At 29.7% G+C, this 107,497-nt stretch overlaps 10 protein-coding genes and 1 non-coding gene across 21 annotated transcripts; 4 read left to right on the top strand and 7 right to left on the bottom strand.

Moving 5' to 3' along the window:
- The first annotated feature begins 3,953 nt into the window (after nt 1-3,953).
- LOC149886354 (heat shock 70 kDa protein-like) lies at nt 3,954-6,771 on the top strand. The gene is made up of 4 exons (XM_090093888.1): nt 3,954-4,381; nt 4,504-4,577; nt 4,789-6,285; nt 6,454-6,771. Exons 1-4 carry the CDS (start codon nt 4,177-4,179, stop codon nt 6,640-6,642), a joined length of 1,965 nt encoding a protein of 654 aa, XP_089950014.1. The 5' UTR covers nt 3,954-4,176; the 3' UTR covers nt 6,643-6,771.
- Nucleotides 6,772-11,757: 4,986 nt separating this feature from the next.
- On the bottom strand, nt 11,758-32,228 carry LOC145184746 (mediator of RNA polymerase II transcription subunit 13-like). The gene is made up of 21 exons (XM_090092582.1): nt 32,201-32,228; nt 31,977-32,073; nt 30,571-30,829; nt 29,649-29,733; nt 23,256-23,345; nt 22,062-22,207; nt 21,064-21,285; nt 19,782-19,950; nt 19,179-19,706; nt 18,565-19,048; nt 18,174-18,470; nt 17,077-18,084; nt 15,802-15,973; nt 15,007-15,136; nt 14,583-14,802; nt 14,259-14,468; nt 13,842-14,074; nt 13,594-13,730; nt 12,695-13,308; nt 12,484-12,563; nt 11,758-12,261 (listed from the first exon to the last, which is right to left on the bottom strand). Exons 2-21 carry the CDS (start codon nt 32,043-32,045, stop codon nt 12,126-12,128), a joined length of 5,289 nt encoding a protein of 1,762 aa, XP_089948708.1. The 5' UTR covers nt 32,046-32,073; nt 32,201-32,228; the 3' UTR covers nt 11,758-12,125.
- Nucleotides 32,229-43,795: 11,567 nt separating this feature from the next.
- On the bottom strand, nt 43,796-48,852 carry LOC149886353 (uncharacterized). Its single transcript, XM_090093108.1, has 4 exons — nt 48,661-48,852; nt 48,082-48,285; nt 44,450-44,633; nt 43,796-44,290 (listed from the first exon to the last, which is right to left on the bottom strand). The coding sequence occupies exons 1-4, from the start codon at nt 48,845-48,847 to the stop codon at nt 43,987-43,989; spliced, it is 879 nt and encodes a 292-aa protein (XP_089949234.1). The 5' UTR covers nt 48,848-48,852; the 3' UTR covers nt 43,796-43,986.
- A 242-nt stretch (nt 48,853-49,094) lies between these two features.
- LOC145183918 (putative phospholipase B-like 2) lies at nt 49,095-58,706 on the bottom strand. Its single transcript, XM_090093107.1, has 9 exons — nt 58,355-58,706; nt 57,654-57,903; nt 57,173-57,261; nt 56,849-57,060; nt 54,589-54,680; nt 51,516-51,838; nt 51,041-51,193; nt 50,116-50,275; nt 49,095-49,627 (listed from the first exon to the last, which is right to left on the bottom strand). Exons 1-9 carry the CDS (start codon nt 58,552-58,554, stop codon nt 49,448-49,450), a joined length of 1,659 nt encoding a protein of 552 aa, XP_089949233.1. The 5' UTR covers nt 58,555-58,706; the 3' UTR covers nt 49,095-49,447.
- A 3,119-nt stretch (nt 58,707-61,825) lies between these two features.
- On the bottom strand, nt 61,826-67,258 carry LOC145198366 (transport and Golgi organization protein 2 homolog). 3 transcript variants are annotated; one of them, XM_090093277.1, is made up of 6 exons: nt 66,254-67,258; nt 65,861-66,150; nt 64,373-64,666; nt 64,110-64,257; nt 63,871-63,981; nt 61,826-62,175 (listed from the first exon to the last, which is right to left on the bottom strand). In XM_090093277.1, exons 2-6 carry the CDS (start codon nt 65,997-65,999, stop codon nt 62,052-62,054), a joined length of 816 nt encoding a protein of 271 aa, XP_089949403.1. In that variant the 5' UTR covers nt 66,000-66,150; nt 66,254-67,258; the 3' UTR covers nt 61,826-62,051. The 3 variants fall into 3 exon arrangements, with proteins under 3 accessions (XP_089949403.1, XP_089949402.1, XP_089949404.1); XM_090093276.1 differs by lacking the exon at nt 66,254-67,258 and having other exon boundaries at nt 65,861-66,157; XM_090093278.1 differs by lacking the exons at nt 61,826-62,175; nt 66,254-67,258 and adding an exon at nt 62,530-63,681 and having other exon boundaries at nt 65,861-66,157.
- On the bottom strand, nt 66,226-67,254 carry LOC145198365 (transcription initiation factor TFIID subunit 7-like). The gene has a single exon (XM_080074104.2). The coding sequence runs from the start codon at nt 67,252-67,254 to the stop codon at nt 66,283-66,285; it is 972 nt and encodes a 323-aa protein (XP_079930230.2). The 3' UTR covers nt 66,226-66,282.
- Nucleotides 67,259-68,036: 778 nt separating the features above from the next.
- LOC145198367 (ribitol-5-phosphate transferase FKTN-like) lies at nt 68,037-70,043 on the bottom strand. The gene has a single exon (XM_080074106.2). It carries the CDS (start codon nt 70,041-70,043, stop codon nt 68,688-68,690), a length of 1,356 nt encoding a protein of 451 aa, XP_079930232.2. The 3' UTR covers nt 68,037-68,687.
- An 835-nt stretch (nt 70,044-70,878) lies between these two features.
- Nucleotides 70,879-80,785, top strand: LOC145184988 (uncharacterized). Of its 2 annotated transcripts, none has more exons than XM_090092953.1 (14): nt 70,879-71,126; nt 72,379-72,851; nt 73,007-73,096; nt 73,218-73,488; nt 74,818-76,575; nt 76,839-76,912; nt 77,114-77,333; nt 77,444-77,831; nt 77,950-78,098; nt 78,309-78,493; nt 78,661-78,777; nt 79,866-80,011; nt 80,182-80,293; nt 80,394-80,785. In XM_090092953.1, exons 1-14 carry the CDS (start codon nt 71,060-71,062, stop codon nt 80,565-80,567), a joined length of 4,224 nt encoding a protein of 1,407 aa, XP_089949079.1. In that variant the 5' UTR covers nt 70,879-71,059; the 3' UTR covers nt 80,568-80,785. The 2 variants fall into 2 exon arrangements, with proteins under 2 accessions (XP_089949079.1, XP_089949078.1); XM_090092952.1 differs by having other exon boundaries at nt 78,303-78,493.
- A 225-nt stretch (nt 80,786-81,010) lies between these two features.
- On the top strand, nt 81,011-87,308 carry LOC145184750 (uncharacterized). Of its 4 annotated transcripts, XM_090092956.1 has the most exons (7): nt 81,011-81,095; nt 81,271-81,327; nt 81,411-81,527; nt 82,335-82,508; nt 82,652-82,723; nt 85,364-85,908; nt 87,175-87,308. In XM_090092956.1, exons 2-6 carry the CDS (start codon nt 81,304-81,306, stop codon nt 85,862-85,864), a joined length of 888 nt encoding a protein of 295 aa, XP_089949082.1. In that variant the 5' UTR covers nt 81,011-81,095; nt 81,271-81,303; the 3' UTR covers nt 85,865-85,908; nt 87,175-87,308. The 4 variants fall into 4 exon arrangements, with proteins under 4 accessions (XP_089949082.1, XP_089949084.1, XP_089949081.1 ...); XM_090092958.1 differs by lacking the exon at nt 87,175-87,308 and having other exon boundaries at nt 85,380-85,993; XM_090092955.1 differs by lacking the exon at nt 87,175-87,308 and having other exon boundaries at nt 85,364-85,993.
- Nucleotides 87,309-89,884: 2,576 nt separating this feature from the next.
- On the top strand, nt 89,885-93,853 carry LOC145184347 (uncharacterized). 5 transcript variants are annotated; one of them, XM_090094092.1, is made up of 8 exons: nt 89,885-89,930; nt 91,439-91,708; nt 91,911-91,943; nt 92,026-92,128; nt 92,619-92,672; nt 92,975-93,011; nt 93,125-93,239; nt 93,364-93,853. In XM_090094092.1, the coding sequence occupies exons 3-8, from the start codon at nt 91,930-91,932 to the stop codon at nt 93,605-93,607; spliced, it is 567 nt and encodes a 188-aa protein (XP_089950218.1). In that variant the 5' UTR covers nt 89,885-89,930; nt 91,439-91,708; nt 91,911-91,929; the 3' UTR covers nt 93,608-93,853. The 5 variants fall into 5 exon arrangements, with proteins under 5 accessions (XP_089950218.1, XP_089950214.1, XP_089950217.1 ...); XM_090094088.1 differs by having other exon boundaries at nt 89,898-90,010; XM_090094091.1 differs by having other exon boundaries at nt 89,898-90,010; nt 93,125-93,250.
- A 3,015-nt stretch (nt 93,854-96,868) lies between these two features.
- On the bottom strand, nt 96,869-96,942 carry Trnan-guu (transfer RNA asparagine (anticodon GUU)). Its single transcript has one exon. It is a non-coding gene; the product is annotated as a tRNA-Asn (tRNA).
- Between the last annotated feature and the right edge of the window lie 10,555 nt (nt 96,943-107,497).

Raw genomic sequence — 107,497 nt, 5'->3', positions numbered from 1 at the left:
GGGTTTGTGCAATATACAGTAAAAATAATATTCATCAAAGCCTTTAGCGAGCCTCAAAGCAATAATCAATTTTATGAAACTTTTTTTTCATGAAATTTTTTTACGTACCACTAACTGTTATATAAAAAGCAACTTTTCCTAACTATTAAAAGTTAAAAATTAAAAAAAAAAGAAGATTTTACAACCAATCCTAGAAGATGGATTCCAAAATCTTTGATCTTGGATTCCAAAATTCTCCTTAGCATTTGTATGGGCTTTAGGTCTAGGCTTTACAGCAACCACATTGAGGAATTGTTGTAAGTTGTTGATAAAAATCTTAATCTAAATCCAATTCCTTAGCGGGTTGATGCAATTTTTCGAAAAGCAAATCAACATTAGCTTGTTCTATTAATATTGCCATCATATGGGGGAGGATGGAAATATTGCCACTCATATGGGGGAGGCTGGAAAGTTTACGACTAAAAAGTTGGCATGGACAAATATTCGTTATAGTGTATTTGAAAAAAAAAAAAAACATTCGTTCGAATATTTTTCGAACAAATATTATTCGTTCAAACGAAAAAATATTTTTGTGTATATATTCGTTTAAATTTAAGTATTGTATGTAGCAGTTTTTACCTGATAAATAAATCGAAAATAACGTCGGGTATTGTCAATGATACTTAATGATTAAAATTCAAATCCCTTGACACTGTTAACTTATTTACAATTTAAATGTGTCAAGGGAGTTATTTTTAGAAACAAAAAACTAGCGCTTATTACACTTTTCGATGTGTAATCGTTTTTTATTACTAGAAATCAAATTCCCTCGATGTAGTTAAATTATTAATAATTCAACTATGTCAAGGGAATTTAAATCTAGATTATTGGCTAAAGACATTCAGTAAAGATTTAAGTTTACAAATAACAGTTCAATACTTAATTTACAACCAATATATTCAAGTAAAAAATAAGTATTTGATTTCAATTTTATTTCAAGTTCTTTAAAAGTTATGTCATGGACCACGATCAGCCCATTGAAATATTTTCAAATTTTTAAATACAAAATTTATTGACCTCTGGCTACTGTTTATTGTTAAAACTCATTGGAATAATATTGTATCAATATTTTAGAAATGTGATGTCGTAGCTTTTTTATATTGTTAACTTACGACTAATATTCGTTCGTATAAATATTTTAACAACAGTTAACTAAATTAATTCTTTTTTTTCAGGTATCAAACTTCATCATGTCCAAAAAGCTAAATATTTTGGAATTTTTTGAAAAACTGGTAATATTTATGTCAAATGCAATGAATGTGATAAAGAACTAGTTTCAAAAGCAAGTACCAGATCCTGCCTTCTTAACTATCTTAAGGGACAACAAAAGTAACAAAAAGTTCTGCCTAGGGGTCATGTTTCAGATAATGACTCTTCAGATGACGAATTCATTTAGTAGACCAAAAAGAGATAGAGTTGTTGCCACCCCTGGATCATATCATCAACCTTCTGCACCGTTTGCCTTACTTATCCTCAAGTACAAAAAACTTTAAAAAATATTGAAAGATCCAAGTCGACTAAGTGTTGTTATGCCATGGTCCAAGGATCATATTGAAAATGTTAAGTTAGTGACTGAAGTGACAAAATAGGTCACCATTGACAATATTGGGTTAAAAATACACGTCGTTACTTTAAATTTCTGGTCAGCCAGCTAACGAATACAGGAGAAGACCCGCACTTCTCCAGTTTTACTACTTTTTAAAAATTGGAATTTTTTTGCCATTTTTATTTTCACTTACTTAATGTTGCTCTGGATTAATAAGAATATTAAGCGCCCCTTAATATTCTTATTAAGCGCCCCATTTGCCTAAGGAAATCTGTCTTGGGGTAACAAAGTTAGTAAAAAAAGAAAATAAACATTTTAATAATCTAAGAAAGCAATTGAAAGTTAAAACTGAATCTCAAAAGAAAACTTAAAACTGAGAGCCTGACACCTATTTTTCATTATTACCGTACTATTTTTCATTAGTACTGTACTATTTTTCATTAGTACTGTACTAAATTCTCTACTGAGCTACTGAAATTCATGTTACAATAACAGTATATAGCTGGTTTTTGAATTTTAGCCAAAAATATGTCTAAGATCCAACTACCGCTTAGCGCATAGTGCAATGTTTTATTCACTGGCTTTTCAACAAGGTGTAGTTCTCTGAATACAAAACAGTTATGATCTGATTGAAGAGTTTGAGTTAGTAACAAATGAATGGTTTTTTTTTTGTTGAAAAGTACCAGAAGCCATTAAATGTTTAATCAAGCACAATTCAGTTGAAATTGGATACTGCGTAAAACGATTGAAAAAAATATTCGAGAGGTTTCCAAAAAAGCTTTGAAAAAAATAATCGAGAGGTTTTTAAAGCTTGTTTCGACACTGGTTGAAACAAGCATTCAAACTAAAGTAAATCAATGAATTGCCTGTGATTCTGTAAAATTCAATGTCTCGCCTCAAAATTATAATAATGAACAAAGAATTGGAACTACTAAATTCTTATGGTGTTTTTTGTTTCACTATACATTGTTGACAGACTTTCTTAAATGCCATTTTCCTCAATTGTATATTTAAGGTAGGACATTGAATGTTAGAAAATCAGAGGCAACTCTCTGACTTAAAATTTAATGAAACGAAGTTAGTTTTAGAAGTGAGCATTTTTTTAGGTCAATATAATTCTTAGCAAACTTTTTGGTTCCTAATTATTTCAGATTCATATAACTATATCTATGTTTAATATAGAAATACAAGATCAAAATATTGGGCGCTAATCGACTTTCTCCCACCCAACCCCCCACCCCCACCCCCCTCCAATTTTATGATTTATTCTGATAGAGAATTTTATGTTGATTAAGAATCGTATAAAAACATGAGTCTCAAAATCAATTGAAAGTCCTCTAAACTGAAGTTGAAAGTACAAAGTTATACGACAAATGCCTAATATTTGCCATCTTGAGTAAGGATTTTTTTTGTCTAAAAGTCATTCTTTCAAAGTATTCACAACTTTAATTTTGATAATTGATAACTTTGAGACCCATGTTTTTATACAATTCTAAATAGCCGTTTTTAATTAGCAAGATCCTAGGCAATAGGGCTATTACGTTTGTTTGTTGGTTTTTGAAGAGCTGACATGTTGATAATTTTTGAGACCCATGTTTTTATACAATTCTTAATTAGCACAAGATTCTCTATCAGAATCAATCATAAAATAAGGGAGGAGGTGGGGGGAGAAAGTCGAGTAGCGCCGAAATTTGAAGTAACTGTGTGTACTTTTCTAAAGTATCAAATTAGTGTACTCAAAAAAAAAAAAAAAAAAAAAAAAAAAAAAAAAGGCTAGAACTGTATCTAGTACTTTTATGTTTTCTACTCAAGATCTCCTGTACAAATAAGAACACACTAATTCAGAACCAAATATTTTATGAAAAAGATTCTTATTGTTATCATAACTCTCGTCTCGTTTACTACCAAATAAAGCTCCACTAAGTCTTACATTTACAAAGGTATTTCCTTGTCTTTTACACTAAGTTATTACCTGCAGACCCAATATCTTTTGCAGGTCTAAACTCCGTGTGAGAATATCACAGCACACTGAACTTTCTCCACTTCGCGCTTATTGTTCAAGAACGAAGTTTAGGAGTTTGTTGTTGTTTGATTTAAAAGGCTGATCGCAGAATCGTTCGTGAACGAATTCGAGGAAGTAGTCAGATATTGACTTTCATAACTAAACCAAACCAAAATTTAAAAGTTGCTATCGATTCCAAAGAAAACTGGTAACTCAATTTTAATATTACTAGCTAATTCCACAGAAAACTGGAAAAGTCTAGAACTTTTTATATACAGGGAAAACGTTTCATACTATAATAAATATATTTAGCCTAAAAAAATATAATCAGACATATTTAACAAAATATTTTTACTTTGTTATATTTACTTTATATAATTATGATTTAAGTGACGAAGCTGTTATGTTAATAACTTTTTAAATGTTAAAATAAGCATATATTGTCCCCCTGTCCATTTTCATTCGGCTTCAGCTTAAACCATATAAATGAGGACTGTAGTGTGATTATAAACAAATCAACATCTAGACGTCGTGATTTAAACTCTAATAGAAAAGTAAAAGCTAAGTGTAATTTTCTAAAAAAAAAAAAATGTCTAAAGCTCCAGCGATTGGAATCGATCTTGGAACAACTTATTCTTGCGTTGGTGTCTTCCAACATGGTAAAGTTGAAATTATTGCTAACGAGCAAGGAAACCGTACCACTCCTAGCTACGTTGCATTCACTGACACTGAAAGACTGATTGGAGATGCAGCCAAAAATCAAGTGGCTATGAACCCGTCGAACACAGTGTTCGGTAAATATTTTAAAGAGTCTTATCTCCACACTTCTTTGAGAAAGTAGATGTAATTTAAGGGAACAAAACTAGTTTCTATTTTAAGAAAGCATGTGCTTAAAATAATACGGTTATCTTTTTAGATGCAAAGCGATTGATTGGTCGAAAGTTTAACGATTCGTCTGTCACTTCAGATAGAAAACATTGGCCTTTTACAGTAAGTTTTCTTTTTATTTTTGTTCAGGGTGTTGTATCAACAAGCCAAATGCTAACTATATTGCCAGGATGTATGATGACAATGAGCATCATGAGTGTCTACATGTAGATGTATTCTTTTTGTGTTGCACATTAAACTGGTTCAACAAAGTGATTGGAAGAAATAAAATTGGCATAGAATAGATTCAGTAATATAAAAATTTTCTTTACAGGTTATAGATGAGGGATCTAGACCCAAGATCCAAGTGGAATTCAAAGGAGAAATCAAGTCGTTTTACCCAGAGGAGATATCATCCATGGTCTTGCTCAAAATGAAAGAAATAGCAGATGCATATCTTGGTAAGAAGGTTCAAGATGTTGTAATAACTGTACCCGCATACTTTAATGATTCGCAACGTCAAGCAACTAAAGATGCAGGAGTTATAGCTGGATTAAATGTGCTGCGTATTATAAATGAGCCCACTGCAGCTGCTATTGCTTATGGTCTGGATAAGAAAGTTGGTACTGAAAAAAATGTACTTATATTTGATTTGGGGGGTGGTACCTTTGATGTTTCCATACTTGCTATTGAAGATGGCATATTTGAAGTAAAATCAACTGCTGGTGACACTCATCTTGGTGGTGAAGATTTTGACAATCGCCTTGTTAACCATTTTGTTGAGGAATTTAAAAGAAAGCATAAGAAAGACATTTCTGGAAATAAACGAGCTGTTAGACGTTTGAGGACAGCATGTGAGCGAGCTAAGAGAACACTTTCAGCAAGTACACAAGCGAGTGTGGAAATTGATTCGCTCTTCGATGGTATTGACTTCTACACATCAATTACAAGAGCACGTTTTGAAGAGTTGTGCATTGATCTGTTTAGAGGTACTCTCACCCCTGTTGCAGATGCCATTAGAGATGCAGGTAAAAACAGCAGCGGACAAAATTTTTCCAAGTCTGATATCCATGAAGTGGTTTTGGTTGGTGGCTCCACTCGCATTCCAAAAGTGCAGAGCCTTCTTCAAGAGTTCTTCAATGGAAAAGAGCTAAACAAGTCTATTAACCCAGATGAAGCTGTGGCATATGGTGCTGCAGTTCAAGCTGCCATTTTAGCTGGGGATAAGCATGAGGCAGTTCAGGACCTTCTGCTTCTTGATGTTGCACCCCTATCACTTGGAATTGAGACTGCTGGAGGTGTATTTACTCCATTGATCAAGAGAAACACTACAGTTCCGACAAAATACTCCCAAATATTCTCTACCTATGCAGACAATCAACCTGGAGTGCTGATTCAAGTTTTTGAAGGTGAGAGAAGCATGACAGCTCACAATAACCTGTTGGGCAAGTTTGAACTTTCTGGAATTCCACCTGCACCTAGAGGTGTTCCTCAAATTGAAGTGACCTTTGATGTGGATGCTAATGGTATTTTGAATGTTTCTGCAATGGACAAGAGCACAGGAAAAGAAAACAAAATAACCATTACCAACGACAAAGGACGCCTTTCCAAAGAAGATATCGAAAGAATGGTTCAAGAGGCGGAAAAATACAAAGCTGACGACGACCTTCAACGAGACAGGGTGCAAGCGAAGAACGGTTTGGAAAGCTACTGCTACAACATGAAACAAACCGTTGAAGACGAAAAAGTAAAAGACAAGATTAGCGACGAGGACAAAAAAACAATTCTCAAGAAGTGCAACGAAACTGTTGAATGGCTAGATCGAAATCAGGTAAGTTTGTATAGTCTTGAATGTAGAATCTATTTATATGATTCCCTACTTAACACTTTTTGAGTCTAAAATCAGAAGGTTTTTTTTCTCCTTTTTTAAAGAACGAAAACGCCATCGAAGGGATTAATGACCGTCATATTAGTTATTACTTTTTTTTTTTTTTTTTAGACTGCGGAAAAGGACGAGTTCGAACACAAACAAAAAGAGCTTGAAAAAGTGTGCAACCCGATCATTACGAAACTTTATCAAGCTGGTGGTGCACCTGGAGGTATGCCCGGTGGAATGCCCGGAGGTATGCCTGGTGGCGGCTCACACAAGGCTAGTTCTAGTGGACCAACAATTGAAGAAGTTGATTGAGATTTGTAGAACTTCAATCAATTTGATAAACAATTATTTTTGAAAGTATATACATTGTAAATATGTTGATATTTTCACACGCATGAACACTTTTGTATTTAGTACCGATAGATAATCAATTTTTATGAACTGAATCTTATGAATTGTACCATTTACGCGTCCTTCAAAGAAGCTACTACAAATACTTTTGAAGCAGCTTTATAAAATTTTGTAGGGCTTGATGGAAAATAAGTTTACCTTCTTCAAATAATTGCTCTGCGAAATTCGTGCCAAAAAGTTTCTAAATTATTTAAGATCTCACCACTTATCTTAATATGACCAAAATTACAGAAAAAGCTATATGTTTCTCCTAGAAACTAACACTTGATTTAACATTCGGGCGGGCGCCCTAAACTTTACGTCCTACGGATTACCACAAATACTTACTTTTTTTAACTGATATAGAGCTACTTTACTAATAGTGATAAAAGTAAAAATAATATTTCAACGAAAAAATTCAACGGTCTTATTGTATTTACAAAACAATTAAAATAATTACTGACTTATGTAAAATATACAGTAGCTTTCAAAAGTTTAGTCGCTTTCATTTTTTTTAGTATTTAAAATATATTTATTAACAACTGAATAAAGAAAAAAGATTTTAATTTAGAATTTTTTTAACTTTTAATTAGTAAATTGTACAAGGATATTAAATTTAAAAAGAAAAAACAAAAATTTACAAAAAATACTATAAACACAAAGAATACATAAGTAAAATGTTATGGCAATTTACAAAGGCAAAAAGAAGTGCTAAAGGAGATCTGGTATAGAGTACCAGTTGAGATGTGCAACCGTTTAGTTGAGTCTTTGCGAAGAAGATTCTTAATAAATGTTCAAAAGTTTAGACGTACTTTCTAAAAAACCTTACACCGCCATTATTTCTGATCTTTTCACACTTTTTTTTGATTGATGTGATTTTCGATATATTTACAAGTTACAACTAAATCTTGGTATAAATATGAAATTATTCGAGTTACTTTATCATTTAAATATTTAACAAAACTAAGTTAATTTTGCTCTAAAAAAATACTTAAATGGGTAAAAAAAACAAATAACCGAAGAGCGAAAATGGAAAATAATTGCTCATCTAGAAGGAGGCACTAAGAGCAATCAAAAAATAGCTGAACTTATTGGAGTTTCAAAAAAATCAATCAAAACCACAAAGATTAATTATGAACTTTTTCATGGCTCCAAAGAAGAGTCAAAGGTCTGGTAGACCTTTGGCAACGACTAGACAAAACAACAGTGTTGTTTTTAGATTAGTTTAAAAAGATCCTAGACTAACTTACAAAGACATTACCACTCAATTCAATGTAAGCCGGAATATGTCAATTTCCAAAAGCACTGCTCCTAGAATTTTGAATAATTACAAAATTGGGGTTTATTCTGCTTTAAAAAAACCATCGCTAAGGCTTATGATAAGAAGACTTAAATGTTGTCGGGAAAGAAGGTATTGGACTATTGAACAATGGAAAAAAAAGTCATTTGGAGTGATGAAAGTAATTTTGAGTTTGTTAACCTCAAATATAATTTTTACAGTTAAAAGAACAGCTCATGAAAAGTACCACTCCAGCTATATTTGACCAATATCAGAAAAAGGCGGATACTCTATAGGTCATGTTTTGATTACAAAGGTATTGGTATGTGCTAAACATATTCCGGTAGAACCAACTCTAGATTTTTAATGTAGATTTCCTGGAAAACAACTTAATTCCAACAATAGGTAATCTTGAGCTCATACTGCCTATTAAACAAAGGAATGGTTTAAACCATATTGTTTTCTTTAAACAATATTGTTTTTTTTAAACGTTTAAAGAAAACAATATTATAGCAATGCACAGTGGGCCAGTAGGTGGACAAAATGAGAAAAATTTTAGTTGTCTAATCTTGAAAACCTATTTAATTTTAGTATCTACATATATTAGGAGAAATTTATTGATAATTTATTTATATTAAATCCCTTAGTTACCAGGACTCTAAGCATTTGAATATTGATTAAAAAAAAAAAAAAAAAAAATTATAAATAAGTAATTAACGGTGACATCAACGTTGTGTTATATTTCAATTATATCTACGTTTTTGAAACAAAAAATTAGTACATGTTATTCTAGAGTATTTAGAGATAAGAAAAACCAATGTGTGAAATAAATTCAGACTGATTTTATGAACAAAATGGGACTTGTTGTTGATTTCCCTAAAAGTGATGGTTCTGGAACAAGCGGTGATGGCAATAGCTCAAGGCGTGCTTTTGCAGCATATGAACAAACAGCTGAAACTCTGGGTGTTGATCAAAACCTTATATTCAGATTTTGCATTATCTTGGTAACGCTCTCTTCAGGATATGAAATAGACTGCTTAAAATTCAAGGATTATTGTTTTGACACTTTTAGACTATATGTGTCCCTTTATCCATGGTATTACATGGCTCAATCAGTTCACAAAGTATTGATACATGGACATGACATAGTTAAAAGCCTTACATTACCCATCGGACTTATATCAGAGGAAGCTCAAGAGGCTAGAAATAAAGACTTCAAATCTTATCGCGAAAATTTTAGCCGAAAAACATCCAGAAAAGCAACAAATACTGATCTTATCAATAAACTCCTAGCTTCCAGTGATCCTGTTATTTCATCACTGCGTAAATCAACATCACACCAAACAAATCATAAAGCATTTCCTTCAGATGTTTTACAATTACTTAAACAATCTTCAAACGATATTATTGTTTTATAATTTTTTGATGTAATTTAAAATTGATAATGTTTTCTTGCACTATTTTTTGCTTTTATTATTCCTAAAACATTATTTACCTAAATACTCAATTGTTATTCAATATAGGTGGGTCACAAATCCGATAAAATATTCAAATATCAATTTACCACTTTGTAACTAAGGAAAGTATCCGGTAACTAAGCAATATAAGTATCCATAACAACTAAATTTAAAAAATTATCACTTTTGTAAGAAGTGTGATCTCATATTAGTACTCATGCCAAATTTAGTGAATATAGCACTTATAAAATATCTGCAGATAACAAAAGTGGGTTGTTGCTTAGCAAAATAAAGGTATCCATAGCAACGAAATAAAAAAATATTACCTCCATAAAATGCGCAGACATCATATTAGTACTCATACTAATTTTAGTGAATATAGCTCTAATATTAAATTAGTTACGAATTTTGTCCAGTAAAACTGCATTCTGGCCCACTGTGCAATACCTTGGCCACAATACTCACCTGGTTTGAACCCTATAGAGAACATCTGAGCATGGATAGATTGTAAATTGGCAAAATTTCAAATTACCAGTCGAGAACAGCTCAAAGAAGTGCTAAAGGAGATCTGGTATAGAGTACCAGTTGAGATGTGCAACCGTTTAGTTGAGTCTTTGCGAAGAAGATTCTTAAGTTTTATTAGGGCTAAAGATGCACACTAAATATTGATTTTAAATTAAAGGTGCGTCTAAACTTTTAAACATTTTAAATATTTGCTGAAAATTTTTTAATGTTTTATAGCATTTTATTTATTTTTTAATATAACATCCTTATAAAATTTACTAGAAAAAAATTAAAAACCTTAAATTAAAATCATTTATCTTTTTATCGGATTTTTGATAAAAGTATTTTAGACACTAAAAATATTACAAAAATATCTTAAATGCAAAGAAATAAAAAAAAAAAGTCTAAACTTTTGGAAACTACTGAACAACACAAGAAAATATTTTGTATTTATTAGTCACAACTGGATTCTCTAATTATTTTCGCACAACCAGCACACACAACTTTTGTTTGAGAGTAACGCCTACATGTAAATGTCAAGCCACTGTGGCCTTTTTTTATTGACGCTGAGGGTTTCTTCCTGTCTCTTGCCTACGAACGACAATTTTTACCGCAATTTTTCGGGCATTTATTCTTCTCGAACTTGTATTTTCGGCACTCCATAATCTAATTTTAAAAATGCCTGCACATCTGATGGCATGTTCTGAAGGTTCGCTCGGAATGTCAGGTGCACATCTGATGGCATGTTCTGAAGACTCGCTCGGAATGTCAGGTGCATATCTAATGGCATGTTCTGAAAGCTCGCTCGGAATCTCAGGTGTAATTTCATAGAAGGGAAAGTGCTAATTGTTTCAAAAACAAGCTTCTGTACAGTTTGGTGTCATATTGGTTAGCACTGGAAAAATATGCATGTGTATATACATACACACACATTCAAAAGATATATCATTTAGGTGATTTTTAATTCAAGATAAGATGATAAAAAGAATTAAACTTCCTAATTGTAGTAACAGACTTATTGTGCATTGTCACATTGCAAATATGATTGCACCCTCATATCTTGACCCAAGATATAAGATTACAATTATCTTTTCAATGGTTGAGGTAGGATAGGAGGATGTGAAGCCACTACTTAAGTCATTCTTGTAATCTAACTTATAATGGAATATTTATCGAAGTAAAAATATTTGTATACAAAATTAAAATGAAGAAGTTAGCGAACCATTCTAAAATTTCTTGAAGACATTATACAAAACCCTGATCATGTCTAAAAAAAGTAAGTCTTTATTTTTTTAATCTTTGTAAAACACACAAAAAATGTACAGTAAAACAACACAGTAAAACTTATCGATAAAAAATCATTTTTTGTTAATACAAAAAGAAAAGAAAAGAAAAAGAAAAAAAAAAAAAAAAAAAAAAAAAAGAAAAAAAAAAAAAAAAAAAAAAAAAAAAGGAACATAGTACAAAAGGTTCGGCCGTCAAAGGAGACGTTTCCAAGCAGGAAAGGATTAAAGCTATATCCACATTGCTTAACTTAAATTAGAAAAATAGAAGAGAATATCAAGGAGCAGAGTTCTAATATATCTCCCACACCATTTTTACTGAAAAGGAAAAGATATCGACTTTAGACGTCTTACAAAAACCCGGCAAAAGAACAGTTTAAGTGTAGACAACTTATGAACTTATTACTATTGGTTCTTTTTGCTTGAAGCCGAAATTAAATTTGCATCAGGTTTTACTAAAACTAATTTTATAAAACAAAAAAAAAAAACAAAACAAAACAAAAAAAAAACAACCTTTAAATAGCTTAGTACTAGTAAAATTAAAATGCTGCAGATAAAAACATAATTCTGGAAAAATACTCACTGCGAGGTTTTATAAATTATGACGTAGAAGTTTGTACCATAAGTAAACTACATAAAAGAAATTCATCTATATACAACTTCATCTCTGTAATAATAATTCTTGATTTTACATTAAAATATAAATACTAAAGCAAAAATTGAATTATTTCTGCTTTTTAATGAAGAACTGTAAACATCGAGAAAGAGCGCGCGAAGGAGCGCGAGAGAGATAGGAGAAAAGACAGTGAATACATAAATAAATTATCAAGACTTGAAAGTCATATCCACTTTTTAACATTTAACAAAAAAGAGGCAAGAACATTAGCAAGAGAAGCACGCCAATATCTTGCGACAATTTTGTGCATTTTTTACATGAACCGGTAATGATGATTCTCGTTTGCCAGTAGCAGGATTAATAGTCAGCCAAGAAAGATTATCAAAGCGCTCCAGAATAAATCTGCAAATTTTTATTTAAAAAAAAGAAAATTAACGACAAATTAGAGCTCATAATTATTTAATCGATGCAATTAACAATTTATAATGTTAAAACGCGAAAAAACAACAAACATTAAAAGTGAAAAGTTTTTAATAATAAAAGCACTGACAAGTACACAAAAACAGATGTTAAACGCGAAAGAAAAAAATACAAAAATTTTTAAAGTATTGAATAAAAATTTACTTCAGGACTTCGAGGTAGTTTTTGGAATCTAATGGGTGTGTTACATCTGTTGCACAAGATTCGTGAACAAGAAGATCGCTCTGAAATATTTTAAATCAATCCCTAATTACATAAAAAGAACTAACAATGAATTCCTTAGATTATTAAAAGCTGCAATTTAAATCAAAATATTACGGGACTTCAAGAATAATATAATAAAAGAAATACTAACTCTTAAAACACTTGGTTCTGTATTTTTCTGTTTATCTTCGGAAGAACCTGATAACAAAAAACCTGATGCAAGTTGTTTACACGTATCCTTAAGCAGTTTTTTTGGAGAAATGTAACTACTAGAAGCTTGTTCAAGAGGAGAGAATAAAGGCAAGTTTCGTTGCCCAGCAACAAGACTTTGAGGAGAAGGACAACTTGACGAAGTAATTTTAGAAAACTCAGATTGAGGCGAAGAACTGAATAACGATGAATCAGTGGGTGAAGATATAAGAGGCATGAAGGTATGATCTTCATCATAATCATTTGGTGACATTCCAGTGCTTCGGTCTGTTGAAAATGGATCTAGTATGTTTCCTACTAAATTATTGGTCTGCTTTTTATGCCCATTTGAGGCAGGCATTACATATATGCGACTGTTCGCAGAATCAACATTGCGTATTTTTTTAAATAACATCAACTTTATGTCTCGATCAACTTTTGATGTACAAAACGAAATGCTTTTTAGCTTTCCACGTTTGCACTCGTCTGTAGAACATCGAAGACAAATATCGGAATGCGGAGAATTGGGACGAGAAATAATATAATGAATTTCTTTTTGTATCAAATTGTTCATTTCTGTGTAACAAAAATAATGATAAAGCTGAAGCAGTTAAACAACATACTGTAAAAATTATAGCGAGTTGAGGCGCTGAAAGACCTATTCCCTTTACTATATCTATTTTTTTTAACTTAACCATTTATTAGTTTAAAAGTCTTAACAAATAACCATCTAATTTATGTTTTTTTTCCTGCTTTCAGAGGATTATTTTTAGCAATGTTTAACCTGTCTGGCTCTTAGCACCTATATTATTTAGATAATATGGTTATAACATTAAAAATAAAAGGTGAATTCTAAGTAACCTTTCATCTCCATTTGACATACATCACCAAATTTACTAAGCACAATTCTCCAGGAACACACAGAAAATGACACTACACTAGATAGAAACTCCCATAACTTTCTCAATGCTATATTCCATACCAAAGAACTTTTTTTCCTACAAAAGTAATTTACTCATTTGAAAAGTAAACTGAATTCATTTGAAATCATTCAAACCTAATAACAACCATGACAAATCCAGAAGCTCAATTTTATGAATTTAACTTACCTATTTGAATAAACTGTTTTTATAAGCGTCGTTTCTGATAGTTGTCCGATTTTATCAGTACACACCACAATAAGCCATTTACTATCCGATGATAGACAATAACAGCAAAATAGAATATTTTCATGTAATGGATTTGGTGGAGTACGTGCAAGAGAATCTGTTTTTACATGCTTTATTGGATCAGCTAATATATATGCCGGTCGGTAAATTTGTGTTGGAAGGATGTTTTCAACCTGAACAATATTTAGGATTATCAAATCATCATTATAATAATCATTATCATTACTTTATCCAATTATCACTATAATCATCAATCACCATTATAATCATTAAACACCATTACACAAGTATCAATCATTACTATTTTATTCATCAATCTTATTTATAACTAAAAATAAAACAAAAAATAAACCTTACTTGTCTTCTTCGAATGAGACTTTCTCTAGAGTTCAACACACCAAACCCGGTCATACATTTTTGATTCTTGAATGCATCTGCTGGTGGGTTTGAGCGACACTGAGAGTAAACATTCAGTGCTAGTTTTTTCAATTCAGCACAATACGCACCTTTTGTATCAGAGTTTCGAGCTTGAGAATTAACTTGTAACAGTTGTTCCAAAGGAATTATCTAAAATTATATTTACTTTAGATTATATCAGAAAATTCTTTCTACTACAAGTTATACCCTTTTTTTTTTTTTTCGGGTAAGAATGTCACCATATAAACATGTCTAAATGCTTACTTGTAAAATAATGTTATCTTTTAGTTTATTGTTCAGCTGGGATGTCATTTCAAGAAAAGATCGCAAGAACCCAATATAAGACCATAAGTATGGTGTATCTTTTAAACGTGGGTTATTATGAAAAGGATCAACCATATACACAACAATACTAGGAGTTGGCAAATCATTTTCATCAACAGGTGGATCATCATAGACTGTAGCTGTAGCAGCAGAAGGGCTACTATAACCAAACAAATATTTGAGCAATTTTTGCATTTTCAAAACGCTAATGTTGCCATAAAACAATATCAGTAATTTATGTGTTTATAGAAAAGTTATTTCCTTTATAAAAAAAGAATTTATTTGTTTACAGAAAAAGATTTTGAAACTGAGTTGTTTTTTCTGCTTTGTCAATAAAAATGAAACCAATGAAAAAATTACTCACATTGTTGCTGTCTGGCCTCCTGTCAGTGATATCAAGCTTTGTTTTCCACAGTTAGCAAGAGAATTTTTATCACTATCAAACTTATTTACATAAAGGGATGAATCAAGAGCAAGAGAAGCTAGATATGGACCTTAAAAATAAAATATAGAATTAATGCAAATGATTTTTTTATTGCTTCATTCACCCAATTTTACTTTTATAAAATTAGAAAAAAAACTAGAAAAAAAAAAAAAAAACATTAAACAAGATTATATTTTTATAAATTAAACCAAAGTACTCATAATTAAACATCAGCATTTGGGTTTTCAGTTTTTAACAAATAATAACAAATGACCAACTTCTATATCAGTCTTTTAAGATAAACTGAATTTTCTGAAGCTTATTAACTAAAACTCTTTTTGCATTTAAAACAGCAGAGTTTCTGGTGTGACAAATTTATACTCATACATAAATTTATTATAAAAATAAGTTTAACAGATTTATTGGAATAGCAATTCTGTGGTTTGTCTTGAACGGCTGAAATAAAATAACACAAGATATGTGAGGTATCAAAATTTTTTTTTCTGGAGTCTAGTAACTTTACGAGTAGATAAATTATTTTAAACTTGACACATTTAAAATGACTGTAATAGAAATTGTTCTTTGTTGATACTGTTTGTTAAAAACTAAAAAACCAAATCCCTATGCATACTCATAATAGTTGACAACTCATTTTTGCGTTCAGCATTTTAAAGATACAATTAACTGAAGCAACTCTCAGATCCAACATTTAAATAAATTAAAAACTTTAATCACCAAGTTGATGCTTGCAGAACTGAGCAATAAACTTTAATTGAGCTCTTGAAGCACCTTCAAACCATTCATCGACAGTGACATTTGAAACTTTGCTATAGTCTTTTTGTTTTATGCGTAGCATTCCATCTCGTAGGTCTTTTATAATAGGGGAATGCATGCCAAGGTTAAGCGACTAAAAAAAATCAAACTAGAAAACTAATAAATGACTTTTAATAACTTAAAAAGTTATCATAAAATACATTCAGTGTTTTACAATACAATTGTTTAATCATTGCTGCTTGTATAAATAATGCAATGTTATCCCTAAATACACCATCAATAGAAAGTTTGTATGAGTGAAGATTTTTTAAAAAAATTTTAGATTCCAATTATTTCTAATTCTTTTATAATAAAAACCCAGCAAAATGGTAAGTGAAACATGGATGAAACACCTACATAGTTTAACATGTGAATCTCAAAAACAACAAACATTAAACATGAAAAGATTTTAATAATAAAAGCACTGGACAAGTACACAAAAACAGAGACTGGTAATGAGTAGAATACTTTAAAATCATTATCCTAGGTAAAAATATCTGCTACTGTAGGATTCTTTTAACTCAAAGTTCTAACATAAATGGTTTTGTAACAAATATTTCTTAATCTTTATCAAGTACAAGAAAATTTTCATTTTAAAAACAATTCCTAAAGGATCAAGCAAACAAAATAGTTGTCTGTGGAAAATGCATCTTGACTTACATATTAGTTATTAAACATATAATCTTTTCAATAAAAATAGGTGATTGTCTTATACACAAGGTCAATTACATATATTAATAACTAAACTGTAAAACCTCTAGCTTACACTTTAGTTGTCAGTTTATTTAGAAAAGATTTCAGGAGATAAAACAGTCTAAAACATCTAATTTTTGTAAACATTAAAGTTCTTATTTTTGATGCTAGGGATATTTTTTGATTGGTCAATTTAATTCTTAACAAAACTGCATTCAAAATCAATATCTTAAAAAAAGAGGTTTAGAAACCCAGTGATATGCAGGATATATATAGCATGTAACAAAAAAAAAAAATCGCTGCAAATTTGATGCATAAAATTTTAATAACAAAACTAAAAAAAATTAATTTTTAAAAGTTGTTTGAGGTAAAAAAAAACTAATATTACATTTGTTTGATTTTAGTGCTTTATCGACACAAAAATCATAGTTAAAGATTAAAAGAAAAATTTAAAAGATATAGTTTTTGCAATTGTAAAATAACTTTTAATTACAATATTCTCACCTCATAAACAGAACTTAGCTCTTTGAAAAACTTTTTTGCACTGTCAACAATAAAATCACTCTCAGGAAGAGCAACAATATATGCAATATTCCTCTGACCACCAAAAGGTTCTAAATACATCACCTGCCAATGGCGAGAGGCATCAGGGGAAATAGATATTGTTTCATTATCATAGTTAAACAAAAGAGGTGACTTAGACGACATAGACTGCAAGGAGTTCTTACTTGACAACTGATGAAGTTTTTTAAAACAAAGAAGGCCATCAATCTTTGGAGAGTCCCATAAGGGTTTGCGAATGGATTTTTGAAGGCCATATTCAATTAAACACACTAACCGTTTTAAAAGATTTTTTCTCAACAAACTACTACAGTCACTGAGATTTTTTACTTTGTTATTGTTGGAGTAATACTGTGATATTGCTGTTATCATATGAAATACTGATATTGTGGAGGAGAACTTTTTTAGAAGTATTTTCATTAATTCCACTGGGAAATCAAGAGATTTGACAGAATTTTCTATCTCACTAGTATCATCACAAGAAATTTTATTGTTGTCTATGTCTTTTGAATATAAATCATTTTTATTTTCAGATTTCCAAATAATACTTTGGTAGGTTTTAAAAAGTTCATAAGTCATTTGCTGAACAGAAGGTTTGCTTGACAAGCCACTTAAATTCCAATTTAAAAATGAATCAGCTAAAGTTAATATTATAATCAGTGATTGATCCCTAAAATTCAAAGAAAGATTTTGAGTTGGTGAAAATTTTTGTAAATTATCACTAATAATAGTCTTTTGTTGAAATGATTCACAATTAGCTGATGTTGACACTTCATTAGGACATCTCAAAAGAACAGGAGGAGCTTGACTAAAGCTCCAACTTGGCTTATACTTCATGTATTTATTTGATATAGATTTTAAATTTTGGCTTGGTAATGAGACTGGCAAATATAATTCTGAAATTGGTTCAAACTGAATCTTGGGAATGTAAAATGTAGGAGAATGAATATCCTAAAAAAATACAAATATTTTAAAACAATCCACTATAAGATTCATAAATTTAAATTTAAACTGAATATTTGAATAAAACTTCATCATACCCACTTAGGACGAAAAGGTTCAATGGTTATTTCTAATTGATCATTCTCTGTGATTAATCTTGTATGTCGCTTGTCAGGAGAAAGAACTGTCATACAAGAACCCACCAAATCATTTGATATCATCGGTGATAAGGATGGATTGTGAGACTCATGTGAAGGTGGTGTAGGATACATTTGAACAAGATCTTGTTGTGTCAATCCAGCAATCGTAGTAATACCACCAGAGGTAATTAAACGTGACCCATCAGTTGACATATGTCCAATATTAGGGTCACAAATTGGCATTAAGACAGAATGCTTTAAAAATATTTACAAAATAGGTTACAAAAACTAAAATGAGAAAAATTCAAAATGTAGTCAAAAAAGATAATTAAAACCTTCTTTTTGTTACCTTCTTTTCCTCGTCATCTTCTTCATCGAACAAATGATCTAAGTCATCAGATATTGGCATTAAGTCTTTTGTACTCATTAAGTTTTTTGTCTTTATTGAGGGCGAGAAATGAGTTGTTGGAGTTGATGGTGAAGGTAAAGTGTTTGTTTTAGGAGTAGATCCAAAAGTAAAGATTTGATTTTCATTAGGAGTTCCAGGTGTCTTTAGTCCTCCTCTTCCAATAACTTTTGGTTTCTTGGCCTTATTTGCAGAATCAATAGTAGGAGAGGACATACTTTCTTGTCTTTTAATTGTTTTAAAAGAACCTCTGTGACCGGAAGGTGATACTACTTCATCTTCAGGGGAATGAAAACTAGGAGAAATGACCTGCAAACTGTTTTGACGACCTCTTGGTCTACCTGGCCCTCGTTTTAAAGGTTCAATAGTTTCTACTTTAATATTCTTGCAAACAAAAGGTGAAGGATCTGACAATTCATTCTTCGCACTAAATGCAATGAATGCCAGTTAAACGTAAGAAGCAGGCATCATAATTATTATAAAAAGAATTCAAAAAAACTTTATGGTAATAAAACTACATTTTTTAGTTTGATTTGTAAAAATGAAATAAAACCTACTTAGTAGTAATATCAGATTTATTGGAGGGTGATTCATTAACAGGTAAATCAACTGGCAGAAATGTAGACTCTGATGATTGGGCCATTTTATCATCTTCAGCTTCTTTCAAAACTCTAGCTTCCAGAGGATTTGTGAGGAGAACAGGTTTATCAAAAGATTTAGGTAATTTATAGAAAACAGGAGCTCTGTTAGCGGATATCTTACATGGTTTTGGAGCATATTGCGGAAAATCAGTTTTTCGGTATGAAGGTGAAAACACTTTTTTAATTTCGTTTTTCTCACAAGATGTTTTATCAATATTTGAAAGCTTTTTTTCCACCACAGAATCTGGCGCATTAAACTTATTTGTAGCATTTGTAGCTACATGAACAGACAGTAGGGGAGTTAATCTTCCTTTAACAAATGATTTATCTTTTTGTTTACGATGATGAAATGTAGTAGCACTCTTGGGATCTTTAAAAGTTGATGATACTGATTTGCTTGAGTTACTGAATAACATTCGGTTTTCACTTGAGGTTTGCTGAACACTAAAAAATTTAAAGACAAACTTCAATTAAAGTTAAATGAAATATAAAGATTTTTATACAAAAACTAATCTTTACTTAGTTGCTGCCATACACATGCAACTCCTGTGAATGGAATTTTCTTCAAAATTCCACATTTGCTGAGGTTGTTGGGTACATTTAGCTTGGGAGGCTTTCCAAATGTTTTTTATAATTGATGATGCAGAAATATGGTCACTATTCTGTGATGTGTTTTTTGAATTCGTGCCTTAAAAAAAATTAAAACAAAAGTTTTAAATTTATTAATCTGAAGAAAGTAATCTTTCATACACTACTACTTTCAACTGATACAACAACTAGTTGAAGGCAACTGTTATTCCCATTTAAGTATGAATGGTCCTCGAGTCCATTACAAAGACAATACAACTATGAGAGGTTATAACCAGGAACATGTAAAGCTACTATCTTAATCTGAAGTATTCCTGATACACTTTGAAAAAAATTGTAAGAGCTTGAAAAACTAGTTTGGTTATTATTCACTTAAATAATTTCCTAATTAATTTAAATAGCATCTGAAAATGGATAGTAGGTACAGAATATTTAAAAAAAGTATTGAGAAATTATTATAAAAAGAAGATACTAATTGAAGTTGATTGATTAGAATGCTAAAATATAAATTAGAAATATGTGCTAATCTTTATATTCTCAATGAACAAAGTTCAAAAATATATTGGTTTTTTAAACTGGTTTCACAATAATATATGCATTCAACAGCAATATTTTGATAAACTGGAATGTCAATCTGGATGTCAATCAGAAATGAACATAAGCAGTTAATCTGAGACAGAAGCAGTCTAATAATTTTAGAATAAACTTTCTCATATCAAATGCAGCAACAAAAAATAAAGGCTTTTAAAACAGCATTTAAAGTTTTTATTGATACACAAAAAAATCATTTAAAAAATACAAATTAAACACAAATCTGTTAAAAAAAACCTGTCATAACAAAGCTAGAGATTGACTGAAACTGTTATTTGGCCAAGCATTGCACCTGAGCATTCAGCAATCACTTTTAGCAAAACACTAAATAGTTTGGGGATTTAACATTTTATAATTTCCTAAATAATCCATCGTAGATATTTTGTTCTTAGACTACTTACCCTATCCTTCAGCATTATCATTAAGCTTTCTCAGAAAGTTTACTGCTTTTAAAATCATACACACATTTAGAATCACTACTTATCAAAAAGTGAAAAGTGATCAACTGTTTGCTCCTTCATAAAAATATTTTCTATAGATTTGAAAGCTTGAATGGAAAAGACAAACCTGTAACAGGTGTACATTTTCTATAGAATTGAAAGCTTGAATGGAAAAGACAAACCTGTAACAGGTACACGTGGTATTAACACAAGCTTAGCAGGATACAACATTTTTACATCTGCAAAAAGTACTTCTACAACATTTGGCTGACCAGATATTGATAAAGTAGGTATTGAGGGAAAAAATCTTTGCCATTCTTCCAGTATTTTTAAAGAGCTTGTATCAGATTCTCCCAAACTATGACCAGTCAGCTGAGCATTTAAACCAAATGGTGCCAGAAGAACTAAAAACATTATTGGCATCAAAAATTGAATGAAAGTATTAAATATATTACATTGAAAAAAATATATATCCAAAAGTAAAAATGGACATCAGAATGCATCTTAATCAAAAATATTAACAACAAGTTTTGTGAATATTCAAAACAAGTTTAGTGAAAAAATATTGTAAATTGAAACCAGTCAAAATTTCAAAAAAGTCATCATTTGGTTTTGTGGCACATAAGGTACATTTTATGTTCTAAATAACTAACTGCTTTAAGGTTAAACTACACTTAAAAATAAATTCTGTTTTTAAAATTGCATCCTAATTAAAAACAACCTATGTTAAGTCTTAAATGGTAAAAACCAGGTTTTTTGTGCAGTATAAAAATTATCTTAGATTTGCTCAATAATTTTTTATGGTTACTGAGGACCTTCTATAAAAGAACATTTATTAAAAAGCAACAACTTTTTTTTTTTTAATATTGGCAAAAAGCATTTTTTGGCGCAAAAGGATCAAAAGTTTATTAAACTATTGACAAAAAGAAGATTTAATATACCACAGAGGTAATTATGTCAAATATGGGATTGAGTCTGATTTAAAAAACATATACAAAACAATAAAATAAAAAATTTTTTTAAAAATTCACTTGAAATTAGTGAGCAAAAAAAAAAAAAGATTTTTGCTGTACATTTTTTAAGGCAATATGTATTTTAACTGTAAAGTAATTATTGACAAATTTTTAAGTGTAGTACATTAAGTTGTTTAATTAGAAAATGTATGATCCACTAAGCTTACCGTGAGATTCTGCTGACATAGGTAATGTTGACATATGTAAGTCTTTTGCAGAAAGATGTCGCATGCTGGTTTTTTCTTGAATGTTAATACTAGCAACCACAGATGTTTCTCCATGAAGAAATAATGAAAAACTGAATGCCCATGAACTGAAACCCAAAAAATGCTGTTAAAAATTTACATTAAAAAAATGTACAAAAAAAAAAAAACTAAACTGACCAAAGTTTATTTACAATTTTGCAAGCCTGGCTGTATCATAAAATAAATGTTAAAATTGAAACCTCCTAATCAAAAACCTTTAACAAGTTGTGTAAACAGATTTTTTGGGAACAACAGATTTATAGTTCTAGCAGTATTTTTTGTTTGCTGGTTTTTTGTTAAATGAAAATGTTATTTTACCAGATTTTTAGTAATTTTATTAAACTTTAATTTTATTAAGTATTAATTTCATTAAGTTTAAAAGTTAAGTTTTAACAAAAAAAAAAAAAAAAAAAAAAAAAAAACTGTATAATGTTTAGGGACAAAATAAACATTTTCATAAATAGTCAATACTTTCAAGAAATACTCAATGTTTTCAAATGCCACATTTGCTTTGTCAACATTTAACTTCAAAATTCAATAAGAAGAAATAAATGAAAAAAATTTATTATAAAAATTCAAGAAGAAGAAATAAATGAAAAATTTTTTATCAAAATATATGGAAGAAAATGTTTTTGATTAGGCATGATAAACTTATTTTCTAGTGAAATGTAGTATAAATACTATGATCTAGCTGGCTGAAAGCTGTATAAATAATTACTGTGATCTAGCCAGTTAAATGGTGCATAAATAGTTGTCCACCACAATTTCTTCTCTTACAATTTTAAAATCATTTTGATGGTCTTTTTGAATTTTTAACATTTAAAATTATGTACAAATTTCTGTAACCTAACATACAAAGAGCTAACAGTTAACTTACAAAAAATGAACTCATTTTTTTATTCATATAATCACTGTAAAAAAAATACCAAAATAGTTAATGCAAAAATAACAGTTTTTTATCTTGGTATTTTTTACAATGACCATTTTGGTATTTTTTTCGAACTTGACAAATTTAATTAGTTTTTTAATTTACAACTTTTATAGAGAATACAATTTAAACGAAAACCTGTTGAAGAGTTGTTGTTTGCATCAACTTTTAAGCAATTTAATTAAAACCTGTTAATTGAAGAGTTGTTATTTGCATCAACTTTCAGCGGAGATGCGAACCATTTACCCAAACGAACAAAATCACTTTCAGTAAGATACCTAAAATATAAAAAAAAATTATTTGGGAACTTAGTTTAAAATTGTAAATATTGAATTTTTTTGGTTAGAATAAGTAAATTTAAAAACAAATTCTTTTTAAATTTTTTTTTTTTCTTAAAGCTGTTTGCTCTCAAGAATTACCTTCTGACGTACAAAAACATAATAAACAGCAACTAAATATTTTCTATAAATATTTTAAATATTAGTTTCAGTAAAAAATTAAGATAAGTGATTGTGTTTATTTTGTAAATAACACAATCACAAGCAAATTTATTAAAAATGCTGAAAATCTTTATTAAATTTAAAATATTAAAGTTTGTAATTTTCAAGTAATTTAATAAGTGAACTTAAAGTGAACATCACCTGCTAATACTTCAAGAAAATCAGTAGGTTTTTTTACTTGATTTTTAAAAATATTAAAGACTTTTAAAAAAAAAAATCTGCAGTAAATATTTTTTAAGTTTTCTTAATGCTGCTGCTATTTTCAGTTATTTTGTTGTTTGTTGCTGTTTGTTATACTTTTCAATATTACATTAAATTTTCTATAAAAGAAAAACATAAAAATGTAGCAAAATAATTTTTAAAGAACTTGTTTATAGTAAAACATGGTAGAATGAAATGAGGGTAGATTGAAATGAGGGTAGAATGAAGTGAGGGTAGAATGAAATGAGGGGAGAATGAAATGAGGGGAGAATGAAATGAGGGGAGAATGAAATAAGGGGAGAATGAAATGAGGGGAGAATGAAATGAGGGGAGAATGAAATGAGGGGAGAATGAAATGAGGGGAGAATGAAATGAGGGGAGAATGAAATGAGGGGAGAATGAAATGAGGGGAGAATGAAATGAGGGGAGAATGAAATGAGGGGAGAATGAAATGAGGGGAGAATGAAATGAGGGGAGAATGAAATGAGGGGAGAATGAAACAGTTATGATGTTTATTCTTTTGCTCTTAATTATTGAATAAACTTTTTGCAAATATTTTTTGATCTTGTTGCAGAGAATTTTTTTCTGAGTAAGAAAAAGAAAGTTTTTTTTATAATTTGTTAAGTTTTCGAAGGCGTAATGATATTTTTTTTCTTTTTTTGAAAAATGGATATCATTGAACTTATTAAGTCTACTGGTAGAACTTTTTATGCCAGTCAAGAATCTTTTTTCAAAATTAAATTTGCTATTCATGGAAAAAACTTATGAATTAAAAACGGAAATGGGTTTGAATGAAATATGGTAATTGCTCACTTGTTAAATGCGGCTTTTATTAGTTAAATTTCAAGTAACCAATCAATCTCTATAAATTTTTTGTAAAAATTTTAAATTGATTGTTATTAAATCTATTCTAATATAAAATATGCCTGAAACAAGTTGCACTCAAAGAAGAAAGAAAAACCATACACTGAAGACCAAGTTGCTGTGGCCAAATTAAAAAGCGGTGAATTTTTTAATGAAAACTTTTGTTGGTGAAACTTTTCAGTTCTGGTGAAGTTTTTATGCACACCTGATAAGTCACTGGATTTCAGAATACTGGCTTGTTTCCACTTGACATCAATAAAATCGATCAGTCAAAATTGCTAATATATTTGAAACACCATCATCTCAACCACCAGAATCTATGATAGTACCCTTACCACTACTAACACCAGGAACTACACTACCTCAGCCACTGCCTTCTGAACATACACCAACATCTAGCATCAGCATATATTGCTATGCAACATATGGTGATGCTAGATGTTGTTGGTGTAGTTTCAAAATGATGCTAGATGTTGTTGGTGTAGCTTCAAAATCACCTCTAAAGTCAACTCACCTGCAAACAACCTCCAATATTGTAGTAACTCCAGCTGTTCAACAGGAAATTTAAAAAGAGGTTGAAAAACAATTGCAATCGGTCCACTCGCTTGCAGCAGCTTTGCAACAAATGTTTCACATTCAACACATTGACAAAAAAAAAAAAAAAAGAATGTAGATGTACCAAGGTTCGAAAGGGGAGTGTCTCAATAAACCTGAAATACTCATGATATTGAAAGATTCTGAGAGCAAAAAAGCAGGAAGGCAAGTTAAAAAACAGCAAAAGCTTAGCTTTAATGACAAGCAACAATAGCAACTCCAACAACAATAACAGCTACAAACCAAGTCAAGTGTAAAAAGTGCCATAAACTTTTAGGCAAAGCTTCAACAAGTCAAAATATGGAATGGTACCATTGTGAAAATTCAAAATACAAGGTTTGGCATTGTCAAACATGCATACCAAAGTGACATGTAAAAGGTGCTGAGTTTTATTGCACCAAAAAGTGCTACACAAGTGACAACTCAACTCAACCTCTAGTACCTCTCAATGACTCAACATCACAAGAATTAAGTCTTTTTACTTGGTTGTTTTTTAATTGTTACTATTGGTTGTTTTTTAAACTGTAACTGTCGGTTGCTTTTTTTTTTTTTTTTAGTTAAGTGTTGTTTTAATTACACATAGATTTGCGTATTTCATTCTCCCTGAATATGAGAGTAGAAGGAAACTTCTTTTTCTTCAGTTAAATAAAGTTTCTTAAAAAACTAAAAACTTCTCTTATTTGATTTGTATATATTTAAATGCAGCTCAGAGTTCTCTGCAACTTTAAAAAAAAAAAAAAAAATTAAAAACCTTTTCCCGTAAAAAAAAAAAAAAAAATTAATCAAAGTTCTTAACCATTTCATTTGACCCCATTTTGCTCTATATAACAACTTTTGCTAACTTATCTACAACTTAAAAGATAATTGTAAAGTAGTTCATTGTAAATCTCTTTTTAGCTTTGAATATTAATTTTTTATATGGTTATATAGTTCAATACGAAGATTCCAAAATATACTTAACAAAAAATCAATATAACATATTTATTCAATATTAGTAAAACAATTATAAGAAATTTACATAATAGTAATAATTAGCATAATAATAACAATTAGCAATCACAATAATGATAATAATAATGATGTTAATAATAATAATAATAATAATAATAATAATAATAATAATAATAATAATAATAACAACAACAACAACAACAACAACAACAACAACAACAACAACAACAACAACAACAAAAACAACAACATTAATAATAATAATAACAAATACCCCATTCTAAATTTTTAGTTCTAACTGATATATTTTCAAGTGATAGACTCATATCATAGGTGCAAGCCATTAGAAATGTCATTCATAATCACAAGCCAAGATGAAGACAGAAATGGGTGAAGTACAAACTGAGAGTATTTGAACCAAAAATTGGCAACAGTATGCCAAGTTAAAATCAAAATTAGTTAAAGAGTTCAATTTAGCAGAAAATTGAAGAAAAAAAAGGACTTTATCAGCATGCCATGATTTATTTGCAGAAATGTCTACTTTTTGCAACCTCTCAAGTTTATGCCCAATTTAAAGAATTATACCCTACTTTGAAATCTAAGTTTCTATTTTTAGTAGACTACACCCAAATTGTTTCATATTAACTTGATCTTCAGGAGCACACTGTTTGCACATGCACAGCTCATCAAAACCTTGTTCTTAGGGTTGATGCTCTAAAACTGGAAAAAATATAGAGAAAATTAACTCAACTAACAGTATGTAATCTTGAAGATAGAGCATCTATGATAACAAAGAATGAACTGCATGTGCCAAACCTTTTGCGCACAAATAAAAAGTTATTACACATCAAAAGAACAACAATGATGAATATGAAGTTACAAAACAAGGAACAACCATTAAAAAAGGCTGGGCTTATACTACAACCTAAAACCATAACAAGCAGTTAGAGAAGTTGCTGTCAAATTCTAAATAACCTCTGAATGATTTAGATATGATTTTTTAGTTAGGTTATAAATGACTGTTTTTTAGGTCATTTGAAGGAACTTTTTAAATATTTCCCATCATTAATCAGAGATTGAGATAAACTGTATACAGTAATTGATTGCTGTTGGTATGGTAAAACATGGAATGCCATGCTAAATAAACATGCTGGCATTAGGTAATATTAATGCTCAAGCATATTTTCAATAATTCAACCCAGTATATGAATACTAAATACACCTGAATTTTGTCAAAATGAAGTTAATAGCATCAATACCATATTTACAAGATCTGAAAGAATACTATTTCTAGACTTATTGGCTGAGAAATATACAATTGCAAAATCAGTTCTTAGAATCCATTGCATTTACTGCCTGGTAATTAACTCTAAGGATTTTGATCTATCAATTGTAATAAAAAAAAAGATACTTTAATTTGAAAATGATTTTGAAATAACTTTTTATTTCAGAAGAAACAATAGAGCTGGATTTGAATGTCAAGGGGTCAAGTCAAATATAGCATCCAAATGATTTGATGATTATCTTAAATTAACATACTGTCGCATTCTGTTATAAAAATGGCAAAATTTACAATTTCACCGCAGCACAATAAAAGCATAGATATTGTAACATCAAACAAGTTTACAGAACCTTTTAGCAAAAAAACTGTTACTGATAAAACTCATGAAAATTAAAAAACTAACCTATCCCAGTGTTACTCACATTATTTGCTATTATATAATTACAATATCACAAAGTGAATGGATAAAATGCTTTTCTAAAATTGATACTTAACTTAGGGTCTCAAATTATGCCAAAAAAAAACAATACTCCCATAAGTTACTATTAGGTAATTATGATATACTAAGTAGCTACAAATCATAGTATTTATCATGATGCTCAAGAAAATATCTGGGTTTTACAATGAAAGTTTTACAGAAAAAGTTGAGGTCATAAATATAACAGGAATCTTTTGAAAAATTTTTTTTTTCTTTGAATGAACGCATAATACTGAATTGATAATTTAAATGAGAGAAATGAAACAATCAAAATGTCAACAAGTTCAGTTTACTGAAAAATACAGTGAAAAGCTTTCTTAACATAAGTCAGGTTGATTTATAAAAATGCAGATGCCATAGAAAAGTTTTCAAAGTTGCTTATTCAAAAAATATCTTTCTTATTAAAATGCTTCTGTAAAGATGCTTTTAAATTTACTTGTAGAAAGTTTATCATGAAGCATGATGGAGGTCACTATGATTATTTCAGATAAATACCTTTGAATATAAGATAAAAAAGAAAACATCAACTCAGTTAATTACTTTTTTAAAATTATCATATTATTGATAGCAGTCTGAAACAATATAATTGCTAAATTATTCATCCAAGCAACATTGAAAGTTCTCATTGGGATTTGCTATTTTTTAAAACTAGATAACACTTTTTTCAAACAGCAATGTGTAAAGTAGAAAGTGACATGGAGACAGTAAACTGCTGTTACCATGGTTACCACTCCCATGTCACTCTCTAGTGCATAGCTGTTATACCACCTTTACAAAATATTTATGTATTTGTCAAGTTTTAAGAAGTAGTAATTTCTTAACTATTATGTTTATTACAATCAACACACACACAGGTTTCGTTAAAGCATATTTGTTATTTCTTTAAATTGAAGATTTGAATTTAAGCTGATTTGAATAATATAAGCAACATGTATCCAGCTTTTGTAAGGTCACTTAATTCAAATAGAATGTAATGTTGTACAGTGACTTAAAGAAAGTTGTTTAAAAAGCTGTGAATAGTTAGTTAAGTAATTATCAAAAATGCAGATAAAAGTGTCAGAAATCAAAAATTTCTTTTTAAATTTATTTTTCTATGTGTTTACAAAATATTTTTACTTTTTTTTTTATAATACAATGTCAAAAGATAATTATTATATAGCTTTAGAAAGATAAATTGTATTATAAAAGTTTATATTATGGAAATAAATCCTGATGATAACAAGGTGTTTGATAATATCTTAATTTAATAAAAGGTTTATGATTTGGCTACAATTGTTTTAAGTTACATATAAATGCTTTATAGCTGTAAAAATATAAAAGATATTATGAATAAAAGAGATTAAAAAGTCTTTCATTTCAACAAAAACTTAAATATGGATTGAAAGCAAATTTTCTTTACCTTCTGCAGTTCTGAATAATAAATACTTTTAAAATATGCTTAATGATCAGTTACATAGTATACAGTAAAACCTAATAGTATAAATATGCTTAATGATCAGTTACATAGTATACAGTACAACTTAATAGTATAAAAGATCAAAATCAAAATACTCAATAAACAGAATATAAACACAAATTAGAAAGATCAATTGCTAAAAATCAATTATTAACAACATTTAATACATAATATATACCCACTATGGATTTTAACCATTAGCTTTTTTATGTAACCATATTGCATTACATTGAACCTTATAATTAATAGTCTTACTTTTCTATCATATTATGAATAGATCTAAAAAAGAGATCCAAAATATCTTCGGAGATCCCCTCTTCATATGCACCACTTTCAATTTCTAAAGAAATATAAAAGACATTTAATTAAGCTTAATAGATAATTTTAATAAATGAAACTTAAGAAAATCTTTAAAAAATGCATTTAGCAGGAGTTAATCACAATTTCTGTGAAAGCTGGTAAAGAATTTTATTGTAAAAGTATATCAATGTAATTGATAAACTTAATTATTGTTTTAAGTCACTCATTACCAGAATTCCAATTAGAACATGATAATTATCAATAATTCTACTTTTTCATAGCCAGATTTGCTTAGTATTTTTTTAAATGTGTTAAAAGAACAAACATATTGTTTAAGAAATGGTAACTACAATAGTAAGCTATTAATTTGTTCACTATTGCACTGTGTTTCTTTTTGTTTTTAAGATATGAAATAAAGTCTAGTGAACTTTGGAACTTACAAAAAATACTAAAGGTTTACAAGCTTGCCAAAGGATCAATCTCTAGCCTGAAATAACATCTTAAAATATATTGTTTTGTACTTTGAGTTCAAGAAGAAGGAGTTCCATAAATGCTCTATCTATTATTGTTATGTCTATTATTTCAATTATTGATATTTTTTTGCTACTAGATGTTTCTTTACCATGTTTCTTTGATTTAACAATTATTAACAGTGAACCATTAAAAAAGTAGTAGGTATTGATTTTTTAAGAATAACCATTACTTATCTTACAAATGATAGAAAATATAAATTTTCACAGACCACAAAAGGCCCATGCTTACAAAAAACAACAATTTAAACTTCTTTTGCAGTTGTCTTTGTTGTTGTAATAAAAAGAAAAGGAAAAATCAAAAGAAACAAATAGCAAAACCCAAAAAAAAAACTATGAAAATGTACCTTGTAAATTGGAACTAAAGGTATCATACAAGGTTGGTTTCTCCCCAAACCAAAACAAAACTAGTTCTTTTGGACAAGTGAGTAAATGTGCACCAATTGAGTCAACAGATATACCATGAACAGTAACACGTTGCCATACAGAAAGAACATCAGCATGCAAAGCTATTGAGTAGGCAGAAAGGATCGGATCATCAGCTATACCAGTGACACTTTCACAAGTACAAGTATATCTTTTCCATCTCAATCCTCGAATATCAGTCTAAATAGTTTGTAAATTATTACTATAAAAGCACGCAAAGGTTTTTAAATTTTAATTCAATAATTTATTTAATTTTAATTCATAAATTAAAAAAAAAATTTACAATTATTTTATGAAATACTTAAAACTATGATTTTTTAAATCATCTGTAAGTCATCTGTTCATTGTTATATTTTAACTTTTATTTTCAGTTTTGAGAACTAAAACTAATACATTTTTTGCTATGCTTAAGGAAAAAAATTTAAATTTGTATTTAATTCTTCATTTCTGCGTTTTTTTGAGAAAATGATTATAATAAAATTTTATTTAGAATTTTCTGCATTTTCACTAACAGCAAGTGTAAGAAATAAATGATGAGCAAAAAGAAAAAGTAAATTACAACTGACTTTCACTAATGAGAATTATATAAAAATATATATAACTTTTCTCTATTTTTTTAAAGTAAATGGAACTTCAAAATAATATATCAGAAGCAGGTTGTTCCAGGAATTAGTAGGAAAGAATATTTATATTAATATGATTGTTAATTTTATTGTCAGGACTTTTTTCATTTGTATTGAGAACTTTCCAAGTATATAAAATTCTATGGATTAGAATATTATTTGAAACTCAAAATGTTTAGATAATAAGAAATACTAATTTTAAAAGATCGACCTGACCATTTACCATGGCAATATTTGAAGTCTCAAATTAGAAATCATAATCAAATTTGATATTTTACAATGAAATATAAGGATTACTTAAATCATTAAAAAGAATTTAGAAAAAAAGCATAAACAATCTGAATCAGAAAAAAAAAAGATAATAATAAAAAACATATTAGAGAGGCTTATTACTTAAATAAGTATCCCTTTAGATACCAAGTAAATATCTTTATAACTAATGTCTCTTTCATAAAAACCAACTATGAACTATGATTTTCAAAAACACAATCATTATTACTCTAGATAGTTATAAATAATTATAGCATATCAACGTTATTACTCAGTGTGAATAATTAGAGCTGTTTATTAAAAACCAGAAACAAGTAAACTTACTCAAGTAATTAATTACATAGTTATCAATTTATTTAAAAACACATAAAGTTGAACAAAATATTGAACATTTATGAAGAACTATAAAACTATGAATAAGTAAAATTACTCACCAAAAAGAAAACGTTAGTGGAACAATCGGCCAAAAAGTCCACATTTTCTGGCGATTTCAACTTACTCATAGTATATCATTTTAATAGTAAGGATCACCTAAATTAAATATCATAAATCTTTATTATTTTGTTCTTTAAGATGCCCATAGGTTAAACGTCAACAAAACAAACACAAACGGAAAAAAAAAACTTCTTAAACCCATAAATATAAGTCTTTTCGATACATTTATTAAAAATGGCGACTTTTTCAACGCTGGACACTTTCGTCACCACGTTTTATACGATAAATATAGAGAATTCAACACTAAGAATGATTAGAAATTTAAAACTGAGGTTGTCATAACATACCAATTGATAAAGTGAGATGGTTTGAAAGCTTGAGCTTGGATTTTTTGCAAAATATATTTAACCTACTTATGGCTTCAGTCTCAAAAAACTTGCAACAACTATTTAATCATTAGTATAACAATTTGTTTTAAAAATTAATAGGCAACAAACTTCATTACATACTGTGATAAAGTTTTCACAAATGCGTATGACTGGTAAATTATATAAGCTTCAGCTATTTGAAAGTTAAACAAGTCCTAAAAAATTAATTGAGGGGAAATTAATTGAGGTAATCATATTAAAAAAAGCAGGCTAATAGTAATAATAATAATTTATAATATGAATTAAAGTTTAGTTATACGCTTGTAGTTTTGAATCAAAGCTAAGGTTTAAAAAAAAAAGAAAAAAAAAAAAAAAAAAAAAAAACCAACACATTTGTTTTATTATTTTGAAGGAAGTGTTTCAATAAAAATACTCTATTTTACATTTTTAACCTTATATAAGCACAAGGGTAACGCCAGCGTTCCCCTAGCAACGTCCTTGGTTACCTCAAGATAAAAATAAAATCAAAGTTTTTTAAACCGGATAAAATCATCTTTAAGGTCAACAATTGATCATGACAGATTGACATTAAAAATTTTAAAAATATATTTGGAAATCAAGACAAATATTGACTTTTAATATATTCATTGATTTTATGTGCACTATCAATGCGCTGCATAAGGCCTTTTAAATTAGACTATATAAATAGTTTTAATCAGCTACTAACAAAATCGCATCAAGCCTTAATTTTTTAGTCTTAATATAACATTTAAGTACAGTTTTGCAAATAACTATTTATTTCTCAGGGTATTCTTTTTCTTTTCTTTAATCCGGGCAAAACCTCTGTACTTTGCTGCAAGTGAAAGAATGCTGAATTCCTCCTAAAACATAAATACCAGAAATAGCAGGAATAAATGTTGCCTTGTATTTCATTTATCCGCTTTAAGAAATCATTTTACGGTTTACTATAAAAAAAAACTAATCTATTTTTCGGATTGTTAGTTCGCCTTCACATTTCGTAAAAATGGTTTTATTTTAGGAAATAATCGATGACATAAAAAATAATCAATAATAATAATAATAGATTTACTTTATTGGTTAAGATATTTAAATCTCGTTTAAAGATAAAATAAAAAGAATCATATCGTGGATTATTAAACATCCTTTTTTTTAAAAAATAAAGTTTAACATTCACATTTTTTTTTTAAAAAAAAAAAAAAGAAAGAAAGAAAGAAAAGATGTAGATGTTAAACTTCAGGCATTTATTTATTTGTCGCTACTATTATTTTTGTTTTTATTATTGCTGCTGTTGTTATTGTTGCTGTTATTGTTATTTTTTTATTGTTGGTTTTGGTAGAATCTTAAGAGTTTTAAGATTTGTTTTTTTGAGAACATTAATCGTTATTTGTTTGTTTTTTTACTTATCCATCTTTAATCAGCTTTTAATACAATCTATTATTATAATACATCATTTATCAGTTTGTAAAATCAGTTGATAAAGAGAAAAAAAAGAAATGGGACATCTTTAATTTTTCTCACCGTTTCAGCGGCAAAATTCCTTTAATAAAGCGCGGGATCTTTATAATTTACAAAATAGAAACAATAGATGTTTGAAATATTTATTTTTTAGGATTTAAAATGTAAAAAGTTTCCTTAGTCAAAAATAGGCAGCAGAATGCTGATGTCTGAAGGGTTTTTTGATGCTCAATCATCAATTTGCATTATACCCGGTCACATTTAATTTTGCTTATAAATGTAACCATTTAACGAGAACGTTCATGTAAACAACTTTTTTAGAAAAAAAAACTTCTTTTTAGCATTTCTTATTCAAATTTGTTCCTAGCGATTTATTCCTAATTAAACCACTGATTTAGTTTTAGTTATTGTTTTAGTTAATTAGTAATAATTTAGTTAATTTAGTTGTAATTAGTTAGTTATTGATCATATCAAGTTTATACAATCGGCCCCCAATTAGTAAAAAAATTTTAACAACGAATTAGTTATTTGCAAATTAATGTTTTTGCAATAAAAAATAAGTTAAAAAAATATATATCTAAGGAACCTGACATTGTAGAGAAATAGATAACCACTGAATTTTGTTAAAATATCTGAGTTGGTTTCAACGAGTTTTACGTCTTTTATTTTCATTGGGGCCTTTGAGTGGCAAATTATTGTTGAGAAAAAAAATTATATCAATATGAACGATTTAATTAAGTGCCTTAACAAATATACGACATTAGAACTTAATATTGTTTTCACTTGAAATCTGGATTTATATCAACAAAATATTAACAACGTATGAATAAAGCTTAGGGACAATATTATATAAAGATAATTTTTACGGAGATTATTATAGAAAGATAGCTCTTAGTGCGTCTGGTATATTATCAATAAAGTAAACCAATTTAAATAAGACATTTAAATAAGATATTATCAAATGTATCAATGAAACTCATGAAATGATTATTTTCTCTGAATTTATAGGCGTATTATGTAAATAACACAATAACCGGTTCAAATGACACTGAAAAAAAATCCATCAAAACTATAAGAACAATCGTTAAAGAAATATTGTAGACGTTTGACTGCCAAAATTATTTAGTACATTTTAGAAAGGCATTTCTTTCTTGTCAATTTCAATTTCTTTCTGGTCGATGGCTTCTCTTTGAACGTTCAGCATATACAAATTAGATTTATGTTAAGGAGGAAGAATTGCTTGTTTTGTAAATTGGTCGTAGGACTCTGTCAATGAAATTTGCTTTATAAACTCCATATTTCTGTTCACTTTTTTCTTATTCAGCGAACAGGGAAGAGCCTCCGGAGGCGAACGATTTTTAAAAAGTATGCTTTTATAGAAACCAATCAAATGTTTTCATTGTATTGTAGAATACGATGAAAACATTCGATTTAAACATTCGATTTAACATTGACCTAAAATTAATTTCATGAACAAATCAATAAACCATAAAATTCCTTTTAAAATAAGTTAATAGTTTTATCCCGATTTGAGATCTTATCGCCCAAGAAGTGACTTCCCAACTCTCCTATTTTGCATTCCTATTGCGCAATATTCTCAGAAGCGGGTGGCTCAAACGCTGTCACAGCGGTGCGAAACAAAACAATGCAATAAAATACTAGAATACATCTTTATTATCAGGTTATGAAAAGCGAAAAAAGAAAGCTCTGTCCTCTTCTTCCCACCCCCACCCCACCCCACCCCACCACCCCCTCCTCCCTAAACAAAAAAGCAAAAAACAAAAAACAAAAAAACAAAAAAACAAAAAAAACAACAAAACAACAATAACAACAAAAGCAAAAGAAGTTCTATCAAAATTTATAAAATAATAAATATTTTATAACATTTTATGACGAAATCTGATTATCGCTAAAAATGATCAGACTAAATTATTCTTTGACATCTAACGCTTCTATTAATTTAAATCTCTCGACTGACAGGATCACTCATAAGTTTTTTTTAACAATTAGCAATAATGTTTACTTGTCGCCTTAGTAGTTTTCTGATTCATTTTTATTCATTTTTTAGTGGGCTCTCAAGGTGAAAGGCAATTGTTAATCTAATTGCTCCAATAGCATTAAAAATATTTAACTCTTGCATAATGTAGCCTGCATTTTGTACGTTAACAACTTGATTTAAGCTTTAACAAAACAATTACCTTTTTAAACAAACAATTGCCTTTTTTGATGAAGACTTTTTTTTATGAAGATTTTTACACGAACAAAATCACGTTCTTGTTATGTACCATAGTGGAGCACTATGGTAAGTGCCCTATTTCATTGTTTATTTCAAGAGTTTACGGCACTGTCATACTGACAGTTAACATTTCCATCGGATTCTTCTAAAGAACTAAAAATATCAAGCTTGTTTTGATCATTTATATCACAACAAAAGATACCATATGGTTTTTCGGACACAGCATTTTTTTTTTTTTTCTTTAATTCGCTTCTTTTATTATTTCAGTTTTTTTTTTTGAACAAAAGATTTTCTTTTTCTTTTTCTGACATTCATTAGAATTAGGGTTTAAACTATTTTTGGAATGTCAACACGGAAATGTGCGTTAACACGTTTGGGAAAATGTCTTCTTTGCCCAAACGTGCGGACGCCCATTTCTGCGTTAACATTTCGAAATTGTTTGGTTTTCTTGCTCAAACAAACGTAAGTTATTTTTAGCGAAAATAGATGACGGGTGTTCAATATAAATCCGCAAATAGTTTGATGACTAAAAAATGTTTATGCACAAGTTTTTTTATTTTCATTATCTTCCTATTTTCATGCAAATTCAATTCATTACAATAGTATATTAGTAATAATTACTAATTAGTATACTTTGTAATAGTATAATAATACATAATTATTCCACATTTTTTAAAAAATGAGCTCGAAACAAGAAACACGAAGAAAGCCAATTTACGAATTCTGTTTGATAAATTGATCTTAAGGCAAATAAATTTATGCTGGACCACTTTGAAACAGAATTTATTTTAAGACATATCATCTCTGGCATAATCAAGCGTGTTGAAAACAATTTCGACCATAAAAGAGGGAAGGAAAGTGCTCGGTATAGTCAAAAAAAATAGATAAAAATATTAAGCTCCTAAAATTGATGTTCGACCACCAACTACCAAGAAGTATTTATTAGCACTGAAGATTAGAAAACAATCATCTTCGATGAGTATTTGATTCACCTCAGCATACTTCTCTGTTACTACCGGGTACCATTCGGCATGGCTCCTCAATGAAGTGTCTTGGAAAATTTTCCGGTGAACAACTTTTCGAAAAAAAACTAACTAAAGTAATATCAACTTTAGGCGATAGTAAGTGTTTTTTCTGGTTGTTTACCGCATTGTATAGAACTAGAACACATAATTATAGGACACATAATTGTTACACAATTTAACAATTGGCACGCGGTGTTTGCATAAAAAATCCAATTTATCTGAGTAGCATCATGGCTCATACGTCGGTGGCAGGCTATTTGATCAAAGGGCTAGGCGAATTTTCCAGTGACTTTCTAATGTTTTTTTAGAAGCAAGCTCGCGTAAGTACACAGTTTCAAGCAGTAGGGTTATATTATTGAGCAAATAGTTTGGTGTCGCACCGATGTCAGTGTTCATGATAACCTGAGACAAATCAACCAGGAGAATTTCATATTCAAGCTGATCACCGAATAAACCAGGATGAAAGAGCCATCAGCTGGCTAAGAGATCGAAATCTAGGGTGTCCGAAATTGATTTTTTGTCAAATACGGTGACGTAGTAGCATAGTAGCAGCCGCAGCGTTTGAATCAGCGTTAGAGTTAGATAGAGTCAGGCCAGATGGTGTAGTAATGCTATTTGGGTTTTGAGAGACAATTAATACTTAACGCTCATCCTTGAAGCCGTGTTGAGTCACAACTAATCGCGATGGGCATAATTTAGTGCCATATGTTGAAAATAATCTTGAAGCCATTTTACTAACAAGTTTTAGAGAACAAAATTAGTACTCTAAATAGTACTAGAACCTTTACTACAAACTCACCTTTACTACAAGCTCACCTTTACTATAAACTCACCTTTACTATAAACTTACTTTTACTATGAACTCATTTTTACTATCCATTTTTACTTCCAGTTTGAAGGTTTGCCTTCAGATGTTATCTACCAGGAGCGTAAACATATGTAAATTGAAGCTAAACCTAGAGAATGTCATAATCAGTTGGCTAACATTTCAAAACATTCTGGTGAAAACATTAGAGTAGATTGCATGGAATCTCATGGTCATTTTATAATAGAAGGTAAAGAGCTTTGGTTCAAAACTTTTGTACGAAACCCAGAAATACAAATGCTAACTCGCCAAAGAGGCACAATTTTTATTGCACTTATAAAATTTCCGAGAGATTTTATGCAACTTATGGGAGTAAAGTTTCCTGTGGATGTAAAAACTAATGTTACAGCTGAAGCTTTACTCCCATAAGAATTAAACAGTGAAGCAGAACGTATAACTGTTGAAGGTATAATAGAAGAGCGTATACCAGTAGAGAGTATAAAAGATATTTTAATAGAAAATATCGATGTTATTAGTGAACATATTGCAAATAATGTATCTACGAATGAGCAAAAAATGAATAGTCTTAAATTCCGAAGAAAATAGCTAACAGCAAGTGTAGAAGGTGTAAAAGCTGCAGTGTCCGTAGTAGCAATACCTGGTAAGGGTGGTGGTGTTCCACCAGTACCACTAACTCCATCAAAACTACCTGGTACTACGCTGGCTGGTCTACCTTGAATTGATGTACTGTCGATGTAAGATGGCATTGAGACGTAATACTTATGAGGGCGTTGTTTCTTCCAGAAGTATTTCCTAAGGTATTGGAATCAATGGCAGAAGGCAATGCTGGTATAGAGTGTCACGCTCTTTCATTAATGACAGTAAAAGATGGAGTTTAAAAATAGTTTCTATAAGTATTTCCTCTTTGAATATTACACGGTGGTGGAGACGAATACGTAAACTTTGAACTATACGTATTGGTATACAAACTTCTCATACCAGATCTCAAATTTAATGAGTTTCAACTTACGCTTACATTCATTTTAGGTCGTAAAGTTCTTGTGTCAGCAGTAGGCGTAGTTATGGTAGAAATGTGTCCCGGTTGTTGTTATGCGAAAAATTAAATAAATCATACTTGTGGTGATTGCACAAGTCCTCTTGAGATACCCCAAGCGTGGCAACTTAAAACAGCTTTTTCCTGGATCAATATCATAGAAACTAAGGCAAATGAGTTTAAAAATAAGTACTAGAGCAGGAGAACAATAGCAAAAAGATTTGGTGGATGATAGCGCCAATTGAAGTTGTTGCCATGTTAGCAGCTAGTCGAGCTTAATGTGATATCATTTCCTTGATTCAAAAGCTAATATAAAAGCGTTACGCATCATCTAAAAAATAATACCATATGCTTTATACGTCCGCCTCTGTTATAGAGTAGTTCCGCCTCTGTCTCTATAGTAGTTCTTATGGCCTGGATATACAATATTTTCTGCGTGAGGTTTCTAATTTAGACAGCTACTAATTTTTTCAACTGTTTTCATGTCTATTGAACCTCCATTCTTCTTGAACAGCTGCAGCATTTTGGCAAAATCAACCATTGGACAGACTAGACTTGTGCAGTGGGTATACGTAATATGGTATAGTATGGTATAATGTATTGTAATTTGGTATACTTACTACTTGTGCACTGCTCTAGGATGTTTCTAAATTAACTCTGTTTTTCAGATTTTAAAACTCTGTGCTGCAGAGTTTTGTAAAAATTTTAGCGTAAATGAAAAATGGTTGTGTAAAACAGATTTATTCAAGCCAACGTGCAATTTATTAAAAGACCAGAATTAAATTGTTACCACTATCAGAGGACTTTTTTTCATTTAAAGAGAATTTAAAAATCTAATATCTGTGGTACGATGCATACCCTATTTTTAAAGATGTGTGATGACTATAAAAAGACTATTGCTTATATATTCTATTCTACCATCGTTGTTAGTGCTGGTGCACTCGTTTTTGCCCTTGAAAAAAGAAAAGTTGTTGAAAAGACTGAGCTAAACTTTTACACCAAAAAAAGCTGGACATTTGTTGGATACCTGCTTCTCTAATGCCCAAATTAATTGATCTAGTTGCACGTTTTTTTTTACTATATCACTTGGCTACAATTGTTTCAAGTATTATTGGTGGTTCTATAGCAAATGTACTAGCATTTACAGATTCCCAGGCCACATAGTGCTGCACTCAATTACGAAAGCTCAGGCTGAGTATAACCAAAAACATGCCGATGCTATTGATAAAATTAATGCACAACTAATTGCAGATGGTGCCGCGATAATACGACTCGATGACTATGTTAAAGCAAGTTGGCATTACAAAGAAATGAATGATAAGAGACGACAACAAGACGAAAGTTTACCAAGTCTTTTAGCCAATGCACCACAACTCAGTTATTATTACACATCAAGCGAAAATCAAAAAATACTCGGATATATGTTTGTTGCAGGTGTTACTATTGATGGTGGTTTTATTGAATATTAGTTCTTTAGACAATAATTGTCTAAATCGGACACCAGAAAAATGTGACCGCTTGTGGTCTTCTTTTTTTTTTTTTATCATTTATTTTATAAATGGGTTGCATAAAATGCTAATTGCTAATGCATTAAATGCTAATGATAAAAATACATAATCTTGAGAGTATCCACCTCGCCATTAATGACTTACTTCCTTGACGGATTACTTTAAATTCCTATGATAACATAAAGTTAATGTAGATTGATCAATATTTGCGAGAATCACAGCATATTAAGAATTTCGTGCAAATGTAGATGGCCGTCGAGAATGTTACTTCAACAGTTGATCAAATAGATTTCAATCGTTTAAAGCAGGCGCCAATTGCAGCCCTGCTTATGAATAGATTAAGAAACTCAACAGGAGCTCAACCATGGAGAACCAAATTGTTCAATAATGTGGTTCATGCACTCATTATCAAGTTGGCAGAGAATGATCTTGTTCATGACGTGATTCCATCAATGGAGCTTCATTTGTTGATTGGTGTTGTAAACCGTCTCTTGAAGGTTATGAAAGGTTGCTTATCAATTGCGGAAGATTAATTTAAGGCTCTTTATATTAAAGTAAAAATCTATCATGGAGGACAGTTTGCAGATCCTGACTGTAAAAAAGTCTTGAACAATTTGGATGTTTTGCAGCAGCTTGCAGAGAAACAATCAGCTGTTAAAATCATTGGGTTATTGACACGCTCAGAAAGTTTGACCAAGTGGTCGAATCTTGTTATGGAAAATGTCTGGATCCTCTCTATGAAGACAAGGTATCAAAGTTTAAAGACTCATATCTTGATTTGGAAGATAAAACATTCACAACCAAAGTCCACGTCGTCTTTCATCATGTGACTCAATATATTCAAAGAAAAAACTGTTCACTTGGAAGTGAACAAGCAACAGAGGCCCTTCTTCGTGACTTTAGTCTACACAGGCAACGGTTCAAATGCTCTGTTGATTATTCTCAATATGGAGAATACTTGAGAAATTGCTTGGCTGATTACAACAGCAAACATATTTAAAAATAATATGAAACGAAAAAAATATGTAAAGGCAATTTAACAGAGTTATTAATGTTAAATAATGATATTTTCATTACTAAATTTTTCCTTGTTATTGTAAATTTCAGAATACAATGCTTAACTTTAACCAATATTATGTACTATTGTTGAAACAATGTTTAACTAAATACTGAATTTTAAAAGGCAAATTTCTCCCACAGACGCAATAGTTCCATTTCAAAGTTTATATATTTGAAGTCTACTAGGTGTCTACTATCACCACCCAAAAGGTTTTCTCTGGGTCAAAACGTAAAGGTTAAGTCAGAAAAATTTCAAGAGTGCTACATTGGATTCTGTAATGGATAAAATGTATGGTTTAAAAATATTTGCGAAGTTAGAAGTGAAAGAAGCTGATACTCAGAGTTAAATGTCGAGTCCAGAAAAATCACAAATTTTCAAAAAGATGAGGGAGTTTATCCACACAAAAGATTAGTATATGGTATTAATAATTCGTTCGGGAATTTTCAAAAAGCTACGGAACAAAGTTATGTTAAAATAGATGGAATAAAGTTCATCTGTGATGATATTATAATATACGCATCAGATGAACAAGATTTATTGAGGAAGTTAGAACTATTGCTAATCAAAACACGTGCATTTGGTTTGAAGCTAAATATAAAAAAGTGTTTTTTTGCTCAAGAGAAGATAAAATTTTTTGGTATTGAAATGGTATTAATCCTGACCCAAACAAATTAGAGGCTATCAAGAATGCAAGACCACCAACAACTTTAAGTGAGCTTTGTAATTTCCTGGATTTATGCACATATGTGTCAAGTTTTGTTAAAGACTGTAGTTAAAAAACAACACTATTAAAAATATTAAAAAAAAAAATACAAAAGTTAAGTTGATCAAAAAAACGTAATGATGCTTTCAATATGCTAAAACATCAATTATCAAGTGAACCGGTTTTGGCCTTTTATGATTTACACAAAGAAGTACAGTTAACCACTGATGTGAGTAATCACAGGCGCCGAGTCCATGGGGGCAACAGCCCCTCCGGAGATTTATGCACGGAGGCAAGAGTATCTATTCGTTCCCGTAATAATCCATGATAATTTATTATTAATTTAATTCTGTAGCTGGTAGAAGCACCACCAAGTGAATATTTTTTAGGTTTTTTTGAAACAGACAAAATTGACCGTAATACCCTTTTTAAACTAGTTTCGTGGTATGTTAACCACATTAGATTTACCCATAAATGATTTAAGAGGGCATTATAATCTTAAGAGGGCAGTATAATCTTAGTTCGTAAGATAGACGAGTATCTACAAAACGTTCAACATACAGATTTTATTACAAATTCCGCCAATAAATATTACACAATAGAAAATTTGAAACCTTTTCTGAATGAAACTAAGTTTTATTTTACACGATTCTAAAATTCTCAATCGACTAAATAATTACAATTAACTTCTTAAACGTATTTGCAAAGCTGGAGAGATAGTAGCAAAGTATATTGTGCTGACATACGTTAAAGTACTTTTGTGGAATTTGTTTTTAACAGGCCACAACCTTACGTTGGTTTACTCAATTAGAAAAAACATCCATTAAGCTAAGAGATATTTTTTTAAAATGATTCAACATCTGACCAACCAATCATTGAATTGAGAGAGCTAAAATGAACAAACACTTTGCAAAAACAATGGCGTAATCGTTCGGTGATTACGTAATTGTTTGCAGAAACAATGGCGTAATCATTCGGTGCATTTGAAAACATTTAAAACAAACATTTCAGTAATAACAAGAAGTAAGATGAGTTTTTTTACAATGTTATGAGAGTCAACTTAAGCCCCTTTAGAAATTTCTTAAGAAAGAGAACAGAGCGCAAATAAAAAAAACCTTGGGAAAATAGATCGCAGCAGTCTCAATTGGTTTTTTTAGCATTGATTAACGAGAAGTCTGCTATAATAACATACCTGATTTTCTTTGTATAGTTATGTTAGTTAAGTTAATGATAAAATCAAGAAGTTTGAAAAGAGTTTTTTTTTTTTTTAACAAATTTGAGTTACACAAGAAAAATCATTTATACAACGCCGGTCTTTTTTTTTTTTTTCTTTTATTTGAGCATTAAGTCTTTTCTGTATCTTGTTTCAGCTCTTTTTTGAGGATATCTGAAGCGCTAAGTTAAAAAGTTTATAGTTATATATAGTTATAAATAGTTTACTTGATATATTATAAATTTATCAAAATATTTTTCAGTTAATTGCTTGCATTATTTTCTTTTGCAACTTTTGCGTAAGTAACTTTAGTGCAAGTTAACAGAGCTCAAAAATATAAATATTTGCTGCATAAAAATGACAATTATAGTTTTTGTGTCAAGTATATAGTTTAGTCAATTTTTTTTTATAAATATTCTCCTATAAATAAAATTAGAAAAAAAAAAAAAAGAGAGAGAAACGCAAAATATTGTACAAAACATTTTTAACCTAAACATACAAAAAAAAAAAAAAAAAAAAACAATTGGGGAAAAGTTATTAATAAACTTTCAAAAAAAACTTTCATTCATTATCAACGCTTTCCTGCCTTTCTATCAGCGCGCACAATTTTTCCAGTTTTTTATTTATTAAACATGTTTTCTCTTCCATAATGTTTATTCGTGATTGCAATGCTTTTATTTCATTTTGACGAAACGTTTCGGGTGAAAAACTTCGATCATAAGTTCGTTGCGGCGTTGTCTTAACTGGTATCCACGGAAACAAAAAACTACTTAAATACAAGACAACAACAGTGATGGCGGCGTGTAGAGGATAACTGGTAATAATTTCGAACGCAAACCACAAAACCCCGATAATGCAAAGAATCCTAAAATATTAAATTTGTTTATGAATTTATGTTAATTTATGTTAATTTATGTTAAAACAACAACAACAACAACAACAACAACAACAACAACAACAACAGCAACAATAACAACAACAAAACACAACAAGGACTATTACTTTTTTTATTTCTATGGCTTACCATTTAAAGACGAGTTGGGTTCCACCAATGTAATGCACAAGGAAACTCACAGCTATGTAGAACATAAAACTCCAACTGCTCAAAAATCTCATGAGAATCAGAGATAATATACCTCCGTAGATGAAAACATACAGGGGCGCTTGCTCATTTCTTAGATCCATGATATTCCAAGGATGATACGGATCTAATTTATTGTTAAATTCTTAATAAGTAGAGTTGGACAAAGTAAATACAAACACGGCCTACTTAAACACACGGCCTTCTATCCTGCTTAAATAGAAAAAAAAAAAAAAAAAAGAAGGCCAGTTTAAAAATCGAATATACTGTTGGATAGAAAAACTTACTCAAAATAACTTTAATTATCACGCTATAAATTTTGAGTAAGTAAGTCTGGTACAGGATTAAAAATTTAGCTATTAATCTAAACTCTGCTAAACTTCACTAAACTTTGAATACTTAATTGCAGCTTCTTTATAGTATAAGATAATAATTATAGTTAATAAATGCTTTTAACTATGGTTATACCTTTATATTTGTTATAAAGTAGTCCCAGCTTTTTTGCTTTGCCAAAATACAATCACTAGAGAAAGATATGGGTTAGATTTGGCAATAGAAATTTTGGGACTGTCAAGTACTGTGCAAGAAATAAAAATACACAAATCCTCAAAAATGAGCATCAAAAGTATAAAATAAACTTCAACACAAACTGATTAAAAATGAGAAGCAAAATACTTTCATTTTTCTGTCTTTTTAAATGCAAAAATATTATCTGCAACATTCGAATCCCTGACTCTCTTTCTGGTGTTTTTAAAATGAATATTTGAAATAACAGTGTTTATAATTTCTTTTCCATGATTTTGATGATTTCAACATAAAAATAGTTGGTACTCTTCTCTACTGCCTAGAACTAAATTTACTGCTTTACGGTGTTGCATTTGAGACTGATAAATAACATCAAAATTTGATCTAGCATAGTAAAACTGTCACAGACATATTTTAAAAGCAGTAATGATGGAGTTGTTAGCCCACCTCTGGACAATTTATTTAAAAAATTATACTAAGCAATTCACAACATACTCCAAACTTCTTAATCAAACCAACTACCATGAAAGAGACAATGCTTCTATAACATTCATTTTCCTCACTAATCCTAATGACATTGCCACCAGAATATTCAGCACATTTTTGTAAATACATTTCGTCAAAAACTATTATAAGATCTTTAGATAAGCTCCCATTTTCATGTAGCAACTTCAAAACTTTCATAGAATCTATTTCACCTGATTTAAGCTTGCCTAAAAGTGATATAGATGGAAGTGGGAATTCCTTAAGCAGTAAACCATAAGTTTTCAGTGATGTGTAATGCAACATCCTTTTAGCATACATTGGTGGGTTACTCTGAGCCAAGGTGGTAAGGAAACTGGAAGATTTTTATAAAAAAGTTTGACATGTAGATTCACCAAGTTCGTGGTATGTGTTGTTCATTTTGAATAATCTTATGGAACATGACACAATCATCAAATTTGGAAAATAAACATCCTGCTGGTGAATCAGCGACTAAAAGGGAATTAAGATTTTCAATAATATTATTTGATGAAAATTTCTGATATTCATTTTCTTGAAATATTCTTTTAGTAGATGATTTTCTTGGTCCAGATATAGCTAGAGGAGAAGAAGTTGCTATGCTAGCTGGGTATATTGTAGGAACAGGCTTCAGGTTATACAGCAAATAAATTTGTTTTGCTGATGCTCCATTATATATTAATTTTTTCTCAAAGTGTTTTAAACAGATCACAGATGATTTTGTGACAGCTCAGAAATTTCTATTTACAAATCTAACCAATAACTTTCTCAAATCATCATCTTTTGGAAAACCGAAAACTGGAATTACTTCACCACCTAAATAATTGGAGGTACAACCAACAACACAGCATTTATTAACTATAACTACTATCTATTAATAAAAAGAAGCTGCCATCAAGTATTTGAAGTTTAGTGAAGTTTAGTAGAGATTAAGATTTAGAAAACGCAAAAGTTTTTATCCTGTGCCAGATTAACTTATTTAGAATTTATAGCGCAATAATCAAAATATGTTAAGAAAGTTTCACAGAATATACATTTTTAAAACTGGTCTTCTATTTTTTTTCAACTTAAGCAGGATAAAAGGCCGTGTATTAAAGTAATCCATGATACAAAACTAAAAAACAGTAAAAGAATAAACCTTTTTTAATTAAAGAGAGTTAAAAAATAAAAAATCCAAATAATACTAAAGAAAAAAAAACTTTGATTAAAGCTTTCATTAGAAACAAATTAAATTATTCTAAATAAGAAAATTTAGATAAGTTTCACTCGATTTTGTTTCAAAAAGTAAGCTACAGTTTTATATTTTCTAGCATGCGTTCACAAATAAGATAATATTGCATTCTAATAGAACATAGAAGATCGAACAACAGAATTTTGATCCTCAGACTATACTACTTATAAAAGAAATTTGTCATTAAATTATATAAAATGTTTTCAACATACAGATGTACATTTAGTGTCTGTCAAAACGAAAACGAAAATCCTATTTGAAACCATGGTTTTTTTTATTGTGAGTTTAGGTTTTAGTCATAATAAATTCAAGACTCATAAGCGCACTGTTAAGCCTTGCACTTTGGCTCAAAACCGTTTTTTAATTATTGCAAGTTATTTACTGTTAAGTAGCAGAAGTATTTACATCTTACAGCAAAATATAAGTTGTGTAAAAGTAAAACAGCAATTTTATTGTTTCTCTATTTTGATGATTCAATAAAGTAAATATTTTATTAAAGATAACTTTGGTAGTAAAAAAAATTCAAATGTTATGCTACTTTGTTATTTTTTTCTTTTTGTCTATAGCTTGCAAGAGCTAAAATATTTGCCTGTTTGTCACTTTTGTGCCAAAAACGCCATAAAAAATTCTGGCTATGCTTAATTCCCAATCATTTAAGTCCAAAGTTTTCAATCTAGCATTTACATGATCTATTTTTTTTATCTTCTTACCACTATTTGAGATGTTTAAAAATAAAATCTTGTGTATTATAACTAATTATAAAGAAGACCGCTTTTTTAGCTATATCACCAAAATCCAACTTCTTAAAAAGACCGACAACCCAAATTCATCAGGAAATATTCAGATTTTATAATAAAGAAAACTGTAAAATAATAAATAAAAAAGAATAATAAAAGAGGGCATTTTTTTGAAAGGAAAAAAATGTTTAGTACTAAACATCTAAAAATGAGTCTAAAATTTTCCATGGCTCTTACTAACACCTAAACTCATGATTTAAGATACCATAGCATTTTTGCAAAAAAGTTTTTGGACCTTTCTTTTAGGTCATTGATCACTATGGAACCTTATTTTATATAAAAAAAAACTTTCAAACCCAAAGTGCAAGGCTTAGCAGTGTACCTATGAGTCTGAAATTTTTCAGGAGTCTAAACTCACAATACATCTAAACTCACAATAAAAGAAACCATGGTATGTTCAAATAGGATTTTCTTTTTTATTTTTTGACACCCTAATGTACATAATGGATCTCAAATTTTTGAAGCGCCAGTATTGTGTTGTTGCAAACTACTAATTATTACTTAACAAAATGATAGCCAACCTGTTTTCCCCAAGTATATATCGCATTTGTTTTTCAGAAAATGCAGAAAGAATTGGTAGAAGTATAAGAGTAAATCTACTACAGCAAGTGAGACATGTACTATAGCTGACCAAACAGATCGATGAACAAACTGAGCAATTTCAATAGGGTGAAGCTGTAAATTGCTCCAATCTTTTTTGAACTGCTCATAAGAATATTTCTGGCCTAAAAATTTCAGAGAATTAACATGAATTTGTTTAATACTGGATAAATACAAAAATTTTAAAATATTGCCAAAAAAAAACAATTCAACTTGTCTTATGTTAGCACAATTCAATAATTTTAATGTAGTTAAATACATACATACATACATACATACATACATACATACATACATACATACATACATACATACATACATACATACATACATACATACATACATACATACATACATAAAACTCATTAAATAATGTAAAGTTCTGACATTACATTAAAACATTTCAGCTGAAATTTCTTAATTAATTGCTTAATTCTGGGAGACTGTGCACTATCAGAACTTTACCGAATAATAAGCATAACTGCAATAATAAAATAAACCATTTTGTATTGCTGTCTCAAAATATTGGTGAATAACTTCTAATACTTCATCCAAGTGCAATATTTTTCTCAGATCATTAAGCAATGAAGAAAAATCATTCTGTGGAGTATCACTTTTATGCTCATCGCTATAGCTACAGACTGTCATAACAACCCAACCAACAAAAAAAGTTGATTTCATCAACATTGTTGTGACCTACAACAACAATTTTTTATCATTAACACTATTATTAACAATTACTTATATGAATACTTCATAGAAAATAAATTGACGCCAACAATTTTAAAAATAATGGGCATTAGTTAAACATTAAGAGAACCTTATCATTAATCTAATATTACCAAAAAATCTTTCTATTGTTTTGATCCAATTGTTTGTTTATAAATGGTGAAGTAAGTAAAAAAGAAAATAACACAAAACTAAAACAAGTGACTCAACTTTCAGAAAAAAACATCTTTTCTTAAAAAATTTTTTGTAAAAAACTAAGCACATTACAGATGAATTCTTATTGATCAATCTATATTAAAAAAATAAATTAATAAGTGAGATTTTATTAAGAATGAATATGTTGAATAGGGCTAAAAAAATAATTAAGTAAAATTTTGTTTAATAAAAAAAAAAAAAAGAAATTCATTAACTATTAAACAAATCCTTCATTATGTGTATAAAACAGAATATTACAAAAATACAAAAACAAACATAACAACAAAAACAATAAAAATGCCTTTAACATAAGTAAAATTTTTTTGAAAACATTTTTAATGTGTTGATATGTAAATTGCTCTCTTAATGAATCCATTCTTCCCTACTCCAATCAAGCAATAGCGGTTCAAAATGGAAAATATCAGGATGTCCAAGAGGACGAGGCCATTCAGTTTTTGACCATTGAAATGGTGGCTGTTGATCTGATGTTGGACCACCAACAATGAATTGAGATAATGTTTTTGCCAGTTGTGAATTTGTGGCCTAATAATACAAACAAAATAGATTGACAGCAGTTCTTAATATAAGAAATAAACTTTAGTGGGACAGATGGTTAGTAGTATTTTTTTTTTAAAAATAGTTTAAAGACTGTAAGAAAATTTATAAACAACAATTTCCTGAATTTTTGTGCTTAAGTTAACAATCATTAAGTTACAATCTATTGGAGTACAAAAAGTAAGGAAGTAAATTTTAAACATTAAATTCATTCAACTTGTACTTTCAGTGTATAAAAGAGTGTGACCACTTAAACTAATTTGGCTCTTAAAAAAATTCAAAAACTTTTAGAAGAACTCAAATAAAATGACCAACCAATTTAATATTTGTTGATCAGAAAGTGTCATTTGGTCAGTTAAAAACTTGCCAAATACAACATTAAGATCTATGATTAAACAATTATACCAGATAAACAAGAACATTCTTTTCAGAGCTCACTTTATGAAAATAAGATAATTCTGATATCAGTAACTCACTTTACAGTCAGTTGCTCCATGTCTACGATGACCAAGAGCACCAAATGGATAACTTCCATTAGCTGGATTCAAATCATTCCGTGAAGAAATTGCGTTTTCAGCACTGTATGGAGGAGTGCAATTACATTTTGCTAATGGATCATTCTGAAAATCATTGTATCTATGAAAAGATATCACAAAATACACAACAAAATTAAACTTTTTGGTAATCGAGGATAAGTGCAAAATTTGTGAGATGGTCACATTCACACACTACTTTGAAACTATTCTCAAAAACCTTCTGGCAACCAGCATTAGACCAGCTTTCTAAAATATTTAGCCAACAAACTTATTATAAAAATAAAACAACTGATATCTGAAAGCAAGAAAAAGTTTTAAATTATTTTCTTTATTTTTGATTCCTTTATTCTAATACGTTTTTGCTTTAACAGTTTTGTATTTTTCAACATACCTTTTTTCATTTTTTCGTGCCCCTTTCTTTGAAGTTCTAGTCTTGTTTAAAATACAAATGCCTTACTATTGTCTCGATTTGAAAATATTTAGTGAAACAATTTAATGTGGTTCCAGTTTAATTATCCAAGTTTTTTAAAGTATAATTCGTTATTATTGACGATGCAAGAAAAAAAACACACATTATATAGTGAAAAAAAAGAATGAAGATCGCATACATAAAAAAACAACAAATTCTGTCAGACTTAAAAATCAAACACCAATTTTTATATTTAATCTTTTATATCAATCACCACTTTAATGAGTAACCATTTTGAAAAATTTTTTAATTTCAAAAAATATTTTTTAATAAAAAAAACATTTTGAAATGTGTTTGTTGTTTTCAAGCATCAAACTTTAATCTGTTTTACTTTGTGCATTTCAACAGTATTTTCTTACTTTGTGTATAATTTAAATAAATCTAAAAATCATTTACCTCATCAGCTTAACTAAAGATTCCATGTCTGATACTTTTGAATGCTCTCTCTTAAATATTTGAGCACGGGGATTTAAATTATAGTCAAACCAACTTCCAAATTTCTTTAATGATTCACTAACACCACTAATGTTATAAATGTATGGAAAGTACCTATAAGAGAAAAATATATATAAACACCAATAACAACAACAAAAATAATAATAATAATAATAATGATAATAGTAAATAACAATTAGTAACAACAACAACAACAATAGTAATAATAATAATAACAATAACAATAATATCAACGACAATAATAATAATGACAATAAATAATAATGATGATATTATTAATAACAACAAACATAACAATTGTTATTACTCAACAATAATAATAAATACCAATTTAACAACAATAAAAAATGATAAACATAATGATAGATTCAGAAAAGACTAGCAGTAATAACTTTTGTAAAAATATTTTACTAACGGAATGTTATAGCTTGCCCAATAACCATTCTCTTGCAATAATACTGATTTATCTGCCATTTCTACAATTCCTGGAAGCTGTTCTAAAACCCAGAATGTGTCAGGTTTTAAAGGTTTCCCTGGTTCAAACAAATTGTAGTTAAGGACCATCCACTGATTGTTATATGTACCACTATTGTAGCGCTCAAATAAAGAACACCATTCACTTGCTGTCTTTGCAAGTCTGTTTGCAACAATATTTCTCACCCATTCAAAAAGAGTTGTTGGTTGAACATATTTCCAAAGCTCAGAGTTATCATTTCCAATGGTTGTCTCTTGAGTCACCTATTTAAAAACACACAAAGCTTACAGTTAAATATTGAACATCAGACATAATTTATAATCAATACCAAAGTCTACAGATGGATACTGTAAACCAACTGAGCAAGTTTACAGTTAAATATTTAAAATCAACTAAAGGTTATCACATTTTCATGAATCATGAAGTAATTTATAGTTCTAGTGCAGCATGAAATAGCATAATATATATTTTTTGAAAAACAATAATTACAATAGAAAATGTTTATTTAAAAAACTTCAAAATAACTTATAAAAAATGTATTACACTAAATAAATACTAAAATATTTTATAATCATCATTATTAAGATTAAAATATTGTCAATATTGGTATGAATAAGGCTAGAGTTTAACTAAATAAATTTACATTTTCCTTCTGCATATAAAAAAAATGTTGAAACTTCATTCAAGGCTAGAGTTTAACTAAATAAATTTACATTTTCCTTCTGCATATAAAAAGAATGTTGAAGCTTCATTCAGCATTGTTTCACTTCCTTTTTAAATAGATTTCTACCCCTTACAACAGATACCTGTTATATCAATATACAACATTCTTTGCAATTTCTTTAACAATATTGTTCTATTTTTTGATAACTTTGCTAATTGCTTGTTCTTGTTTAATGTTTATTCTCCACAATATAATATACAACCTTATATTACTCCTCAATGTAATATACAAGCCTAATTATAATATACAATCTTCAATATAATATACAATCCTAATTATAATATACAATCTTCAATATAATACACAATCCTTCATATGAAATCCTTTACTCTTTTATTACAGATTTTATAACATTTTTATATAACTTTATAACTTAATTTTATAACATTTGTATAAAATGAATTAAGTTTTAGCAGACAAGCAATATATATATATATATATATATATATATATATATATATATATATATATATATATATATATATATATATATATATATATATATATTATTATACTATATGTTGTTAAGTGTTATTTAATAGTGTTACAAATATCCTTGAATGCAAAGTCAAACAATGGCAACAGGGCCTGTTGCCTTTGTTTGACTTTGACCTGTTGAACAGGCACCACTACAAAACATAAGTTATTTTCTATTAGACAACTGACATCACTAGCCTATAGTAATTTTATACAAGATAGTGTTCTACAGAACCTTTTACTACAAATCATTACCACAATCTGCTGATTTCTTATTTGCTTCAGATGTTCATAAACCTACTGGTTTCTGGTACAGTCATAAACTTTACTTGAATCTAAGAAACCTGGGCAGAACCCAACCTGTGCTTAACCATCATAAGTAGAGGGATTGGTCAATCATTTGACTCTTTGTGATCCAAAAAAACATTAAAAGTGAAAGCAAGGGTAGGAGACCTGGAATCAATATTCTTTTTGACAACTCTTCTGATTGCTGCTTAAGAAACATAGAGGTTTTTTACCATCCTTCTCATTGACCTCAGGAAAAGTGACCTAAATCCCTAGTCAGTGCCATGACAAGCCAAATTGACAGTAAAGCCTACTCCCTATCGATCCAGCTTTTAATGGTGCTGACCAGCCTAGGTGTGACAGCTGAAGATTTTCTCCCTGATCCTAACTTATATCTGACAATACTTGTTCTTTTAAATTTTTTTCTGACTTTGTAAATTGTGCTTAGAGGTGTGTCACCTTCTTTCATTATCTGTGGAAACAATATTTTTTTCTCTCTTCGCATTTCTTTCAGAAAAAGGATTAATTCATGTAATATATACTTTTTTCTTATTTTTATCAAATTTTTAATTGTAAATAGCAACAACAAAAATTCAGAAGTTTTTTTTCTCAGTACAAAAAACTTTAACAAAAGAATTGTTATTTTTTGGCATTGACAATGACTATGCCATCTCATACACAAAAATATTGCAACTGACATTCTTTTCTGATGCCGATTGATTAAAAAAAATACACCTGATTCTGCCACCCAAGAGTCATAAGAATTTGATACTATTACAAATATGTAACCAGCTATAACCATACTCAATCGCATTAAGTCAACTGCTGAAAAATATGCAAAAAATCACTTTTCAACAAGCCTCAGCCTGGTCATCATATTTATGATCCAAGACAATGGATATGCTCACTAGAAACAAATGTTTTTGTATTTGTAGATGAATGCTCAGTCTATCTGTTTAAATTCTTTGCACAGATATGACAGTAGGCACTATGATATGATATCTATTTCGCATCTTCTCACTATTAAAACTCTGTGGCATTGTGGGACACAATGCACAGAATGGTGAAAATCAGAGTTCTACATTGAGCACAATGAAATTTAAACACTCCTCTGTGGTAGGCACTGAATTGCATATCTTCCTAACCAACCTTAACACTCCCCCATCAGGCATAAAAAAAAAACACATTGTTGTTGTTATTATTATTATTATTATGTCAAACTTTTTTAAAAAATTAAAAAGATGTTCATTCTAAGCATAAACATAAAGACTTATGCTTAGTGGAATCATTTTTGCCATTTTTCTGATTATTATTTTAATATTTAATAGCTTTAGCTCATAGATGGTTAATATTTATATACAGATACATTAAGTTCATATATTCATAAAGAATCAAACATTTTTTTTATTACAATTACAACATCAAGTCTCAATTTGAATTACTTTAAATAAATTTTGCACAAGATTATTTTAAATTATTGTATATAAGTACTAATTGCTGAGGTCAAGCTTTGTATAAATATCATACCAAACCACTGCTGAGAATATAGAAATCATCACCACTAAAAAGGGAACCAGGATATGAAGAAAAACTCTGTTGTCTTCCAGGAATTAAATTACCTTAAAGAAAAAGAAAAAAACTGCAATGAATATCTTATATGAGAAAGCATTTTAAAATTTGGAAAAAGTTATATCTTAGTCTATTCTAAATTTTTTGTTGATGATTCATATCAACCTTACATTATCTGAAGACATTTATACAAAAAAAGAACTTTACAATAATTTTACCTGAATACATACAAAAAAAGCACTTTGAAAATTTAATTTTATGAAATGTTCAAAAGTTGGAGATATTTTGAAAAGATTCACAATTCATAAATTACTCTGATTAACTTAGAAGTTTTTCATTTGGAAACTTATGTGGTTAAGTTTTTTAAGATATCAAAATCATGAAAGTTAAATTTGGTTTTTCTCTTTCTATGCATTTCAACTTTTTTCCTCTTTTTTTGTTTCAGATTACAAAAGTCTAATACTTTGACGTTTCTGCTCACAATGCCACAGTGAGACATAAAACTACCTTAATAAGTTGGTGTGGAGTCTGCTTTTACATATAAAAATCGTACTAAAGGGTTAAAAACCAACTGTAAAATTATTGAAGCATTTAAGAGTTTACACTTAAAATTATAATATACTGAGCTAGCGCAGTATTTTAGTTATTCAACTTGTGTGTGTGTGTGTGTGTGTGTCTGTCTGTCTGTCTGTCTGTCTGTCTGTCTGTATGTATGAAGGGTTTGGGAAAAAGTTTGTGGCATTTTTTTAGTAAAACTCTTTTGGCTTTTTTATGGCGTGAAAATGAATTTTTTTAAACCAAATACGCTCCATTATTATCAACAAGGTTTGCCATTTTTCAGGTAGAGCCAAGATACCATTGGTGAAAACTAGTGTGGTTTTATGGTTGAAAAACTGAATCAAGTGGTTTTTACAAGCTTCTTTTGACACCAGCTTAATTCTCTTGAGAGAATTCTGCAGAGATCAGAATAGGTAATAGTCAGAGGGTACTATGTCTTGAGTATATGGTGGCAACAAAATTTCCCATTCAAGCTCTTGAAATTTTTGACGAGTCATCAAAGAAGTGTGTGGTTGGGAGTTGTCATGATGAAAGACACAACCTTTCCTATTATTCACACACACAGCATCACCTTGTTAGGTGTCAATTTTTGCTTTGAGAACACTTGTGATGGGCCACCATCCCTTATCCATGATCTTTTATGCTTCTGATTATTGTACGTGATCCATGTTTCATCAATAATTAGGACATGTTTCAAAAATAGCTCAATTTCATTGCATTTCAGAGCATATTGAAGATGTTAATTTGATCTACCATGTTTTTCATTTTCAACTCATGAAGAACCCATACATCAAGCTTCTTTTTGTAGCCAATTTTCCATAAATGGTTCAAAACTGTTTTGTGGTCAATGCCTAGCTTCATACCAACATTGACACTGCTGTTATGCCTATCTTGCTGGAATTTTTCAAGAACTTTATCAGCTTTTTCACTGATTGGAGGACCAGAGCATGAGTCATCTATCACATTAAAATTACCAGGACAAAAGCAAGTGAAACATTTCCATGCAGCAGATTTTGATAATGTATGTATACAGAACAAATTTTTTCACATGCCTGCGCAGCATTCATTTCTTTTTTTTGTAATAATATTGCAATTTTTAACTACTTTTCTCCATTTTTAAATGAAAACAACTTTCCTTTTTCTAATGGTACATTTCACTATGGGACACAGGAAAATCAGCAAGGGAAAGATTAGGATGAACTTTAACTTTTTTTTGAAGAAAATCCATCAATATTGGTTAACCAATCAGTCAAATAATCTTTTGGTTCAAAAGCAGACTATCATTCAGTCATCAGAGGTTGGTGATGCAAGAAATGCAGTACGTAAGGCAGATATGTTCTATTTTTGTCATTAATTTAGCATCCAAAATAAAAATTCATGTTCTTTATAAGTGCTGAAAATTTTCTTTTATGATTTACAAATGGTAATTTACAAAAGATTTAACAGAAATTATCAACAGAGTTTGTGTTTTCCACAATTTTTTTTTTATAAAAATTATAAAAAATACAAAAATATAGATTAAAAATATTCAGATGAATATTATGATTTGAGAAATCCTCCTGTTTATAGTAACAGAAGGAACTTAAAAAATTAGAATGAAATATCAGGATATCTTAAAAGCTATACATACAAATAGCTCAAATTATAAATAGCATATTACCTTTTGCATCATGAAAAGTGAAGTTATAATATTTGAAAATTCGAAGCATCGTGCTGTAATCTGACCATGTTACTTGAGAAATTGCAAGATCAGCATTGTCAGGAAATAATTTAACAAAGCCAGAACAAGATCCTGACCCATCAACCTTTTTAAAAGACTTTTTGCCTAGCGCTTGTTCTATGTCCTCTAGGTCACCACCTAACTGTAACATCCTAAAAAAGAGAAAACATAAAACAGAATTTAACTAAAAATAAGTATATTTTAAGTATATAAAAATATTCAAATTTAACAGCTAAAGATAGCAAACACATTTAAACAACTTACCTAACATTAAACAATGTTAATACAGGTTGAGTTTTGCTCTGAAGATATCCATTGAGTAATCCATCCAACTGTTTATAAATAAGAGCAACCTAATGGAAACAAAAAACAGACAGGAATGAACTTTAAATTTTAAATATTATTTATTTTATATTACTTTTATTTCTACCTTACATACTATTTAAAATAACCATAACCTAAAAATAAATTTAAAAATATTTTTATGAAATATTAAGCTAAAAGTAAATTTTGAAATATTTTTATAGAATATTTAAAACAAAACATAAATGTTAAAAACTAAAGTATAAGCACAATTTATGACATAAATTAACATTTAAAAAAATATATAAAACACTAATTTAGTATTTAAAAAAAGGAAACAAAATGAAATTAATTTTTATCAAAAAAAAGTTAGGTTTGAAAAAAACAATTTGAATAATTGTCTAATAATACTATTACAACACTATAATATGTAATAAAGTACCTGCTGCCAGTATGAACTCTGAGCGTTTTCTTTTAAATGTAGCTGCTGAGCTACCCATTTAGAATTTTCATTTAAGAAATTCTCAAGTTTTTCACAGAACTCTTTTTCATTAACACAGTAACCATTTAAAGTATTCTGATAAGTCATACTAATTTGATCAGCAGTTAAGAATCCTTCTGCCAGACCAGCAGCTTCTGCTTGCAATATATCACTGTATTTTCCATTTGTGATAACATACAACTTTGACCAACTAAACAGTATAATTTATAAATTAATTTTTGATCATATCAAATGCAATAACCAAAGGCTGCATAAAAAAATAACAATAGAAAAAAATAATAATAATAAATAGAAATATTGTTTTTATTACTTTGATTTCACTATCTACTTAAAAGTATTCTCATCTTCAAATTCTATTGTTTGCACTTATATAAAATTACTAAACAGAGTTAAATTTGTATCATCACTTATGAATAAATTACTCTGAGCAGTTTAGTAAACACATGAATAAAATTTTAAATGCTTGGTCACATTTACAAAGCAATGTGCACAAAGTTTACCTCCCCAAAAATGTCCTTTGTACATAGACTTTTGTTTCAAGTATAGAAATAGCTTAAGACCTGTTAGAAATAGTTATTTAAAAGTAAAAACATATAAGCTTTTATTACAATAATAACAATTACGGTAAAGCAATAACATACCCACTCTCATTCATGGAGTTCTTGAAAGCAGCTCTTGCAACATAATCTTCCTTTGTATCATTTTTTATTACTAAAGTCTTGGACTTTTGATCAAATACAACGGATATATACTTTGCTTCTGGATCATTAAGGAAACTCTGTGTTCCAAATACACACAGCACCATAGAAATAAGTATAAGAATATGTTTAAAGTTTAACATATTAATTTTATATTCTTTATTCCCGTTATATACTTTTAGTCAACTAACTACCTAGTTCATATCAGTTCAGAACAGTTATTAATAAAGTAAAATGCCATTTATTAGAAACGTGATTTACAATAGGATCACGAGATGTAAACTATCAAATGTTCACACACCAATTTGTAAAACTGGTGTTACGCTTCTTGTTTTATTTAGGAAAGATTGGACCGCTAACAGTATTTTTTTTTTTTTTTTTTTAATATACACCAAATCGCAAAATTAACGCGCTACTTATAAATTCCTACTTATTTTGAAAAATATCATATATTTTCCGGATTTATTAGTTATAAAGATGAGGATAATGTTTATTGTTAAGCTTTTTGTAGGTTTTATTCCGTTTCCCTTATTTAATTTCAAAATTATTGCAGCTTTTCATAAGAAATCCATGTTTTGCTATGATTAAAGCTCACTACGAAAAGAAAAGTATGGATTGGTTCTAAATTGTTTTTGACAGTAGAAAAGGTAACTGTCATTTGAGCAACACACGTGTTCGCAATGCAGCATTCTAGACGAAATTTAAATCACGATGAATGTGTTGCAATTGTTACTTTGTCCAATGGAGGATTAACAAATCGCCAACTTGGTAGAAGATTTGGAATGTCTCATACAACAGTCGGTAGGGTTCTACGAAGGTTTGTAGAGACCAATGATCATGTTAGACGACTTGGCCAAGGTAGACCATGAGTTACCAATGCCGTGGAAGACCCATTTTTAATGCTTCAAACACTGAAACAAGGGTTCACTAATGCACGAAATCTCCAAATACAATTTTCTGAGGTTTATGAAACTTCTGTTGGTCAAGATACCATACGAAGAAGACTTCGTGCTTTAAATTTATGACCTCGGGTAGCTACTGGATCCAGATTGTCTGTAGACCACCAAAGAAACAGACTGGCTTTTGCAAGGAGGCATATGAATTGGGAAATGCATGATTCGGGACAGGTCTCATTTACAGATGAGTCAAGGTTTTGTCTTTCAAGTTCTGATCGCCGCCTTAGAGTGTACAGAAGACCAAATGAAAGATATTTCGCTTGTAACATTCGAGAAACCACTTTATATGGAGGCAGCTCATTGAGTATGGCGCGAAGTATCTTTAACAGCTCACACAGAGCTTTTTATTATTGATGGTGGACGTCTGACTTCTCAACCATACATAGCAGACATTTTAGAACCTTTTACGGTACCTTTTGCATAGTACATTGGAGATGGATTCTTTCTTATGCAGGATAATGCTAGACCACATACGGCACATATTGTTACTAAATACTTAAAAAAGGTTAATATTCAAATTTTGGAGTGGCTAGCTTGCAGTCCCAATGAACCCAATAGAGCCCAATGAACCCCATAGAGCATATTTGGGACATACTGGGATGCCGTGTTAGAAGTCAACATCCACCACCTAACAGCCTAGACGAGCTGCGAATAAGTCTTATCCGCATGAGAGAAGATATCCCTTAACAAACGATTAGGTCTCTAATTGAAAGTTTTTCATGGTGCAAAAATGTTTCAATTAAAGTTGTATTAGTACGCATAACAACAATAACCATTTTGCTTTATTTTTTTTTTTGGTTTTAGTTTTTTTTGTCACCATCCTCAAAATCAATTTTATCATAATCATAGAAATAATTGCGTTCATGTGTTCTATTCTTAATACGTTTGTCAAAATATGTGATAATATTGACGACAATTAAAATAGATCGAAATGTATAAGTGGTGTGTTAATTTTACGGTTAAGTGTATATTTTTTTGTACTTTCATAGTATTTTATTTGAAATCCCGGATACCCTTCAAATTTTAAACTTAAAAATCTAAGATTATGACTGCTGAGTCAAAAATATTTTGAAATAACCCTGAGTAATTCTAATTTAAATCACCAGGGTCATTTTACCAACGTTGTATATATATAAAAACACACACACAGATATACAAGTGTGTTTGTGTTAAGGAAAATTGGTTGGATTTAGAGAACAAAAGTTTGATGTCAACATTCTACCGAATATCAAAATCTGATCCAAAACTTAGGCATTTTCAACAGTGATAAGCAGTTATTTAAAAATAGGGTGATTTGGTTGAGAATTACCTATCAAATCAATGTTTTTCTCAATATTTTCGAAGCTGTAACTAGAAAACGTTTTTACAGCGTAACTGTCATTGATATGCAAATTTCTATGGACATTCTTGGGTTGATATTATTATTAGTTCCACTTTTATTTTACACGTAGTCAGCTCCTCAAATTATACATAAGAACTTCTTTACACGAGGTCTATGGCAAAATGCATCCTTTTTTCAGAAACAGTAAATTTGAGAAACATTCAGCATAATGATTGATGAATTTTGTTAAAGGCTTTTCATTTCTGAATACATATATCCATTCTTTCTTTTACAACTAAATCTCTTGGTAATTCGTATTATAATTATTTGCCTAATTTCTTTTTCTTGTGGCACATCTGTAGAGTTGGTATACTAAACTCAATTGACTCTAATTACCTGTAAATTTTTTATTTTTAGTAGGAAATAAGTTAACAATACCCAATTGCGATAAAAAATGGCCTTTCGTAAAGCTTTTGAAATGTCAAGTAATTGATGTGTTGAGTATTATTCAAATTACGAATAAAAAAATACAAAAATACCCACTTGCGATAAAAAATGGCCTTTCGTAAAGCTTTTGAAATGTCAAGTAATTGATGTGTTGAGTATTATTCAAATTACGAATAAAAAAATACAAAAAGAAAAGAGGTATGAGTATGCTTCCTTAATATCTTTGGCACTCCATTAAAATGCCTACGGTTAAAGGTAATTTAAAAATAATTCGTCAGGTTAACATTATTTTGTTCTATCTCGTTTGGGTACGAAACCAAAAAGGTCGTCATTTTAATAAGTGTTTAATTAAAGTTTAACATAATTTAATGAATAATATATACAATAGTAATTTAATTTATATATATAAAAAACAAATGCTTATATAAGTAATATACGTTTACAACTACATATCAGTCCGGATCGACAGATCAATCAAGATTTAAAATGTACAAACGAATCTTACTAAATTTCAGATAGCGTCATAAAGAAAGATATAAAATATGTTAAATTATATATAATAAAATGATAATTGCACGCGAGTAAAACTTAGCAAGCAAAAGTAAAAAATAGAGTTATGAAAAAACATAAGACATTGGTCTATCTAATAAAGATGTAGAAAATTAGCACTAAAATGGATCAGACATAAAGGATTTAAAATTTTACTTAACAAATGGTAAAAAAAAAAAAAAAAAAAACTGAATACTTAAAGAAAGCACTATGTTCAATAAGCTATATCTCGTTTAGCAAGTGCTTGTCCCACTAAGCAGGTACTTGTACAGAAGAAACAGGAATAATAAAGAAATAGTAAACTATTAATTCATAATTTTTAAAATTTTAAACAAAAGAATAGGTGACAATAAAAAACAATGCAATGTTATTTGATATCATATTCATAACAACTCCTTAACCAATCACTTTGCTGCTGTTTAGCATTTGTTTTAGTTCTTTCTTCAAACACTACATGATCGTTAGTGTCCACCGTTATTACAGTACTTGTTCTGCAAGATAAAGTACCAATAAATAATTAGCAAGTTATAGTAAAAATAGAAGTACGTTCTGATTAAAAAACTCTATAGTGATTAAAGTGAACGATAAAAAAAATATACTTGATTGAGCGCCCAAATATCAAAAAAGCGGTGTCATTGATTTTTTATCAAAAGTAAAATTCGATTCTTTAGGAATAATCGAGCATGACAAATCAGATGATACTGACTTGATGAAATTCAAACTGTGTTTAGGTCTATTGTGTGTTGTAAGACCAGAGTGACAATTAAAAAAATTGAAGGAAAAAACGCAAAAAACAAGCACAATTGATTATCTATATAAATCAAAAATTAGTACGATTCGTGTCATCTCAATAAATTCTCGTTGAATTCAACCCCTTTTGATTTGGTCGCTCACATATAAATTAATTTCAAAAATCTTTACATATAGAGTTGTCCGATAAGCTTTTCAATTAAAAAATTTGCGATTGAAATGAAATGCTTTGGTATAATGTTTTGTGTTAGTCAAAAAAGAATTTTTCGCTCTGCGAAATAGTCTATTTGGTTTTTTTGTTTGGATTCATTTTTGTTAATTTTTAGAACATTTAAATGGAATGTCAAGTCGACAAAAACAAGCATTTTTGACACCACCTTCTTTTTGCTTATAACCAAGGTTCCAAAGCCACGGAAGCTGCAAGAGAGATTTGTGCTGTATACAGACAGGGTGCCATAACTGAAAGAACTGCTCGATATTGGTTTGCGAAGTTCAAGTGGCAATTGGACCTCAAGGACACATCTCGTTCCGGGCGACCAAGTTAGTTTGATCAAGAGCGTTTGAATCAAATTCGGCACGAAGATGCACGTCAAACAACCAGAGGATTGGCAGATCCAATAAATCAACACAAGCAGAACATCTCCACTCAATGGGAGAGGTTCAAAAACTCAGAGCTTAGTTGCCACACGTATTGAACGAAAACAGTAAAAATCAAAGGTTCAACATTGCTGCTAGTTTGCTTGCTTGTCATCTCTCAACTCATGGACATAAGCTAAAATTTCTTTATCGATTTGTCACTGAAGCAGCGCAAGGATTGTTAAGCCCGGAAAAACAAGCTACAACTCGAGCGAAGCAAGACCTTCATCCACTGGGAATTGCTTGATCGCAACCAAACAGTCAATGCAGAACTTTAATGTTCAACAGATGCAACGATTAAACAACACCATCCAGCAAAAACGACTTGATAGGCAATATGGTGTTCCTCTGCAAATGACGTCCCCACATTGCCATAATGACCAAGGAGGCGATTCAAACGCTTGGTTGGGAAGTACTGCCACATCCTCCATACTCTCCTGACTTAGCGCCATTGGATTTTCACCTCTTCCGATCTATTTCAAACGCTTTGCGCGGCGTTTCGTTCAATAACGACGTCGAATTACGGGCGTGGTTATACGAATTTTTCAAATCGAGGCCAGGCGATTTCTACCGAAGGGCAACCGAAAAACTGTTGGACGTTGCAAGCAAGCCTTAACCAACAACGGAGAATATATAGATTAAATTGTTGTTATTTTATGTTTAAAATGAAGTTATAAAAAAATTTTTAAAAATGGTAAAAAATTATTGGACAACCCAATATGTAAAAAGTATTTATAAAACAACTTTTTAGATCAAAAACTAAAAATAAAAATATTTTTTAGTTTTGAATTTGATTTTACCTAGTTCCAAACAGTTCGATATTGTCATAAGGAGCAGTATGAGGCTCAACATATATTGAAGAAAGCCATTCATTTGCATCGGTTGGCTCAAGACGAGGGTCAGGAAAATTTCTAAATTATTCACAAACGTTTAAAATTTATAAATTAATTCTGCTATTTTGCAGTTTGAATGATTCTGCAATTTAACAAATAATAATTAAATGCTTTAAACAAAATAATTTTGCAAGTAAATCAGCTACTTTGTATTATCGCTGAGCAATGTGAATAGCTTTTCATGAATGCTCTTCGCCTCATCGTCTTCCTTAAACAGATGCTTGAATTTACTCAAACTGTTTGATGCTTTTAACCATGGAGAGTCTAGTGAACAGTTTGTCATACACATGTATCCTAAAGAAAAAAAAAAAAAAAACACATAAAAAAAGATACAAAAATAATTCAAAATGTTTAAATTCAAAACATTGTTGACATTCTATTCTCCTTTTCATAACACAAAAAAAACAACCTTTTTCTAAAGTACATGGTGCATGACTTATACTGTTTGTGTAAATAAAATCACCATCAATTAAACCGGCTACCAAATTAAATGGGCGGTATGCATCTTTTAATTTTTCTATTCCCGATATGTAATCAAACGGACTTGTTTCATTCTTTAAAAAGTCGCTTACAAGATGTCCGCGGCCTTTCTTAGCAGCATTAATAACCACATCAGAACGAATATTTGTTAAAAAACACACACGTCCTGAACGTGTAATGCCTAACCAAGAACCACCTTCATATCCTTCAGTCAAATCCTGACCTAAAATTGCAAAATAATAACAAATTACAATATAACAAATTTCAGCAGTTTTTTCCGGAATGCAGTTAGAGCATTCAGTGGATTGAATAACACTCTGTTGTTTGGACAAGGAGCTGGATCATGGTTCTTTTTTAAGATTGTGCAAATTGCAATACTTTTCACATTACGGATTGCAGTACTTTAGGAACATGACAAAGTTCATCTGCATCATATTTGGTGAATTTTGTCACATTCTAGATCATTAATCAGTTAAGGAACGTGACAAAATTCATCTCCACAAAAAGGTTCTTAATTCAAAATTATTTTAACAAATCAGTACAACGTAGTACATCTGCATTTGTTTTAACAGATCTTCTTTTCGTTAAAAAAAAAAAAGGTTTTTTTTAGACAAAAATGTTGGTTTTTATTAATGCAACAAAAAGTTTAACCAAGGATACTAACTAGTCATGAAAAAATTTAAACTTGTAAAAATTTTAAACTTTGAAAAAAAACTGAATAAACTTGGTGGGCAAAAGTCACATAGTAAAATTTTATCACTTTAAAGAAGCCATCACAACTATGTTAGATCGAAACATAGATATAGTGAAAAGATATAAATTTAATATGGAAAAAGGCTTGAGAAAATTTGAAAAATAAACTTTTCCTTTTTTTATCAGTTTTTACAGAGGATCAAGGCTTTTAGCTCTTGTCTGATATGCCACTAGTCTCTGTAGACTACTAAATGTATCTTGTGAGTATGGTAAAAAAGGTACTAGATTTAAACTTTGAAAAAATATTTTTAGCTAGAAATATATAAGCATGTCATTAAATAATCTATTAAATAAATTATTTAAATAAATAATAAAACATTGTTAACTAAATAAAACTTTTTAACTTCTTCAACCCGTTTTTAAAACAGAAAAACATACTCTGGATATGGAAACTAGAACTGCACTTTCATATCTTAAATTGCTAATGGGGATTCCAAGGTTTTTTTGGTACAGGAAAATTCTGCATTTAAGTATTTAATTTCATTGGTAAAAATGTTTAATATTTACTCTATATTTTCTTAAAATGCTACGCAATCACTGGCATCATTTATAATAAAATTTAAGACATAAGATCCTTATTATACAGAGCAAAGCTGTAATATGGCTCTTATGATCTATTACAAAGTGTACAGAAGTACAAAAGATAAAATAAAGATTCTTGAACCTGCAAGTACATGGGAGTCATTTCCTTCCCAGAATGAGGCTGGTTTTGCTAATCTTGAGAAATATTCATCTCTATTAGCAGCTAATACAAACTTGTAATTTGAGGCTGAAACACCACGCCATAAAAATATTACACACATTCTAAATACATTTCTGCAAAAAAAAAGCACAGTTTTAGGAAATGATCAATTACTACTCTCAAATGACAAAAGGTACTAAACATTATACATAAATCACAAGCAGAACTTTGCAAACTGCTAATAAACCAAGTTTTTGCAAACAGCATTTTCTCTAAAAGGGACAAAACACATTTATAGGAAAATAATTATATTTAAAAGGCATTTATTACATTAAATTCTTAGAATATTACAACAATATATGTATTTAAACATACCATCTATAGAAATACATCTTTTTCCTATATTACATATTAAATTCATCTAATTCAGCAATATATTTGTCTTCTTCTTGCTTTAAATTGTCTAATTCAGTCTGAAAACGTTGTTTTAAAAATGGATTTGCAGCATTGCGTACTCTCATTTCTTGCTCAAGTTTCTTGTCCCTTATCTCTGTCAATTTCTTCTCATACTCAATATGCATATGCGATTTTGTATTTTTAACCTCAACTTCAATATTTTCTTCTTCACTGCTGCTAATATCAGGTAAAATATTACCTTCTTCTAGAGCAGCATCATCAGAGAACATGCTAAAATTAGAATTTTCATTAAATTGTTCAATTGTTGGACCGCCAACATCAATTTCTTCATCCTTATCATCTGCTTCTTGTTTTGTTTTCTCCAGTTCATCGTTTATAATTTCAAACTTTACATCAACTGCACTGACATCAGCACGAAGAAGGCGTTTTACTTCTTTTTCTATTTCTGGTGCATCAATATACTTTTGCTTTGCTGTTTTACGAAACCGACGCTTCCGAACATTTTTCAGTGGTGGAGTTAAGCCATGAGCATATTGATACTTCTTTGTCTCCTGTAGTTTCCGCTTAATATAGTCCATGCTAAGGTTCTCTTCTTCTTCAGAGCTTGAATCTGGTTCATCAGGATCTTTACATATCAATACCTGGCACATATCCCCAGTCTTCCAAAGACTTTTTTTATCGAATGTTTTCCATGTTTCAACAATACAAGGCAAGTCATAGAGCTTGGCAGCAAAAACAACTTTATCAAATTTCACAGTTGCATGACGTGCATCTTCTTCAAAATCTATTTGTAAGCGATCTTTTAGACCACCATTTTGAAGGGCTTCTCGAAGACTACTGGCATAAGGTTCAGGCATACGCAAAACAATTTCATTTTCAAGCTCTGTTAATTTAGGGACCTCATACTTTGATTTTGATTTTCCATCTTTATTTTTTGATTTAGGTTTAGTACTAGACATACTTTATTTTTACAAGTAAAAAAATTATTTTATGAGTAAAATTTTTTATTAGAAAAGTTTACAAAAATATAACAAGTTAAAAATACAAAAAATCTAGCATACTGAAATTGTATTAATATTTTAGCTTCCATCACCAAATATTTTTTATTCTAAAAACTTAATCACAAGTTGTACTAGTAAAGTTGTAAAGTTGTACCTGATTTAAAAGTTGATTACAATAGTCTTAAGACATAATAAATTGTTGGTAGTAAGATTGACAGATAGGAAACTGGGAGATTAAATACATAGCATAAAATAATATTAGAAATACATAATACTTTCATCTAAAATTTAAACAAAATGCTATCTTAAGTAGCTGAAAATTTTAAGCTACTATTTTAAACTAGAAATCATCAAACTGCAGAATGGAGAGATTAAAAGAAATCTTGCAAAAGAAACTGAAGCTCATTATTCAAGAAGCTTTAAAAGGTCTCAGTACCAAGATGTATATTGTTTTAGAGTTTTTAATACAGAATTAGGTGGGATATGAATAAAAGGTAGAGGATAATCAAGGCACAAATGAGAGAAGACAGGACCATAACAAAGCTCTCAAAAGTCAATCCAAGAAAAGCTGGTCATCACATTTTAGAGACCATTTAGAGTTACAAATTAAAGAAAAAAAACCATCAAAAAAAATGTCATGTCAAAATGCCAGGCTGTTCTTAATACAAAAGGCTACCTAAGTATTGATGTAATATAATTCATTACTTGATGGCATATAGGAAAAAAAAAAAAACAACTTCAAAAGCAAAAAAAGTCAACAAACAGTACTAACAACTATCTACCATAAAAATTCCATTAATGCCTGACAGTAAATTTCAAAATTATAAAACAAAAATGATAATTTTGGCTATTATTGTATGTGCTAATGATGTTAAACCGCATTACGATATATTCTTCAGCAAAGCATGCATAATTGATGCATTATTAGAGATTCTAATTATATCCTTAACACAGCAGCTCATTTTTTTATAACCTGGTATTGACCCCAATGATGAAAGCATCCAATTTTCCTTTTTATACTAGCTGGTCTCATTGTTGCTCATAAATACACTTCATTAGTTTATATCTTATCCCTACCATAAATTAAGTTATATTTTACCTTTAAATAAAGCAGCATATTAATTATCATGTTTAAGTTATATATTTGAATCGAATTTCTCATAATAATGGATTTTAGTTGAATTTAAGTTGTGTTCTTGCATATATCTCTTCAAATAAGTATTCATTTTTCTGAATTGACCACAAAACAACAGAAACTTAGGTTTGGTTAAAACTGTGCAATGAGTTTATTCATAAACATTGTCCTAAACTTAACCAAAGTTAACAGCATTTGATTTCTTTTGCAAAAACTCTTTAGAAAAAATTTTGAAGCGTGAAACTCTGATTCAATGCTAATATATTTGAATAACTTGTTCCTCTATAGGCCATTCACCATTCGGATAAACATTGGATGGACTTGATTTCCAGTCCCAAGTTTTTACAGGAACCCTCCAGTGTTTCCCATAATTAGCTTCAATATACAAATGTGTTTTACAAGGTACTCTTACTAAAATACTGCTTAATTCTGACCAACACAAAAGAAACTTTGGGAAAATATATTTAAATTTTTTTCTGGATTTTACTTGTGTTCCTCCATTCCACATGTACTTGGTATCCTCATAAAAAAAAAATATGTCTAGTTTTACATTTTCCATTTCAAAAGATAGTTCAAAGCTATCTTCAACTTTTCCCAACATTTGTTTAAGACGAAAACCTCTTTCTTCAAAAGATGAAATAATACTTTGGTTATAATATTTTATCCATATTCCAATATCAACATCTCTACTGTATGGTATAAAGTCACATTGTCTATACCATCCTAGTAGAGTACCACTACTTAGCCAAAATGGGATATTTAATTTGAAAAGTTCACTGGTCACAATTTCAAGAATATTTTTAGCCTTAGATCTGAAAATCTCACTGTCTTCATTGTTTTCATAACCATATACAGAGTAAAATGATCGAGCTTCAGCAAAGTTGCAAGGAATAAATTCTGAAGTTTGAAAGTCTTGCAAAAAAGATTTTAAATGATGTGGAATACTTACAAATATACCATCAATTAAGGCTGTGACTGTAGTTGGAAATTTAAAAATATAATCAGATGAAAAAAATAAAAGAGACTGCTGAGAAAGTAAGATTGGTAAAGGTACACTTTTCATATCACATTTCTTAACCCAATGATGCTTAAGACGTGGATAAGAAATAACCAAATGTATTAATGTAGAATTTCTTGTCAAAAAAATATGATAGACCAGCTTTTTATAAACAACACGCTCAAGAGATTCATGCCTCATATCTAAATCCTCAATAATATTAACATAAAAACCATATTCGTCCCATATTGCTCTAATTTTATTAAATTGGACATTAAAGTTTACACTTGATATCAAAAATATTGCAGATAATCTTTCACAAAACAATTCACAATTGTTGTGGTCATGAACACCTTTTTCCCTGTGATGAATTTCATTAGAGTGAAAGTTCAACAAAACTTCTTTGTCAATCAGGACACAGACTAATTTTAATGCTTTACAAATGCTTTGTACTAATTTGACATTTAAAAAAAGATTTTTGTTAACAATCTTTTCACTGTTCTCTGTGTGACCATATTCTCCATAATATAAAATTACAACCTGAGTGGTTAAGAATGCTATAGATACAATTGTACTAGTAAAGATTAATTTTGCCATATTAACAACATCTATCATCCGATAGTCACCAACTCATAATTTTATTGATAATTTTTAACAACCATAATTTGAAACAAAAGTTTTCTACCACTGGGTTAATAACAACTACAATTTGAGAGTGTTTTTTTTAAGGTTATATGGAATACGAGTTTATTTTGAACAAACTTTAGCCCGAAATTCCATTTATATCTGTCAAATTCACCTAAAAATATGCAAATAAATAAAAAATATATAAAAAATCTATTTTCTGACTTTCTAATTTTTTCATCAATTAAAACGTAATGTACTTAGTTACTTAATATAAAAAACATATCCTTTGCATGCTTAACTACTAAGGTTTTATTGAAGTGCTTTAAAATATAATTTGGATAAGCGAGCGAAAATTTCATAATGACAGAAACAAACAGAAAATTACGTTCTTTAAAATGAAGAACGATTAGTTATCGGTCAACCTGATATACAATTACTTTTTAATGGAGTTATTAATTTTTCATGTTTATTTAAATAATTTTAACTATTTATTTTTATTAATTTGTACGATATAAGTTTAATATATAAAATGTTATATATATATATATATATATATATATATATATATATATATATATATATATATATATATATATATATATATATATATATATATATATATATATATATATATATATATATAATTCATTTAATAGTACACATTTTACAGTATGATAGCAAATGAGTTTATTTATAAACTATGCTCTATTAGTTATGGCAAAGCTATAGCAAATTGATTTTTAAGGTTTTTGCTTTTTTGAATGGAATTCTTAATGTTACCAAAAAGAACATAATAATCGTGTTTTTTTATTTGTATTGTTCTAGGTTATCTAATTTAAATTAATTATATAGTTATACATGCAGATAAGATTATACATACAGATTGTATCTATATTTATATATATACATGGCTCATTATATATGCAGAAACTTAATACATGCAGATAAGAGACGACTGCTGAAATCATAAAAAATCAAGCAGATCAGTATGATATGAGTTTAATATGTCAAGTAAACCAAATTGGGATTATGAAAAGCGTGGTCATAGAAGATCTGATAGTTCAAGTAGAGGTATATTGATGTAACTTTTCTCTTAGTTAATTAAATACTAGTATATTTATGTATGTAACTATGTATGCATGTGTGTATGTGTCTGTGTGTGTTGATATTTAACTGATTTAAGTGTTTTTTTTTACTATCTTATATTTTAAGTTTAAAAAATAAAGTAAAAAAATATATATAAATGGTTTTCTTTGTCCTGGAATATCCTTGTATGTCCTGGATTTTTACAAGTGTACTTGAGTTTCCTGAAATATCCTTGAAAATTAGATTTTAGTCAAAAATGTTCTGGAATGTCGTAGAATTTTTTTTTTTCAAAATTAAATTGAAAAATAAAAAATATTTTACTAAAATTTTATAGGTATATTTTATAATTTCATTAACATATTTTAAATGCCAAATATAAATGGGATTTTATATATATATATATATATATATATATATATATATATATATATATATATATATATATATATATATATATATATATATATAAAAGTCCTAGAATGTCCAGGAAATGTCCTGGAATTTTATTTTTAAAACTCTCTCTTTGTATGTATACATACACACATATGTATGTATCATACACACATATGTATGTATATACATACATATATACATACATACATACATACATACATACATACATACATACATACATACATACATACATACATACATACATACATACATACATACATACATACATACATACATACATACATACATACATACATACATACATACATACATATATACATACATATACACATTTAACAAAGTTGACATATATGTATATAAGTGTTTGATAACAGAATCTAATGACATTAGGTAATAAGAATTATGATTTTAAAAGATTATAATTTTTATGGCCCAATGTTATTAGATTCTGTTATCAAACACTTATATACATATATGTCAACTTTGTTAAATGTGTATATTTATGTATGTATGTATGTATGTATGTATGTATGTATGTATGTATGTATGTATGTATGTATGTATGTATGTATGTATGTATGTATGTATGTATGTATGTATGTATATACATACATATGTATGTATGACATTAGGTAATAAGAATTATGATTTTAAAAAATTATAATTTTTATGGCCTAATGTTATTAGATTCTTCAGGCTAAAATGCTTTACAGTATATATATATTTTTTATTTTTACCACTTTATAAAGGTATGCATATATTAAATTCTTAAGTTTGCACCTAATAATTTATATATAATTTTTTTTAATTTTGGTGCTATTAGGATCGGAAAGAGAGAGAGATTACAGGAGAGATAGTGACTTTAGACAGGAGAAAGATCGAAGGAGGGGTCATCATGAAAGTCATCTAAAACATGAAAGGTCTGAAGAATATAATAGTTGTTATAAAGATCGTGATAAGCATACCAGGAGTCTATCCAAAGATAAGCATCATTCTTATAAGCAAGATTTGTCTGGTGGAGGTTTAATAAAAGACTCGGTTGGAAGCTTCATAATTTCACCTCAGTCTTCTCCACCTGCTGCTACCTTACCTTTGGGACAAATTTGTGCCAATAATTATTCTCCATTACTTTCAATTTCACCTCATATAGATGTGCCTAGAGCTTTTGATCCTCGTGTCACTTCTCAAGCAAAAAAAGTGATTGAAGAATGCAAGCAAAATTTTCGTCTTCTTATTGATCCAGCAATAAAAAAAGGTCACATGAAAGTTATTCGTTATGATGGAATTTTGCCTGGGGTAATTTTTTTTCTTTTTCTTTTTATAATATTTATAGTACTTTTAGATATTAAAGTTTTATGAGTTTAATATAAGTTAGAGCTTATTTTCTTATTTTGTTTCCTTGCAATTATGTTTTAGTTTAATATCAGAATTTATAAAATGTTTCTTGTTAGCAACCACCTGTTACACCAAAAGATCCTCGTCGTCATAAAAGTAAAATATGGTCTGTGGAAGTATGTGATCTACCTCTTCCTGAGTTTAAGGTATGAATTAAGTTTTCTGCTGAGCCATTTTTTTTGGTAATGTTTGGTAATGTTTTACTTTGTAAGAAATAATCTGTTTGGTATTTTTGATTAACAAATATGTTGTTTCTTATAAACATAGGTTGATAAAAACTATGTTGGTTCTATGCCTCAAAATACAGTTAGATTCTCTGGATTAAATGACAATATAGACCGTAAGTTTTTGCATGAGCTATGTGAGTCATACGGAGACATCAGTGAATACAAAGTGTATTTTGATCCAAAAACTAATCGTCACACTGGAACTGGAAAAGTTATTTTTGATGAAAAAACAAATACCAGTAAGGTTGTGGATGCCTTAAATGGAAGACAAGTAATGGGGAAAGTCATTAAAGTTTGGATTGACTTAAAATGTAAGTATTCTTTAGGTTATTCTTCTATTTCTTTTTTTTTTTTTTTTTTTTGCAGGTCAATGTTTTTGGTTGAGAAAATAAGTCATCAAGGTTTTTAAATGCCTCAGTTGTCTCAATCCATAAACAGCAGTTTTACTGCATCAATAAAATTGTTTACACGGCCAGTAAAGATTTCTGATGTGCTTTTTAATTTTTTTAAAAATTAATGTAGCAATTAATAAGTAGTTTTGATTTCCATTCCAAGTTTAGAATACAAAGCGTAATTTTATCAAAAAAATGAATCAATCAAGTCAAGACTTTAACAGGGAATAGTATTTCATCAGAAGTATAATTTTCTTTTGAGAAAATTTTGTTTATTATAAAATTAAAGATAACTTCAATATGTACTATGAATACTAGAATTTATATATAAAATTTCTTCAATGATTCTTTTATGGTTTTTATTTCCCTATCAAAACTAAATAAAATTTTCCCAAGTTTCTAATTTTTTTTTCAAAAGTAACTTATGTTTACAAACATAGAAAGAGAAAAACAAAGTGAGATAAAAAGAAGAAGATATTTTGAAGAAAACAAGAAATGTTTAAAATTATAGTAAAATGAGGTTAAAATACATTTCAATCTTTGTTTGTAGAAATCAAAAGGTTAGGATTAAATGTTATGAGAATTTTATTTAATGAAAATATTACGAGCTTATTTTGTAATTTTAAAGAAAGAGTAAAAATTTTGACTTCAGAGCTATGCTTTGAGTTACCAAATATTAACCTCTAACTTTTTAAAGAAATGAGGATTATTTACTTTTAAAAATGTAGCTCTTAAAAGTACAGTGAAGAAGATTTAAGTGTTTAAATGTGTAATAGGTTTGATTTTGGATTTTCTGTAGTATTTTTTCTTTGCTGGCCAAAACTAATTATTGATTTGTCTGAACCTAATTAAAAGTTCATGTATTTTTGATGTCTTTGTAAACAAAACAACAACAAGCTAGTTCAAGAAGTAGCAATATTAAAAATAAAAACTTTAATTTAATGGAAGTTTTTATGTCAGTTAACTGGCATTATTATATAAGAAGCAACAAAATGTGGTTTAAAATTTTGCTGTTTGCTTCATGTAAAAGTATGATATTAATATTTTATGGTAGGTTTGTTGCTACAAAACTATCCAAGATTCAACATGGTTCATAATATTTTATGATATTCAACATTGTTCATAATATTTTTTGAGATTCAACATGGTGCATTATTTTGTAAAATTTAACAGGATTCACAATATTTTTTAAGATACAACAAGATTCATAATTTTTTATAAGATTCAATGTGATTCATAATATTTTAGCTCCTCCTGGTTATGCAATGTGGTGTCAGTTGGAAAATGAATGTCAAAAGATGCGTTCAGCTTTAACAAATAACTTGATTCATTACACTCGACATATTTCACAATCACCTCATCAAGCCACCCCCAGAACACCCAACATAAGCTCAATGCACCGAAACCAACCTGTTGCTTGTTCCACAAAAAGCAAATATCCTGCTGCAAAAATAAATCCTATTTTTTTTCAAAATTGTGAAGTTCCACCTCCTCCGCCACCATTACCTAAAAAGCAAACAAGTTCTTGTTACAGCTCACCTGCTTCTAATCTTTTAAAATATGATGACATATCTCCGACAGAAAACCCCAAGTTAACTTTTAAAAATGAAAGAAACACTTCTAACTTAGATTTTACAAAAAATAATAGTAGATCTCAATCTCCATTTATGAGCCCAGTGTCTCAGAGTAGGAATGTTGTTTCTAAATCATACAGTCCTGTATCTAACCCTCCAACTCCTCGAAGTCCTTTGTTAAAAGATTTAACTCCAGTAGAATTACACAATATTTCACAGTTTGGTAAACTTGCTGATAATTACAAGACTGAATGTATATCAACTTCTAAAAAATGTAGTGATGAGGATAATGGCAATGATGATGATAACATGTCTTTATCTTCAATTAGTTCAAATGAAGATAATAAAGTTGAATTAAATGTTACAAATGTTAAACATGGAAAATTATTAAAACCTCCCCCGTTAACGCAAGCGAATATCATTCTGTCTGGAACAATTAGACCTGGCCATATCTACCAGTTTCCACCAAATAACATGCAAAGTCAAATAAACTATTATTCTTTACTGCCACCACCTCTACCAACTGGGCCACAGGGACCTCCTCCTTTACCAACTGGACCACAATTAGATTTTCGAGTTCAACAACCAAATTTCAATCCCTTAAATAGTCAAGCTCAGTTTCCATCCTATCAGAACTCTCAAATAATTCGAGCTGCCCTGATGACTCTTGTTCCTCCAAATCATAATATTTCGCTACCGCATCATCAAATATCTCATATTCCATTTACTCAGGATCAAGTTCAAAATGGATTGTATGTTGCTGACTCTAAAGTTAATATACATGGTTCCAGTTCAGTTAGTGAAAATTTACTTCCTCTACCCACTCATAATATACCTCTTCCATATACTCCTGATGAACTATTATTAGCTTTCCAAGTGAAAACTGGTTGTGCTAGAGACCTTAGTATTGAATTAAAAAGAATACTTCTTAAAGATACGTTAAAAAAGTTAGTTGAGCAATCTGCATTTAGTGCTTTTGAAAATTGGTGGAGCAAACAAGTTTCTAATCATTCTAAAAACACAGAGGTTTTGTCAGAAAGCTTAAACAGTTCAATTGCAAAACCATTATCAGAAGATAAACAAAACTCTTTATCGAATGGTCTGTTGCAAGAATCTGCAAAAGAACCAACTACAATATCTGCTTTACTTCAAACTCTCTTTGGGTTTGATAAAAATAATGAAAATCGACCTCCCTCTTCAAATTTCTTGAGTTCTTTTCGAATTACACGAAAGCCACACTTACAGCCTAATTCATTAAAAGTTTCACAAACAACTCGTAAGCGATCTTCATGGTCATTAATTCATGGTTCACGTGTTAAGCAACAACGATTAGAAGAGAGTGAAGATGAGCCAATGGATACTGTTTCAGAGGATGAGGTTGAAGACGAAGAAAAAGTTAATGAAGAGTTCGAACAACTCGCTTTGAGGCAGAGTGAGTCATTGTTGCTGATTTTTTTACCTTATGTCATTTGTTATGTAAGAATTTCAATCATTATTTTGCTTCAAAAGTGTAATGGAAGAACTTCAGATTAGAATTCTTATCTTAATAATTTCATATATCATATAGGAGTCTCATCTGCTCCTTTTTATTTAATTTTATAATTTCATATATTTTATAAAAGCTCTTACCAATTCATACATTTTTTTCTACAAATAACTTTAATGAATTTTTGAATTTAAGTTCTTATATTCCAGGACAAGTATGTAAAAGTGGTTCATCTTTGTACCAGAAGATTTATTCAGATGATAGTGGAGAAAGTGAAAGTGAGGTATGTTGCATGTGAATATATAATTTGAATTTTAATTGTCATTTATTGTGTATTTCCAGGAAAATTAGAGATTAATATTGTAAATAACAAAAATGTATTCAGAATAATATCTTTTTAGTGTATACATGAAATATTGTCTTATAAGTTAAGATTAAAAAAAAAGTATTTTGAAATCTCTGAATTTATTTTTAAAATTTTCAGACAAAAAGTGAAAATGATGATATTGATGAAAAAATGTCTTCAGTTTCTTCATCTAAGTCTTCTGCTGAAGATTCCCCTACAGAATCTTCAGAAGAAGAATATTCAGAAATTGAACCATTGGAAGATGAAAGTGTTTCCTTTGAAAATGTAACGAAAAGTAAACAATCAAGAAGAAATGTGAAATCAGAGCCCAAAAAATATAAAGATGGCGACGATAAAGGTTTATTAATTTGTTTTAAATAATTTGCAGTCAAAATCAAGAAAATAAACAGATTGTTGCTTTTCTGTTTTAACATATTGATTTCTTTAACATAATATTTTTATTTTCAGTCATTTTTCGAAGTATGTATGATGAACCACGTAGAAGAAATAACAATAAACATTTGGATTCAGAAGAAAATATAAAATCTAGTTTTGTTTCAAAACCTGAAAAGACAGAGGAATTGCTTTCTGCATCAGGTACCGACACTGGAGATGAGTCATCTCATGAAAATGAAGATAAAAAGGATTTCAATGCTAATAAAAATTTTTCTGATGTTCCCATGAAAGAAGCTGATTTTTCAGATGAAAGTTTCATGAAAAAACTAGTATGGCTAGAGCACAACTATTTTACTGTTCCACCTTCTCCTGTGCAGCAACAAACGTCTCGACCTTTAAAGCATAAAGTTTTCAAGCGCAATGTTACATTAAATGATGAGCTTGAAAAGTTCCCCATGAGGTTACATTTTTTATATCTGTCACTGATGAAAACATGTTGATAATTATTTGATAATATGAAGAGTGATGGTAAATGATGATAAGAATTTCTAAGAGAATTATTTTGAACTTGTTTTTAGATGTGCCAAAGATGAAAATTTGATAATATGGGATATTTTAAAACAAGGAGTTGATGCAGAGGATATTTTGTATCTTAAAGAAGCTTTTGAAAGTTTGCAACAGGTTGATGCTTATGAAGTAAAACACTTACATTGGTGTGACCACCCTAGTATCTTTTCATACTTGTGTTTATTAAACTTTGTCTCAATTCAGTTTTATTTCAATAAAAATTAGTAAAATTACTTTTTCTTTTACTATAGTTATAATTATTTTTAATATAATTACTGTACTATTATTAGTAAATTAGCTCTATTCTATGTTAAAAATAGTTTTATATCTAATATTTGAAAACATTTAACTTAACCATTGAAAGTTACAGTAACCCCCCAGCATAAATTCAAACGAAATGAATCAAAATTGCGTGTTCATAAAAGTGGTTGTGCACGTACAGAAGGCTACTATAAGATACCTATAGTAGAAAAAGCTCAATACCTAAAAAGTGCTTTGAGGCAATTAAATGCAAAACAGCAAAGTGATCTACAGATGCAACAGATATCTGATCAAGTAAGTCTAATGGTGGTTATTTGCCATTTTTGTTGGATGCTTTTCATTATTTTTATATTTTTATACATTTAAATAGTATTTATTTATTGTAACTATCTGTATTACATTTATTGTTATTTGATTACAGGTAGTTTTTTTAAATTATGTCATTTTAAATTGTCATTTAGGCTGGTACTGAACATAAAATAAAATCTAGGCAAAAACGTGCTGTGCAGAGGAGATTGGCTTCATCAATTGCTCAAGAAGAATTTAGCAGTCTGATCAACTACAACAATAAACTTATGGTAAATCTTATATGTAAAGCCCAAAGTTTGTATGTGTATATGTGAGTGTTTTCTTTATACAAATCCACACTTTGATTCGAACATCACAAAATTTTGCACACAGGTCTAATTTTTCCAGTTTTAGGCTAAGTTTGGACCACCATGAACTCCATGTTTAGGGTGCTTATGGCTGAAACCAAATTCCAGCCCCCTATGACCACTCTTTGCCCACAGCAAGGAGGTGAAGGTGAATTGTGGCAACTCTTTAGGGATTGGTTAAATGTGCTGAAATTTTGCACCTAGGGGTAATTTCACTCCCTGAATTCAATGGTGACATCCCTTCCCTGATCATGGACATCTCTAAGTCAGTGGACCAGTCCTGTAGAACCAAAAATCTTTGAATAGAAAGGAAATATTGAAATAAAAAGAGATAGATATATTTTTCATTAAATAAACCCCCATATAATGTGCTGTTTTACTATATATAATGTTATATTTCTAAAGATTTTTCAATTTTTTAAGCTGAAAGGTTTTTTAAATTTCCCATCAAAAACATTGAATTGCCCGCTAAAACACTCAATTTATGTGTGGGTTTGTTCAAGGCAGCCATTGACATGATACCTACTGATAATCACAACCTCATAATCAGAGCTGACAAAGTGTCTGTTGGCCAACATCCTGGCTGCTTCAATGCACCTACAATAAATGAGGTTGCCATTGTAATTGCTAGTGACCAGACAAACTCGAGTGACATTGTTCTTAAGAAACGAAATGATTCTCTTCAGAGAATCAATGAGTTACACAGGTCTTAGAACCCTTTTAAATATCCTTTGACTAGCTGGAATACCCAGTACAAAGCGCCAGGTTTTCCAGCTATTCGATGTAAAACCATACTGTAATAATCAGAAATACATTTGTAGTTACGTAGTCATGTTCTTGGGAACTAAACCACACTGTGATAACTCAATGTTAGTTGTTGGGAACTAAATAAACTAAACTAGCTGGAAAACCCGGCGCATTGCACTGGGTATTTCAGCTAGTTACTTACAAACACTAAAGCATTAAATGTTTTTATAGACAATATTAAAAACTTTTTTTTACATTTTTAGAGACGTAAAAAAGCATTGCGATTTTCTAAGTCCAGTATTCACAACTGGGGATTATTTGCTTGTGAACCAATTAATGCAGATGAGATGGTATGTGAATATGTAGGTCAAATGGTACGTTCAATTGTTGCTGAGATTCGAGAAAGAAGGTAGATTAAATATATTTTTAGAATTAGTCTGAAATCAAAAATTCTGGTTTAATAGTTGTTTAATAATTAAGTTACATACTGTTTGTATTGAAAGAATTATGACGATTCTCAAGCAACAAATGTTTTTAAGATCTTGGTGTTATACAAGAACACTTTTTTATTTGTTTTAGGTATGAAAAGCAGGGAATTGGAAGTAGTTACTTGTTTCGCTTAGACTCAGATAGTGTTATTGATGCAACAAAAGATGGCTGTAATGCTAGGTTCATTAATCACTGCTGTGATGTAAGATAATTTTATTGTTACTTAATTATTTTTTGATTAGTTATTTGATAGAAATGTGTATATTAAATCATTCTTTTCATTAAATTTTTAAATTTTTCAGCCTAACTGTTATGCTAAAGTTATATTGGTAGAAGGTGCCAAAAAGATTGTTATATATTCAAGGCGAGCTATCAAACTAGGAGAAGAAATAACATATGACTATAAGTTTCCTATAGAAGACGAAAAAATTCCATGTTTATGTGGAGCATCTCTTTGCAGAGGAACACTCAATTAGTTAATATAGTAACTGATATCAGCTTCCTTATGTAATAAGGCTGAGTTTTTGAGTAGTACTTGGCTATTTGCTTGGGTAGTTCAATTGTTGGTAATTTGGTGTTTTACCATGCTATGTGTGACACAGCTTTTGTAATTTTTCTTTTTGTTGTAAACAAAATGTTTATTATAAAAAAGGCAAAACATTTTTATAAAGAAATTATATATGGAAATTGAAAACTGAAGACTCTTTTTTTTTTTTTTTTTTTTGAAATTTTTAATGTTATGAAATTCAAACTAGCATTGATTGTTCCAATAATTTGTATATCAAGTTAGTTTTGCACTATCAAAAGGTTTAAAAAAGTTTTTTTTTCTTAATCGTGTTGACTATATTTTAATGATAATTCAAGAAAAGAAAATTTCTGATGTCTCTTTTACTTTTCTTCTTTTATAAAAATCTGTGAATCTTGCTTTTAGTAATATACATAAAAGAATTGACAATGGAACATTTTATTTTTCTATGCAACCACACACGTGAGTTGTTAAACTGGTATGATTTTCTTTTTGCTATTGTATCATGTTGGCTATGTATAAAATGCCTGTTATTTGCTTGATTCTGTCATTAGAGTTTTTCCGTGCATCTAAATTGTTTTTCAAAAATATCAAGTAAAAAAAATTATTTGCAACTTGTGTCTTTACACTAACTTTTTTTTTTTAAACTCAAGAATTATTGTGATATTAAGGATGAAACAACATTCATGTCTCTAGCTTCTACAGTTCAGGTAAAGTTCTTTTATTTCATCCTATACTTTAAATTTTAGTTGTAATTTTTACTGAGAATGTTTTTTGTTTTATTTTTCATTAGCCTACAGTGTTAGTTATAAACACAGAAAGTTTTCCTACTGTAGCAATCGTGGTATTGGCAGTTGTAGCTTACATGATTTTGTTTGCTGTTTTCTTAGTTGTTCGCAAATGTATTATTGTAAGGACTTAAAATCTTTTTTTTTTAACATCAAATTTATCTCTACATTTATTATTCATTCAACCATTTAGCATTTATTACCAACACCTAAGATTCTATAATCCATGAAATTAATCTCAAAAGAGGCTGGAATTTTTGCTTTATTTTTTTGTCAAAACAGCTTTTAGAAGAAAACATCTGTATGTTTCAGTTGAATGACAAGAGGATTGTCCTAAAGCATACCACTTAAACAAAGTGCCATATAGTAGCATCTCTGGCAGCATAATCTTTATTCTAATTTCTACATTTACAACAAAAAATAGAGTTACCAGCTGTCAGAAGAATTTAGTTGTTTAAAGAAAAACCAGCCATAAATTAGGATAAATGGAAGATTAAGGGCTTAGGTTTTTAGAATGACTATAAATATATTTAAATATCCTTTTTTTGACATCATCAAAGCAAAGAGTTTTTTGGAATTTATTTTCTTTATATTTAGTGTTTTTTTAATGATAAACCATTTGTTTCTATGCATGTTGCTTCATATAAATGCAATTTTATTTTTATAAAGTCTTCATGATAATTACTTATTTGGTAACAAATATGATGTTATATGATGATTACTTATATGATGTTATATGATAATTACTTATTTGGTAACAAATATGATGTTACATAATATGATGACATTTGGTAACAAAAATGATATATATGATATGTAATAATTAGTAAGTTTTTTTGGTATTAAGATAAAGATAAACTATTAAGATAAAGGTTCTAGTTTAATTTTTTCATGGTGTATAAGAAGTTACCTCTTTTTATCTCCTAAAGACTAATGGACAGAACTTTTGTCCATCATGGTGCACTGAAATATGTTCTTGTCAAACCTGTTGTGTAAACAATTCTAATGCCGATGAAACAGGCTGTCTAATTAGTTGTGCTCGTGCATGTGACTTCCCTCTTCCAAATAAACAAAGTTGCATGGATTGCTTGCCTACAAAACAGGTATTATCTGTGTTCTGCTTGTGGCATCAAACACTTTTTTATTTTTATTAGTTATTTTTTACTTTGGTGTTTTAAAAATAATTGTTTCAGTTTTTTCATTCTAAATGTTTGTGCATGTAAAACAGGTTCTGATTTTGTTTCAGTGGTGTGATGATAGGTTTTGCTCATGCTTGAACAGCCAATCAAATGAGTGCAGTGGATGCAAGAACACAAATGTAAGTCTCTTTTTTTTACTGTTACATTTTTGTTACACACACTATGTGAAAAATATTTGAATCATTGATTTAAAAAGCATAAAATAAAAGATTTATTACAAATTAGTTAGTAAATACATTATCCTGCTCATATCTAATATTTTGTGTATGGATCTGGCACCAAGGCTGTCACCAACTTGGCTGTATGACAATAGACTCTTTCATGCTCAAAAATGAAGCCCCCTTTGGAAAGTGATTTGAAATGTCTTTTAATATTTGATTCAGAGCATTTATGTACTTGTGTTAGTTCATTGTTAGTCCACAACAATATGAAGCCACTCAACACCATTTACTGACATCATTGACCATGCCATTATTGAAACTGAGTACTTGAAATAAAAAAAATGTCCAATAAATAAAATAATCATACACAATATACATTGGAATATTTAAAAATTTAAAAAGATTTTAAAAAAATTATTAGAAACAATTCAGATTATTCAAGATCAAGTCTATAATTGATTTTGTCATCATATAATGTCAATCATATAATTTTTCTAAAATTTGAATGATCCCAAGTTCAAATAAAAACTTTGCTTTCATTAAAATGAAACTCTTTAGGATTACAGTTGATGCTCAGCTGTAAATATAAAAACAGCCTATCAAAATAATAGACTGCTTTCTTTCTCTTGTTACATTAAATGAAAATGCTATGTTTATTTATGAAATTATTTTTTGCAATTTAATTAGCAAGTTGTCAAAATACAGTCTTGTGCAAATTAGTTGCATCAAAATCAAAAACAATAAAAATCCAGGAAATTTAAGTTTTCGTACTCTAGTAAAATAAAAACTCATGCAATATTTTGTGTCCTCCTAGTGCTGCTATGACTTTCTGCACATAATTTGGCATGGAATCTACCAAATTCTTACAAATGTTTTAGATTTCTGTGTCTTTAAACCTTCTAACAACTATCAACCTCTTCCATATAGTATTCAAGCAGACATGGATGTCATGCATAGCCAAATTATTTCATTAGTTGGTCAGTTCTCTTTTTCGAATTTTTTATATTCTCCAGCATCAGATATTGGTCATTTCTCTCTGAGGTCTTTCGTTTCCAACCACATTTTCTTTGTCTTAATGATGATAAGCTGCCTGTTGCAATATAATTCTTCTTAACCTGGCTAACTGTAGATTGGTTTACTGAACTTAATGTGGCTATCTCCCATTGAGATTTATCAGAATATTGAAGTAAAGTTAATACTTTAGATCTTTTTCTTGGTGTAGTGTCCATCTTTGCTTATTTACTTTCTTTAAATTTATTTATCCTTTTAATCACAGTTATAATAGAAAATTAAAGTAGAAATCGTAGAATAAAACAGCAAATAAAAAGAAAAAAAAAAAATTTGATGCAATTAATTTGCACAATACTGTACAATAAAAAGAATATAACAGATTAATGATAAATAAAAATAAAACGTAAAATAAAAAAGTAATAGACTAATTCAATTTACTTTTACTTGTGTGTGTGTGTGTGTGTGTGTGTGTGTGTGTGTGTGTGTGTGTGTGTGTGTGTGTGTGTGTGTGTGTGTGTGTGTGTGTGTGTGTGTGTGTGTGTGTGTGTGTGTGTGTGTGTGTGTGTGTGTGTGTGTGTGTGTGTGTGTGTGTGTGTGTGTGTGTGTGTGTGTGTGTGTGTGTGTGTGTGTGTGTGTGTGTGTGTGTGTGTGTGTGTGTGTGTGTGTGTGTGTGTGTGTGTGTGTGTGTGTGTGTGTGTGTGTGTGTGTGTGTGTGTGTGTGTGTGTGTGTGTGTGTGTGTGTGTGTGTGTGTGTGTGTGTGTGTGTGTGTGTGTGTGTGTGTGTGTGTGTGTGTGTGTGTGTGTGTGTGTGTGTGTGTGTGTGTGTGTGTGTGTGTGTGTGTGTGTGTGTGTGTGTGTGTGTGTGTGTGTGTGTGTGTGTGTGTGTGTGTGTGTGTGTGTGTGTGTGTGTGTGTGTGTGTGTGTGTGTGTGTGTGTGTGTGTGTGTGTGTGTGTGTGTGTGTGTGTGTGTGTGTGTGTGTGTGTGTGTGTGTGTGTGTGTGTGTGTGTGTGTGTGTGTGTGTGTGTGTGTGTGTGTGTGTGTGTGTGTGTGTGTGTGTGTGTGTGTGTGTGTGTGTGTGTGTGTGTGTGTGTGTGTGTGTGTGTGTGTGTGTGTGTGTGTGTGTGTGTGTGTGTGTGTGTGTGTGTGTGTGTGTGTGTGTGTGTGTGTGTGTGTGTGTGTGTGTGTGTGTGTGTGTGTGTGTGTGTGTGTGTGTGTGTGTGTGTGTGTGTGTGTGTGTGTGTGTGTGTGTGTGTGTGTGTGTGTGTGTGTGTGTGTGTGTGTGTGTGTGTGTGTGTGTGTGTGTGTGTGTGTGTGTGTGTGTGTGTGTGTGTGTGTGTGTGTGTGTGTGTGTGTGTGTGTGTGTGTGTGTGTGTGTGTGTGTGTGTGTGTGTGTGTGTGTGTGTGTGTGTGTGTGTGTGTGTGTGTGTGTGTGTGTGTGTGTGTGTGTGTGTGTGTGTGTGTGTGTGTGTTCTGTTGTTATAATTACTATTAGAATTGTAATTATTGTTGTTGCTGTTGCTATTGTTGTTATTATTATATTGTTGTATCTCTTTTGTTTTTTGGGATATCTTAGCTTATATTTTTAGTGTGGGGAATGCATAGGTTTTGATGATTGTGGAGAATGTTCTAAGTTTTGTGGTGATTGCGACTGCAGTTTCTGCTCTCAACCAGATTCGGTTAACTGTTGTTGTATAGAAATAAAACTTGCTGGAAACCGTCAGCCGATTGCTGGACAGCAAATGAATCCATATGGTGGCTATATGAACTACCCTGGTCATAGTAACCAGATGGAATACACTAATCAAGGCGATATTATAAATCAGCAACCTCCAACCATGCGTGGTAGCTATCATCCAGGTCATGGTGGGCCGTTCAATCCGCAGCAGACAGTTCAGTTTCAAAACAGTTCCTTTAATCCTAATCAATCATTTGGTGCAGGTTATCAACCATTCAATTCTAGGCTTTTATCTCAGCCTTATCCAAATCAACAATTCGCTTCTGGACAACAAACAGCCCACGGGCAGATGTTTGGGGGTACACATTCGGCAACAATGCGCTCTAATGCCGCAAACATCGTTACCACTTAATATCTTCTACTATATGCAAAATATTGTGTATTTCTAACTTATAGGTATCTATGTCCATATATTTATTTTCATTTGTATAAATTTGAGTTTTAAAAAGTTTAATATATTTAAAAGAGAAAAGTTTACTTATGCAAATGTTTTTATAAAAATATAATTACCATATTCAGGAGGGGGGGAGGTATTTGTAATGGTTTAAGTACTTTACCCTTGATAATAATTATTATTAAATCATAAATTTTGTTTAACAACATAGAGGGCTTAACGGACAAAACATTTAATAAGGTCGCAGGAGCGGGGGAGGGTGGGACTTAAGCACGTTTTGAGAATTCTTGTTAGAGTAAAATATTAGGGTTGTGGATCATAAAATTTTAATAGTTAAAAATTGCATAGCAACAATTCTCAATTTTTAAAATTCATTTTTTGTCTTTTGAAGACATCAAAAACTGTTAAAATTTTTTTGCAATTTTAATTTTTATGGCAATCTGACACACGGTTCCTCTTCCCATAATTTAGCCCTTTTTTATCTTATCTTTTTTCTTTAATATTTCATATAAATACAAGACTCTTTGGAATGAAAATTTAATCTAAATATAATCATTAAAAATTCTTTTTCTTTACGTTTTTTAATTTTATTTTTCGCAATGAACCTAATTTTTGAAAATCACTTTTTTTTTCGAAATAAATTTACTTAATCAAAATTGATTTTATTTTTTGAAGTTAATTTTGCTAATCGATCAAGATGAGTAATGATTTTTCACTGTGTCTACTGCAGATGTCAAAGGCATCCCAGGATACGCGAGCCATTACGTCCACTCCAACAAATCCTCATATTTTTAGTTATCAAATGGATAAGTGAAATTAACAGTCATCACATAGGTTAAGAATTTATTGATAAAGAAATAGATCGGTAATAAGTTTAGAAGTTTCTAAAATTTCTAAACATACCATTGATTAGTTTGTGACAATTTTGTTTTTTTGTTTATTAGCTTTGATGCTTTGGCTTTTTCCATTTATGCAAATTGTTTACGAGAATCTTTTTATGTCATATTGCAAACGATGGTTTTTTTTTGCTTTCTTTTTTCGAAGTGTCTTCGTAGAGCGCAATGTGCTCTACATAGCCATAAGCTACTCAGAGCGCAATATTGTACACGCATGCGCAATTATTTTACTATAACAGTGCGATTTATATTTCACAATAAAGCTGGTTAGATAGGCGCTTAGGGTTAGGGATAGGGATAATGATAGTTATAATAATAGGGATAGGGATGGGGATAGGGTTAACATAAACAAGATTTTATATTCTCTTTTAGACCAGCAGATGTTGTTACTAGCATTAACATTTTTGTGGCAACTGAACCGGAGGAGGTTACACACCAAAAAAAACCGTTATTTGTTGCGTGAATCAGATTTAATAGCTCTGAATTCAATCGTATTTATGCACTTATTCTGGCACAATTAAATAGAAAAATATTGCTGGTTTTAAAAGCGACAAAAGCATTCAAGCACTTGACAATGCCAACTCGACATTTATATTTGAAATGCGGGAATTGTGTCCTTTGAAAATCAATAACTTTTCTTCATCTAAGTGTTTTACTTTCCCTACAAAAACCTTTTCAAATCATTCAACTAATTGAGCTGATTCCATCCTTTCTGACCAAGAGCAGGATTCCATCCTTTCTGACCAAGAGCAGGTGTATCAAGTATTGTCAAGACCACCGTTGCGCTAAGTACTTTACTGATGTAAACCTTTAAAAAAAAAAATCTTGAAAACGATTTTTTGCTTTCCAATTTTTAATTTGAACTTCGGTTTCATCTACATTGAAAATGTCGTGATTTTTTTTTTAACACTTCTATAAAATAAAAAAATATAAAAAACGAAAAGAAACGATATTTAATTACGTTTGAAACGAGTCAGAGAAATCTTTTATCTGAATAAAAAAATTTTACAAAACACTTCGTATTGTAAAAAATTACTGTTCACACAAAAGAATTTTTTTAATATTTTAATTAGAATATTATAATTTTTGGCAAAATATTATGTATTTTATTACAGGGAATATACTGCTATAGTAAGATTATTTTGACATTTTTTCGTTATGATTTTTTACAAATTCTGACTTCTTTCTTTTTTAACTTCTCACTAGACTGGAGCATATTTTCCTATTTTGACTCGATGTAACAATCCAGTTTTCATTTTTTTCTTTAATTATCGTGGAATTAGCATGTTGTTAGCATGTTACCAACATGCAATGAGTCCACTGTCATGTTCAAAGAAATAGCTTAATTTTATATAAAATATATTATACAAATACAAGATTGGCAGAAATTGTAAGAATTAAGTAAACGCTTTATACTTGATAGTATGCTAGACTGTCAGGTCATTTAGGGCTACTATCACAAATTTTTCTTCTTATGGAAAAAAAAATATTGTAATAAAAAGTTTCAACATTTTTTTTGGAGATACAAGGTCAAGATAATTTTTAGGAACAGAAAAAAATTACGGTAAAAAAAAGTGTAAGCAAATTAGTGCTGATGTTTACCCTTTTTTTAACGCAATTTTCGTCTGTCCGTTACATAAAGTTTTCCGATACATGAAACGCTTATTTTGTTCAGTATCTCATAGACAGCATATAATTTCAATATACTATACTACGATTTAAAAGTAAATTACAAAACAAGCTTAGTTACCTGATACCTAGTTTGTTGCCATATTGATAAATCTTAATTTTTAAATTGGAATATTTTGTAAATTGAAGTTATATTTTGTTTATGAGATTAACTTTGTTTATTATTTCCTTGGAGATCAACAAGAAGAAGATGGAAATCTAAAAGAAATAAAAAAACTTGGGCCATTTTAATCCTGGAGGCATTGGTATGGCCAAAAATTTCAATGTTAACATCCTTCATGTAATTTAAGATTTAGCAGAAATAAAGAAAAGGAAATGTAGATATAATAATACAGCTTCTAAATTCGGATTTTATTGAATTTAAAAAATTGCAATGAAATGATGATTAGAGAAAACGCAAGTACATATTTTAATGAATATAAAATTATTTTATAATCTATTTTAAAAACTATCATTGAGTTGAAAATCGAATGCACGTTCCCCAACATAACTACAGTTTTAATATTTCTAAGCATATCTTATGTCTGTTGTAGACGAGAAAGACACTTTTAAAAATAAAGCAAATAACTTATCTCCATTAGCACACTTCATCATTTGTTTGGAAATTTCTAATTCTCTGTGAGTATATACCATTTTTATGTCCGGCTTTGCAAACTCAATTCATACTCTTTATTTATTACCTAATCTAATGCAGAAGTTGAATACTTGTCTCTCTTAATGGTAGAATTTTTAACCCGAACATCAAGACATTGTTTTTTTTTTTTTTTTATTGGGATTTGATACTTTTAACTTTGTTGTGGTCCATCCATCTTTTCAATAATGTCAGCTTTTTCAACTTTTTTCTTTCACTGCGAATATCTTTTCGAACTTGATAACGATATCAATACCGATATATTTCGTTAAGTTAGTCACTATTAACAACGACCTTACATTTTGTAAATATGTTTCGAAATGTAAGGTCATTGCTAACAGTGACTAAGTAATAAGATGCATTGATCTTAAAAAGATAAAGAAAACACAAAAATAAAATTTGAAATAAACTAATCACATATTATAAGTAGAATTTCAGAAAATTTTACATGTTAACGCCCATAAAAGAGACATTCAAAAGAGAAAGATATCCATAAACAATGTAATGTATTCAGTATTAATAAGAATAACGACGGAGGTTTTGCCAAACCAGTTGCACGTTGTCATCTACCTAAAATTTGCATTGAAAGTTTTTTTGATTTACAGATTCTTATAAATATGCCATCATCGAGTAGCTTCAAAATAGATTTCTTGATTTAAGATGTAGTTTTGCTTAAATTGTTATGATATTGACATACTTTATTACGGCTTCTTTTTTTTTTTTTTTTTTTTTTGATTTTTAACGGCGCTAAAATTTCAAAATAAAACAAATTCGAGTTAAATTGTGAATGGATAACTTTTTTCTAACGGTATATTTTTAAAACAAATTTCTCTTTATCGTAGAAACTTTTATTTAAAAAATGAAAGTTACAAATGATGCTAAAGACCGGTGAGCCATCTTTAGAAATCTTGTAGAAAGCTAAGTAAGAAATCAAAACAAGAAAAAAAATCTTTCTGAGAAAATTGTCGTTCAGCTACTTTTTATATTTTCTAAATCAGCTACACATAGTCTATATATACACAGCAAGCGTAATGAAAATAACGTGTTATTATAGTTTTAATATCCTGGTCCCAAAGTTAACTAGTCTAATTGATTAGATGTCTTACATAGTTAATTTGCCGTTCTTACAAAAAAAAGTAAACTTTTTCTCATTCGTTGGTGACAGTTGAAATGTCTTTGCCAACTTGTTTTCTATTTTCTGTACTATTAAAGTATTGTCTTGATTTTAAAATTGTCATCAATTTGTTTTACAGGCATTGTGATGCCTATGAAAGAAACAATGCTCATTGATGAAAATGCTAAAATCAAGGTTATATTTATTTTTAAAAAATTTTTTTTGATAATTTTCAAAGAATACTATTTCAATCTGAAATTAAAAAAAAAGACGAATGCAATATATAACTAAACTTCAAGTAAATTGCTATGGAGATGAACAAATAGAGTAAAAAGCAATTGAGTCTTTTTTTCTTGTGAGTTTCAAGGAAGTAGGCTGTACATTTCAACACTGTTAATCTATATATGATTTGTGCCAAATAAAATAATTTAGAGGTAGTAGGTGATTAAAAGTTCTACAACAGTCATTCATAGCTAAACTTTTTACACCTAATAATCTCTTTAAGTAGTTTTTTACTAAACTTGAATTTTTTTTATTTAAATTTTTTAGTTTTATCTAGTTACAAGAAAGGGTCTGAATTTAGAAATAAAAGCAAGAAAAATATATAAATGTTTCCATTGCAGTGTATATGCTGTCAAAATTATGCTTCATTATATGATTCTAACTTTAAAATTCTGTAAGGGTTTTGAGTTATGAATAAAAGTTAACTATCATTTTGGTTTTTTAAATTTCTGCTTTTGGTGTGTAAAATATTTCTCTTAAATTATGATAATTTCTATCAAGTATGCCAAAATTTGCATTATTTCCCAAATAATATTTCATCGCTAAGCAAACAACTAAATCTTTACTGATAAATTGGATCTTTTGTAAATCTTAAATGATGACTCCAGAAAATACCTCCAGATAAATGCTCTAATATTATTTATGTATATTTAAGTGATACATATTTTGATTTAAATTTTAAAACTACACATCTACAATAGTTGAACCATTTTAAATTTAGAATCAAAATGTTGTGTAAGGTAATCTTATTGCCCTGCCAGCTCTATCTGTATATAAAGAGGTAATGTTACAGGACTTGTCCCCACTGGAATCCTTAGAAATTAACTTAGAAAGTAATTTTTAAAGTCTCTGTACTAGAAACATAGATGCCAATTATGAATCATCCTAATGTATAACAGTATGATTATATTTCTTTTTAGACTCTCACTCAACAAGAATATCAAAACTTCACACTACTTGTTAAATAGAAAAAGGTCTTTATCAAAAACTGTAGCCAGCCCCTCATTTTCTCTTCCTGTTGATGTCAAAAAGGTTTTAACTGAAGTAAAACAACAGCATGAGAAAAGCCATAGAACAACTGGTTTATTTAGTAGTCAAAAACACAAGAAATCATCAACAGTTAAGAGGTTAATTTTAGAACCAATTGAAAACAAAGTAACTCCATGGGGAGATAAATCTCTTGGGAGAAAGTGAGATGGATGTGTTTTTACTATTCACATTTTTCTAGTTTTATTTTGTTTTATATTTATATCACTTTTAGTATCTGTTTTATGCATTTTTAAAATAAGGCTTTTGCATCAATAGTGTCAATATCAATAGTGTTGCCTGCATTCAGATGATAGGTAGGACTATCATAAAATAATGTTATTCATTTTTTTGTTTCATCTTTAGAGAGAGATTACAATTATGGATGTCTGCAACAGGGTAACTGACTATTTCTAAAATATTTGAAGAAAGCATTAAGGTTGTTTCCATGTAAATGTCATTTTTTTATGTTTTGCTTAAGGAAAACTCCTTCCTCTATTAATTCTGTCCAAAGACATCAAGTAGCAGAAAGTCATCATAAAACTGATGTAACTCAAAAACAATTGAATTTTTTTACCAATAAGGTATGTTTTGACTTTCACTATAATACATGCCTCAAATACATACAATTGAGAAATAGACCTTTTAAATAAACATGGTTTCAAAACAAAATAAAGATATAGTTTTTCCTAAACCCCAAATAATTTCTTAACCCCTATATTCATGTATAAATGTAACACATGTATAAATAAATATAACTTCTATTTTATGGAGATTTCATAAGGAACCGCATTTTTAAATTAAGGAAAATTGTTGTTATGTTTTTACAAAAATTGCTCTTATGTTTACTAATATTTTTATGAAGTATTAATTTGACAGTGAAAAATGCACATTACTAAAGTTCATTCTGGATAAACTCTGTTTTAAGTTATAACTATAAATTGCTTTAAGGAAAGATTAAAAAAAAAATAAAGTTAGCTAAAAATGTATCACTTGCTGGAATTTAACATGATTTAAGTTTTTTTTTTAATGTTACTTTTACACTTGATGAAATATCAATCTATTTATGTGTAGGATTCTGTAGCACAATCTTTTAATGAAAAGAATCACACTACAAACGCGAATGAGGTAATGATATATATAATCTTCAAGACCTGATTGCTTCAAGAACTAAAATTTAAGATTAGCTTAGTTCTTAAAAAATGTTGTATATACCCCCAATTCTAATAATGTACATCAAATTTAATGTGCCTCTTTTATTTTTGATCCACTAGTGATTTTTATCATGAAAAATTAGTTTAAAGATACCTAAATCAATTTGAATTTGAAAATACCTTTAGAAACTGTTTTTTTTTTTCTTTAAACTTTTTAAACAAGAGAAAGGAATATTATATATGCAATAATTTCTTTTTTTTTTTTTCTTTTATCAGTCTGAAGTAGTAGAACAAAGTTCTAACACAGATGCTGGTGTGTTGAAATTATTATTTTTGTTTAAAAATTATTCACCTTAAATCTTTTTATATTTATTTTACTCAGTTGTGTTACAGATTGATCAAGTTTTGTTTTTTTTTACTATTTAGAAAAAAGCACTCCTGAAAAAAAAGTTCACTTTGAAGAGTTAGAATTAAGTCCTGTTAGTTTTGAATCGTCTAAAATCAACTTCTGTATTCTTGAATCTTCAGCTTTTAAAAGGAGGTCAGTGTAAAGTGAGGTATTTTTTAATCCATGGCACTAAGATAATGTAAAGTACTTTTAGCTATCAATAAGCTATGAATACTTAGCATATATCGTCTAAATGTGTTAGCTATTTTTTTTTCAGACTTAAAGGTCAGCTCTGTAGCAAAGTTTTGACTCCAGTTCGTCGATCGATACGATTGCCAAACACAGCTATACCTGAGCATTTGCGTGACGATAAACGTATTATTGAATCACCGACTGAAGTAAAGAGCGATTTATTAGACGGTAAAATAACATTTATGCCAAATAAAAATCTCAGAACGCCACTCAACAAGGGATGGCACACATTAGATGAAAATCCTATGAATCTTTCTTTTTTGTCATAACATTTTTTTGATATATATTATTTTCATAAAACAGTGAAAAGGCTTCCTTTATTCTAAACGTTTTTTATTTTGCAGTTGATCTGTAGTAAATGATTTTTTTGTAAGTTGTTAAGAGAAATTTTAATATCTATAAAAAGCCGCATTTCTAAGAACAAAAATTATTACATTTTTTTTTTTTGAAGAAAAAAGCTTGTATTGTTAAACAAAGTACTGTGATACATGAAAAACATGAACAAGTTTCTCAAATAAGATGCTGTGAAATCTGCGTTACAAAATGAGTTCTTTTCGATATCCATTTCGAGACAAACCCAAATAATCCTCATTCTCAATTAGTGATTTCGCCATAAATAGTCGTTGCTCTGCTCATTTGCAATCCTGTGAGTGCAAATGTCATCAATGTGATCCACTGAAAATTTTTACATTGGTTCTTGGGCTTTTTGTTCATGTAGATTACTGTCCTTAATTATTTGAATAATTAATTATGGACGGAACGTTTGTACGGACCGTACGTATTGTTTTCAGCTTTATAATGTTTTCAACATTCACTTTTTAATGCTTTCACTGTTTTACTTACAAATGAGGCGAAAATTTAAAAAAGAAAATCACTTTAAATATACGCTTTATTACTACTTAAGTTACATGAAAAATATTATCCCCACCATAACTACAGTTTTAATGTTTCTAAGCATATCTTATGTCTGTTGTAGACGAGAAAGATATTTTTAAAAATAAAGCAAATAACTTATCTCCATTAGCACACTTCATCATTTGTTTTAAAATTTCTAATTCTCTGTGAGTATATACCATTTTTATGTCCAGCTTTGCAAACTCAATTCATACTCTTTATTTATTACCTAATCTAATGCAGAAGTTGAATACTTGTCTCTCTTAATGGTAGAATTTTTAACCCGAACATCAAGACATTGTTTTTTTTTTTTTATTGGGATTTGATACTTTTATCAATTGAATAAGATATTTACTAAATTCTTATAATTTGGAAATAAAGGAAATTTTAAGGAAGGTCAATGAAGAACAACTTCTTTCTGTTAAAAAAATAATCTTCATGCCGTAAACGAACCATGTAAAACATTTTGCTTCGAATAAATATTCTTCTCTTCGAACCAAAAACCTTGATACTTTGACTCATAAATCCATAGAACACGTTTTCGTTCATCAACATGAAAAGTTTTTTTTTTTTTTTTCTTTTTGTCCTCTGCTGCCACAGATATTGGTCCTTCTACTTGTATATTCTTCATCCGAAAAAATTAAATCCATGTTCCTATTTTAATTTTACACAGTTTTTTTAAACACTAATAGATCATTTCTTTTACCAGTGATAGCAATTCTTCTTTCTTCAGCAGCAGAGCTAATTCGCCAACGTCCTGATCGTCTTCGATTGATCACACTTTCAGTTTCTTCCTCTTTTATATATTATACTCCATGCTGCTGAAGTAGAAAACTTAAACTTTTTCACAATTTCTCCCGTTATTCTTGCCACAATGTAAATATTGCCGATCGTGTTTCTATTGATAGGTCGCGTTTTCTTGTCATTTTTTATTTAAAAATATCAACTTTAATAAAAAAATAACAGCATTACAATTATTATCGACCTTCACTCTGGAAAAATTTGGAAATGTAATAAGAAGTATAAAATTTAAGCACTTTTTTAAAAATCTTTATGTCATTTGAATAATTATGGACGGTAGTGTACATGATTTTCACAAACTTTTAAAAATTTTTAGCAACGTCCGAGAAGATTATCATCTTAAGAGTGTTTTTAACAATATTCCAAAAACGAAAACATTCCGCTGTTTTATTAAAATATTTTCAATAATATCACAAAAAAACTAAACGTTCAATAAAAAAAGAAAAGATAAAATTTGTCAGTTACAAGTTCTTAAAGTTTAACAAAACTTACCACAATTTCAAACTTCTCCAAAACAAATATCAGTGTGTCATTTACTTATAAGATTTTACCAGTTATGGATGACGTCATTGAAAACAAAAGTTAAATATTAGTTCCACCAAATTGTTTTAAATTACCGTGGTGTGACCTAACAGTACTATGCTATAAGAAAATCCTAACTTAAGAAATGGCATCTTTCGTATATACAAAATAAACATTTAGAGAAAAAAATTTAGTTACTTTAACTAACTAGATATCTAGTTAAAATAACTAAGTTATTTTCCCAAAATGTTTATTTTATATATACGAAGTTTGTCATTTCTTAAATTAAGACTTTCTTAAAGCATAGGACTCTGTTAGGTCACGACCACGGTATGATGGTTTTCTGGAAATAATTCACAGTTGCTGTGGATAAGCTGCGAAATAGTATAAGTTTAAGTTATTTATTTTCATCTTGTATTTACGCATGTTTATTCCTTTAAAAAAAATCGTTACGAGACTTTTCTTGTTTGTTTTTATTTAAAGCATAGTTTTACCAGCTTAGTCTCATTTGCAATGATATACGACTAGACAAAATCTACCTCGAACGGTCTTTTTTCATATGGTCTCATTTAGTTTAGTCTCATCTTGGTAAAATAACAAGAATACTACTATTTATTCCGAGATCCAGACCCTTAGTAATGACAAAATAAAGCGTGATCATGCTTATATTGCAATTCTTGGCAGGAGTCGTCTTGACGATACCTTCGCCATCTCTTGTGGATTAATTTCATATTGCTTTTTCAATAAGTCAAAATAAAAATGGAGATTATTCCACGAGATTCTCAAATGTTATCGTAATTTTTTTAATTGCTAACAACAGTTAAACTAATGAAAAATTACAAGTTTTTGATTGGTTAAAAAAAAAAAGTTACAATTTTTGGAATGGGCATCATTTTGGAGTGGTCATCCTTTTTTAGTGAAGTTTTTCTCTCAATGTTCCATTACTCTTTTGATTATAAGGTATCTTTTAAAAAGAGGAAAATATAGAAAGCAGACTCATTAACAAAAAATATAGAAAGTATATACAGAAAAAAAGTCCTTTAAATAATAAAAAGTGGTTGTTGTTTCATTTTTTTTTTGTTTTATATTTATTTAGATTCTAAAAATTGGAATGCATATTTCTTTTGTGATTTTTTTTCAATTTAATTTTATTTTGCATACATACATATATTTTAAAGTTCGTCCATTTAACACCTAAAAACTTCGCATTAATAAAACTCGTTATTTAAAGCAAAACATTAAAAAAACATGTAATTTTAAACAACACAACGAACAAAGTATTTAAAGAATGCATAACGTTTAATAAAACGAATCGCTCCCGGGTGGGCTTGAACCACCAACCTTTCGGTTAACAGCCGAACGCGCTAACCAATTGCGCCACGGAAGCTTGTAATAGGAGAAAAAAATGCTTTTATTATAAAAAGTATACAAAGCTCTGTTATGCTATGTTTATTATACCAATATTGTAGGATTTTATATCCATTATTTGCATAATATACCACTTCACACTTAGCCTTAGTAAAGGAATAATCTTATCTTACGATGTATATATTCTTTTTGCAGTTGAGTTTTTTCAGAGCAGCCATGCTTGAATCTTCTTAATCAGATAATTGTAGTAGATCCTATTCAGGTGAGGAGCTAGGACTTGGGGTTCATTGTGGTATTCGTTATTACGTCACAATCACCAACTTTAATAAGGTTGCATGCCTTAAATCTTAGGTCAAGAAAATAACCCATTCCATACTCTATAACACTTGCTCTGCAATATTAAAACCAGCCCTCAAACCTGGTAAGTATTTAATCTGCCACTTCTACGACCACTACACGTTCAGAAAAGAGTTGTTGAAGTCGTTGGAACTTGACCCAAAGAGTGTAGAACTTGACTCAATGAGTGTAGAGTTTTTGTACAACAAAACAAATATTTATTTCATTGTATAAACTAACTTGAGATGGAAACACGGAAAATGGATTTTAGAACTTCCACGAGGTTTTTAATTCTATTAACTTTATCTTAAGATGGCTTCAGGTTGTAAAACTGAACTATTACTGGGGTCAATGCTATAAACATAAAAAACGAAGTTTTTCTGTAAAACACGAAGTTTTTACCGTAAAAAGCGAAGAAAAAAAAGTCCATCGCTGTAAATAGGGATTGCAATCCCGCATTGCGGGATCCCGCAATCCCGCGGGATCCCGCATTAATTTAGCGCATGCGAGACCCCGCAAAAACTACTGCGGGATCCGCGGGATTTGCGGGATTTTGAAACAATTGCTTTTAAACAAAAAAGGTCAATTCTTTTAAACAAAATAGACAAAAAAGATATCAAATTAAAAGTGTTTAATGTATTTGTGAAACAAATCAATTTAAAAATTTATCTTCAGCTATTAAAATATTTTTCTTAGCTATAAATATAAAAAAATCATTCAAAAATAAGCAATTATTTAGCAAAACATTAGTCGAACTCGTTCAAATTTTTTTTTGTTTAATTAATGATTATGTTGAAATTTTCGCTAATGAGTATGTTGAAATTTTTGTTAATGAGTATGTTGAAAACGTGAAATTGAAAACGTGCGTGTATAATTGTAAAAAATATACTTTTAAAAACTACTTTTTAAAAAGTCTTTAAAAATTATTTACATCAAGATTTTAAAACAAAAGTACTAAGCATGTCGCAAATTAAAACTATATGGAATTATTTTAAAAAAAGTGATAATGAAGAAAATGCGAAGTGCATGTTATGTTCGGCTATTTTAAAAATTAATCAAAGATCAACTAAAGGGTTATTAATCCATTTAAAAACTAAACGTGGCAACGATTTAAAATCAAACGTTTTACTACAAGACGGAGCTTCAACTTCAAAACAGCATGAATCAGTTGAACTAGAGCCTAAAATATACATCGACTGCGAAGACGAAGAAGTAATTCCATCGAAAAAAGTCAGAACAATTGACACGTTTTTCGTAAAGGAAATTTCTATGGAAAAAAATGGTATCGCGCATGGTTGCAAAAGATGGCTTTACATTTAATAGTTTTTGCACATCTTCAGATTTACGGCACTTGTTTTCAAAGAGTGGTTTCCGGCTCCCTACTTCACCTAATACTATAAGATCGATGGTAGTTAAATTCTCAGATTCTGTAAAAACCGATATAATGCAAAATTTCACATCACTAAAAAAGCAAAATCAAAAGTTTTCAATAACGTTTGACGAATGGACATCACAAAATAGTCAGAGATACTTAAACTTAAATTTACATATGGAGGCAAAACACTTTAATCTTGGATTGATTCGAATCCATGGATCGTGTAATGCAGAATATTGCGTCAAGTTAGTTTCAGAAAGGCTAAATAGCTTCGATATTGACCTCCAAGAAGACATTATTGCCATGACCACTGATAGAGCAAGTGTGATGGTAAAAGTCGGTAAAATGATGTCTTGCTATCAACAGCTATGTTATGCTCATGGAATACAACTTGCAGTTATTGATATCTTATACACGAAAAACAGCGGAGAAGTCGAAGAATCGTTTACTACATATGAAAAATGTGAAGAAGAAGATGAATTTGGTAACACTGAGGATGATGAAGTTATAAATAAAGAATTTGGTTTGACAATGATTTTGGACTGACCATCTGCTGAATTGGTTAGCAATTACAAAGATGTCATGAAAAAAGTGAGAAATGTTGTAAAAATATTTAAAAACTCTCCTGTAAAAAATGATACATATTTACAGAAGTATATCCTTCAAGAACACGGGAAAAAGCTTCAGTAGATTCTTGATTGTAAAACTAGGTGGGGCAGTATGTTCGATATGTTAGAAAGATTTCATAGACTAAAAGTGTGTATTGAAAAAGCCTTAATTAATGTTGGGTCAGAAATTCGTTTCACCCAAGAAGAGTGGTCCCAAATCAATGACTTAATTATTTGCCTGGCACCACTAAAACTTGGTCTCGAACTTTAATGCAGAAGAGAATCGAACCTTGTCACGGTGGAAACAACTTTTCAATTTATGCTAGATAAATTGCGAAAGCAATCATCACTTTTGAGCATAGATTTAGCCGCGGCACTTCGTGAGAGGTTTACACAACGTCGTAATAAGAATTTAAATGGACTTAAATAGTTTACTTAAAAAATCCGACGAAGAAAATGAACTCGAAGAAAAAGAAGCTGTAGATTTTATTAACAATTCCCAAATACTTATTCCTACAATTCTATCGCTGAAAAAAGAATTGGAAAATCAAACACAGAAAGACAAGAACAGCTGGACTGAAAATGTAAAGGAGAGACCAAATTTAGATTCTTTAGACTTTGATAAATTATTGAAGCCGGAAATGTCTGCCTATGAAAGTAATGGAGTAAGAGGCAAGTTTCTAGATATAGCGCATAGTTACTTGATGACCATACCACCAATAAGCGTAGAGGCCGAGCAAGCTTTTTCATCTGCTGGTTACATATGCAGTCCTTTGAGGAGTAGATTAAGTGATGATACTTTAAGTAGGGTCTGTTTCTTAAGAGCCCATTTCTTACAATCATTTTCTCAATTTGATATTTTAAAAAACAAATAAAGCTAATAGTTCTACGTAAAGCTAAAAGATGTTCAATGTACTTTGGCTTATCTTTTTGTTCATTAAATGTTAAGAATTATATTGATTTACAAATGAATTGCGTTTTTTGGCTTTATTTACCTTATCTAATCAATTTAATAAGTTGAGTATATTTTTTCTAAAATACTTGAAAGAAAAATACAATTGTCATTTTGCCTTTTATAATGTGCATAAGAAACCTACTAATCCCGCGCGGGATCCCGCGGGATCCGCACAAAAATTAAAAAAAGCCGCGCGGATCCCGCGGGATTGAAAAGTGTGCGGGATTGCAATCCCTAGCTGTAAACATTCAAAAAATTCCGTTTTCAAGATAGAAACTTTGCTATTAAATCCAATGCTATAAACGAACAAGGGAATCGCTTTTTCAGATAAAAAATGCTACACAAATACACAACAAAATAAAATGCTGTCTAAAGAACTTAAAAAGTTACTAGCAAAAAGATCAGAGAAAACAAAGAGGTTCTTCTTGGGAAGCTTAGTATGTTTTAATCAGCAAACTATTCTAATAAAAATATGTATAATTACATTATATTTTATATATATGTGTATATATATATAAATATATATATATATATATATATATATATATATATATATATATATATATATATATATATATATATATATATATATATATTAGGGATATGACTTTTTAATTTTTTTTCAAATAAAATGTTTCCTGTATCATAAATCGATGAACTTTTACCTAAAATCATGAAAAACGGCCCAAATAGCTTTCTGCAACAAAAAAAGGTCACCCCCAAAATAAAAATTTGATTTACCATTTTTATACATTCATTTTTGACCGATGTTTTAATCTTAAGCTTAATTCTCAGCTTAATTCTCAGTGTTGCTAATGTGAGCTCAGTGTTGATAATGTGAATAGTTCTATGAAGTACTCTGCGTGTAACTGAGCTAATAAGGAACTACTGTAGCGAACTAAAGACGCTGTAAGTGTACGAAGTATAAGTAGTTGTAGCATTATCGTTAGGATACGGACTGGATTATCGAACTGTTATCAACATTGACTGGATTATCGAACTATAATTGGATTACTATACAGTTAAAGTATTTTATTAATTAAACGACTTTATTAAACGGATATTTACGCTCAGCTATCCGTAAAGTCGTAACAATATTATATGATGTCTCACAAGAAAAGTCATACCACAGTAACAAAGAACAAGAAGACTTGGACTAAAAATTTGGTGAGATTTCAAGAGTCACACAGAAGAAGAGGAAGCGTGGCTGTAGAAGAACATTCACTCGATGAAAAATCCAGAATACCACTTCAATTGCAGATCGTAGGAAGATACCAGTTTCTCGGAGCATATGTTAAAGGAAGAAAAGAACGAATAGACCAAATTTCTAAGGAAATTACAAAATTGTGGGACAATAAACTGAATTTTCCACATGTGTCTGATCAAGTGATAAGAGCAAAGCTTATGAAGGTGCTGAAGGTCTATGATGAATGTGTCAAGCGTGGAAAATATGATGTTCTCAATGCATTATTTGACATCACGAAAGTGAATGGCCAGTGGTTATCCTCGGAAGATAAACGTCTATACCACCTACAAAAAGAAAGTAAAGGACAGGTGGGGTACTCAACAGGACAAGTGGCAAGTAAAGAAACCATTCACCCTTCCAAGAGAAGGAAAGTCCAGTCTGGAACAGCAATACCTTCCACATCACAAGTCCTGTCTACCACAGACAGTGGTACTGAATCTGAAAACTGCAAAAGTAAGAGTGAAGATGATGAAGACGACGACGGTGATAAAGACGATGATGAGGACACTCAGAAAAAAACTAGAAAGCACTACAAAAGTAAATTTGCTGTAAGTATGGTTACATCAAGTGGAGTTTCCACAAAGAAAGCTGCTAAAATATGCAATGTATTATCACAACAAGGTATTGATATTCCAACTCCAAGTCAATCAGCAATTTACAAGTCCACATTCAAAGAGGCAGGTAAATTAAAAAAAGAAATGATACAACAACTTAAAATGGAACAGTGGTCCTTACACTTTGACGGCAAACGAATAGATGATAAGGAATATCAGGTAGTTGTACTTCAGAATGAAAGAACTGACGTGAAACTTGATGCACTGCGTTTAAAAGATGGCAAAGCTGAAACTGTTGCTGAAAAAATTGCCAAACTTATTGATGAATACAATTTGTGGAATTCAATTAAGATGATCATTACTGATACAACAAACGTCAATACTGGGAAGAGAAATGGAGTTGTTGTGAAGTTGCAACGTATGTTTAAATTAAAGGGTGTCACAATACCACAATTTATCGGTTGTCAGCATCACGTACTAGACAGGATTCTCCGTCTGGTGATGGACGAAGAACTTGGGGGTGATACCAAATCTCCAAATATTGAATACCCATTTGTGTATGAACTGTTGAATAAGTATGATGAACTGAAGGATAAGTTTGTGAATGGAACTGTAGAAATTCTTGATAAATCAGGGTGGAGAGACGATATGAAGTTTTTGTACCATTTAACAAGAGTGTTTAGGTTCTATGAAGAACAAAGAAACTTCCCTCTGATTCACTTTCAGAACATTCCTAATATGAGCAATGCCAGATGGAACTCAAGAGCCATTCTCGCCATTCTGGCGTTCATTCTTATGCCTGAAGCGAGAAAGAATTTGGAGAAGGTTTGCAGGTTCATTTCATATGAGTGGGCAGAACATTGGTTTAGTAGTCAAAAGTACAATGACAATGACTTCAAGAATTTATCTGATGTATTGAAGCCTTACAAAAAGGCATTGCAGTCATTCAAAAATCACTGGAAGAAAGAGCCATCCGTCATCGACATACCACGAAGTAATCAGATAGCTGAACGTGCAATCAAGGTGATGCAAGACCTGTATGCTTCCTGCAGAAAGAAAGACAAACTGCAACTTCGATTCATTCTAAGTAATAAGCGCTAGACTCTTTATGAGACGTGAGCATCATGTGACCCCTGTACTAAACACAGTAGGCCTATAGACACAGACAGTTATGTATATTGTTGTACTAGACGCTTTGATACTGTTAATTTTGTAATACATGTATAATTATATATCACATAATGTTTTTTGTTATATCACAGCACATGTTGCATAAATAAATAAAATAACAACAGGAGTATGACTCTTACAACATCTTTAGCCTTTAATATTCATTTACTGTACAAAAGTGTACCTATTGAAAATTCGATTTTTTGGTTTTGGGGTGACCTTTTTTCAAAATATGTCAAAATGAAACATCTATTCGTTCTTTTTACATAAAAGTTCATTGAATTACGATACAGGCCTAGTAGGTTGCAAAAAAGTCATATCCCTATATATATATATATATATATATATATATATATATATATATATATATATATATATATATATATATATATATATATATATATATATATATATTTACAAATGTTATAGTATAAGTATGTAATATATGGTATATATTAACATAATATAAGTATGTAATCAATCAATCATATATTTCTAAATAAAGATTTTACATTCAAGTTTATATACAAATAGTTATAAACTAATGTGAAGTAAACTACTAATAGTGCTAATGATATATAACAAGGGTAATAATAATGGCAATTTAATCATTATATTCAAAAACAGTAGCAACAGCAGAGATATATTACATTATATAAAGTTAATAATGATAACATGATGTAATGCATACTATATATCAATTTTATATATATGTAACATAAATTTATAATTAAATATTTTTTTATATATATAATATATACAAATATATATATGTATAAATATATTTTTAAAGATGCTGCAGGGAGACAACTCACAGAATTAGATAATGTTGTTTTAGACATTGTTGACAGGAAATCAATAAATGTATCTGGAATCAATGTTCCTGATTTTAATATTTCTTTTTGTACAACAAATGTTTGTACAAACTTCGAAATCTAAGTCTTCATCCGAAAAAATTAAATCCATGTTCCTATTTTAATTTTACACAGTTTTTTTAAACACCAAATACTAGAATGTAAAAATATTTATAAAAATAGAATAGACAGCACAGCCTACTTAATAATTAATAAAATTTATTAAGTAGGCCTACTTAATAAAATTAAAAAAAAAAATTAATGTTATCAATGACGTATTACGGATAAAAAAAAAAGTGCGTGATTTTTTGTGACGTATACGTTTTATGCTTTATAGCAATGGCCGAAAAAAATACGAACAGCGATAAATTCTTCGAGTTTACGCATTTTTTACGTAAAAATAATTTACTTAAAAAATTGCGTTTTTACGAAAGATTTTTTTTCTCAAAAAAACTTCGAATTGTTTATAGCATTGGCCCCTGTTGTGACAATTTCTCAAGAGCCTTCGAGACTAAATGCACCTGCCTAATATCTGATGATGTTGGACAGAGATATTTCTGTTCATACCATGTGCGAAACATTGTATGAACTGAGATTGGATTATATCTTTCCTTTTTCACATATTAAATGATATCATGGAAATCTTCATTTTCAACAATTCTAAGTGGCAAGCCTCGTTTGACAACCCAATTTGGAATCAGTTTCACTAAAGTAACATTTTATATGTAACTTAGGACCATAAACTTTGACGATATGTTTGAATAATCACTACGTTAGGCTTCGTTCTTTTATTTAATAGCGGTTAAGATCCTGGAGTAGTTTTTATTAATTTGCTTTTTAATACTCTTTTTCTTTTTTTTAAAACAAAAACTTCAAAGTGTTTTAAATCAGAACTGTCTAAGTTACATTCTACCTAAATGTCATGTATAATGGCGTTATTATCATTTATTTTCTCATAAGTATTGTAAGTTACGAAATGAATGGCCCTTTAGATGAACTAAACATTTGAAGTAATAATTTAAAAAACATTATTAAAATTATGCAAAATTCATATAAAACAAGTTACAGGAAATAAAGCCAATTTAAATCAATTACGTCTTCCAGCGTGCAAAAAAGGTACTAGGCGAAATGACCGTAGTTAGCCAGTATATCTTGTAATAATGGTATTAGGAACTATACCGCAAGTGTTGATATTCTGAAAATTTCCTTTTTAGTTTCCCGTTTAGTAAAAAAACAAGTTTTATTTTCCCGTTGTAATTTTTCCGTTGTACGGGAAAATAGACCATAAAAACCCAAAAGAGGTTTTGACAGAAAAAAAAAAAAAAACCGAAAACTTTTCGCGAGGCCGGAATTTAAGATAAAATTCTCGAAACAAAGTTCCTAGAGCAAACATTTTCTTTTTCGAGATTCAATTGCGGGAAAGTTTTTCAGTTTTCGGGAAAAGTTTCGTACTTACGAAAATTTTCACTGTTGACTGTGCATAAATAACAATGGTAATCAAGTTTCAGATAGCAACCTGCATTTGTTAGTTAAACTACAATACAAAATGCGTTAAAAAAAACAAAACAAAAAAACAAAAATGCAAGTTTACAGCACTACTCTTTTAAAGCTCTAATTAAACAGAGTTGCCAATGATGTAAAAATTAAAGCTATTGTAAAGGGACGTGTGTTTCATGTTCGGCATGTGTGTTTCATATTCGACACGTGTGTTTCATATTCGGCACGTTTTATATAACAATATGTTGAAACAATATGTTGAATGATATGAAATAGCAAGAAACAAAACGATAAGCAAAATTAAAGTTAAAAACTCGCTTAAAAACTGCTTTCTCTGCTAAATGTTGAGTGATGAATAAAGATAGGCGATTGCAGCTCCAAAAGTGCTAGAGCGCAGACGAATTCTTTTTCTGCATTTGAATAATCGTTAAAAGATGAAAGCATGTTTGGATGCCCATTGTCCAAAGTTTTCTTATGATGAATTAAATTTTTGTTTCCTATAGAAACATCATTATTGTTTAAAAAGTAATCATTACTCTTTATGGAAATATCCCCGGACATCTTCAGAAGGGCACTATGTCGCATTTTCCATCGACGAAGCCAGCATGATGAAGCCTGTATTTGATCGTCGTGTTTTCTTGTTTTGATTCTGTGTGAGTCATTCATTAAAAATCGCTGATCTCCTACCTGCAACTCTGAACCGAACCATGTTTTTACATCCTGTTCATCCTTAGATTCGATAATCTGTCGTCCAGTGCACTTTAGGCGTTTTGCATTCGAGTTTGAGATCATGAGATTATCTTTCTTGGAGCGCCAATCTCTGATTTGTTTTTCGTTAATTCCAAGATAGCGCGCCGTAGCTCTATTTCCATGGGCTTCTGCATGACGCACGGCAGCTAGTTTAAAAGTAATGCTGTAAGATAACCTTGATTTTTTTTTACTACATTGTGCTGGGAGCTTTTTTAACAATTCCATTTCAGAGCTACAAAATCTCCGATTTTTAAAATGAAATGAACCACTCTGAAAATTTCAAAATAAGAAACCTTTTTTATGTAGCTCCAGTTCTTGCAAAACTACAGAACGAGCTCTGCATGAGACTTTGGCTGCAGCGAGCTGAATAGCTTAATCAAGCAATTAACCATGCAATTAAACATTTGTAATTAGCACAAAACCATTGGGCCAAGTACAAAACGCACGTTAATAACGAAGCGTGTAAAAACTAAACAAATATCGAAACAAGAAAAAAGGCCTTTCAATAAGGTCAACGTTTGATTTTTTTTTAAAATTAAAAACACACAAATAAAAGACGTTTCTTAAAAATTGTTTGCGTTAATTAATTGATGAGGAAATTTTATTAATTATACTGAAATTTCATAATCACTCAGAAACCAGCTTAAAACCAATTTTTAAACTTAGTTAAGAAAATATTTCTGAATATTAGACGCAAAAAAAATTTTTGCACGGTCTGTTAACTAATTGCAATTTAAAATCAACTGCGCATCGCTGTTTAACAATTCCAAATGCGGCTTAAAGTAATTAATAAGTAATTGATTTAAAATGGCTAAAAAAATACAATAACTGAACTTGAAAGTGTCACGACAATCACAACTACTTTTTAAAAGTGATGTTATGGCTACGTCAACCCGGCCCTCATTTCGGAGCGATGAGACTTTTAGGCTTCTTCAAACAAAAACGTAATCTTTGGCCTAAACTTGCAGCCATAGGCATCTACTGATATGGCTGGAAGCCTGGAGCTTAGCGAAAAATCAGTCTTCTTTTTGTACATGGATATTTTATGAAGGTATAAAAAGCCTAAAGAAATAAGTTTTGATGAATTTTACCGGTTATGACTGATTTAGCTTTATTGATTGATTAATGCTGAATAATATCGAGCTGGAATTTATGTCGTGCACTAAATGTTATCAGTTCCAGTTGCGCAGCGGGAGAAGAGGGATGGGGGACAAGAAATTATAAACGCA

The sequence above is a fragment of the Hydra viridissima genome, unplaced genomic scaffold (genome assembly GCF_058129835.1).
Source record: "Hydra viridissima isolate aposymbiotic clone 2 unplaced genomic scaffold, HvirCarnegie_v1 scaffold_7, whole genome shotgun sequence".
Lineage (NCBI taxonomy): Eukaryota > Metazoa > Cnidaria > Hydrozoa > Anthoathecata > Hydridae > Hydra > Hydra viridissima.
This window is presented reverse-complemented; position numbering and strand designations above follow the sequence as displayed.

Excerpts from the sequence above, each read along its gene's own strand:
- LOC149886354 (XM_090093888.1), top strand. The coding sequence starts at position 4,177 with ATGTCTAAAGCTCCAGCGATTGGAATCGATCTTGGAACAACTTATTCT. Across the intron at positions 4,382-4,503 it reads CCCGTCGAACACAGTGTTCG|ATGCAAAGCGATTGATTGGT; the intron begins GTAAATATTTTA and ends TTATCTTTTTAG. Across the intron at positions 4,578-4,788 it reads GAAAACATTGGCCTTTTACA|GTTATAGATGAGGGATCTAG; the intron begins GTAAGTTTTCTT and ends TTTTCTTTACAG.
- LOC145184746 (XM_090092582.1), bottom strand. The coding sequence starts at position 32,045 with ATGAGTAAGTTGAAATCGCCAGAAAATGTGGACTTTTTGGCCGATTGT. Across the intron at positions 29,734-30,570 it reads CTTTAGTTCCAATTTACAAG|AAATTGAAAGTGGTGCATAT; the intron begins GTACATTTTCAT and ends ATATTTCTTTAG. Across the intron at positions 19,951-21,063 it reads ACCACGTGTACCTGTTACAG|GCACGAATTCAAAAAACACA; the intron begins GTTTGTCTTTTC and ends ATTTTTTTTAAG.
- LOC149886353 (XM_090093108.1), bottom strand. The coding sequence starts at position 48,847 with ATGTTGATGAAATCAACTTTTTTTGTTGGTTGGGTTGTTATGACAGTC. Across the intron at positions 48,286-48,660 it reads TGAGACAGCAATACAAAATG|GCCAGAAATATTCTTATGAG; the intron begins GTTTATTTTATT and ends TGAAATTTTTAG. Across the intron at positions 44,291-44,449 it reads ACCCAACTCGTCTTTAAATG|GATTCTTTGCATTATCGGGG; the intron begins GTAAGCCATAGA and ends TTAATATTTTAG.
- LOC145183918 (XM_090093107.1), bottom strand. The coding sequence starts at position 58,554 with ATGTTAAACTTTAAACATATTCTTATACTTATTTCTATGGTGCTGTGT. Across the intron at positions 50,276-51,040 it reads TCTTTAGTTAAGCTGATGAG|ATACAATGATTTTCAGAATG; the intron begins GTAAATGATTTT and ends ATCTTTTCATAG. Across the intron at positions 49,628-50,115 it reads ATGGAGCAACTGACTGTAAA|GCCACAAATTCACAACTGGC; the intron begins GTGAGTTACTGA and ends TTGTATTATTAG.
- LOC145198366 (XM_090093277.1), bottom strand. The coding sequence starts at position 65,999 with ATGTGTGTAATATTTTTATGGCGTGGTGTTTCAGCCTCAAATTACAAG. Across the intron at positions 64,667-65,860 it reads TGACTCCCATGTACTTGCAG|GTCAGGATTTGACTGAAGGA; the intron begins GTTCAAGAATCT and ends TTGCAATTTTAG. Across the intron at positions 64,258-64,372 it reads ACCATGTACTTTAGAAAAAG|GATACATGTGTATGACAAAC; the intron begins GTTGTTTTTTTT and ends TTTTTTCTTTAG.
- LOC145198365 (XM_080074104.2), bottom strand. The coding sequence starts at position 67,254 with ATGTCTAGTACTAAACCTAAATCAAAAAATAAAGATGGAAAATCAAAA.
- LOC145198367 (XM_080074106.2), bottom strand. The coding sequence starts at position 70,043 with ATGATAGATGTTGTTAATATGGCAAAATTAATCTTTACTAGTACAATT.
- LOC145184988 (XM_090092952.1), top strand. The coding sequence starts at position 71,060 with ATGTCAAGTAAACCAAATTGGGATTATGAAAAGCGTGGTCATAGAAGA. Across the intron at positions 76,913-77,113 it reads GTGGAGAAAGTGAAAGTGAG|ACAAAAAGTGAAAATGATGA; the intron begins GTATGTTGCATG and ends TAAAATTTTCAG. Across the intron at positions 80,294-80,393 it reads TCATTAATCACTGCTGTGAT|CCTAACTGTTATGCTAAAGT; the intron begins GTAAGATAATTT and ends TAAATTTTTCAG.
- LOC145184750 (XM_090092956.1), top strand. The coding sequence starts at position 81,304 with ATGTCTCTAGCTTCTACAGTTCAG. Across the intron at positions 81,328-81,410 it reads CTCTAGCTTCTACAGTTCAG|CCTACAGTGTTAGTTATAAA; the intron begins GTAAAGTTCTTT and ends ATTTTTCATTAG. Across the intron at positions 82,724-85,363 it reads GTGGATGCAAGAACACAAAT|TGTGGGGAATGCATAGGTTT; the intron begins GTAAGTCTCTTT and ends TTATATTTTTAG.
- LOC145184347 (XM_090094088.1), top strand. The coding sequence starts at position 89,982 with ATGAAAGTTACAAATGATGCTAAAGACCG. Across the intron at positions 92,129-92,618 it reads TGAATTTTTTTACCAATAAG|GATTCTGTAGCACAATCTTT; the intron begins GTATGTTTTGAC and ends ATTTATGTGTAG. Across the intron at positions 93,012-93,124 it reads AAGTTCTAACACAGATGCTG|AAAAAAGCACTCCTGAAAAA; the intron begins GTGTGTTGAAAT and ends TTTACTATTTAG.